Here is a 144,179-nt window from a genome sequence, read left to right as displayed (position 1 = left end):
ATTAACTTGAATTTTTTATGGATACATATTTTTTAAAACCTAAAACATTTTTGAGCTGTCATTAAGTGCGTTTGGTATTAGTTGCTTTACAAAAGAGGATTTTTTTTTTTTTATTAAAGGAAAACGTTTTGAGGGGAAAAAAAAGCATCTGCATAAACAGTGAATCCATGGGTTCATGAATGAAGCTGAGCATAATATCCTCCCCTTTTTATGATGCTTTCAGGGATAAAAGTTGTACAGACCTGAGTCATAATTCAATTGTGTACTGTACTTTTCACCTCTTGATGTCAGATTAACCTATCAAATATTCCCCTTACTTTACCCTGAATTTTAGATAAAAAGTTTTTAATTCTTAACAAAATATAATCTCTTGACAAAATATGATATGTTGTAGCCATGTTTGGCAAACCACTCTTCTCGTTTATTATGAAATCCATGTAAAAAAATTCTACACTTTTTGCTGGAGAATGGACCAGCCTTACATGGTCTCTGGAGAATGTTTAGATGTCATCAAGGTAAACAGATCCCCGCCAAAGTGTTAGTGAGACCAAGTGCTGTTAATTATTTTCTTGTTCGCACCCCTATGGATTTGACCAGATGGCTAAAAGTTTAATTATGTTTCTTCTGGTGAGTATTATTTCTACTCCCAGTCCTCGCCTTCAATGTTGAGGTAGAGTTCACTTTACTATAAAATTCTGTGGCAACACAAAGTAATACTGGTGAACATTAACTCTATTTGTTGACAATTTCGGCAAGCTCTGACAATTACATGAAATTCTTAGTTTCTTGGGGGCTTGGCGGTGATGTCCCATCTTACAACACACTATGGAACACAAACATCAGTACAACAGCATACGTTAAAATATCATGAAGGAAATAATAATTGATAACAATTGAGCTTTGCGCATCTTCCACCATGGACCCCCACATCACAACAACCCACTTCATCTCAGGCCTGAGTGTTGTGAACATTTATATGCCAGAAAATAATCAAGGAGTGAGCCATAAAGGTGTTTTGCATCGTCCATGATGACATCTAGGACATACATTTGGCCATGGAGCCTTCTGAATTTTCCCTAAAGATCCCCAAAGACACGCTCTAGTGAGCAATGAAGTCTTGTTTAGTCTTACCTAATACAGTGAAGGCTATTGATGGATCAAAGAGTTGTGACCCACTTTCGCCAAACCATGCTGACCAACTGTGCCAGAGACCGCAGGAACAGTTTGGCAAATGAGCCAAGCGAAAAAGCCAGGCTGGACCGCACCACCTCTCTTATAACTGGTAATAAGCAAGAGACTGTTCATCTTGTCAAGCTAAATTGAGTTTTGCAACTTTGATGTGAAGCATAACGCATGTTTTGCAATGACAAGTTCCAGCTATCGACATTCTGCTGCTTTTTGGATTGTGGCGGTCAACATCTCTCCAGTTTCAAGGGATCACCTGGCCTGATTATGAAATTCCTCAAGCATGTTAATACCAAGGTTTTGTTGAAAGCTGACAGCATAAAACCAAAATAAGCACACTAGATGACAGATGAACAGAAATAAGTCCAAATCATACATTTCATTTAAATCTGTGACAATTAAGTATTAAGTGTTTGGGCACCTTTTAATAATGTTGGCCTGCAAAAATTAAGTGGGGGGCATCTGTTGATGCTGCCCAAACCCTGCTTGGATGCACTTTCCAACCCCACCACACCCCTTTGCACGCCACTGCTGCTGACCAAATACGTAAGTCATTAAATTGCAACTTTATTTTTCCGTCCTGCCTTTCAAACGAGAGTGGAGTATTCTGCAAAGCTCGAGGTGCTTTTGGGGTTTTTTCAGGTTTTCGTCTTTTAATGTTGGAGACTGGCTGTTCTCTCCAAAGTTTAAAAGAAAAAGTTTTAAAATGTATTCTCCAAGTGATGTCATTTGTTAGAAGTCTAGGTTTCCAGTGGTAGTTTTTAAACCAACATCGCAACAAAGTATTAAAGTAGTAGTAACATGAGCATCTCTGTGTTTGTTGGCTTCGGAAGAGCAAGACGCCTTCCCCTTTGATATATTCTTACAGTTTTTAGTCATGTCAGTTAAACCTCACAGTAGATTTTGGTTCCATCAAAACTCTGCAGTTTAGCTCTTTGGCCCATTTTGTTAATGTTTGGATCATCATCAGAGCTGGACAACAAAGGAACCATCTTGACACTTTCAAAGCATGACGTCTTGTTAAAGACAACTCCATCAAGCTGCAGTATTCCTTCCCTTCCATGCAGAGAGCCGTCCTAGACACAGAAACTAGCTTTGAACTAACACGCTTGTATGCGTGTGGCTGACAAATGATCCCAGACTGTGGGAATGGGCCCAATGTGCATTTTCACAAAAATACTCGTGTTTCTGTAATCCACAAAGAATACTCTGAGATGGAGCAGGAAGAGCCCAATATGAACCAGGCCCTACACCAATTTCCGTATTGACTTGCCAAATTTCCTCGAGTTTCTTCTGAGATGTTCCCTTCCACTTCAAGTCCTTGATGGCTTCAGTGTTGTGGTGGAGTCAAGAATAGACGTCCCACTCGCCCCTGACATTAATCTGTTGAACTCTTCAAGAATTTATTATTAATTCTCTTGATGGGTCATTGCAGTGATATTTGCAACACATTTTGTGATGTGGCCCTGCATGTTTTGAAAGGCACTCATAAATGGACAATACCTATTCTCATTTGTATTATTTTTCTCAAAACTTGCTAAAATACATTTGCACTGACCAAACCTGACAGGCTTCCCTTTAATCAGACGCACACTAAGTGCTGTGTGATTGCAATGTAAAATTGCGAGGGAATTAGTGCTCAAGCAGCTAATATACTGTGGCAGCACAATCTGCTTCTGCATTCTTCACAGAGCTTCTGAAATTATCAGCATGATTTCCATATTTACATTAAGTCGGATCCATGGGAAAAGAGCCAAAGCGTTAAAGCCAGACAATGTGGAAACAAGAACAGACATGCTGTCGTTCAATGTGCGTGACTGTGTAAGAGCTTAGTCATCTCCTGGGTGAGCTTCTTTCAGCCTGAGGCTAAAAAATCAGCCACATCTATCACAGGGGAATAATACAGTATATCTGCTAGTGAGCGCTGTATCAAATATAATGCGAAAAGGAAGTAGCAATAATTCACTAGTCTAGATCATAAAGCCACATAGATACATGTATTGAACTGTTATAAAGCAACACTATGCACTGCAGAATGAGGGCTAAATTACATTTGGTGTTGATTTGCAAATTTTGCCATGCATGCGCTGTAAATTGGTGATGGGAAGAAGCATTGTGATGGTCTCACGATGCGTGGACAGTTGGAGTCCCAGCAAGGACATGTCAGTGTGGTCACAACATATTGGTGGCAACGCGGATGTCCTCAACCGAGGTCAGGAATGAAGCTTCGAGGGACATCAGCATCATACAGACCCTCGCAAAATATTATACCATCTTTAGTGTAGAGGTTACAAAGACATCTTTTCAGATATGATGCCAACCACAGACAAATCATCAGTTCACCATGTGGATTATAAGAGAGACAAGCAATCAAGCCTATATTTAACGTGTGTAATTTCATCTATTTAAAAAATATAATAAAGTGTTCCTCCAGGTGTCATGATCCTGCCGCTCCAGCACGAGCTGTGCGGGTGCCTGTGCGGCTGCGCTAATTGGGAGGCACACACCTGTGCCTCATGCGGCCTGATCATCCCCCGTATATATAGGACCCGGTGACGACTGGTCCTCCGCCAGTTCGCTGAGCTTTATGTCCCGTTCCAGCACTCTCGTATTCCTGACTGAACCTGTGTACCGACCTCCGTCCGTTCTCTGACCAACCTTGTAAGCCTGACTCCTTGACACTTCTGCCTGCGTTGATTGTTTCCCCGTGTACCGACTACTGCCTGCCCACTCATCTGCTCTCTTCGCCCGACGCCCCAACAACCGCTGCTGCACCGGACTGCCTGCTCGATCCCCGACCTCGGCATACAATAAACGTGTCTCTTCTTGAACGACCTTGCGTCTTCCGAGTTCCTGCATTTGGGTCCTACCTCTCGTTCAGATGGGACGTGACACGTTCGTGCGCTCCGGTGTCCCTGATCGTACCTGTGTGTACCGACCTTTGCATGTTCTCCGACCAACCTTGTAAGCCTGACTCCTTTGATAATTCTGCCTGCGTTGATTGTTCCCCTGTGTACTGACTCCTGCCTGTCCGCTCATCTGCTCTCTTCGCCCGACGTCCCAACTACCGCTGCTGCACCGGACTGCCTGCTTGATCCCCGACCTCTGCATGCAATAAACGTGTCTCTTCTTGAACTACCTTGCGTCTTCCGAGTTCCTGCATTTGGGTCCTACTCTCGTTCCCGATGGGACGTGACAGAACGATCTGGCCTTCACAGGACCCAGCAGGAAAGACCCGGCGTCGCCGGGACCGACGCAAGGTAGACCGTCTGCCGGAGGACCAAGCCTGTCCGATCCGGGTAGGCTCTCTGATGTCCTCCGCTCCTGTGTCTTACACTCCGCCAGCGAGGTATGAATACGTCCCGAACACGACCCGTCCGGCTCCTCATATTCTTCTGGACTCTGACTTTTCAGAATATGAGGAGGACCGTGATTTGTATGACCGGCTGCCTAAGTACGACTCCGATGACTTTGATTTTGAATCTCTTTGCCCGGCATTTCATCCCAGTCAGTTTGTTTCACCTCCCCGCGTTTCCATCACCCGAGCGACTTTGTCCTGTAGGTCCAAGTACACCAATCTGTACGAGGGAACTCGCTTGGCCATCTACCCGGGACCTCCGCGTGGCGGCCAGAGGAGACACCCCAGCCGGGCGCTCCCTTGTGCCTCCCGCTGCGCAGCAACTAAGACACAGTCCTCCCACTCCTCGCCGGCAACGGCGAAGCCCGCAGACCCGCAGCTGGTGGCAAAGCTTCCAGCCCAGAGAGAGGAGGAGCGGCCAAATCACGAGGCGTTCTACCATGAAATGCGGGTGGAGATAGAGCGGCAGAGCGTCGAATTGGCGGCTCTCACGGCCCAGGTCCGGCAAGGATTGGCGAACCAGCCGAGCTACTCTGACGTCGCAACGGCGACGGACTCGCTGCTGATGCAGGTTGACGTGGCAGTTGGAACTGACCCGCTCCGGAGACACGCCCACGTGTCAGTTTCGACTGACTCTCCGCCTGCTCAGGTTCACGTTGCCGTGGAAACAGACCCGCCCCCTTGCCAAGTGCACGCCGCAGTGGGATCGGACTCGCCACCTCAAGTGCACGTTGCAGTGGGTACGGACTCGCCACTTCGCCAAGCGCACGTAGCTGTGGAAACTGACCCGCCTCCTCGCAATTCCCACGTCGAGGTTTTGACTGTTCCGAGCCGAGTTCACGCGGCAGTCGGAACTGACCCGCTCCCGAGACACGCCCACGTGTCAGTTTCGACTGACTCTCTGCCGACTCTCGTTCACGTTGCCCTGGAAACGGATTCGCCACCGCACCACGCCCACGTTGCTGTTTCAACGGATGCACTGCAAGCTCACGTGGCAGTGGGGACCGACCCGATGCCGCCTCACGTTGCTGTCCAGGAGGTGGCGACGTCTCCACAGCCGCTTCTCGTCCGTGCTCTGGAGTACCAGTGCCGACCGGCCCGCAGACGCTCCACACTCCTGCTTCGTCGGCGACCGTCCCGCGGACGCTCCACACTCCTGCTTTGTCGGCGACGAGCACGTCCATACGTTCCCGTCCAGGAGGTGGCGACGGCGACATTGACGCCGCCTTCTCACGTTGCCGTCCAGGAGGGGGCGATGGTGTCACCGCCTTCTCACGTTGCTGTCCAGGAGGGGGCGATGGTGTCGCCGCCTTCTCACGTTGCTGTCCAGGAGGGGGCAATGGGGTCGCCGCCTTCTCACGTTGCTGTCCAGGAGGGGGCGATGGGGTCGCCGCCTTTTCACGTTGCTCTCCAGGAGGGGGCGATGGGGTCGCCGCCTTCTCACGTTGCTGTCCAGGAGGTGGCGATGGCGATGGGGTTGCCGCCTTCTCGCGTTGCTGTCCAGGAGGTGGCGATGGGGTCGCTGCCTTCTCACGTTCCTGTCCGACAAGAGCTGGGGAGTTCTGATGAGCCACCCCGGAGCTGGAGAGACTTCGGGATGGTAATGGTAGTGGTCATGGCTCTGGTCCTTCTCTCCATCATCCTATTCGTTCCAGATGGCTCCCAGCCGCTTCATGACCTGGCCTCGTTGGTGACCAATCCACAGCTGCCTACTGACCAAGCCTCGGTGGCGACCAATCCCAACGACGGCGTGGGAGGTTCTCGTCCGGAGCAGTGGCCTGCCTCGTTCTGGTTCCTGCTTCGCTGTTTGGTTCCTCACAGAGGTCGTCCGCCCGAATCGCCCCGTGGGGACCCTGGTGCTTGGCGTCCGGGTCGTCCTCCTGACCTGTCCGCCCGGACGCCTCGTGTTTGGTGGCCTGGATGGCCACCAGTCTGGGGTTCAGGGGGGGGGCGTGCCCTCCTCCGGACCCCCTTCCGCCCACCCCTGCCTGTGTTAAATATTGACTGTTTTTTCGTTTAGGCACGTCTGGGAGCCGTGCCTTTGAGGAGGGGGGGTATTGTCATGATCCTGCCGCTCCAGCACGAGCTGTGCGGGTGTCCGCGCAGGTGCGCTGATTGGAAGGTGCACACCTGCGCCTCATGCAGCCTGATTATGCTGTAGATTTATATGACCGCGATGACAACTGGCCGGCGCCAGTTCGTATGATCTTCATGTCCCGTTCGGTGTCCCTGATCGAACCTGTGTGTACCGACCTTCGCATGTTCTCCGACCAACCTTGTAAGCCTGACTCCTTTGATACTTCTGCCTGCGTTGATTGTTCCCCTGTGTACCGACTCCTGCCTGTCCGCTCATCTGCTCACTTCCCCCGACGTCCCAACTACCGCTGCTGCACCGGACTGCCTGCTCGATCCCCTACCTCTGCATATAATAAACGTGTCTCTTCTTGAACTACCTTGCGTCTTCAGAGTTCCTGCATTTGGGTCCTACTCTCGTTTCGATGGGACGTGACACCAGGTGGCCTGGTGGCTCAGCTGTAAAGCGTTGGCCTCACAGTTCTGAGGTTCTGGGTTCAATCCCGGACCCGCTTCTGTTGAGTTTGCATGTTCTCCCTGTGCCTGCATGGGTTTTCTCTGCGCACTCCAGTTTCCTCCCACATCCCAAAAACATACAACATTAATTGGACTCTCTAAATGGCCGCAAGGTGTGATTGTGAGTGCAGCTGTTTTTCTCTATGTGCCCTGCAATTGGATCGCAACCAGTTCAGTGTGTACCCCTCTCCCTGCCCGTTGACAGCTGGGATAGGCTCCAGTACTCCCGCGACCTTTGTGAGGGTGGCTAAGAAAATGGATGGATGGATGTTCCTCCACTAACCGTGGCAGATTGACTGAAAATGCACAAGTAATGGCCACCCACCTGAAAAACTTTATAATTCCCTGTGGCGATACCAGAAAATCAAAACTGATTATTTTTCTATTACATAAAGCTATAGCTTGACTAAATTAAGCTCCTCTGTTCACTTCAACAGTTCGTTGGCCCAAAAATCCAAAAGATGGTGCCATATCAACAGTTTTATATGAGACATGGCTTTTGCCTGACCACAAAAAGAGTGATTAATTGAGTTTTTCAATGAATAACTGATTTTTTTTAAAATCTGAAAATTTGTGAATGCCTATGAATATGCGTAGGTTTGTAATTCCGCTTTTGCAGTGCCACTGTATTTTTAAGGAAATTTTTTTTTAATTAACTTTTAAAATATACAGCGGGTAAGTCTGAATTTAGAGTTGCGCGCCTTCAGTGTACAACACTGAGGCCTATGTAAAATGTAAGGTAAGTGTTGTTATGTTTTGTATTTATCACAAAAGAATACAATGTTGACAAGATTTATGCAAATTGGGCATGCTGCCATAAAATTCAACGGTTACTAACGTACGCTCGATCTGAGCACAAAGTGTTGTTGCACATCACAGTTTTCTTGGCATTGGGAGATGGGCTTAGCATTTTATGTTGCATTATTGTATTATATTTCTGATATACCTATCGGTTCGATCTGCCTGAGAGAGATGCACATTCCAAGTCTCTGTACTGAAGACTGGAGGAGCAATTGGACAGATGGAACGAGAGTTAATGCTGCTGATCTTGGAGAATTATGAGTTTCTACAAACTCGGTGCCCAACTATCATCTTGGTAATCCTAATGTGTCCTAATCTTTGGCTGCACCAGGCAGTTGGTCCTGCCTGCTGGCTTTATGAGCTCTTAGAAACCCAGGAGCCATCTCCTAAACGAACAATTAAATGAAACGAGTTCACCAGGGAATCTATTCCTGCCAAGATAGAACCGTAAAACCCAATAAGAAGGCAAAATATTTGGAGCCTCTACTGAGGATAATTGCCACCAGGGAATTCCCCTCCCAACAGCCTTGCTTGGAACACCTTTTGTGTAAAATTCTGCCATTGTAGTTCACCAAATGATAAAGTGTGCTTGTGTCTTTCTCATTCCGATCCCTGTTAGATATTAGCTGGCTGAGATAAAAAGAAAAAGCAAGGCCTCCTTTAGGGTGAGGAATGGGGTTGTTAATAGCTAGCCTTAAGAGTTGATTATGTGCTGCATACATCACGAAGCAGGTGCCATTGAATTTAATGCTCGAATAAAAGAGATGATAGGGTAGAGTTGTTGCTCAGCCTTATATTAGCACACAGGCGTGGCAATGATTTTTAATGCAGTGGTTGACAAAGGGTAAGACATAGCCATTGATTGTTCTGTCACACCGCTAATATTGCTTAGTATACATTTAGAACACAAAACAGGCATCACACAGAAAGAACTAGAAAGACACAGAGAGGTCACCTCTGCACATAGATTCACAGTGAAGAGGGAGTGGGGTGGAGATTTGGGCGGGGGTATACGGACAATGATTCATACTCTCCTACCTCCTTAACAGTGATGACCTCACTAAATGTGGCCGGAGCTGCTTTGCCTCGTCTGCGGAATCAAAATGCTCAATTGGCTCATAGGGGAAGTATGTGTGTGCATATTTACGTGTGTGTGTGTGTGTGTGTGGTGTGTGTGTGTGTGTGTGTGTGTGTGTGTGTGTGTGTGTGTGTGTGTGTGTTTTAATGTGGAAAGACCCTCATAAATTCTGGGAGACAATCAGCAGGAGACCACAGGGAAAAGGCCTCATAGCTTACATGACAAAGGTAGTTCTGCCTAAGCAACCAACACACGAACATTTGCGTAATCGTCAAAGAGGGATTTGACTTAATTACAACTTTGGTCTTTCCACCAAGCAGTACAATCTGATTGATAGCATTTCCCAAAACATATGATCAGTGACCTATTTCTTATTCACCACTCTTTCATTGTCACTGTGTTGCAGTACTCCTGTATAGAGTAGATATAGAGTAGAATTGGAAGGAAAAGAGCGCTGCGAGCGTAGCGAATATGAGAGAAAGAGTAATTTACGCTGTCTGGGTTGATTGTTTGTGTATAATGTCCGAAACTGTCACTGCATCCTTGTCAAACGCTATGGACACACATGGGTCTGATTAGGATTAACCTGTCCAAATCTGTCTATGGTGAAACAAACTGGACTGGACTGCTTGATGGAACGGTGGCTTTAGTAATATTTGCACGGTTTTAAAAAGAAAAAACCTTTTAGTGGATTGAGATTTCCAGATGAAGTCACGTCATTGTTATCCAGTTGGAATTCAAATTGTTAGATGTTGAAAAAGGAAGCTGAGACAACGGAATGATTTGAGACTGAAATCGTCCTTCAAAATAATATTTTAGGAACAGATCACTTTTATCAGTGACTTTGAGAGTTTTTCTCAGCGCTTTATGTTCAAAAAAGCATGCCGTGAGTTAACAATTTGCAATTTTATTCTGACTGACAACAACAAAGTGTCCATTATAATGAGCGGCAAACTTCCGTGTGTCTATGTATTTGACTAAAACCCTATTGTAATTATATTTGCTTTCATCATTTTGTAGAACTAAGCATGACAATGTGTACTTTTTTTCCACACTGAGGATTTATGTTTTGGTCTGATATTTGATTCATGGAATAGATACGCTACTTGACACTTTGCCTTTTCGGACCAAAGTTGTGTAAAATTGGGATCACTCCATCACTAGCATTTAGCTCTTGCACATCAAACCAACATAGACACTTCTCTGCAATAAGTATTTAGATGTGACATACTCTACAGTACATAACTGACATGCATTGTATTTGTAGAATGGGACTTAGCGTGTCCTGTTTCTATACATACGTAGTTGAACGAGTTGTGACAATTCAATGGTCCAGGAGAACATGTAATTTGGTTCAAATAAGACTGCACAGTGACGACAACCAACTATCTTGCTGAACCCTGGATGTGGGCTGAGAAAATAAACTGTTAACCGCTGCCAATCTGAACTTTTTTTTTCTTTTTGCAAAAATGCTTAGCTCATCAGTGGCAGGATAGGGTCTGTTTCATGTTCTCCTTCATCCAGAAATTTACCCATGGAAATCCCACCAGCGCATCAATTTTTTTCCCTGAAAATTGAGAACAGGCTGAGGTTTCAGATGCTCCAGTGAGAAACTCCACAGATCAAAACAGTGCGGGTTCATTTAGTATTAAAAAAAATGTCGCCAATGCAGTTTGATAGTAAGAAAATCGTTACTTCCTGTTTTTTTCAGTATCTGCAAGTATCCTTAGGTATTCATCACTGGAAAGGTCCTGAACCAAAACTTTTATCCCACTGAGAGCACTGCTGTTCTAACTGGTCCAGCAGCTTCTCCACTGAGTCCTCTTTGTTCTCCAGCTTCATGTAGCGTCTCCCTATGCCCAGGTCTAGCCGAGGCCAGCTTTGGTAAGTGTGCTCCTCCGTGGCAGTTACAACTTGTCCGGGAATGTTAATGCAAACTCGTGGAAGAGGTTCTCTTCTCGTTAATGGTTGATCAGTGTCACTTTCCTCTCTATTAAACGTTTTCTTCATGGACAAAGGATTTTGAGCCATGTAAGGTTTAGTCCTGTAGCTCATACTGTGGCAGCGCCGGGGCTGAGCAGCTGGAATGTCGACATCATCCACCCCCAGGGTAGACATGGAGCTGGCGGACATCAGGCTGTTATTGAGCTTTACAAGTGCGGTGTTGAATTGGGGGTTAAAACTCAGCTCAGTTTCAAACTGTGTGTTGAAGTCCACCTGGCTGGAGTTACGGGAGGAGGAGCGGGTCGAAGCCGGAGGTTCTGACTCTTGATGATGGAGGGCTTCCGTCTGTAGGATCACTTGCTGGTAGACACCTTGTACTCTGTCCCTCTGGTCGCTAGCTGGTCTAGTCTGCAGCAGGGGTTCGGAACTTACCAGCTGTTGCCGACTGAAGCTGTTGAGCTGGGCAGCTGGCAAACTGCTCACCCAGTGATGTTTGGACATCGAGTTGGCTGCTGCCATTTCTTGGAGGTCCGCTGAGGGCACGGCAGCAGACACGGAGCAGATTACACTGCGCATCTGAGCCAGCAGCATCTGAGTCTCCCTGTCACGGTTCTCATACAAAACTGTGTTGGCACAGATGAGGATGAAGAGCCCCACCCCCATGATGACAGGACCCAGGAGCTTCATCCTCTCACAGTGGATCATGCTGACTGTTGACAGGAAGCCCTTAGATCCCAGACTCCAATTCCCTTGAGGTTCAGAAACACGTTTGCCCTCTGCGGCTCCCATAATGGACAAACGTGACATTCGGTATCCGGCCACAGCCAGAGCGGTGCCCACCATGACCACAATGATCCCCAGCACCAGAAAGGCTCCGGCAATAGAACGTAGGCGAAGCTTGCCTCGGATCACGCCGTCCTTCTTCTTTCGACCCCGTAAGGTAAAGCGAGGCTTTCGCTGGCATGAGGGTGACGATGACGTAACGCCTCTGGCGGTTTGGGTCTTCATGGTGTGGGTCACTCCAGAGCTTTGCTCCAGGTGATACCCAATCTGAGCCCTTCAGAAGCAGAAAAAAAGTCACTTTTTAAAATAAGATCAATGATAAGAACATAGCATGTTCGACATTTATTGTATACCAGTTATCCTGTAAAGGTTGAGGGGTGCACCCATCTGACTTTGGCCTCAATGCAGGGGACACCCTGAACTAGTTTCTAGTCAGTCACTGGGCACATGTCGAGAACCAACCAATCCTGGCATTCACACCTATGATCAGTTTAGTCTGGATGTAAGTGACACATTTTTGGAATTAGATTCCTCCTTTTTGGGGGGGACTCAAATTGCACGATTCAGATATGCGTTTTGGCAGCACAAAGAGAAAAAAAAAACTTGGAATCTTCTGATTAAAACTGCCCTCTTCCAAATGTGGATGAAGTCCTGGTACACATCGGCACTGGCATGTGTCAGTGAACGCCTTGTGAACACAAAAACAATCACTCAAAAAGCAGATGCAATGTATGCAGAAAAAATAGATTTGTATGCAGAAACAAGCTTCCAAGAGGCAAAAGAACTGGCAAAGATTTTTACCACACAAACCATGTAAATAGAGCAAAACTGTTACAGGTTGACAATCCTGCCAGTTTACACTAAATTAAGTAAAAATGAGGGGATAATGTGCAGTGAGTCAGTCATTATGTCATAGTCATTAAAATGCACTATTTCAATAAGATTAGGAGCATTTTAATACACTATATGTGTCACAAAGTAAAAATTATCTATCAGGCTGCTTGTTTTTTTTTGGTGGGAAAGTGGGAAAAAGTATTTTTTGATGCTACAAACACAGTCGTTAGTTTCTGTTCAGAATTTGTGCTCATTGCTTTGCACATTTCAAACATTCATACTACAATAAAGAGTGACATAAGGATGAATTTAAAAAAACTGATTGGAATGCAAGTGTGTTTTCAAATATGTAATCAGTAAAATGTTTAATATTCATAAGAGCTTGTTCATTCTGTACTTCAGATGTGGTCACATTGAATGAGCATATTGGAATGATTATTAATTTGCATTTTTACGTCCCAAAGTTCGCATACATGTTTGATGAAAAACAGATATTTAGAAACTATTGAGCCTTATTTCACATGTTTTGGTGGGTTTCAGAGGATCTTCAGATGTTGGACTGGCTCCTTGAACTCTACATTTTGGGAATGGCTGGGTTAGTGTCTGATGAGAACTACTTAAAAATATAATGTGAGATCCAACAAACAAGGTCCTCTTTCACATAAAACACAAAGACAGTTTGTCCGCTTTTGAGGAGTATGAAGGAAATCAGAAGATTGAGGGTTTAATATTTATTAGTTTTGTATTGTTATTATAGTGTACTGACAGTTTTTGCACAATTATTGGGCATCTGGGCATGCAACTGAAAAAGAAACATTAATTCACAAGAAATAATGTATCTTTGTTCATCTATTTATGCCAGAGAGGCATAGTAATGGACAGAACATGTAAATGGTCTTTTATTAGATGGCAGAAAGTACATAGAGTAGTTCAAGCATCCATTTTTTTTTACATTTTTGTTTGTTGGTGTGCAGTGAGATTTTACAATTGTAAAGTATGTGCCTTCGCTCTATAAAGGTAAGAAATTGTTGGTTCAGTGAATGTGAACACAAACATTGTGGATATGTGTCACTTGAAAGGTAGACACTCGGAAAAAAATAAAATCTCAATTTGCTATTACGTCAATTAGAATTGGGCTCTTTGACCTACAGTGTTAATCCAGTTTTAGAGTCTCCAGAACATGAAAACTCAACACAGATTTAGAACACTGAAACTGCCTGCTGTGATGGGATGACCAAATACGCTTTAAAAAAAGAGCACTGTGGACGTGGATGGATGAATGAAAAAGGCAGGTCTGCAGTTGGCTGCTTGTGGTTCAATCATTAATTTTTCACAGGAATTTATTTTGTTTTGAATTTGTCACGTAGTCTGCCAGGGAACAGTGCTCAAGTGTTCGCAGTGAGAATCACAAATGAGACATTCAAATCTTGACACATGGAACCAGCAATCTGGCCTATTAATTCAAATGAAATTATTCCAATACTTTGCACTATGACAGACCTTTCAAAGTACTCATGCACATGCCTGGTATACGTTCTCACTTCAGTCTTTCACGTACACAATGCAGTTTGTCAAAGTCACAACTAAACTTTGCTGCTTTGTGAAAATATTATTTACCACAGATCATAATTTAGTTCACAAACGATGGTAAATTCCAATGGGGACATTCAATATACAACCAAATAAATCATATAATAGCCTCACATAAAAAAGAAAGGAGGGTTACAGTGTTAATGACCTTCTAAATATTTGACATTGATACGAATAATGAACTACAGCAGTAAAATGCATTTATTTACCCAGGCCTGCAAATGTTTGCAATTTTATCCAAAATAATGCTGTTAATGATGAATAGTCTGTCTCAACATATACAATCTACAGTGCATACAAATATAGAGTCTGTATCCAATGGACAGGTGGCATTATGTCAAGATCACGTTGCAGTTTTTGAGTATTGGAATACTTCAGAAACTCATAACCTACGGGGTCCACCAGTCTGAAGTACAACCTCCCAGATGAGATGGAAAGTGCAATTGAATTGGTAGAGTACTTACGCAATGACTGATGGTATCTCATAAGAACTAGAAAACTGCAGGAGACAACGGTGTGTCATCCCTGTGAAAAGGATCACCGAAAGCTGCAGTGAAAAAAAGAGAGAGAGAGAGAGCTCTGACAGACACGTATGCATGACCTTGGATTTCAACTACTTGATGATAACAAGAAGAAATAAGAATTTAGTGGAGCGTAGACCTCTGGCAAGGCAGGACAAGCCACATTTGGATTTAGTTAATTCAAACTGTAAAGCAGTTCCCCACCATGTGATTAAGTAGATACATCAATGTTTTTCATTCTTACAGAAACAAGTTTATTTCCTTTCCTTCTTTGGAGTACTGATTAATGGGAGGAATTTTTTTTTAATCATTTACAAAAGTACCATACAATTGTCCTTGTTTTATGGTAGTTACATGTGATTGCCATAAACAGAGGACCCCCCATGAAGTAGTTTTAGTAGATTTATAGACCAGTAGCAGAACTTTCAAATCTATTCGAAAAATAATGATAGAAATAGCGTAAGGTTTTATTTTTCTCATCGCTATTGTTTTCCATTTAGAAAATTGTTTCCAAACCCCAACAAATGGGCACGCATGAAGTTCCAAGAGGTTACGCTTTATGGAGGACATCATGGTCATCATTTACGACCCACAGAAGGCATACAAGACAACTTGAACACACACATATAAGATTAAATTATTTTTATTTCAGCCACTTAGTCACATTGATTTTCCATTTATGGGCATTGTCCAGTCATTCTGGTCGCAACACACCACTGGATCCAAGGAATTCACAACTAATTCAAGCCGCTCAAATTATCCATCACCCTTTGATTTTTTACCATACTTCCATCGATGTTAATCACCAATGAAAATATTTATTCACCGACATTTTTAAGTTGTTCCAAATGTTCTTTCTTTCTTTCTCTGTGGGGTGCTTGTAAATTCAACCTGCTATCCTCCAAATAAGAGAACGACATCGCCGCTGTGGGGGAAGTGATTATAAGGGGACGTAAAAGAAACAAAGTTTCTTTTTCCTGACAAGAAAATCATTATTTTATGACAGGACCGTGTAGAAGGGTTTGAAACTACGAATGGTGCGCAATTAATTAGTTGGCACCGTGGTGTAAGAATACAAAAGCCACCCTCGGTGACCACCAAACAAGCAGTTTTTCATTTCATAGTTTTACAATCAAGTAAGATGGAGGATAAGCGTTTAGAAAATGGACAAATTGAGTTTTGCGATGTGTTTTTCATTCAAATATTCACAGTAGTTATGACTTAGTTAGTGATTAAGACTATGGCGCATTGGAAGTTATTCCATTACAAAGTGAGGACCCCCTCTGCCATTTTATTGAAAACATTCATAGACCTTGACCAAGCTTTGCGGTTTCTCCCTGAGCAGTATTATGCCATCGCTGCAATTTGGCTGCGTTCATCCAATACCCAGAAGCAAACATTAATTCAGGACCTACTCTTGGTTCCCCCTAGCATGGACTACATCATTCACAATGACACCATTCGACATGCCAGGGAATCCATCCATCCTTTGTATATAGAAATCCTACATTTGTTACATTCCAGGAAGCGAATGCATTAAAAATAATCTTCAAAGGAGTCACCAATTATTGATAAAGATTTTAATGTCTCATATATACACTTCAATGTCATTAAGTGATACTTTAGAGAGGTGCAATAATTCTGTTTGTCCACTTCAAACCACCAGCTACACGCTCTACCTGAGCACATACCTTTAAAGACAGGTATGTTCACCTTAACTGACATGAACGTCAACCCATGCGACATCCTCAAGATGGACAATTTTGGAGCTAAACCATGAAGGATTGTGCATCACACTGATGGTCCTGCTGGTGTAGAGAGTGGAACGCATCACAGGAAGTAGGCCTGGCAGATCCTGCGTCTTCCGAGAATTATTTGCAGTGCTCTTTTGAACTACATAACTGTAGCTGAATATTGCTCTTTACTTGCATTTATTCCTGTCCATATTGTTAGGAGTGTTTGCATTAGATATGCGTTTGGCTTGGTTGGCATTTGTGAATTTATTTCATGAAACCCTTGTATCAAAGTGTGGAATTCCAGTCATGTTAGTTTAATAAATTTTCCTTTCCTACAAATTAAAAGAGCACATTTGTCCTCCACATTGTGAGTCATTGCTGCCAGATTATAGTCAATTTGCCAAAATGTGCAGGTGAGTAACTGCATTATGCTGAGCAATTAAAAAAAAAAAAAAAATATATATATATATATATATATATATATATATATATATATATATATGTGATACACGGAATACTACTTATCCTGTTAACCTGTTGAGAGTCATGGGTGAGCTGCAGTCGATCCCACCTAACTTTGAGTAAGAGGCGACATATAACCTGAACTAGTTGGCAGCCAATCAAAAGGCAGTTTAGATGGGACATTTTTTTCACGCACACATCAATACTGACAATATTATAACATACAATATTTATCATGGAATGTGCAAGGAAACTCAAGTACATAGAGGAAACTTACACAAGAACTGGCAAAACCTGCAAACTTATTTAAAACACTGAAGGACATCATGTTTGTGTTCTTCGGTTCTTTCCTCTTATTTTGTGACGAACCTTTCACCCAAAAAAAAGTGTGCAAGTCCTGTGAGGATTCTGTTAACCAATCAGAGAACCACTTTGTACTCCAGCAAGAGGGTGAAAACAAGTGCTTCAAAGCTGAACTGGTACCTGGTATTTTGATACCCTTCACTAAAAAGTTATTGTTGGTACCGAGGCATGAGAAGGGGCAACGTTGGATTTTAGAGTTAAAATTCACACCTACAGTACAAATGAACGCGTAAACGGTGAAGCCCATTAGACTCGTTGCCATTTGACTCCAAACTGCTTTACAATTCTTGCAGGCTGGCCTTGGCTAAGACACAAATCCTAATACAATACTAGACTACACATTGCAGACCCAGTATAAACATTCTGAACCCAGACACTGAGAGAGCTATGTTTTTTACAAGTCACCATGAACTATTGGGTGTGCAAATTTTCAGTACAGTGGAACCTAAAAGCCTTACAGTTTTAAATTCTGTCAGAAAATATGGCGCTGGAAAATTACAGCTCTGTTATACTTCACAGTCTAGGCTCATATCATCTGAGATTCAGGTGAACGCTCATTGTGTCAAGGTCAAGGTTTCAGGTGTGGACCTTTAAGGAACTGTTTTGACGTAGTTTGATAACAGTACCGAGTACCATAGATAAAATATATATATATAAATTGAAACAATAGGTAATTGTGAACAAAGATTTATTTCTTTTTCACACATATGATGATTGGCTCATGTGTTTAACTGTCGCAGTTGTAGTGGCAAATACTAGCAAATAGAACTCATTCAATCTCAGATTTTTTCCCCTCGGTATCCGTGATTAGTATCAGCAGCCTTCACAGGTACTGATACTTTGAAATAACGTCGTTATCGCCCCGATACTCGGTATCAGTATTCACCCATGCCTGAAAATTTCTAATGCAGTTTACCAACTTTCACTGACTCAGTGCACTAAACCTGGATATTCCAGAAAAAAAAGTCTCACATATGAATAGGTCTAAATAACATTATTGTAAATAAAATTTGGAACAATTTTGTAAACAAAAATGACATTTAAAAAAGTCCATACACCGGTTGATTACTGTATGTTCCTTATGCCCAATAGAAGACCATTTAACTATTCTGACTGTCACGACACGTCTTTGGCATTGATAGATTAACAATTATTTATAATTGATCCATAATGTTTGGACCAATTAAGTGAAATTGGGTAGCTTGCCATAGCATCGTTGATCTCTCGTTTGTGGAGGATTTGGGAATTAGGGAGGAAGCCGGCATCCCCGCAAAGAAAATCCATGCATGTATGTGGAGAACATACATACGCTACATAGGAGCTACACATGAAATAACATTTCATATTTCATTTGCAATTTACAATGTATCAGAATTGATCAGTGATTTGTATGTGATTTAGATGATAGTCATTTAAATTCATATTGCACAGTAACGTCATTTTCCTGATATGTAGTGGGTTTGTTTCATTAAAAAAAAACAATAGCAATGATTCATTCTACACATCTGCAGTTTTTTGCATGAAAACATGAAGCTGGGATAATGCCAGATATCATGCGAAGCCACCAGTTGAAGATTTGCGGTGGAGAAAACACAAACCGTACACAGTAGAGAACACTATATGTGGAGGTTCTGGAGAACACAACTTGTGTGTTAGATCATGGTATGTTTCCTTTTACGACTAAATATGCAAATGACCTGCATTTGTGACTGTCCGGGGGATGTGCGCTGCATCCTCAAAACATGCTGACATCAATTAAACATTATCCAAAAAAAAAAAAAAAAAAAAAGCCTGCCGCCGCATGCACCTTCCTTGAGCACTCAATGAGACACATTCAACAGTCACCTTCTGCAAACTTGCCTGTAATCCCCGATTCCGGTCGCAGCTTGCTCATAGTTTGAGGACGCAGAAGATCCTGGTCTGCAGGGAGGCGTAAAATCCAATACGTTTTCCATTCACAGACGAGATGACGGGGAAGGACGTGGGCTTCGCTCCGGCATCTCCTCCGCAATGCGCGACGCTGACTTCTTCTCATCCCGAGGAGGCTGACGTTCAATCTAAAGTCTGCCTTCTTTGCAGCCGCGCTCCCATCCAGCGGGCTCAAACTAACGGGGCCCTTCACAATAAAAGCTACGGTTTTCCAAATAGCGTGCAGGCAAGAGAAGGAGAGTCAGCATTTGAAAAAAGAAGAGGGAAATGAACCGATTATTTCAATTAAAAAATGGATGAAATTAGGATTATTTAAAAAACTAATACACTCATCAGACACTAAAATACTTGTAAAAATTAGTGGGTTGATATTTGAACCGTTTTGCCTACTAATTGATATTTAAGAATTAGATTGATGATATGAAACTGTTGCATCATCATATCATGTCAGAAGACATCCATCCATCTGTTTTCTGTTGCTTTCCCTCATTTGAGGTACCTTGGAGCCCACACGTATGCACACATAACCCAAAAGTGGTGCACAAGCACCCGCCCTTTTGCCCTGGATGAAAAGCATCCCCTTTTTGCCAGCCCATTTCGTTCTTCATTCAGACATTTTTAAAAAAAAATTAATAACATTAACATGACTGTCAGCAGTTCCACCCATTTGTTTGATATTTAGTTATTTGGGGTTAATCAAATGCACTTTAAATGATGGCAGATGTAAACTGACCCCATTAAACATGAGTTTGAATGTGATTAATACTGAATACAGCCACATTCCTATTGAAAAGAGGGTGTGTGCACTTGTGCAACTATGTTGTATTTGTTATTTGTGCATGCTGTTCAAATTTACCTAGCCTCTCATTTTCCCCAAATGAGATGGACAGGTAATAGGTTAAATAATATTAGAACAAAAAGTTTTCAAATTATTCATCTTATTCTCATTTTTTGTTGACTGTCATGAGCAAGGATGGACCACGGCCAACAGGGGCATGGCCTGGCCACCGCTCCGAGCGGTTTCATCTCTGACACCTGTCGCCGGTCACAGCTGTGTCACATGAGGCACTGTGATTAGACAATGTATTTAAGATGGAGTTTTGCCACTAGTTTTTGCCAGTTCGTTGAGTATCTTTCCCACATTCAGGGTTACTCCGCCACTTTGGCATTGTAGCCCAGTCACACTTTTGGTTATGCTCTTTGACTCATAGTTATCGGACATTGTTTCTTGTGTTTTGGATCCTGCCTTCTTGGACTGTGTTGTTGTGCACAACTTTCATTTATAATACAACCCACTGAACATCATGTCCTCATCGTGGAGTCCTGGATTTGGGTCCACCTGTGCACCGTTGGTACTTGACAGTTTACCATTAAAACCTGCCATTTTAACAGGGGTGTGTAAGCATTTTACATCAACTCTTCACCTCCTTTGTAAATAGTTCTATTATTGACTGCAATGATTGTGAAAGAGAACTCAAGCTATATATTAAATATACTGTACTCTTTTTTTTTTCTTAATAGTATGAAACATTTTGATAATGGGTGCCCTTTTTTTGGCTGGAGCACCTGCTCCAAAATCGTCTGTGCATGTGCCTGCTGGAGTCTACCCCACACTGGACTGGTCCCCATGCAGGGCACGTTTGGACAAACAAACAAGCAAGCATTCACACTTACATTCACAGCTTCTGACAATTAACCTAAGAGAAATGCTTTCAGAATGTGGGAGAAAGCTGAGGTACCAGGAGAATACCATGCAAACTCCACACAAGGCAATAGCCTGCACCTCAGAACTGTCTGTACCTCTCATACAATTGTGCATCCATCAGGTTTTTTTTTCCACACAAAACAGTTAGTCATAATAACAAAAATAAACATTTAAAATTATCACATTATTATTAATAATGAAAATTTTCTGTTGTGTTTGCTATCGATGATATTTGCTTCCAAAATTGTGAATCCACACATATTCATAGTTTGGCATTTGGGAATTCATAATTTTTGTTCTCTGTTAATACAAGTATTACTTTGGCATCATCTTGTGCCATATCGGAGTAAAAAAAAAAAAAAACGAAACTATGTTGCATTAAGTTGAGGAGTTTCTCTTCAGCACAAATTGTGCTTTGCCGCAATTTTGTGCATGGGATCTACGGCGAAAGTCAAACCTTTTTACGGGGTTGTCAGTTTCATGCAGATTTTCGCCATTTGCGGAAAGGTTCGGCAATTGGGGGTTCACAATACTGTATATTCATTTGTGTGTATATTTGATATTCAATACTGAGTCAGTAAAAATTCTCATGCCACACTTGTGTAACTAAATAAGGCAACTATAATATGAGAAGTACCTCTCAGCGTAGGCGTTTCTAGCCCATTTGTAGGGGTACTGAAAATCCCAAAAATGACTCCCAGTTGTAACCCTAACCCCTAAAATTTGAGAAATCTACACAAATAAATAAGTAATTGGGTTGTAATTTGTTTTTAAGCAACCTAGAAAAGTGTAAAATACAGAACTTGGTTTTAACATACAATGTACCAACAAAAATACAGCCTCAAAAACCAGTTTTGTAGGTTCTTCTTTTTCAATAATGTGGCACAAATATCGCAGTACTGATGTATTACTTTTAGTTTCGACTAATGAGCCACTAGTTCCACTAGATGGATACAAAGCATTTGAATATGATCAAAAACGTCAGATCCAGCTGTCCAATATGGTGCATAGCTTGTATAAAAATGACAGTGTTTATGTGCGTAAACAATCTGGTCGTACTCAGTTCAGTGCTGAAATTTTTGGTGTCACATATGGTAATAACCCAAAGCAGAATGCCTGGAGGAGAGAAAAAACGTTTGTTTGCAATTAAGGGGGTTCAATGTGGATGAGTGTGAGGCCCTGTAGCTCAATGGTTAGAGCACTGGTTTGGTAAACCAGGTGTTGTGGGCTTGTATCCCACTGGGGCCTCCACTCCCTGAGAAGGGTTGCGTCAGGAAGGGCATCCGGCATAAAAATTGTGCCAAACATATATATGCATTCATCTGAGATGACACGCTGTGGCAACCCCGAAAGGGACAAGCCGAAAGAAACACACAATGTGGATGAGTGCAATTTACCTTTCTACAAAAACGATGGAGCGTCTGACAGAATGAAGTGTACATTATATGTTCTAAACAGTGATCAACCCTCCTTACACTTAAACTTAGCCACACCCGCAACAGCAGTATTGACTAAATGCATTTTACCATGAATATATAACCACTTTCAATTTAAGACATTGTAAGTATATTGCAAGCAGTGACTATATATACTGTAGTCAAATGCACGACAGTCATTTTATCACATCCGCTTGAAATTTACTTGTATGGTGCTCGACTTACGACTGACTTCCGTTTCCACGGCAGCAACAGAATTTGGACGCAATGTCGTATTTCGTGGACCCGCCTTGTACATTAGGCTCCCGTCTTCCGGGCCAATCCCCACAAATTACTTTTAGTATTTGTTGCCATCTAGTGGGTTGAAGCCGCTAGGAAATAATGTGGATCTTTAATTTGTATATTTTTTGTTTCATCCTAAGGAGAGAAAAAAAGGATGTTTCTCTTTTTCTTCTTCTTGTGCCACCGTACAACACTTCATTTGGTCATCCAACAATGTTCTTACCAGACATCCCCAGGATTGGTTTTAGTGTCAATGTAATTTGTGTAAACATTTGTGTTTGTGACCAACTTATTCAACAGAGTACAAGCGTGCGAAAAGATGCCTGAAGAATGGAGGAAAAGTGTTCTAGTTCCCATTTTTAAGAACAAAGGGGATGTTCAGAGCTGTGGGAACTATAGAGGAATAAAGTTGATGAGCCACACAATGAAGTTATGGGAAAGAGTAGTGGAGGCTAGACTCTGGACAGAACTAAGTAACTGCGAGCAACAGTATGGTTTCATGCCTAGAAAGAGTACCACAGATGCATTATTTGCCTTGGGGATGCTAGTGGAAAAGTACAGAGAAGGTCAGAAGGAGCTACATTGTGTCTTTATGGATCTAGAGAAAGCCTATGACAGAGTACCAAGAGAGGAACTGTGGTACTGCATGCGTAAGTCTGGTGTGGCAGAGAAGTATGTTAAAATAGTACAGGACATGTATGATGGCAGCAGAACAATGGTGAGGTGTGCCTTAGGTGTGACAGAAGAATTTAAGGTGGATGTGGGACTGCATCAGGGATCAGATCTGAGCCCCTTCTTGTTTGCAGTGGCAATGGATAGGCTGACAGATGAGGTTACACTGGAATCCCCTTGTACCATGATGTTCGCAGATGATATTGTGATATGCAGTGAAAGCAGGGAGCGTGCAGAGGAACAATTAGAAAGATGGAGACATGCACTGGAAAGAAGAGGAATGAAGATTAGCCGAAGTAAAACAGAATATCTGTGCGTGAATGACAAAAGTGGAGGGGGAAGAGTGAGGCTACAGGGAGAAGAGATAGCGAGGGTGGATGACGTCAAATATTTAGGGTCAACAATCCAGAGCAATGGTGAGTGTGGTAAGGAAGTGAAGAAACGGGTCCGGGCAAATTAAGATGTTGAGGTTCTCGCTCGGAGTGACCAGATTGGATAGGATTAGAAATGAGCTCATTAGAGGGACAGCCAAAGTTAGATGTTTTAGAGACAAGATTCGAGAGAGCAGACTTCGATGGTTTGGACATGTTCAGAGGCGAGAGAGTGAGTATATTGGTAGAAGGATGCTGAGGATGGAGCTCCCAGGCAAAAGAGCGAGAGGAAGACCAAAGAGAAGGTTTATGGATGTGGTGAGGGAAGACATGAGGGCAGTTGGGGTTAGAGAGGAAGATGCAGGAGATAGGCTAAGATGGCAAAAGATGACACGCTGTGGCGACCCCTAACGGGACAAGCCGAAAGGAAAAGAAGATTTGTGTAAAAGTGGGGACCATTCCCACCAAGCAATTAGATGCTCTTAATGCATTAAATCATACAACTACCTAAATCGATGAGGAAAAATGCTTTTTTTTTAATGTCAGGCAATACAGGGAAGGTGTGGTTTGCATGTCTGCTTTAGAGTCAAGAAGTCCACAGATTCAAGATTCATCTGAGAATTTTATTTCAAAGCACTTGCTTATGAAAGTAATATCTTTGTCGTATGCAACAATAAATTGTATCACGGGCCCAGCAATCTTTGGGCAGGAAGCTGGGTACACCTTAAACTGGTTGCCAGCCAATCGCAGACCACATGAAGACAGACAACGGTCGCACACAAATTTGACTGCCCTCCTCAAGATTAATTGTCTGAACATTGTGAACCCTCGCCCTCCTCCTCAGTCTCTTCTTCACTTTTTTTGTTCAGAGGGTCTCGGAGCATCATCATTTCCTTGATCTTCATAAAGGGCTCACACTCTACAGCAAAATGGTTTCTCTAGGGGAGCAACAGGGAGCAGAAATTCTTATCCAGCTACAAATTGATATTATCCATAACAAAATTAGTGCGATATAATTCTCATGATGACATCATTACCTCTTAATAACTCACTATTATGCCCTGGCAAGTCATTACCTAAGAAATTAGGATAATACATGATTGGGACAAAATCCTAATAAATTATCACGATCAACTGTCCTTCTAAGCATATTCAAGCCGTTTGTAATGCTGAAAATGTATCATAAAACATCGGAAGCCCACCTGCAGACAGAGACGGAGCAGACCTTTCCCTCCATCTTGCATCTGTAAGGATGTCAGGAAATGAGGTAGTGAAAGCTCAGTTATCCTGTTTCCTACACAAAAATATGCACAGCATCAACACTACTTTCTCTTGTTCCAATAGGAAAAAAAGAAGTTACTATGGCAGTGAGCTGGAATGTAATGGGTAGTATGTTTCTACGGATGGAGTAGTACATGGCTTTAATGCAAGGGAAGGAGGGTCTCTGTCATTGCCATAGCAACCCAAAAGCACAGTTCTATAGTGCCATTTATAGTATGTTGGTGAACTAGTTCAGTCGGTATATTAGTATAATGGTTAGGTTAGTAGTTCAGTACAGTACAGTACATATATTGGTGGACCAGTTACCTTTGATATTCTACAAATGAGCGTGGCACACATTAAATGATCAGATAATTGAATTTATGTGTTAATGTTGTGCCTGGCAAAATGTTAAGCTGGGCCGCTAGCCCACTGGTGTCAGACTCAAGACCCATGGTCCAGATCCGGCCTGCCCCATCATTTGATCTGGCTCGCGAAAGCATATTATGTACGTCAACTTCCATGATTCTTGTGAAAATATGGAGCAAAATTTCCAATTGTTATATGTTGTAAATAATAACATAATATTGCAAGCCTTTGTTCAGTCATAAACCCATTTTAAGAGTAACAGCAACAATTGTTGCACAAACTATTGTGCTTGGCCACTGATATCAAAAGTAGTCATTCATCATTTTATATATGTAATACTATGATTAGGCCATGAAATATTTATATGGTTTCACGGTCATAGCGTCCCTCTGAGGGAAATTGAAATTGTGGTTTTCATCTGCTTGGCTTCTTTTGTTTATTACTGTCTTACTGTCATAGTTAGATTACAAGTAAGACATGTTACTGTACTAAAGTGCAGTAAATAAATTCAATACAAATGTGCAGTGCAACATAAAGCGAGTAATAAAAGTACATAGCAAGCCTTAAGGGATTGGAAGTGAATGTATTTAATTATCTAACATAGTTATTCCACGAAATGTGAAGTATTTGGTTCGTATTTACTACAATTGGATAAGCAGCCTGGAAAATCTAAACAAAAATCACCACAGTTGCAATGGGCAATGTTTGTTTATCTGGAGCTTAGGTAAACTTTTCCTGAACCTGCGAGGCTGAGGGAGGCAAGCGTGGTGTTTCCAGGAAGGATGAGCTCTCCATTCCTCTGCTGCAGAGCCTCGTTCAGGAGGGGGCTCACCATCTCCACTGGCTTTTTGTGCTGATGAGTCATTAAGACGCACAAATGAGTATTGATTCGAATCATTCCAATCATTCAAAACAACAAGCACTAATCTGTCAAGAGTACTGATACCTCCTGATCATACACGTGGGGTTTTTCCTCCGTGTCTTGACCTTCAGCTGTAATACATTCAAGCAAAAAATGATGCAATTTAATAAGTGTTCTTGAGTAGATTGGCTGGCGACCAGTCCAGGGTGTAGGGATAGGCTCCATCATACCCGCATCCCTAGTGAGGATAAGCGGTATAGAGGGGACGTATGGATGGATGGCGGGTGTTTATGAATAATATAAGTCTTTACATTTTTTAAGGCACTTTTGGTCTTTGGTTGGAGCTCGTTTGCCATCTGGTTTTGATGATTCCTGTGAAAAATTGTAGCTATGTTAGTTTGTGTCGAATATACAAGGATAGCATCTTTTTTTTTGCAACATACCCGTTTTTTAGCAGTACTTTTGTTCTCTCCTTTATTGGAGTTTAGTGAGGCGTTGCTGGCTACAGATGGGAGCTGATCACTGGACAGCTTGGCAGCACAGGATTGGTCAGCATCGACAACAGAAGATGACTGGAACGTTACATCAATAAGCATTTGTACTACGTCTGCGTCCCCTACACATGTCGTTGCATTTCTTTATTCACAGATAAGTATTTCTAGTTATTTTTTTTTTTCATAACATGTGATTATAATGTTTTTTTGTTTTTTTTTTAACTATTTTACCTTGTATATTTGTTCAGGATGAAACTTCAAATTTGCCTGTAAGGTTGCTTGATGATGTCAATATGTGTCTGACCCTTACAAAGCCTTTTTGAACAATCTGAACAAACTAAGTCAACCAGGGTCAGAGTTGAGCATTTGACTGTGGATTTTCCACTATTAAAAATAAAGAAGAACTTTTTCGTGAGGCTCAAGTTGTCACTGAAAGACTTACAGGATGTGTTTTGTTCAGAAGTAGTTTCCTCCTCTGCACAATTTCCTCATGAGTTAGCACAACCTCACCAAGAACCTGCAATGCAAACTGTCATTTAAGTGGATACAATTTTATACATATATTTAACTTTCCTTCTTTTCCTTTCGGCTTGTCCCGTTAGGGGTCGCCACGGCGTGTCATCTTTTTCCATCTAAGCCTGTCTCGTCCATCTTCTTCTTTAACACCACTCTCCTCATGTCCTCCCTCACAACATCCATCAACCTTTTCTTTGGTCTACCTCTCACTCTTTTGCCTGGCAGCTCCATCCTCAGCGCCCTTCTACAAATATACTCGATCTCTCGTCTCTGAACATGTCCAAACCATCTAAGTCTGCTCTCTCTAACCTTGTCTCCAAAACATCCAACTTTGGCTCTCCCACTAATGAGCTCATTTCTAATCCTATCCAACCTGTTTACTCCAAGCGAGAATCTCAGCATCATTTCTGCTACCTCCAGTTCTGCTTCCTGTTGTTTCTTCAGTGCCATCGTCTCGCATCCTACATCATGGGTGGCCTCACCACTGTTTTATAAACTTTGCCCTTCATCCTCGCAGAGACTCTTCTGTCGCATAGAACACCAGACACCTTCCGCCAACTGTTCCACCCCGCTTCGACCCATTTCTTCACTTCTTTACCACACTCTCCATTGCTCTCTGTTGTTGACCCCAAGTATTTGAAGTCATCCACCCTCGCTATCTCTTCTCGCTGGAGCCTCACTCTTACCCCCTTCTACCCCTCTCATTCACGTACATATATTCTGTTTTACTTCGGTTAATCTTCATTCCTCTCCTTTCCAGTGCATGCATCCATCTTTCTAATTGTTCCTTCGCCCACTCCCTGCTTTCACAGGAGATCACAGTAGTCCAAGGGGATTTCGGTCTAACCTCATCTGTCAGCCTATCCATTACTACCGCAAACAAGAAGGGGCTCAGCGCGGATCCCTGATGCAGTCCCATCTCCACCTTAAATTCTTCTGACACACCAAGGGCACACCTCACCGTTGTTCTGCTGCCTCATATATTTCCTGTACTCTTCTAACATATTTCTCCGCTACACCAGACTTGCGCATGCAGTACCACAGTTCCTCTCTTGGTACTCTGTGATGGGCTTTCTCTAGGTCTACAACGACACAATGTATTTCCTTCTGACCTTCTCTGTACTTTTCCACGAGCATCCTCAAGGCAAATAATGCATCAGTGGTACTCTTTCTAGGCATTAAACCATACTGTTGCTCGCAGATACTTACTTGTGTCCTGAGTCTAGCCTCTACTACTCTTTCCCATAACTTTATTGTGTGGCTCATCATCTTTATTCCACTATAGTTTCCACAGCTCTGAACATCGCCTTTGTTCTTAAAAATGGAGACCAGCACACTTTTCCGCCATTCTTTAGGCATCTTCTCTCCTGCAATTATTCTATTGAATAAATTGGTCAAAAAAATCCACAGCCACCTCCCCAAATTGCTTCCCTTCATCCACTGGTATGTCATCAGGACCAAAACATAAATATAAATATAAATAAGTATAAATAAATTTAACTACCGTGGCCAATTGTATAGCCCCGGAGTCTCCAATGTGATTGTTGGACAGTGAGAGGAACAGCAAAGTTCGATTGAACCGCAGGCCCTGAGACGACAACAACGGGATCAGAAAAGACGTTGGCCGTCATGAAGGATGGCGCACACACGTCAATCTGCGTCATCATCACCTTTGCGATATGTCCAGCACCTACATCGCCAATATGGTTGAACGAGAGGTTGAGCGAGGTGAGGGTCCAGTTTGCAGACGTGCTGGTCGAGAGTCCAGCCCCAAGGAGACGCGCGCCCTCATCTTCAATTCGATTGTTGCGCAGGTTCAAGTGAGTGAGACTTGAAAAAAGAAAAACAACAAATTCAATCCTTAGTCATATTGGCCATTTCAGTCCGTTCATATGTGGAGCTCTCTTAGCTATTTTTCAAAGAGCGGATGGTTACTCACGCGCTTCCCTCAGAAAAAAAAAGGTGGTGGTTGTGATCTACCAGAGGGTTGCCCTCTAATGTAATAACCCTATCAAAATAAAAGCGACCACCGATAAAGTAATGCTGTAGAGTATCACTAATGAACACTCAAAACACAGGAAGAAAAACTGAGAATGACTACGGTTTACTTACCTGAGACTCATGCACACGCACACTGCATTTGCGAGTGTGATAACCATCGGATCTGTCAAACCAGCCTGCCAAATACTGCACAACAGTGGACAATTTAACATTGAGGGTGACCAAGTATGGACGGAACAATGCTTCTTTCTCTGGCCTTCCGTGACTTACGAAATGCTCTGGAGCGTGGGTAAAGAAGAAATCATCTTGCTGAGCACTCGGATGATCAGTTCATCTACTGGCCATCCTGTGAACAACCATACCGACAGGATCCGGGTCATTTTCATATGATTTGAACAATAACTATAGACCTTTTATCTTGTCTGATGTGTGTGATGAGTGTCAGTCCTCACCAAATATCTTTATGCTCGTTGTGCAATAAGGGTCTCCATTCTCCAGTTCCACTTGGAGGTGTGGCTTGAACACATCGTGTACTGGCTTTTTATGGGATGGTCTGCCACCTGCTAATTAGATACTATATTTGAATCATATGCAGAAAGCAACATGATAATACTGTATGGACACTGACTGAAACATTAGATACACGTATGCCACTCAGACACAGTACAAGGACGGTACAAACAATCCAACCTTTACAGTGACTGATGTTTACGTAGAGTGACACATGAGAAGTGTCAGAGTTTTTCGAAAACTGATACAACCCTCACATTTCTGTAATTCTATCTTTTCACGGGACATCAATGTATCAAGATGCAATCCAAGTTATTGGTTGACTTTTGCATTGTGTTTGCATTATGTCTACCAAGCAGTTCCCTCAAGTCACAATGTATTTAGTTTACAGTTTTTTTGTTTTTTTTTTCAGTCAGTCTCAGTTCATTGTCTAACATTATGTGTCCACTGTTGGATGGAAGTTGGAAGTTTTCTGACTCAGAATCCGATTTTGATTGAGTAAATGGACTGCACTTATGTAGCACTTTATCTACACTATCAAAGTGCCAACAGCACTTTACAAAGCCTCACATCCACCCATTGACACACTCATTCATGCGTCAATGGGCCGCTGCTGTCATGGAACCAAATTCGGATTCTGTGTTTTGCCCAAGGACACTTCAACCGACTGACAGTCGGAGACTGAGCAACTCTTCAATCACTGGATGACCCGCTCGTAAAGGTTAGTCAACCCTATATGTCAACCCTGTCTCCAGTTCTGCGTCTTGGACATCTCGAGTACTGCATCAATTTAAGGTCCGGTGCCAGGTCAGTGGTAGGTCGAAGAGACCTTCAGCGACTGATCATGGTTTACTTGTTATGTACAGATTGGCAAGCCAAGACTCTCATATTCGCCACCAGTCAACATTCAGACTGGGTGGCCAAGAGCTGCTCCACTAATCACCAGACTAAAGTAAGATTGGCCAGCCAGCCAGCCGACCTCCAACCCCGCTCCTGCAGTGCAAAACCTCAGGCAGACTTCTTTCTGGAGTTCTTTGTCCTGGCTTATCGTCCATGACCTGATGTCAGGGCCGCGGCAACTATACTTGTTGCCTTTCCACTTTAACAGCAGCGACGACTGCTTTACTGGCCATCCTCATAACAAGCTTGGTGGAGCAATGCTTGCTTTTTTGTCATGAGTGTAGTGCAATTACTTCGGCGACCTCATCAGATTTACAGCCATCATCAATGGACCTCTGCCACAGTATGAAGTCAAAACAACAAGGTGCTACAGAAACTTATTGTCGTAGGAAATAACACACCAAAACTGAAGGTTTCCGATAAAATTGTTATTTGATAAGAACAATTCAGTAACCATTCAGCTTTTTTCTCAGTACATCTGACCCTCCTTGTTTATGGTAGCGAGCATCCAAATTCTCACACAACCCACATTTGACCTACTGACATTTGACCTTTGCTTAACTCCTTCCTCGGTGTCCCCTACATAGTTCACTGCTGCCATGACAACCAGCTGGGTTATCATATTTTTACTATCAATCACTCCATTACTTTTGTCTAATATATTGTTTTATCATTGGGTTTTGACTGTATGTCTTTCAGCCCAGTTATTTTTGGGAATTATTACTACGATCAAAAAACTTCTGGTTGTTTGTATTGTTTTGTTTTTTGCAAAAGCTGTTTGGTTTAAGTTATTTCCCTGAGGCCCTTGTCTCTGGTGACAGCACAAGCTTTAGGTTGCTTTTTAAATGGCCAGTGGAGTCTGTGGATTTGTGTGATCTTAGTGTTGACTGTGCACAAGTATTTGCGATCATAACTATCGAACAGTTTTAACACTATAATCGACAGCCCTCACAGTTCTACAAGCGGCTCGCGGTGGAAAAATCATTCCTTACACACTCCACACAATAAGCTAGATCAGCATAAACTTTTACAGACATGAAAAATTAGGGCTTTGTTGATTTTGATTGGAAGAGGGAAAAATGCTTGTTGGGCTGATTATTCTTATTTATCCTGTACACCACTTTAGTTGAATACAAACCTGCGCTGCGATACTTGTTGACCTTCAGTTTTCTTGGATTTTGCAAATGACTTTTCCCACTGGAAATAACAGCCATTTTAATATTTTTGCCCGACATACAAGTATAAAACATGGAATCAGATGTTTTCAGATAAGAATCAGATCTTCCAAATGATATGCGGCATAGCGAGTGGACAGTAAACGCATTGACAAAGTCGCTGGCACACTTTCAATCACTTTATTGAATGAACTGCAGCAAAATACCTGAAGCTCACATGCATTATTAATATTGGCATTATGCACGACAGTTCAAGGTATTTATAAACAATATAAGGTTGCTACTTTGCAGACGTTTGTCTATCATGGAGACTTATAGTAGGTTTCTCCCATGATATTGGAGTCTGTGCCAGTGGAGTAATGCCAAGGAGTTATTTATAACATGCTAGCTACATGCTTGCATGCGAGTTGTTTCATGTGTTATTACAGCCATATTGGATATGTGTTACATGTAAATACAGTAGTTGGTTGAATTCCAGGCCCTTCAGTCTTCAAACTGTCGAGGTTACCACTGACTTTGCTCACCTGTGTCATGTGGCGCTTGTGCTTACCTGTGGTGCTTTCCTGGTTGGAGGAGCTGGATTTGGTCTTGAGTGCTGGGATATCTTTCATATCCAAAAGAGCACAGAGACCAGGAAAGTCTATCATCACATTACCAGAACACTCATAGTCGTCTGTGAGAGTTAGAGTTGGGAGCATTTGAAGCATCATTTCAAACTCATGACAAACTCGTGAAGAATGAGTTCCTCGAAACACACTCACCGAAGGTTCGAGTGGCTGATGTTTCATCTGAAGTTGCTCCTGTGACGCAGCAGACCAGAAATTTGATAACATGTTACGTTTGAACAAAAACTATCTATCTATCTATCTAGCTATCTACCGGTTTGTATTGGCGCCGACTCTTCAACTTCAGAATTCTTCTCAGACTTGTCTTTCGCTGGTTTCTTTCTCGCCATGTTTGTACGCTTACACTGTTGCTAGGGAAGCCCCCCCCCGGTAACTATAGCAACACAAAATCAAAGACTTGCAAATTCTTGTCAACTGTAATTCAAAATGTTGTTGTCCCACATAAACAAAGCAGCTGTTTCAAGTCATTTGGGCTCCTCATTTATTTCGCAAGCTCCTCTGCCAGTGTGATACTGCGAAATTTTTTACCATTGCAAACTACACTCACAACAATTGATATTTTTAACTTTCTGATCAGTATTAACTATGTACAATGAAGAAAATAAGTATTTGAACACCCTGCTATATTGCAAGTTTTCCCACTTAGAAATTATGGAGGGGTCTGAAATTTTCATCGTAGGTGCATGTCCACTGTGAGAGAGATAATCTAAAAAGAAAAATCCAGAAATCACAATGTATGATTTTTTTAACGATTTGTTTGTGTGATACAGCTGCAAATAAGTATTTGAACACCCGAGAAAACCAATGTCAATATTAGGTAAAATAGCCTTTGTTTGCAATTACAGGGGTCAAACATTTCCTGTCGTTGTTCACCGGGTTTGCACACACTGCACGAGGGATTTTGGCCCACTCCTCCACACAGATTTTCTCTAGATCAGACAGGTTTCTGGGCTGTCGCTGAGAAATACGGAGTTTCAGCTCCCTCCAAAGATTTTCTATTGGGTTTAGGTCTGGAGACTGGCTGGGTCACACCAGAACCTTGATATGCTTCTTACGGTGCCACTCCTTGGTTTCCCTGGCTGTGTGCTTCAGGTCATTGTCATGTTGAAAGACCCAGCTAAGACCCATCTTGAATGCTCTGACTGAGGGAAAGAGGTTGTAACCCAAAATCTCACAATAAATGGTCGCGGTCATGCTCTCCTTAATACAGTGCAGTCGTCCTGTCTTATGTGCAGAAAAACACCCCCAACGCAAGATGCTACCACCCCCATGCTTCACAGTGGCGATAGTGTTCTTGGGATGGAACTCATCATTCGTCTTCCTCCAAACAAGTTTAGAGGAATTATGACCAAAAAGTTCCATTCTGGTCTCATCTGACCACAAAACTTTGTCCAATGACTCCTCTGTATCATCCAAATGGTCATTGGCAAACTTAAGACGGGCCATGACATGTGCTGGTTTAAGCAAGGAACCTTCCGTGCCAATCATGATTTCAAACCATGACGTCTTAGTGTATGACCAACAGTCACCTTGGAAATGGTGGTCCCAGCACTTTTCAGGTCATTGACCAAGTCCTGTCGTGTAGTCCTTGGCTCATTCCTCACTTTTCTAAGGATCATCGAGACCCCAGGAGGTGATATCTTGCATGGGGCTCCACTCTAATTGAGATTGACCGTCATGTTTAGCTTCTTCCATTTTCTAATGATCGCCCCAACCGTGGACGTTTTTTCGCCAAGCTGCTTGGCAATTTTTCTGCAGCCCTTTCCAGCCATGTGGAGTTGTACAATTTTGTCTCCGGTGTCTTTGGACAGCTCTTTGGCCGTGGCCATGTTACAAGTTTGAGTCTTGCTGATTGTATGGGGTGGACTGTATGCAGCCAACGACCTCACACAGGTGCATCTGATTCAGGATAATAAATGAAGTGGAGGTGGACTTTTAAAGGCGGACTAACAGGTCTTTGAGGGTCAGAATTCTAGCTGATAGACAAGTGTTCAAATACTTATTTTCAGCTGTATCACACAAATAAATCGTTAACAACCATCCATTGTGATTTCTAGATTTTTCTTTTTAGATTATCACTGTCACAGTGGACATGCACCTACGAGGAAAATTTCAGACCCCTCCATGATTTCTACGTGAGAGAACTTGCAATATAGCAGGGTGTTCAAATACTTATTTTCTTCACTGTAAATGGATCCCCCGACAAATTTTTGGGCCCTATTATATCATTATTGGTCAAATCTTACAAAATAACTGTTACTCCTCACTTTTTAAAAGAGACCCACAACACTGTGTGTGTGTGTGTCTATATTCATCTATCTATATGTATCTATAAATCTATGTATATATATATATATATATATATATATATATGTCTTAAGCAAAACTATCTTCAAATAATAACACAACATGCAGTATGCTCACAATAATGTAGTGCTTTTTTATTAAAAAAACAAACAAATCATAAACAAATATAAAACAAGGTAAAAACCAACAGCATATTTTCATGACTTAAGAATCATAATTACAAACTTTTAACGAGTGGGAGAGGTTTTTGACAAACTGTACACGTCACAAAATGTCAGCCAGTCTGCCATTTACAATGCTTGCATCTTATTTTGTGATTGTCTAAAAATAACTAAAGAAATCACGGAAAACACACAAATACAAGTACAAGCATCATACAATGACCGCTATCACAAAACAGAACCGTATCCTATTTGAAAGTAAACAAAAATAACAACAGGAACGTGATAATGGTCTGACAGGTTCGTATTTGTTTCTATCACTGCTTAAAAATATTATAACATTTTTAAGTTGGCTAGCTTTTTTAGTGTTCAACACTTTGCAGCAAAAAACAAGGAGTACACTCCTTTATAAAAGCAATATTATTAACAATATTCAGTGGCAAGGGTGTTGCTGTGTCACTGTCATGCCCCAATGCCTTCTTGTGTTCGTTTTGACATTCTTCTCGCTCATGCACAACATTTACATGAATTTCATTTATAGGCAACAAAACTTAACTTAGGCTTCTATGTTGTCAGGGAAGTCATGGTGAGAGATTAAAGATTTAAAAAAAAAAAAAAGGGGGGGGTTTTCCCTCCAAGTTTAAGTGTCTTCATGATAGCAATACAAAGCAATTAAAATATTAGCATTATAATAATAATTGCAATACACTTGGGGCTGAGTCCTGTACATTACAATAATAAACAAAATCATTTTTCAAGATATTGCTTTAGGAGAAACCCCTCAATGTAAAGCGTGCGTCTATATACATAACTTCGCACTGTACAGCTAAACCGTTGCCACTCTCCATCCTCAGTGTCATTCTAATGGATTCTTTGTCAGTTCACAATATCGGGACACTGCAGCTTGTCCCTTTTATGCAGAGAAGCATTTGATGGGGGAAATCTCATCAGATATCACTAATTCTTTGAACACATTTTCCATGACAACACGGAACAAAAAGACAAAAGTTGAATCCCCTCCCATTATACAGTATACACTTGTCTCACAGAATATAAGAAAATATGACCATCACGATACATTTCATGTTAAGCATTTTTTTTCCATAGTTTTTTTAAAACTGTTAATTGCCATTAAGCCCTTTTTTTCTCATTTTTTTTCTTTAAAAACAGGACATATTCAGGAAATTGTGTCGACTATAGATACATAGTAAGTGCGTGCAAGCACACACTCCAAACCAGGCAGTCGGGGAGCACAGCTGAGTAAGGCGTTACAGTTCATGCCTGTGTCCCTCCCCCCTGATTTAGTTAAGCTGGTGAATCCATCAATTGAAAAGGTGAGCGTCTCAAGGGTTGTGGGGCGGGGGGTTTATGGGGAACGGAAAACAAAAACGTCAACAATACACTTTAACAAAAAGCGCACACGCTGTCTTCCCCCCCTTCCTTAAAATACAAGCAGACCTAGTCTGTGTCTACAGGAGTAGGCTGACTCCAGTATAACGGGTGAAAGATAATTGACTTGAGTTTTTCCACACTACAGCATCAAGTACTGTTTTAGTGTTTTCATTACAGATACATTACACAGAGCTTCACGATATCCATGGTACCAAAAGTGCTGTCTACCCACCCTTTTTTCTCATGAGCAGCATCTTGCATCACTACTTGGTACTTCCACTCCAAAAGTTCCAAGCACATACCTGTATCTTCCCTCATTTGATGCATTGACATTGCAGCATAATCCCACAAGGGGGAGCAATTGTCCAGCATTCTCATCTGCACTGACTCAGCGATAGCCATCTTTAAGCCAGTGTGCTACTCAGTACCATGTGTCATTTTGGTAAACGTGTGGGCCTTTTGTCCTGTGTTCATCTTAAAAACACTCCTTGAAAACATCTTGACATAAAGTCGGGGCTTCCAAACCCTCTCCACCATCTCATTATTGAGATGTTAAAGTCCTGGAAGCGGTAACCTAGAAGGTCCAAAAGATGCCTTATGGACTGGAAGGGTTTGACAGGCTATTAGACTAATTTCTTTTCTTATCATCTCTCGTGCTATAGAGAGTGAAACGCATTTGGCCTGCCCGGCATGTTGAAAAGTTATTTTCTGCCAACAAAATCACCAAATCCAAGTGTCCGTCGCCGTAGGCGTCGCCCTGCACCCTCCTCCAGGAGATAAGAGACATCTACGGCTGTTGGAAGAACACAAAAAGGGGACTCTTAGGAACTTTGATAGAAATAGCTGAAAGGTGAGGTCAAAAATCAAAGAAAGGTTTGGTTTTTTTCTCCTTAGAAAGGGTTGTCCTGTAAGTGATTTGTTAGTCCTCAAAGTGCTCACTGCTTGATGACATGTTTTTCAAGAGGACATGTTCAAAAATATTCTGAAATCACTACTTTGGAGAGAAACAAGTTCAAGTGTTCAGGTGTCATTTTGAGCAGGGTGGATGGTCTTTGCAAGATGAGGGCTCCCTGTTATACTGTATTTTTCCTTGTAATAACATGGAAATTAGCTCCACAATCCGATTCTGGTATTGCTTAGTCAGCAAAGTCTTCTTCAGTGATTCCTGCAGACACATCACATTAAACAAGGTGATTTGGTTGACTGGGACTCATTGAGTTGATCCAGAAATTATGTTATGCTAGCTGTTTTCAACAATGTTCATCTGAAGATAACCTAAAATGTATTTTGCAATTACATCTTAGGCGGTTGTGAAAATGTTTGATCAGACCCATATCCAATTTTTACTTTCAATGAGGACGTTATGGTAAATAGCAGGTCTAGTGATCATTATGTCATCTGAATATACATTTGGAATAATCATTTGTAATTTGAATAGATTATGTGGTCCTGAATCATATATAACCATTGTGGCTAAAGACCGTGGCAGAGAAGTTAAACAATTTGTTGTGGAGGGGTTGTAAGAAAACGAAATGAAAATCAAGTTTCTGTGGGAAAAGGTTGAACAATGCAAGAACCATAAAATAAATATGCACAATATGACTCATCCTTCCTTCGATCTGTTAGAACCGGCCTTGGTGAAAATGGTTTGAGAGTCACCAATTCCTCTACCTTCTGAGTAAATTCATTTTTTTTCCTATTTATCACTCCACTTAATTGGAAGTATTTAGAAAATGTATCAACAATGATGCATAAAAAAGGAAGCCTTCAGTCATCTGTTGACCTACAGCTCTGCTGTGTGGCAGGTCCCTCACCATTCTTGCTGGGGTTTCTGTGTAGCAAATCCAAGAGAATCTTGTTGAGGCGCTCCCTCTGGGCCTCCCTTCTGCCGAGGGCAGGGTGGTGGAGTGGCGAGCATGCTGAAGAGGATGGCTGCTCAAGTGTCTCCGCTAACCTCTCAGCGGAAGCTTCCTCCTGCTCCTTTTTCTCCTCAACCTCAGGTGTTTCCCCTTCACCCCCCTCTTCATCTTCATCATTGTCTCCTTCTTCTTGTCCAGTCTTGCCCGATAAAAGTTCAGGGCCAACCGTACCCACGTCCATGTCTTCCTCAGATCTCCTGTCTTCAGCCTCTGGTGGGAAGTCATCAACCCGCTCGCACGAAGAGCCGTCATCCTCACAGCCTTCAGAACCTTTGGAACGCTCACTTTTCCATGCAGAGCGGCCGCCATTTCTCTTGTAGTTGTCAGGTACGTAGTGAGGCTACAACAGACAAACAGACAATTAACATTTAGCACTCTATTTACATAGACAGTTTACATTTGGAGGAGTGCAAAAACTGACATCTGTATTTTCATGCATGTGTGTTTGGCAACTTGGCAGACCAGTCTGCGAAAAGGTGGGTGTACTGGAATGTGTGCCCTTTGACATGCACCCAGCACATGTGACAATTTGTTGGTATGAAGTCATTCTAAACTTCCGTCACTCCAACGATCAGGGGTGGGAGGCAGTCTCCAAGTGGCAACTTCACACTGCAGGTCAGGCTAGACACCAGCGCTTTTCTGAAATCCTCAGTAACAACTTCAAAACTACTCGTAATGTTTTCTGTGGTTGACAAGCACACAACCCTCACAAATCAGATAGCTCTAGAACTCGAAACAGCCGATAAATGCAATGAGGTTGCCTGTTATTTTAGTGAAAAAATAGAATCCATCAGGTCAAATGTAAGCACAAATCAGCAAAATGATAAAATGATTGTACATCTAAAGCCACCCAGGGGAAACTCTATTAACTTGTCAGAATTTGATGGAGTTGCGGAAAAAACTGTACAGAAAACGTTTCAGCAATTGAAACCATCAACAAGCTGTCTAGACTAAAAATCATCTGATTTTTTCAAAACTAAAACTGTGAAGTCGCTGCTTGCTGATTTGCAATAAATAATTGCTCACTTCAGTCTGGTGAGTTTCCTAAAGAAGCTGCTGTTAAGCCTCTTCTAAAAAACAGAGCACTGAACGCTTCCATGTTAGCAAGCTATAGACCCATATTGAATCTCCTTTTCAGAGCCAAGATTGTTGAGGAAGTTATTTTTAATCAACTCAGCAATTTCTTGAATTTTATTGGACTTATAGACAAATTTCAATCAGGTTTCCGAACTTATCACGAAAGAGAATCTGCTGTTATCAAAGTGTTAAATGATATAGGGTTGAATACTGACTCAGGGAATGTGTCAATTTTGGTCTTGTTGGATCTCAGCGCGGCTTTTAATACGGGAGGTCATAATTTACTTCTGAGCAGGTTGGTAACATGGGTAGGACTAAATGGAACGATCCTTAAATGGTTTAGGTCCTACTCGGAGGAAAGGATGTACAATGTAACCATTGGAAGTGCTCAATCTCAACAAATGGCAGTGACATATGGGGGTCCTTCTAGGATCAGTTCTTGGACCCCTCCTGTGCTATCCTGTCCTATGCTACCCTTGGGTCAAATTTTTCAAAGCTTCAATTTTGAATATCATAGTTATGCAGCGGTGCATTTATATTTAGCAGTGTCCCCAATGACTATAGTTCAAATGAGGTGTGTAAGAATAATTGTGATCATAATTATCATACATCTGCTTCCAATAAAGAAATGCTTTGCTCTGCTCTAGATAACGTGCCAGCCTTCTAGCAGGAGATAGCAAGAACAAAAACATCTAATCATCAGAACTGTTAGAACTGCTGCCTGTTAAAGAAATGATGACCACACATGTATTCAGCAATCTTCCACACATGCACACGCACATGAACAAACATTTACACCTTGTTTCAAACTGTTTTGCTTGTCGTCTCCTTTTTGTAACATCCATGTAAATAAGGGGCGTCTCAAAACTAAATAAATAGAGGTGCCGAGGAGAGGATAATCAGACAGTGCAGTGGTGAATTGTACGAGGCAGTTCCTCTCCTCTCTCCTCGCGAGACTTGAACTGGTGTCTTTGCTTCCTTTTTTGTCCTGTTTAATGAATGTCTGATTGGTGAACCTGACATTTACTTGGTCCTTCGAGCCGGATCTCAAGATACCTGAGGTTTCCAGGGGCTGAGTTGACGTCCAGGCAAAGACCGTGGCCACGGCACTTGAGACCCTTTCCGGGACTGGGCCTCAACTTTGCATCTGGAGGCTGAGGGTTGACGAGAAGCCGAAGGAAGTAAAGGAATCTCTGGTGAGTAGGAAACTCCCACACTCATGAGGAATGGGTGAATGGGCTTCTGGGTGACTGCAGGAGAACCAAACCTCGAGAATACTAGTCCCTATCGAGTAGACTAATTAGTCTATAAAACTGAGAAAAGGGCAAGATGTGTCCTGTACGTGAGCTCCGTGAAACGTGTGCATGTGTGAAACTGTGAGTGGAGGTTCGCTACCTCATTTGAACAGGAAATTGAGTGACAACTGTTTGAGGATGCAGAGGTAAGAATTCTCCGCCACTTGTGGTAGAAGCTTGAGAATTACCTCAAACCGAACATAATTGTCACCCTGTTTAGGAGGAAGTCAGTATAGTCACCCAAGGTGAACCACCGACTCCAACAAGGGAAAAACAAATAGCAAAATAGTTGATAAATAGCAAAATAGTTGAAACCGAACATCTGAAAAAAAAAAAAAATAATAATAATAATGTAAGGACTAGAAGTTTGCAGAAAGCCAATGTCCTACTAAAATAAAATATTTAAATTTGTGGATAACACAATAGGACTTTGCTGGCCAGCTCAACATACACACAAAAAATATATATAGTTAACCTGCAGGATAAAATAAGAGAAACACACACACACAAAAAAAACAGCAACAACAAAAAAAAAAGCTGGACTCAAGATAATGTGAAAACGGCCATAAAAGGTATCACATCTCATAAAGTTGATGTAACATAATTCGTCCAGGGAACGCAAGACTTGAGAAAATCTTACCACTTAAATGGTGTGGAAGTACAATAAATTTAGATGACAGCAAAGTACTTTCTCACAGCAGCAGGGAGTTCGAGGGTTAATATCGCGCACCTCTGCTAGATTTAGAAAAAAAGCAAATTTTTCTGCCATTGGAAGAGTAAAATAAAATAACAATGAACCATTTGAAGAATATAGAATTGGAATGACTACATGTTTTAAAGCAATCAGTGGCATTCCAGAAGATCGCACTGCAGGGAGTGTGTATCAAGGGCAATTAAAAAATGCTCTTCATGCAAATTCAAATAATCCTACAAAACAATGGATTGAAAAACATTGGGTTGACAAACCGACTGGCAGCCTGTAACGTTACGTTAACCAAGCACTACGCGCAGAAAGAGTGCTACAAAAAAAGAAAAAGAAAGTTGACACCTTTCTGACAGAGGAAGGAGAAATTTATGGACCTTTATGCGAAACATTTAACAATTGTGGCCGCAGATGAGGAAGAGAGCAGCCATCTCCCCATGAAAAATGTCACAACTAATGTTCCCAAAATGCAACTTTTTAATTTGCCCCGTACGTTTGTTGGGAAGAGATGGCTTGCTGAAACTAGGACTCGGCTTAATTCCCTCTCTGACAGGAAAAATAGAAGTAAAAAGAAAAAAAGGAATTACTGGGAGGACAGTTAAATATCTTACAAAATGGGAATCCAGCACTCTATTATAAAACCTTAGATATTCCAAACAAACCTCCCACAAGAACAGGAGATTTCTTGCTGCAAACAGCTCAAGACATGATTGAACAACCACAAAATGACGTAGGAAGTGACTCATTGCATGTGACTATGTAGTATAAGATACTGTAAACTTATAACAGCCCACACCAGAAAAAAATCATGATTGATTACCAGTACTCAGATGGTATATCAGTCGTGGTGGCAGGAACTAGACTGACTGACAAACTAAATGCACTACACAAGGAATGGACAGTACCACACACATAATTACAACAGGAGCGGAAGAGTTTGGGACAATATGTTTTGGCAGTAAGAAATGTTCCTGATTGTACAGAAAAAGAATCAGATGTGGATTGGGACGACTGAACTGTACAGACAATATCTTATTGGACAGTCTTAAACAATCTGAGACCAGATACTGCTGTATTCACGGTGGTATTACAATCTACACATACAATACTGGAATAATAGAGGAATTGCGACAACTACAGGGAACACAGTGACACATGCAGAGCTACTACAAAATTTGCTAATAGCAGTTCGATTACCAAAAGAAATAGCCATATGTAACTGTGCAGTACACGCATCAAACACAGACAAAGAATCATTAGGAAATTGAAGAAGCAGCAGCCAAAACCTTTATGGGATTAGCTGACCATGGAACAAATTAAGACACTTTCAGATGATGTGTTAAACAAAATGCAACGACAAAGCTTACCAAGAGAACTAAAAATTTGGAAAAAATAAGGTACTACATTACAAAATGGGAATTATGTCAGCACAGATACAAAAAAAAAAAAAAAAAAAAAAATTCTACCAAAAACATTTTTTAAGTGGGCGGCAATCTTGAGCCATGGGAAGTCTCAGGTCTGAACAGGGGGAATGGTAGCCCTGGTACAAGGGCATTACATGATCCATGGATTTAACTTGTATGCAAAAAATTTTGGAGGGCTTGTTTGACCTGTGCGCGACATAATCCACAAGGGAATGTGCATCCAAAACGTGGTCAGTTTCCTCAAGCAACACATCCATCCATCCCTCCATCCATTTTCTTAGCTGCTTATCCTCACAAGGGTCACAGGGAGGGCTGGAGCCTATCCAAGCTGTCAATGTGCAGGAGGCAAGATACACCCTAACCTGGTTGCTAGCCATTCGCAGGGCACATGGAGACAAACAGCCGCACTCACAATTACACGTAAGGGCAATTTGGACACAATGATAGATTTAGTCTAACTATACACACATTACAAGCACGAAAGGGTCTCATTCCATTCAAAACACTGTTTGGGAGACCATACAAATTATATATATTTTCCACACAATGAGAGATAGACGAATGATGAAGGGAAAAAAAAACCTCACACAAGTGGGTCCCTTTCAGGAGTCATTAACAACCTCAAATAGCTTAAACAATTGCAAAAAGGGGTACTTGAGTTCATTTGTTGACTGTAAGAAAGTTATTGCTTTTGAAACCATTGTTTACACAAACAAAACTAATTTGTTTTTATTGGCCACTTGTAAGATAGCTGTTCTCATTCCCACTGCCAAAGTCGCTGTAGTCCGGTTACACATGGGAGTGAGACTACTGTCATAATGGTGACTAAACAGTTAAATTTTGCTGTCGGGTGTTGGATGAAAGCGCTACCAGTTATTTAATTTTTTCTGCTCAAGTGGTACCTGTGGGAACCACTCAAGGTCCCACCCCAAAAATAAATAAATAAATAACCATAAAATAAAAACAAGTTGGATAACTACAAACAAAAAACTTGTCCAAAAGATTTTGTTGTTTGCACAGATCCAGAGAAAATACCAATGCTATTAATTGGTATCGAATGCAAAAAAAAAAAAAAAAAAGTAGGGGGATTCTGTGTATCCATTAATTCTTTTGAAAAACAAAAAACATTTGTTTTCTACTGGGGTGTCACTAGGAAATTTCACATGCATCAATTTGATAGGACTGGTGGTGCGGGAGTAACTGTCTTTTTGATTTTTTTTTTTTTTTTTTAAACATCTGATGCCTTTCCTGACCCAACCCTTCTGCATTTATTCGGAAAGAGAGCTGGAACCAATCCAAGCTAACTTCGGGCAGCGGCAGACTACACCCCGAACTGGTCGCCAGCCAGTAGCAGTGCAGATGTCGACACCATCCCTGAGCGGGAATCGATCCCACGCTGCCTTCACTCAAAATGTCCCTCTGAGTGAAACCCGAACTACAATGTGGCCCGCAAGAAAAATTAGTTTGACACCCCTCCACTACGCCATCAGAAAAAGAACAAAAAATGTAACAAGTTATTGTGCTTTAATAAGTTTATTACTTCCATTTGTCTATTCATCCTATGTCTTGTTTATGAATTAACATCTACTGTACATGCAGTTTTACCCGAACACTGGCATAGACTGAGCAAGAGCTAAATGACATGGGCAAAATATCAGAAAGAAACACGTGAATACACCTTACACACTGTAAAAGGTCATCTCAGCTGAGTCACCCAAAGGGAAAGGTGAGCAAAGTCCAGCATACGGTCGGTGCAGATTTATAGAATCTGAAAATACCTGAAGGCTGGTGAAGATTTAAAAGACACTTGACTTATTTAGGGGTGACTTGGTCGACATGACTTCAAAATGGCTAAATAATATGATAGCATGTTGGGCTGCAACATTGACAGCCGTAAAGATATTTTTGTTCATATGCTACCTTTGGACACCTGTAAAGCTGACAAAAATACATAACAGAACCAATAATTATACTCAGTCAACAATGCCTACCACACATAAGATGAAGACGCTCAACCTAATTTCAAATAACATTGGTTAAACAACTATACGGAGTCACCGAGGCATGAGGGGACGACTCCATGTGTGCCTCCCAATGAATCAGTTAAGCAGTTTTTCAATTCTTTGGCAGAGTATAATTGCTGGGGATTCCATCTATGGGCTTGTGCTAAAGGAATCCCCCATTTTCTTCTTATCATTTGCCAATTTAATGCTACCTTAAACCCGAATGCCATACAAAAGAGTACGTGTACTATGGAGGGAGTATTTTAACTGAAAAAGCCTGAGGAACCTTTTTTTTTATTATTCATCCTTTTTTTTTTTTTTTTTTTTTTTACAAATGGGAAAAAATGGTTGTTATTAATGTAGAATGCAGCTAACAAGGTAAACTATAGTTACATCACATGCATGGGCCCTAGGCCACTAATGCGTGTCATTCCAACAGAAATCCAAACACAATGTACCCTGGAGGTAATGACTAAAACAACTCCTAACACCACTTGTCAGAAATGGAAAAGTGTTTATCCAACAACTCAGGCAGTCAATGATAAACTGATATTTTCTACTAATGTTGCATTGGCTAATTTCTCCTGTGTTAGCTTTACAGGGACAGATTTTAAGGTGCGAAGTCTCAACAAAACACTGCAATATTTTCCTCCGAGTGTAAGGCGAAAGGGTGATCTATTAGATGATTTTAGGATTTGAGCAAATGTAGGATAAACGGGAGGATAATGAAGAAATAATTGTAAATAGTATTAAGTAACTGCTTCTGAATGCAATGAAGAAATGGTTTGCTCTGCTCCAATTCAGTTACTGCTCTGCCTGCAATGAAGAATGCTTTGCTCTGCCTGCAATGAAGAATGCTTTGCTCCGCTCTAATGTGGCAGCCTCCTAGCAGGAGATAGCAAGAACAAAAACATCTAATCATCAGAACTGTTAGAACTGCTGCCTGTTAAAGAAATGATGACCACACATGTATTCAGCAATCTTTCACACATGCACACGCACATGAACAAACATGTACACCTTGTTTCCAACTGTTTTGCTTGTCATCTCCTTTTTGTAACATCCATGTAAATAAGGGGCGTCTTAAAACTAAATAAATAGAGGCGCTGAGGAGAGGATAATCAGAGAGTGCAGTGGTGAATTGTACGAACAGTTCCTCTCCTCTCTCCTCGCGAGACTTGAACTGGTGTCTTTGCTTCCTTTTTTGTCCTGTTTAATGAATGTCTGATTGCTGAACCTGACAAGGTGTTATGTTACAGTCTAAAGTAGTTAAATAACTGGATGAGTCAAAATTTTGTTTAGCTAAACCACAACAAAATTGAGATAATAGTTTTTGGCAATAAAAAAAAACAAAGGATTGCTGTTAGCAAGTACCTGGACTCACTATCTTTAAAAAATAAAGACCAAGTCCAAAACTTTGGTGTTCTAATAGATTCCGACCTGACAGTCATATCAATTCAATCACAAAAAGTGTTTTTTACCCTCTGAAGAACATATCACACAGTTAACATGAGAGACAAGATTGGACTATTGCACAATGATGTTCATCAAGCAAATTTTGTGTATCAGTGTATCGAATGTATCGGAATCTGAGCGTAGCACTGAACCCCCTTTGTCTTACCAAGAAGTCTCTCTTGGGTGTCAGCCGCTTGGGGAAATGGTTGAAGGCATAAGGCTTGGTACACACTGGGTAGCGGTTACGATGGATCTTGTAGAAAAGGTGAGCTGACTTATCCAAGCGGTAGTCACAGATGTACACGTCTGGCTCCTTTACCCCTTTCGGTCGGCCTTCAGGAAAACAATCAAGTGTATCAGTCAAGACACGTCAACCACTTGAAAATGAACAACAACTCAACGTTTTCTTACCTTTGCAGTACGTGTAGAGATCGAGAACGCAGCAAGTTGCCACCACTGCTTCAAGAGGGATGATCTCGTAGAGTGGCATGCGAAATAACTCGTTCTGGTAGAACCGCCGTGATGGCGAATGGTGTGTCTCATGAGGACGGAAGTAGTGGTGGCCAAAAGCAAACCGCTCACCCCTTCAAGGTTGGCGAAAAGCCACAATATTACTCAACGTGGCTTCAATAAATAAGAACTTTCATGATAATGATGATGATGGGTTAGGGTTACACAATTCACAACTAACACAAGTATGTGAATATATCATGGCTGGCATCAAATAGACTGACAAAGCCTGCCCTGGCAACAAAACTGTGCTCTACTAACTGTTTGGGGAATAAATACTTTTTTAAATACTTATTACTTATTACAACATTTTTAAATATATTTGATTTTGTGTTTTGTATGGATTTTCAATAAATACTAATCTGTTCATTAACATAATCAACAAACAATAAAATTTGACAAATTCAGCAAGGGCTCATATAAATGATTCCATTACTGTATGTCTACGGCGTTGAGGTCATTGAATTACTTTTCATTCTTCCAGAGTTTCTCGATACGGAAAATATCAAGTTTGTCTCGGTTGATGTGAGACAGGAGGCGGTAAGACTGTCTGATGGGCTGGCCCTCGGATGTGCGTCTGCTGTCTCTCATTAGGTACACGCAGTCCCCTGGACACACAGGTAGCACACAGGTTACTTTTTAACATCTTTAGAGAAGATATATATATGTATATTTACATTTACATTATATTTAAATTTATTTATTTAAATTTGATTTAAAGAACGTATAATACAGTGCAGAAACCACACTACAATGAAACGACAAGTGTTAAATGCAGTACGGTTGATACCTTGGTGGAGAAGCAGCTCATCTCTTAGGAGACAGATGTAGTAGACAGAGCCAGACTGGGCATAGCTGGGTTGAGGTATCATTGGAACTTCCTTTAACATACACAAAAAAAGACATTCAATTTAAATGTCCAAGTCCCAAGAAAAACTGGCAAAGACTCAGCATGATGTTCTGCCATCCTCTTACATACGAACATACCGTGTCGACTGGCCTAGGATCACATTGCTCACACAAGTAGTGCTCAACTTCTGCCTCCAACCGCATGCAATCAAAGTGTTGCCACACCTTGGACAAAAACAAGTATGCACCATAACTTTGAGGAAAAACAAAATGGAACATAATTTAATGAAAGCCCCTGTTCCAAACAAATTTTACAGATGAAAATATTGGGCAAATACTGCTTTCGTCCACGAACAATACTTGGTTCAAACGGCATCCATGCAGAATGCTAAGCCATGCTTCCTCTAACATTGTTTGGCCCATGTATCACGTATTTCAGGTATTTTTGTTTTTTTGTGGTAAATTAGATGTCAGTATGGCTCCCAAGAAAGTAAGGAGCGCAAGTGAGTGTGCAATATGAAGAAGCCCCGGAAAATGTGGCAGTTCCAGCTGCCTGAGATGAGCTCTCACTGGCAGAGGTGGGTTCATGCCACCTTATATTGTTTTTGATTGAATCTTTTCTTGAGTAGAACTGCAAATCCTCTGCTTTTCTTCATTTCAAGACTGTTCACAAACTTGGAGCCTTGGAGCAAAGTTTGGAAATAAAGAGTCCACTATACAGTAATTTACTTGGAGGAAATAAACAATGATCACCTCATTGCTCACATTCTAACAAGAACAAAGGTGGTTATTTAAAATGCATTCATTTACTAATAACGAATGTTTAAATGTTTGTCATTTTTGTTTGGGTTTTCAATTGGAGTTTACTTTCTCTTACATCTCTTAGCAAATAAAATTACTGCTGTAAGCCATTTTCTTCGATCAAAAGGCAAAATAGAAAATTTACTTCAGTGAGTACTTATATTCCTCTGCTCCTTACCATGCACTTTTCACACTGGATCATCAAGCCTTCATCCTTGTACATCCCACAGATGCAACGGATAATGTCGTCATCCTTGTCATGGGATGCGGCCCCTCCATTGTGGTGGCCTCGGTCACGCTCAAGTGAGTCAGAACTGTCAGCCTCACTGGCAGTTTCACCCATAATCTCATCGATCTGCACAGCAGCCTCATTACGTGCACTGTAGTAGGCTTTCCGCAGCCGACAGACATCCCTGCCTATGGATGACTTCCTACCATAATATTTCTGAGAGAGAAAACAAGGCATTCATGAGAAATCATGTTGGAAATGTGATAAGCACTACAGTACTGAACGAACGGTTGCCCTTAACGAAGAACAGCCAGTCAAATACTTCGTAAAGTGAGGTAAAGTCATTGCACAACATACTGTTTGTATATTCACAACTTTTTGTCTACTTTAATATTCTCTGGTCAGAAGGGTCTTCTAAAGGGTCATATAAAAGCTCGACCACCACGTTTTTAAACTCCTAAACTACATGGATGTGAAAAGTAAAAACCCCTCTTTAATGTTCATTTAGAATAGCGGAAAACAGAATAAATAAGGGAGTCCAGACTCAATAAAGGAGTCCTTCCACATACAGGATTAATGAGCCAATTGGATATCCTCTGCCACCCTGAAGATTCAAGGGATCAACTGACTATTTCCTATAAGATAGTCCATGGTAAGTACTGAGTCTAAATTGCAGGTTGGTTTCTTTTCAATGCATAGACAAGCATGATAATTTTCCAAATTGCAAAAATACTTTAGCTACATACAGTGGTACCGCTACTTACGAAATTAATTCATCCCGGAAGTCATTTCGTAACGTGAATTATTCATAAGTAGTAGCGCTTTTTACATGTAAACTGCCTAATCCGTTCCAAGCCCCCCCCGCCAAAAATAAGCATTCAAAGTACTTAATGTAAATAACAATAAAAATCATGTTAATTTACCTTTGCTATTGGTCGACTATGCGAAGAGAAGGGTAACTGACAAGCAAAAGGCATATTGGGGACAGAGGAGGCAAACATTTGACAGAGAGAAAACACACGTGCGAATGTATGCGCAAATAGAAATTAATTCCACTAAATGTTATTGGGGCCCATAGTGAAGAAAGACGAATAAACTTGCAAAAAACACAAACGAAAAAGTTACACTTTTCCAATGTGCGCTAGGTTGTGACAGCGTGTGAAACCGCTAGCAAGTGATTTGTGACACTTGAGTGTCCAAGGGAAATGAAAAGCATCATAGGTAAAGATTAACGTCCTTCCTAGCCAACGGGGTGCCAGGAAATGCTATGGCGACAGTCAATGGGAGAGCAGCTCTATCGGGCCACACAAACCAAGATACAGGATATTTCCGTGTGGTGGAATTTGGGGCTGCGAATCCAGCGGCTATTTTTTCCTTTTGTAGCCTGAATTTTCCGTCGTAACTAGAGGCAATATTTTTCATAGGAGGCGTTTTGCAACCTGAATTTTTCGTTACTAGAGATGCTCATAAGTAGAGGTACCACTGTATTTCATTTATACAAACCTTATGTCACTAAATCGTCGTGAACAGGAAGTTCAGAAAGTCTACAGACACTAGTTGAAGGTAACTGCAACATTAAATAGTACGTACTAGTGGAAAAATGTCTGCAGCTTTATCTTGACCAGATAAAAAAGGGACGTGCCAATAACATGTCAATTTGTGGACTACACTGAAATTATCTGGGGAAATTTTAATTAAATATCTGTTTGCAATTCATTTAAAAAACACAAAACATGTATTTCGAGTGATCCAATCATAACTGGACATCTCTTTAACAGTGTAAACATTGAGGTCCGTATTCAAATAATCAGCGGAGGTTGTTCTATCCTTGGTGTCATTGGTGATCTCAATTAGGTTTAGGTGTTATTTGTGTAGTCGTAATAGGAACATTACAAATTTTAATAGGATTTTCAATCAAAGTCTTTCTGTGCTGTGAAAGACTGCATATGATCCCCATGTTTTCCAATTGACATTTTCACAAGCGCTGCAGTCTTTTATTGGAAACAAGGGACCACTGTTCCCCTCTTGAGGTAATACATGTTTGAACACACCAACTTACCCTTGGTTTGAAAATTTAATTCTGGTAAACCGGGTTATTAACAGATTGAACAGCTTCGAACATTTACATATGGGTATTTTGCCATACAGTACATTATTTTATGCACCTATTTCATGTCTGTCTTTTAATTTCTTGTAATTTCTATATACTGTACATGGTAATACCGAGTGTTAACAGCAACATTTCTTCTTTTAATCTTCATCTATCACTTGATTGCACAATCCACAGCTACATATTCTCTTCACATTATTATTAGCAAAGGGGACATTCACTAGAGCACATAATTGGAAACCTGCCTACCTCAGCATTACGGAATACTTTGAGCATATCAGTATCAAATGCTTCAACGGTCTTGTAATGGCCCGTGAGGATTTGTTTCTCAATGGTGCTCAAATCCAGAGGGTCTGACACCTTCTCATAGTAATGGCTGTTCCTAACAATGCACATAAAAAAAAAAAAAAAAATCACACATGAGCATTTTTCTCTTCAGATCTGTAACAGAAATTCTCAACTCTTAAGAGGTGCCAACTAGGTTGCAGCTTTTTACCTTTTATGCAATAAATGGATTCACATTCATACCTTTTCCGTGACGGGAGGTTCAATAGCGGGGCAGCAAGGGTCTGACTGGTTGAATCTGCAGTAGGAGAAAAAAAAACTTTAAAAATATATCTTATTCTTTCCATCAAATTGCAATTTGCATGTACTAGTGATGTCGGGATTTACCAGGGACAAATTCTATGGTCCCCCAGATATTGGTGATTATAATACAGTGAAGAAAATAAGCATTTGAACACCCTATTGCAAGTTCTCCCACTTAGAAATAATGGAGGGGTCTGAAATTTTCATCGTAGGTGCATGTCCACTGTGAGAGAGATAATCTAAAAAGAAAAAGCCAGAAATCACAATGTATGATTTTTTTAATGATTTATTTGTGTGAATAAGCTGTAAATAACTATTTGAACACCTGTAAGCTAGAATTCTGACCCTCAAAGACCTGTTAGTCCGCCTTTAAAAGTCTACCTCCACTCCATGTATTATCCTGAATCATATGCATCTGTGTGAGGTTGTCAGCTGCATAGACAACCTGTCCACACTATACAATTAGTAAGACTCAAACTTGTAACACGCCCAAGACCAAAGAGCTGTCCATAGACACCAGAGACAAAATTGTACAACTCCACACAGCTGGAAAGGGCCACGGAGAAATTGCCAAGCAGCTTGGTGAAAAAAGGTCCACTGTTGGAGCAATCATTAGAAAATGAAAGACGCCAAACGTGACGGTCAATCTCAAACGGAGTGGAGCCCCATGCAAGATATCACCTCGTGGGGTCTCAATGATCCTTAGAAAGGTGAGGAAGCAGCCTAGGACTACACGACAGGACTTCGTCAATAACCTGAAAAGAGCTGGGACCACCGTTTCCAAGGTGATTCTTGGTGATACACTAAAACGTCATGGTTTGAAATCCTACATGTCACAAAAGGTTCATCTGCTTAAACCAGCACATGTCAAGGCAACTTCTTAAGTTTGCCAATGACCATTTGGATGATACAGAGGAGTTATGGGAGAAAGACAGAGAGAGAAGTTGTTTGGAGAAAGACGTATGATGAGTTCCATCCCAAGAACACCATCCCTACTGTGACGTATGGGGGTGGTAGCGTCGTGCTTTGGGGGTGTTTTTCTGCACATGGGACAGGACAACTGCACTGTCGTAAGGACAGTATGACCGCAGCCATGTATTGTAAGATTTTGGGGAACAACCTCTTTCCCTCAGTCAGAGGATTGAAGATGGGTCGTGGCTGGGTCTTTCAACGTGACAATGACCCGAAGCACACAGCCAGGAAAACCAAGGAGTGGCTCCGTAAGAAGCATATCAAGGTTCTGGTGTGCCCCAGCCAGTCTACAGACCTAACCCAAATAGAAAATTTTTGGAGGGAGCTGAAACTCCGTGTTTCTCAGCGACAGCCCAGGAACCTGTCTGATTTAGAGAAGATCTGTGTGGAGGAGTGGGCCAAAATCCCTCGTGCAGTGTGTGCAAACCTGGTGAACAACTACAGGAAACAATTGACCTCTGTAATTGCAAACAAAGGCTACTGTACTAAATATTAACATTGGTTTTCTCAGGTGTGTAAATACTTATTTGCAGCTGTATCACACATATAAATCTTTAAAAAAAAATCATACATTGTGATTTCTGGATTTTTCTTTTTAGATTATCTCCCTCACAGTGGACGATGAAAATTTCAAACCCCTGCACAAATTCTCAGTGGAAGAACTTGCAATATAGCAGGGTGTTCAAATACTTATTTTCTTCACTGTATATGACATACGTATAGTTTTCCAGAGACACGAAACCTGAGGAGATGTAACTCCGCTGTTTTACTGAGAAGTCATGGATTGGAGTGTCCAGTGTACAGTATATTTATTGTCATCATCTTGATTGAAATTGAATGCTAAACTTGTCCTTATTACAGTAATGTAATCAAGTTAAGAGAATTTCTGGGGGTGTACACTGTATTATACTTCCTTAGCTCGTACTCATTTATTTTTAATGGCAAAGCAATGTTCAATGATGTTTGTAATTGTTTGGGATGACCGTGGTTTGGATCACAGTTTGTAGTATATTGAAGGTTTAAACAAATGTTAAAAGTGATTTATACACAACAGGGAAGTCAATCAGTCAGATTTGTTTTGCTGTTCGTGCTCAGGCATGGTCCCAATTCCCCGACTGGGCTCTCGCCTCATTACTCCGCAAAGTATGCTTATAAAAAAAGTTTGCCAGCTAACCAGAGAGCAGTATTTATTTTGACATAAAACCTCGGGAGAAATTTGGTGCTCATCCAAACTGTTGCTTATCTGTTCATATAGCTCAGCTTTGTGAGCTTGACTATGATGGATTTCATTTGGGGAATTTTAGTCAGACATATGGAATAATAAAATTTTTGTGTATTTCTTTGGGTCACGACACACAGGTATAGGTAATATGGCTATCAAGAAACAACAATACAAATAAACTACAAAGTAGTTCCTGTACTAACCCTTGTAGCTGGTAATCATGTCACAAATCTCCTTGAAGATATGTGCAAGGCGAGCAGTGCGCGTGACCTCTGTGTTTTCTTCAGCAGCAGCGAGCCTCCGCGTACGCACTGACCGCGACGTTTGGAGTGCTGAGAACTGTGTGAGGAAAACATCTAGGGGAAAAAAAAGCATCATGTAAGTTGCTTTACATTCTGCCAACTTTGTCTCTACAAGTTATATATCCAACAGAAACAAATGACCACTACTGATAAAACAAAAACATTACGAAAAAACGTTGCCATTCACCTGATTTTATGTTGCCATCATCACGGATGACTCCTCCCCACCGAGTATATATGGAGAGGCTGCTGGAGTCTCTTTCTCTTTCACCCTCTCGCTTCAGTAACTCCTGTTTCTCCCTCATTTTTTCCCAGTTTCTGAGAAGGAATACTCGATGCTTGAGAACAAAGTTCCTAATGAATGAGGGGTGGGCAGAAGAGAGAAATGTAGACTGACTCTCTTTTGATTTACAACTCACACTGACACTTCATATCAAAGTACACAATTGTGAGTTACTTAGTTTTGTGGTCTAGGGCAGGGATGGGCAACTTTGATGACTGCCTGGACCACAAATGTTTTTTTCCCCCCATTCTCCAACAACTACAGGAGAGTCATACTTTTTTTTTAATAAGAAGCAAAAATAAAACCTGTGAAGTCATTAACAATAGAAATGTATGACAACAATAATGCCTCTCATCAATTCAATAACTTGAAGGAATAGAGATGCACATTAATGAATGATAAACAATTTGTGCATTGAGGGCACCTGTCTGAATCGGAATCTTGAGTTCATCAAGCACTTCATTTGAAGTAGAGTTAGTAATCACTGATTAGCTGTATTCCTTAATAGCTGCGCATCTGATGCACATGGCAACCAATCCTTATGCTTTGCGTGATTAGGAGGGTGTCTGTGATCTGTCTCTATGTGCCCTACGATTGGCTGGCATCCAGTTCAGAGTGTACCCTGTCTCCTGCCCGTTGAAAGCTGGGAGAAGCTCCAGCACTCCCGTGACCTTCGTGAGGATAAGTGGCTCGGAAAATCAATGGATGGATGGAATTTTTCTACATGTTAATCTCACAGGGGGATGACACAAGGGAAGGGTTTTGTGGTCTCCAGGGTGGGTGGAGACAACCATGGCCTTAACTCTGGTCATAACCAGGATGAACACCTCCTTTCCTTTAAGTCCTTGTGATTAATCCATGTAAAAATAAACAAATAAAAGCTTCAATTTTTAACAAATACACATTTTAATCTTTTTTCTATTGTGAGGGGGGGTTGTCTGATCAACTGTCCACACCAACGTCAGCACTGATAAGAGGGCCCTCACAAATCAACCTCTGCTGTCTGCGGTGTCGCTTGTGAAACTGCCGAGGAGGGCTCAGAACCGGATGCGTTCATGCCTCTCCAGCCAGTTGGCCTGCTCCTTAAATAGATCAACACAACCCTGCAGACTGAGCCACTCTCCAGCAGACCCTTTCACTTCCTTCGCAGGCACTCCTCGACAGGGCTTTGGCCTGGCAGTGTGCTGTCCAGCGACTAACCTGCTCCTGCTCAATCTGTGATTTTTAGTGAGGCATAAAATGCAAATATTGACTTGGAAATTGAAAATACAAATTTGCTTATTTCGAGCCTTGCTGATCAAGGGAATTGTTTTAAAATTATTTTTTTTGTGTAAATACCTTTCTCTGTTTGACATAGGTTTCATAAGATGAGGGTAAAACTTGTTGCTATCACTTGATTCTTCTTCCTGAAAATGAAAAAAAACATTTACATCACAAATTTCTTCAAATGATAATCACTCTTTGTGGTAATTTCAATAAATTACTGTTTATATACACAAATTCAGTTACTGACCAGTTTTACTCTTGACACTTCTCAGTGATGTTCCAGTTTTCATGAGTTTGATTAAATTTTTAGCCAAAGTGGTTGTGGCAACAATGCTCCTTGTTAATTTAATGGTGAACAACCTTTTCTATCTTGTACCCAGTTACGTTTTACACAAAGGAGCCCTGCCTTGATTCTTGTGGTTGTGATGGTGCTTGAAGGCGAAGAAAAAAAAAAATGTATTCCCCTGAAATGTTACACCATAATTTAGTTCACTCTTACATTGAAGGGCCCTCATGAATAGTTTTTCATTATATCAATTACGGCAAGTATAAAATATGAATATACAGTATAAATAAAAGTTGATTAAACAAGCTGTATTCACATTGTAATATAGCGCTTTGGAAAACAATTGCGTGCTTGTTTCGCGGTGTTATCATTTGTCATCGACAAGGAAAATAAAGTACAGCACTTTTGGCGTTAAAATATGGCTGTTCTATCCATGGATTTGCTCCACCATCATGTCAGTTTAAAACAAAGGTTTCCTACCACTGGCATTGGGCAGAAATCTCACATCTTTAAAACAATCACTTCTCAGTTTAAAAAAAAAAGAAAACATGTTTGTTGAGCCATTTACATTGCATTGTCAAAGAGAGCAAACCATTAACAACCCTTCATACTGGTCAGTAATTTGTAAAAAATAACATACCCACATGGGGGATTTGATTTGTAAAAAATATACTGCATACCCAAATTTGGGCACTGTGGTGCAGCTGTAAAGCATAGGGCTCACAGTTCTGGGGACTGGGGTTCAATCCCAGCATCACCTGTGTGAAGTTTGCATGTTCGCCTCGCATGCATGGGTTTTCTCTGGGCACTCCGGTTTCCTCCCACATCCCAAAAACATGCAACTTTAATTGGAGACTCTAAATTGCCTCTAGCGTGATTGTGAGTCTGACAGTTGTCTGTCTCCATGTGCCCTACAATAGGTTGGCAACCAGTTCAGGGTTTACCCTGCCTTCTGCCTGATGACAGCTGGGATTTGCTCCAGCACTCCCATGACCCTCGTGAGGATATGTGGCTAAGAAAATAGATGGATGGCTAGATGGATATAGCCACATTTGGACATAGGTCGTTTCGGCCTAACGCCAGCTATATGTGAACATAGTTTAAAATTTTGTCCTGCAAAAAATGATGCTGCATAAATCTTTGAGCCCACTCTTCTTCTCTTCTTAAAATTATCATCAACTATGGAGCTTGGACCATATGAAGAAACACAATTTGTGGCCAATTGAATAGTCACCGGGGGTTAAATTTTTTTCAAGTCAAACACACTCAGATTACAGTGTTAATATTCATTTTAATCTATTTATTACTGAAATTGCTTTGTTTTGGGTTTTTTGAGCATGTAAACATCTATCTGTAGTCCACAATTAGTGTTCAATAGTTTCACTCATGGACACTCCGGTTTCCTCCCACATCCTAAAAACATGCAACTTTAATTGGACACTCTAAATTGCCCCTTGGTGTGATTGTGAGCGCGGCTGTTTGTCTCAATGTGCCCAGCGATTGGCTGGCAAACCAGTTCATTGTGTAGCCCGCCCAGCTGGGATAGGTTCCAGCACTCCCCGCGACCCTTGTGAGGATAAGCACCAAATAAAATGGATGGATGGACAGTTTCACTCACTCTTTTTTTTAGTTGGTGTTTGGATTTTCGTTTCTCCTTGAGTCGGCCCAGTCGCCGAGTACCAGTCGTTTTGCCAGGCAATCCATTGACACGCTGGCTTTTCCCTCCAATGATACCTCGGCAACTCTCTGAGCCACACTTACACACTTGCTGTAAGGGGGAAAAAAAACAGTAACACCGTTATTAAATCGCACATATTTATAGCAAGTGTGAAAAAATGTCATTGTAAAACAGAAAAAAAATAATAATGAAAAGCAATCCTTGAAATATCAACATGTGCTAAGAGGGTCTCTTATGATGAGTTATCAGTCACCTGCTCCTCTGTGTTGAAGGAATGAAAGTTGTAATCATAGGTGAGCTCAGTACCACTGCTGATGTCCTTGAGCGCAAAGAGACCAATTCTGTACACCCCATTGACTGACCTGCAAATCATGAGCACTGAGTGAGTGCACGTTCCTCATAAATAGCCACATAATTATAGCATACCATTAAGCACAAGGACATTTTAGAAATTAGCTCCAGCAAATATGCCACTTAGAATTCAATGCAAACTGTCTGTGACCATGTGCTAAGGCAGTTCACGATCATCTGAAAAAATTATTCAATTAAGATATTTATTTACACGGTGGGGTTGATGGTCTGTCTCCATGTCAGAGCTTCTTTCTGAGTTTCAAACTTCGCCAATGAATGAGAATTAAATTCAGCAATAGGGCAGAAAAGCGATGATGATGAAGATTTTGTACTTAAACTTACAGCCTGTGCTCTTTCAAATACCGTATTATTTTACCCTAGTTTGGAAAAATGGGGTGGAAAAAAAAAAAAATCAACATTCATCATAATCAAGATGAAGGGTGCAACGGTTGGTACATTCCTTGGTTTAAACATGGTTCATATTCAAATTAAATGAAAAAAAAAATATGTTAGCTGTAATTTTTCCAATAAATAAAGGATCCTAAAATATACTGTTGATCAAATAGCTTGTATCTTTTTTGGGGGGAAAGTGAAAGTAAAAATGTATCACAAAGTGATCTACTGTACGAAAGTATCAAGTCATTTTTCATTTATGGACATCCCACAATGCGTTCTTAGTGAGTATCTTCCTATTAGTCCTATTTATCTGGATTATTGTTAATTTACAGTTCATGGCTGTTCACACAGCAGGTATATGTTTTCCAGCTAAACTACTGCTAAGCACTTAAGTACTTATGCTGTATTGATTCACTGCTTTATATAGAGATGAAAGTGGACTTTCGTGAAAATTCCTGAAACTACAAATGCGAGCTTGAGGAGGGTCCGGGGGCATGCCCCCCTGTGAAATTTTTTGAAAAACGGATGGCTGTGGTGCATTCTGGCGATATGATTGAACAAAATTCAGACAAAAATTGAAAGTAAAATTTCTAAGTCCCGACCAAAAAAAAATTGGACAGAAGTTCCCCAAGGGCCAAGCCCCGATTTTTTTTCCCTCCATGCCCCTATCACTGTGTGTGTGTGTGTGTGTGTTTCTTTCGGCTTGTCCCTTTCGGGGTCGCCACAGCGTGTCATCTCAGATGAACGCATATATATGTTTGGCACAATTTTTACGCCGGATGCCCTTCCTGACGCAACCCTTCTCAGGGAGTAGAGGCCACTGCATAGCACAAAATCACATTTGTCATTAAAATATGCCATCTTATCGCAAGACAAATGAATTAAGTGAACTATTCAGGAAAAAGACATCTAAAATTGTCCTTTCCCCACATTATACATATTATAGTAAAGAAATAGAAAATACATGAAAATATATCCTAGAATTTCTACACCGTACAGCAAAACATGTTAAAGAAGTTGATCTGCAGTAATTACTATTAACGTTTAAGTCTCAAACTTGTGACATCGCGTTGTACTGATACACTCGACCACATTGCTCACTATCTTAGATATAGATCTAGTAATACTAATAGTATAATAAGCTGCCTTTATCAGGGTTCATACTCAGTCTGACCAAAAAAATTTAAGGGCTTTTTAGGGGCATTCTTAGGGGCTGACACGAAAAATTTAGGGCCGACACGGAAAAAATTTAGGGCTGACACGAAAAATTTAGGGGCATCATGGGAAATCAAGAGTAAGGAAAAAAAGACTCACCCAATGGTGCCATCAACCGTTCTTGGTTCATCAAATGTTCCAGTACCTCAGTACCTGTGACAGTGATCACCTGTTGCCCCTTGTGGTAGTTCTCATTGATATGACCATTGTCAACCTCTTCACATAACAGTATACAGAAAAACAGATTCTAACTACAATTGCAACTATATACACAAATGTCTTCTACTGATGTCTGTTTCAGCACCCCTACTCTAGCTCCTTGAAGCCTACCCAGTGCCTCCTCTTTGTTGCTGCAGAGGTGCCAAAGTGGCTCTCTTGTCCTTTGCTCTGCCTCTGAGTGCATTGGCCTCGGTGATAAACCTCAGATTCCTCTTTTCTTCTGCCTCCTCACAAAGCCTGTCAGCCTTCTCAATAAGCATTGATATGTCAGTCTCTATTCTGGCTTTTTTGGCTTTGAGGCAGTCGAGATGAAAAGTGGGCAGCGATGCCAAATGTAGCCAGGTATGAAGTCTTCCTTTCCCAACAGTGGTAGTTTTTAGCAATGTCACTGTCTGGAAACATGACTGTAAACACTTTCGAATTATTTTCACAAGAGTTGTAACTGTAATGGCTGCAGATCACTTTTAAAGTCCACACGATCTCTGCCTTTAACGAGTCCGTCTTCGTGTATTGAACTACGTTCATAAAGCCTGACTTCTGGCTGGACAACTGTAGGTGCGCATTAGGGATCGCAACCGGTTACAAATAACCGGTTATAACCGTTTTTTCTAAAACCGAAACCGTAATCGGACTTTCGAAATCGGTTAAAATTTCCAATCATTTCTTCCGGTTCCGGTACTCCACATTGTGCTATTTTTTCAACATCATTTCAACTTTTTTCAAGTTTTGCTGTTAGAGTAAAGTTGGACTCAAAAGAACATTCAGTTAAATCAAAGGAACATCAAACATGGCATCAAGGAAACGCTCCAAAGTATGGGAGTAAACTGGTTTTATTGGCAGACATCAAAACACTACTCGCATAACGGGGGGGACTCTGTGAACTCGTCACTCCGGAAGAGCAACAACAAAAACAGTCCGTGCGGAATCCCGCACCCCAACTCGAGGTACCGCGGGTGAATTATGTAAACACCACTATGGTACCGGCTTTTTGCTACAGCTGCACGGTTAAAACCGGTTATGAAAGTAAGCGTTTTTTTGCGATCCCTAGTGCGCATGCACTGCTAGTACCACTGCCTGAAGTTGATGCTTCACCATCTTGATATTTTAGAAACAGATTCATACCAACGGAAGATGAGAGAGTCTTCACCAAATCAGAGTGTTTCCTGTTTTTCCTCTGCGACTCCAGCGCTTTGACGCCCATCTTTTCAAGCTGGTAACTCTGCTTGCACAGATGGCAGTAAAACATGTGCCGATCTTTTGGATCTCAACGAACCCAGTTCCCAAACTCATTACTTTCAACCCAAGCTTCTTGAAAAATGCACTTCCCCGTGATACAAGTTGGATCGATGAAAGAACTACGCTACGTCGTAACGAAGACGAAGTGAAATGCCTACTCACGGAAACAAACAATGGAATATCGACAAGATGGCGACTAGTTGTCAACACGGTGACTTCCGTTGACAATTTCCGGCTGATTTGGACGCCAGATGGATCGCTATTTTTTTTTTAAATAAAAGATTAATTTATTTTTTTAGGGAGAATTTTGCCGGTAGAGGTCCTCCCTTTTATTTTTTTTAATTTAAGGCCTTTTTAGGTCCTTGACCAGTTTTCGCGGATTTTTAGGACTTTAAGGAGCCCCTAAATGCACCTTCGAAAATTTCGAGGTTTTTAGGGACTTTTAGGGCCGCGTGCGAACCCAGTATATATATATATATATATATATATATATATATATATATATATATATATATATATATATGTACATACACACACACACTCACATTTGCATGCTCACAGATAAAGTTGCGGGTGTGATTAGGGATGGCCTTAAAATATCCCTGGATTAATATAACCTAACTGGAGATTAAAAACAAAATAAACAGATACATAACTAAGATAGAAAACTAAAATAGAAAACTCAGAAATTATAATTTCCAATTTCAACTGATATTAGTAGAACATGATGTAAAACGGTATTTAAAATTTTTCATCAATAAAAATTCTTGATCTGACAAGGTATCTGAAGAAAAGTTAAATGCACAGGCCTATCAAGGAATAAACACGAACGGTCTATACCCACAATGTTTTGAAAATGCTGAAAGTTTAGTTCAACATAATCGGCGTTCGTGGCAACAAGTTCGCAATACATTGGAACAAACATTCCTGTCCACGATCGTGACATATTATTGGTGGGAGGGGGGGGGGGGGCGCACCACGTGACTGCCGTAAATAGGAGGCCGGCTTGCTAGAACGCGCCTTTATGTGCATGCGCTCGACGTATTGACCACACCTGAATCAAGCGACAAGGTGGATGATAGTCTGTTTTTTTGTTTGTTTGTTTGTTTTTTTACATGATCACACTGCCTCGCGATTGGACGCAAAGAGCACCCCTGGTTTAACTGAATTTCCTTTGACATGCCTCATGATGTTGATGACTGTCGATGTAAATGCGCTCGCATTACGTGAAGCTTTCTGAACATGCACTTTCGTACTAGCTCCTTACATGCTCAGTACGGTTAACTTACATTTCCTGTTTCCGTGTGAATACCGGTTGTTCTGGAGCAGCTATTATTGAGTTAACAACGTTTATGAAATAAAAACGTAAATTAATGTCAAGACCACACAAAATAAGTGACGTCTCGAGAGAATGCGAGGGGAGGGGCGTTACTGTTACGAGTGTTAGTGCCTCAACATGGCTACGCTCGTGAAAACTCAAACGCATGTTCGTTCAATTTTGTCAACTAATATCCGGATTAATTTTAGGCAATTTTTCCTCAATTTTCCAGAGCAATTTTCATGAAAATTTAAAAATCCGGAATTCCGGGAAAATCCGGAGGACTTTCATCACTGTTTATATTTAAATCAACTTTATTGGTTAGTCAGGATTCTTTTTTCCTCACCCTCTCCCTTGTTTGGTGTTGAGTTTCTCCTTGATTTCCTTTCATGATATTGAAACTAGACGTCATAGCTGATTTTCTGTGATGAATGTTATGATTGGTATTCTTAAAAGACCACCTCCACAGAGTGGAAGGAAAGACTTCAGTTTCAGTAGTTGCCAGGGCCCTCAGCAGATCCCAAGTCAAATCGTACCAGGCCAAAAGATTCCAACCCTAACAAAAACTGGTAGCATAATATATATGGTATAATGAAAATTTCAGACAGAAATATTAGCCACCTAAATTTTTTTCTGGTTCTACTGAGAACTGCTTCATCCTAAAATGACACCTACCACTTCTGCATCTCACAGTTGGGCTCACAGCTGTGGTTTATGAAGCGTGCCTCATTGCCCATTCTGTAGCTGTCAATCACCATGCCACTATCCAGGTTCAGACAATAATGGCCACTGTGAGCAAAGTACTGCTGCATCATACGACTCCTGAAACATTTTGACATACAGAGAAAAAGAGATGAACACGCATATTCATTTACACTTTGCTACCATCAAAAAGTAGTCTTTTCCACAACATGGGCAAGAGCATCTCACCTGAACTCATGTTCACTGACCACTTCTCCCAGGTACTCAATAATGAACTGTCCAGAACGGAGACTCTCCTTGGTGCGGATGCCCCAGCCCTTACCCTCAGCACGGAATCTCTCCAGACATTGCACCCATTCATGCCTCTGGATATGCTGGTTGTCACAGTGCTCACGACATGGACAAGTGCTTGGAGAACACTCAGCAAAGCTCATCCTGGAGAAATCAGATATTTTGCAAACAGAGCTTTCTCATCATCATTGGCTATTTATATTATGACAAAGGCTCAAATGAAAATCCGACTGAGATATTATAAGCTACACTGTCAAAATTTAACTTTACCTGTTGAGGCAGTCATCCAGACAACCTTTTTCAGAGCGATTTTCAGGAGTTTTACAGTTGCATGTAGTTGTTTCATAACCGGAGAAAGGCTTTACATCAACATACACATCTGTGACACAAACGAGCAATTTTACATTTCCAGTAAGGAGGTGTTGTCAAACAAGGCACCATTTCTAAAGAAACCAAAGAACTACAGTAGGAGGAAAAAAGTATGTGAACCCTTTGGAATTTCTTAATTAATTTCTCCAATTCTGATCTTAATTTAAATTTCAAGAATAAACAGTGTCTGCTGAAACATACAGACAATTATGTTTTCACATTATTATTGAAAATAAACATTCACTGCTAGGGGGGAAAGTAAGTGAACCTCTGGGATTTTCAAAGAGCTAGTCAGAGTGAGATTTCAGCCAATCTGGAGTCTAATAAATTACATAAAATGATTAAATATGATCTGGCCAGTAGAAAAAAACAACAGTTTTAAATTATCTCTTGTCAAGAAGCATTTCTTGATGTGTACCGTTGTCTCACTCCAGAGTTCTTAAAAGACCTAGGCTTAAGCATGTATTGTAAAATTGGGAAAACGTTCCAAAGGTATTTATCTTCATCAGCGCAGTTTGACAAATTGTATGTAAATTGAGAAAGTCCAGCACTGTTGCTTCTCTTCAAAGGTGAGGCTACCTTGTAAAGATGACTGCAAGTACAGAATGTTCAATGGTTCTCAAATGGTGTACTGTATTGGGAGTCAGGAACAAAAAATATGGTGAATTATTATGAGAAGGACTCAGACAGTAATAAATTACATTGAGGCCTTGGTTTATGACATTGCTGACATACAACTTGATGTTCTTTATGTCATTGTTTTTTATTCATGGTCCTTCTTACAAATACTGTATGATTATGAATTTACTTCGATGCTAGTCTAAGTTACTGATTTAACGGGTTCCGACTTATGTACAAATGTGCATGAACGGGACTTCAATGGAAACTGAGAACACCGTATACACTGATATTCAGTATTTAACAACCATCCGGGGTATTTCATTTAAAAATAGTTTTAAAAGGCATAAATAGGGAAGGTGAAGTAAGGTGTTCATACATGGGACTTATTAGGTCAATGACTTTCCTATAAAAATCAGTGCAAAGATATAAGAGAAATTTTGTGGCTGTATTTTCCCCAAATCTGATTTGTGAAAGTAAATTTTACACTATTGATCTGTACATGCACCTGTCATGTTAATCATCAAGTTTCTTAATGAGGTGCTTTAAAAAAGCACTTTGAACATGTAACGATAGTGTAATGTTTGAAAAATATGATAATTGTTTGCAGAACAATACATTGTGTCTTTGTGGATCTAGAGAAAGCCTATGACAGAGTACCAAGAGAGGAACTGTGGTACTGCATGCGTAGGTCTGGTGTGGCAGAGAAGTATGTTAAAATAGTACAGGACATGTATGATGGCAGCAGAACAATGGTGAGGTGTGCCTTAGGTGTGACAGAGGAATTTAAGGTGGAGGTGGGACTGCATCAGGGATCAGCTCTGAGCCCCTTCCTGTTTGCAGTGGTAATGGATAGGCTGACAGATGAGGTTAGACTGGAATCCCCTTGGACCATGATGTTCGCAGATGATATTGTCATATGCAGTGAAAGCAGGGAGCATGCAGAGGAACAATTGGAAAGATGGAGACATGCACTGGAAAGGAGAGGAATGAAGATTAGCCGAAGTAAAACAGAATATATGTGCGTGAATGAGAAAAGTGGAGGGGGAAGAGTGAGGCTACAGGGAGAAGAGATAGCGAGGGTGGACGACTTCAAATATTTAGGGTCAACAATCCAGAGCAATGGAGAGTGTGGTCAGGAAGTGAAGAAACGGGTCCAAGCAGGTTGGAACAGCTGGCGAAAGGTGTCTGGTGTGTTATGTGACAGAAGAGTGTCTGCTAGGATGAAGGGCAAAGTTTACAAAACAGTGGTGAGGCCGGCCATGATGTACGGATTAGAGACGGTGGCACTGAAGAAACAACAGGAAGCTGAACTGGAGGTGGCAGAAATGAAGATGTTGAGGTTCTCGCTCGGAGTGACCAGGTTGGATAGGATTAGAAATGAGCTCATTCGAGGGACGGCCAAAGCTGGATGTTTTGGAGACAAGATTCGAGAGAGCAGACTTCGATGGTTTGGACATGTTCAAAGGCGAGAAAGTGAGTATATTGGTAGAAGGATGCTGAGGATGGCGCTCCCAGGCAAAAGAGCGAGAGGAAGACCAAAGAGAAGGTTTATGGATGTGGTGAGGGAAGACATGAGGGCAGTTGGGGTTAGAGAGGAAGATGCAGGAGATAGGCTAAGATGGCAAAAGATGACACGCTGTGGCGACCCCTAACGGGACAAGCCGAAAGGAAAAGAAGAAGAAGAAGTTTGCAGAACAATACATTTTCTTTATTGTTGACTTCTCTAAAACTGAGTCATGACAGTGAAAACAGGAAAATGCGGGACCAATGCCTTAAGAGTGTCAGCTGAAGCTTTAGAGAAATCATGGCACATGCCTACATCTCCATTGACAAAGCTACCATATTTAAAACAAACAAGTATGGGGTTTATGGGAAAACACCAAGGAGGCAGCTGTCCAAAAAAAAAAAAAAAAAAAAAAAAACATTCTGCACATTTGAAGTTTGCTAAAAAGCACTTAGATTTTCCATAGCACTTAGTGGAAAAATATTCTGTGAACAGACAAAACCAAAGTTGAATTGTTTGGAAGGAACATACGACGCCATATGTGGAGGAAAAATGGCAGCACACATCAACATCAAAACCTTGGGAGTGAGCATCATGGTTTTTGTGTGCTTTGCTACCTGGACAGCTTGATATTCTACAATCATTTTATCAAAACACTTTGGAGGAGAATTCGAGACCAACCGTGTAAGAGCGGAAGCTCAAAAGAAGATGGGCGCTGCAACACGACAATTATCCACAAGACAGAAGAAAATCAACAACAAGATGGCTTCCAAAAATGAAAAGACATGTTCTGGACTGGCCCAGTCAAAGTCCTGACCGCACCCTGATTGAGATGTTGTGATATGCAGGACCTCAAAAGAGCTATTCACACCAGACATCTCTGGAATTTTGCTAAACTGCAAAGTTTTTGTGTAAAGAGGAATGGTTATGAAATTCTGATAATTTTGGATAAAATAAAAGGATTCACTTACTTTTTCCACACTGTCCTGTGAATGTTTACCTTGTTATGCTCTATAAAAATATGAAAACCACGTTTGTGTGGTACTCGTTCCAGCGGAATTAATTCTTGAGATAATGTACAGACTACATGTTGTGAACAATTTTTGCAGAAATTTAAGAAATTTCAAATTTACATACATACTTTTTCCTCCTAGTGTTTTGTAATTTCTGGCATTATCAGAAAGTTGGTATATAAATGCAAGGTAAATAAATGCATTATGGTCGAAATGAGAGAACAACCAATATTTTACACCTACTTGATCTGATCTTTTTGTAAAGAGGGACATCAGGCCTTTTGTATAGCTGAAAAAAAAAAAACATGATGAAGAGTATCTTCATGACAAAACAAGCAATTATGCCAGTTTTGAAAGTTATATAGCGAATGAAAAATGAACAGAAAAACTGAAATCAAATATAAGATTTTAATGATGATTGATCACCTGATCATGTTTCCACAGCCACAAGATATCATAAGGCAATTGGAAATCAATCCGCTTCTGTCTCAGGTACTTCCCTGAAATATCAGACAAAGCAATACAAGCCCTTGAGAAACAAATCGAAACAATGTGTTGCTGAATTGTTATTAGAGACATTGTAAGGCCCTATAAATGTGCAAGTAAACAGATTAGAGTGGCACACCGTTACTTGTGTAACCTATACCTCCACCGCACAAGGCAACAATTTGTGGTCAATAATGAATACGGTTATGTTAAGGGACTCACTTTGCACACGCTTTATGTTTACAGCCAACCATGTACAATAGTGTTCAAAATAACAGCAGTTAAATATAACAGATTAATCCATGTTAACAGTATATTTTTTTATTGATACGTCAAATAAGTTACCAGTATGTGCAGTAGATTCCCAGAAAACCCACACAATCCAGCAATTATGATATACATATTCTTAAAGGTCAAGTGTCATGAAAAGGATGATTTTTAGTATGTTATTAATGCCCATGCATTTTTTCACCACAAAACATGATTTTGACGTACACAGCTTTTTGTAACTCCCACCATGAAAATCCTCTAGAGGGATTTGTTTTCGAGAAGAAGCAGGAAGTGACGTAAAGGACAGCGGCACCCCCAAGTGGACTCGTTTGTTTCCATTAGTTTTACCTCCGGGAAGGTAGCTTGTTTTTCCTTCATGTTAGCCAAAATGTCGGCTCATTGCATTGCTGGACATTGCTTGAACACACGGGAGAATGGATTTAGCCTTCATGAGTTTGCAAGAGACTGGTTCGTTGTGAAAAATGTATTCCATGGGTGCACAGGACGAGAGCTGCGTGGGTTTCAACTAACAGGTAGGCAGTAATGCACCCCGCCTCGACGGTGTTCAACAAGTACTGCGGCGGCTTTGAACAGCCCCGTAAAAGCAGCACAGCTCGGCCATTATATGCCACCACGGCACCGAAAATCAGCGACACCGGCTGAAGCGCTACGTTCAGCGGTCACTGCTTCTGCGAAGGCTGCTCGTCAGGCTTTACGGACGGGGGCGGCTCTGAAGAACTCAGCCGCGTGCGCGCATAAAGCGCCCTGGCTCGACTGTGTTGCTCAGTACTGCGGCGTCTGTGAACACCCCCCTAAAGCAGCACCACTCGGCTCTGTCATCCAATGAGCCGCGATGGCTCATCTCCGCCGCGAACGTGGATCGGACGGGGATGGGGTTTGGCCGTGATCGCATATCATCTGAATATGGCTCGAAACAATAGTGTAATATTCCCCCTAGGGCTCGAAAGGAAACTGTAATATTGCCCCGGTAACTTCACTCAGTTGTGTGGTGTTCTGCTTTTCAAAAAGAGCTTCCGTGTCAGAAGGGGCACGTTTGTCTCCCATAGTTAGGGTGAACCGCGTGTTTTCATTCCGAATGTCCGGGTGACGTCACGGACGGAGAATGCAGCCAATATGGCGACCAATTGGATATCGTAGAATGACACTTCTGCAACTTTACACATGGATGACGTGCTTTCCGCTCACATTTATTTTTTCGTATAGACAATGAAGTGAATCATGTTATATGTATTTTTCATTGCAATATCCATTTTAGAATGTTTATAGGGATGACACTTGGGCTTTAAGGCTGTGGAATTTGTTGAAAGGGGTGTGTTAAAATAATTGTAATGTCGCATTCAATCAGTGAGGTCATCAATTTCAGGAAAAACAGGTGTGAATCAGGTGGCCTTTATTTAAGGATGAAGGCAGCACCTGTTGAACATGCATTTTTCTTTGAAAGCCTGAAGAAAATGGGTCATGCAACACATTGTTCAGAACAGCATAGTCTGATTAAAAGTTTAATTGGAGAGGGGAATACTTATGAAGAGGTACAAAAAAGTTTAGGCTCTGCAGCTAAAATGATCTCTCATGCCTTAAAACGGAGAGCAAAACCTGAGACATGTGACAGAAAACGAAAGACAACCATCAAAATGGATCACAGAATAACCATAAGGGAAAAGGCTGAGCCAATGATCAGCTCCAGGATAATCAAAAACAGTTTGGAGTTACCTGTAAGCACTGTGACAGTTAGATGTCTGTGTGAAGCTAATTTATATTAAAGAATCCTCCACAAAGTCCCTCATTTTGGAAAAAAAAAGGAAAAAAAAAAACAGCATGTGCAGAAAAGGCTGTGACTTGCCAAAAAAACATAACATTTGGCCTTAAGAGAAATGGAGGAACCTTTTTTAGATTGATGGGAGTACGATTGGTCATTTTGGGTCTAGGGGCCAGAGACAGTTTGTGAGACGACCTCCAACTTCTGGTTTCGAGCCACAATACACTGTGAAAACAGTGAAGCATGGTGGTGCAATCATAATGATATAGGCATGTTTCTCCTACTATGGTGTTGGGCCTATTTATCGCATACCGGGTATCATATCTCGGTTTGCATATATCAAAATACTTGACAATGTCATCTTGCCTTATGCTGAAGAGAACATGCCCTTGAAATGGGTCTTTCAACAAGACAATGACCGCAAACACACTAGTAAACATCCATCCATCCGTTTTCTTCACCACCTATCCTCACGAGGGTCGCGGGGAGTGCTGGAGCCTATCCCAGCTGTCAACGGGCAGGAGGCGGGGTACACCCTGAAGTGGTTGCCAGCCAATCATAGGGCACATTGAGACAAACAGCCGCACTCACAATTACACCAAGGGGCAATTTAGAGTGTCCAATTAATGTTGCATGTTTTTGGAACGTGGGAGGAAACCGGAGTGCCCGGAGGAAACCTATGCAGGCACGGGGAGAACATGCAAACTCCACACAGGCGAGTCCGGGATTGAACCGGGGACCTCAGAACTGTGAGGCCAACACTTTACCAGCTGAGACACGGTGCCTCCGTGCTTTAGGGGGTTGTTCATAGCCGGCGCAGTACGCGATGAACAACACCGTCAAGCCGGGGCGCTTTACTGCGTTGTCGTCACAAGCGGCTGAGTGAGACAGACCCGAGCCATGCTGCTTTAGGGGGTTGTTCATAGATGCGATGAAGAACACCGTCGAGCTGGGGCGCTTTACTGCTCGCACGCGGTTGAGTGAGGCATTCTCGGCTGGGTTCTTCAGAGCCGCTGCCGTCCGCAAAGCCCGACGCGCAATCTTGTAGAAGACGTGACCGCCGAACGCAGCGCCTCAGCCGTTTTGGCTCATTTTCAGCGCCGTGGTGGCTTATAATGGAGCCGAGTCGTGCTGCTTTAGGGGGTTGTTCATAGTCGCCGCAGTACGCGATGAACAACACCGTCGAGCTGGGGCGCTTTACTGCGCGCACGCGGGTGAGTGAAGCATTCTTGGCTGGGTTCTTCAGAGCCGCCTCCGTCCGCGAGCCCGACGCACTAGCCCAACGCCCTCCAACGCGCACATCGACATATTTCGTACGCGGATCTTTTGTTACATTATGAGAGACTGATTACGTGGGCCGCCCCAAACTATGATTTTTTTAGTAGCTGTATACACATCTACCTGTTATTTGGAACCCACGAAGCTCTTGTCCTCTGCACCCGTGCAATTTATTTTACACGACGAACCGGGTCTCTTGCAAACTTATGAAGGGTAAATCCATTCTCCCCGAGTGTTCAAGCAATGTCCAGCAATGCAACAAGTCAGCATTTTGGCTAACACGAAGGAACAACAAGCTACCTTCCCGGAGGTATAACTAATGGAAACACACAAGTCCACTTGAGAGCACTTCTGTCCTTTACGTCACTTCCTGCTTCTTCTCGAAAACAAATCCGTCGAAGGATTTTCATGGGGGAGTTACAAAAAGCTGTATACGTCAAAATCCTGTTTTGTGGTGAAAAAACATATGGGCCCCTATTGGCTGCCGATTTTTCATTAATAACATACTAAAAATCATCCATTTCATGACAGGAGCCCTTTAAGGAAATTTGGAGTGGAATAACAGCTCAAAGGTGCCACAAGTTGGTTGACTCCTTGCCACACAGATGTGAAGGAGTTATAAAAAACTGTGGTCATACAACTCAATATTTGTTTAGTGATTCAAAGGATTGGTAAATTCTAGAAACAAAAACGTTTGTATAAAATAGTTTTGAGTTTTTAAAGTCAATGGCAGATTGCTATTTTACCCCTTTCAACAAATTGGCCTTAGGACTGTGTATATCATGAATGCTCCGTCTTGTTGACTTTGAGAATCTACTGCACTAACTGGTAACTTGTTTGACATGTAGCAATAAAAAAATATACTGAAAACAAGAATCTGAATTTGAACTATGACTAACCAGATTCATCCGGTTAGTCACATTGGACTGCTATTATTTTGAACACTACTGTTTGAGTAAGACAATATGAACCATACGCCACTTTGTTAGTTGGGTTGTTGAAGAAGTCAAAACTGAAGTGTCGCAAATATTAGTCCCCCTTGAAAACTGATCTTTTTTTTTTTTCCAGTGAAGTGCAGTCTTGCCTGTCTTTGTGTGTGTGCGTAAGGTGTTAATCACCATGTTAAGTTCCAACTTCCTTTCTCATTCCCATGGAAAAGGGGACAAACACAGTCATAAAAACATGACTGATCAAGCAGACTAAAATTAGACAAATGAATCAAGCATTACTGCCTGATAGAGGAAATATAAATAGCTTAGTGTCTCACCAACATGTATGGGTGCTGGAAACAATCCATAATCATGTTCCCCAGGTATGTACTCCAGTTTTTCTTTCTTTAGCTGGAGAAGTTGACTTCGGGGACTACAAGCAACAGGATAAAAACAATAAACAGTATATGAAGTTATATGTAAAAGCCATTCACAAGAAGTGACCTGCGATGTGAAAAAAGGATTTGGAATGATAGGGCTTACTCCTGGGTTTTAAACACATCAGAGTAAAGTCCAGCCTTCTGGAACTTTTTCTTTGGAGGTCTCGCTGGTCTCTTTTCCCGTTGGCTGGTTAAGGGGATGGTTGATGTTTGTTCCCTGGAGACAGTGTCTAGGGGTTGTGGGGAACGGTGTCCATCTGGATTGCTCTGCGGTGAGCTAAAACAGAAACATAACTTAGTTGAATAGAGATTAAATATGTTCCTATATACAAGAGCACATTTTTTCACATTTGGATTGATAGTATAAAATGGATGTAAAAACTTTATACGTCCCTATTCAAATGCCAGGTTTATGTGACATATAAACTGAAGACCAAAATAATTTCAAAACTTTCCCCACCATTAATAACCTTTGCAATTCAAACTCCAATTTAACTCTTAACTGGAGTTAGCACACACCTGCCACCATTGAATTTGCCTCAAAAGGTTTAGATGATCGGGTGGATTTTTCTTGATATTGCTTTGCTTTCGAGCAACTAACTGGCTAGTATTTGGAACTGTTCAAAATTGCCCGACTATGACAAAGGCCCCATTTCCCAGCTGAAGAAAACCCATAGTGCTCAAATGCCCCAAAGCTTCACTGTAGTTCTGGTGTTCTAGGGGTGATGAGCATGAGCTGTGGTGTGTTCTGCCAAAGATATTTTTCCATATGTTTAAGAGATTTCAAAGGTATTTTTATCAAACTGTAGCCAGAGATGGCTGTGCTTCTTTCTAAGACAAATATATTTTTCAACTCACTGCCGAGACATATGAAGAGGGGAGATACCAATCACATATACTTAGTAGGAGTGCTTGCAGCTCCTTCAATCTTGCTCTCAGCCTCATAGAAACCTTACCGACCAGTTATCTTTTCGTCATTGAATCAATTTTGGAGGGATGTCCAGTTCTTGGTAATATCCCTGTTGTACAATATTTTCTGCACTCAAGGAGGACTGGCTTCACTGTGCTCCATGGTATACTTAATGACTTTAAAAAAAAAATTCTACCCACCTACTCACAAAAAAATTGAAGAAAGAGATCCATCTGATCATAACTTTTCCTCCAAGATGTGATGAAAATAAATGTTAGAAAAAGCCTACTACAACAGCTGTACTTTATTTTAGGTTATTCATATGCATTTGAACGGAGGAAGTTGTATGTTCACTCCTAGTTAACAAATTTGAATATGATTAAATTTGAACACAGCCACTTGTATAAGACACCACATTACATGTCCAACCACATTACCAGTGTTGTTTATTTTCCTTCCCCAAAGATTTTATTTTTCCAAACGAGAGTACCAGTTATGGTCACATGAATGAGGAAAAAGTTTCAAAATGGTTTCGCTGGCTTTCATGTTTTCAATATCACAAAAACACCAGACGTGTGATGACATTTTATATCCAATTATGGTACATTTCAGTGAAGTTTAATTACCTCTGAAAGTGACTTTTCTCATCCTGGGCAAGCCAGCACCTTCCAGATCCTGGTCTGGACCTTGAAACCAGGTTCCCCACATTCTCTTCTCTATCTGCCAATTGCTCCACAGTGTCTTGTACGTCCTCTTCCTCTTCATCCTCACCCTCTTCTCTGTCCCAGTGTTTCCTTTTTTGTCCTTTGCTACGCTGGTCTTTGACAACTGCCTCAATGGTATCTTTTACAGCATCCGCATCCCACATCCTGCCCCCTGCTGGCCGGTCTGCCACTCTGAGCCGGGTTTGGCTGAATTCACCAGCAGGAGATGGAGAAGGTGGTGGTGAAGGTAATGGGTGCTTCCTGGGACGACCAGGCCCCCTCTTTTTCACCATGTTGTTTCCTGTACGGGCTTGCCTCTGCAGCTTCTTAGCGCGCAGAATTTTGTTGACGTGGTGGAGGCTGTGCTTGGATTGCTGCGCCCGGTGAGACTGATGAGGCAGAGAGACATCAAAGCAACAGTCCTGGGAGGGGGACAGGCGGGAAGAGGACGCCGAATCATGGGAGTAAAACATTGTAGACTGGTGATGGAGCTGTTGTCGGTGGTGCAGGGATCCCTCAGGCCCTTCAGAGGTCGAGAGTACACCACCTCTTGTCTGGATACGTGCAGGCCCTTTTTAAGAAAATTAAAAATAAACTTAAGTATCATTACTCTTAAAAGATTTACAAGAAAGAAGAGCAGCATAATGAGGTGTCATTTCAGGGGAAAAAAAGAAAGAGTTTGACTTAATTAAGAATTGACTCAGAATTGGAAAACGGCAAATTTAACCATGATGATCACAGTTCAATCAGTCGTAGTGGATGCGAGTGTCCCATTCGTCAGCAAAAAACAGCCAACCAAACTGTAGCATTTTAGCTGGTATATAAAAATACAGCAAAGAAAATTGGTAGGTAAGCAGCAGTTATTACTGTATGTTACAAGAATTCTGACAAAACACAGGTTTGTTAAATTATTTTACAGTTCACTGAATGTATGCCCAAATATGCCAGACTGCGTATATTATTACATAATTTCAGGACATCTCGACTGGTCGTCCAGTCACGTAGCCAGCCAAATACAAATCTTCTTTAATTTCAATTAATTTAACATAGACCCTGAGACTGTGTGACAGGCTGAAGAATGTTAGTCATACAATATACCATGTGCTGTAATTTCCTGAAAACAGCATTCCTTTTTTTTTAGAGCTGGTTTGGCATCAGACATAACAATCAACCCCACCCCCCCTATCCACTGTCATGATACCGGGCACCCTCCAGTTTGAAAACAACTGCTTTAGAAGAAGTCAAATTCACATTTTTCCTCAAATCATTCCTCATTTGCCTTGTTAGTTCCCACTCTTTGAGGCCTCATTTACCTACCTAGTCCAGTCCCTGACCACCATATGACCCCAAATGCTGAGTTCTAATCCAGGATTACCCCTGTCTCGGTTTGAAGTTATAACAGTACCATTTTCCCTCAAGAAGGGCTTTAATTCCACATCTCAATGATACAAACACACTCATGCAACCAACCGCACGGGTAGACGCCCACATTCATGCACACATACACACAAATGCAGTTGAAGTCAGAAGTTTACATACATTGTGCAAAAACACAGATTTAGTATTTTTGTCTCACCGTCTAAAGTCAAAGCAGCTCTCCTGTTTCAGGTCACTGACGATCACCAAGGTTATTCATTAATTAAATTTGTAAAATGCCACAATAATGACGGCGACAATTACTTGGAGAATTTTATATTATTTTTTTCCAGACCAAAATGTTGCATACGCAAAAAGTACTGTCTTTAAAGCCAAAATGACATGCCTATAAACATTCTAAAATACATATTGCAATGAAAAATACATATACCATTATTCACTTCAATGTCTATATGAAAAAATAAACATGAGCGGAGAGAGTGTTATCCATGCGCAAAGTTGGGGAAGTCTCACTCGACATCAAAGTGGTAGCCATATTGCCTGCAACGTCATCAGCAGATGTCACACTGGGACATTCGCCATTGAAAACACATAGTAGCACCTACTATGGGAGAGGAACAACAGAGATTTTCAGATTTTTCCGACACCTCTTCTGACACGGAAGCTCTTTTCGAAGACGAGAACATCTCACGATCTCAAGATCTTAACTTCTGGAGACATGTCCGATGGTCTGATGTAACTAAAGGGGAGCTGTTTGGCCATAATGACCAAATGTTACATCTGGAGGAAAAAGGGGGACGCTTGTAGACCTCAGAACACCATACTGTGTCACGTCCCATCGGAACGAGAGGTAGGACCCAAATGCAGGAAGAAGTGTCAAGGAGTCAGGCTTACAAGGTTGGTCAAAGAACGGACGGAGGTCGGTACACAGGTTCAGTCAGGAATACGAGAGTGCTGGAACGGGACATAAAGCTCAGCGAACTGGCGGAGGACCAGTCGTCACCGGGTCCTATATATACGGGGGATGATCAGGCCGCATGAGGCACAGGTGTGTGCCTCCCAATTAGCGCAGCCGCACGGGCACCCGCACAGCTCGTGCTGAAGGGGCAGGATCATGACAGTACCCCCCCCCCCCCCTCAAAGGCACGGCTCCCAGACGTGCCTAAACGAAAAAAAAAGACACTAATTAACACAGGCAGGGGTGGGCGGAAGGGGGTCCGGAGGAGGGCACACCCCCCCCCTGAACCCCAGACTGGTGGCCATCCAGGCCACCAAACACGAGGCGTCCGGGCGGACAGGTCAGGAGGACGACCCGGACGCCAAGCACCAGGGTCCCCACGGGGCGATTCGGGCGGACGACCTCTGTGAGGAACCAAACGGCGAAGCAGGAACCAGAACGAGGCAGGCCACTGCTCCGGACGAGAACCTCCCACGCCATCGTTGCAAGACGACCAGGGATTGGTCGCCAACGAGGCCAGGTCCTGAAGTGGCTGGGCGAACTCAGGAGTGAAGAAGATGATGGAGAGCAGGACCAGAGCCATGACCGCCACCCCGAAGTCTCTCCAGCTCCTGGGTGGCTCCACAGAACTCCCCAGCTCCTGCTGGACAGGGACGTGAGAAGGCGGCGGCGCCAGTACCGCCCCCTCCTGGACAGCAACGTGAGAAGGCGGCGGCGCCATCACCGCCCACTCCTGGACAGCAACTTGAGAAGGCGACCCCGTCGCCTCCTGGACAGGAACGAGAGAAGGCGGCGCCAGTACCGCCCCCTCCTGGACAGCAACGTGAGAAGGCGGCGCCAGTACCGCCCCCTCCTGGACAGCAACGTGAGAAGGCGGCGCCAGTACCGCCCCCTCCTGGACAGCAACGTGAGAAGGCGGCGCCAGTACCGCCCCCTCCTGGACAGCAACTTGAGAAGGCGGCGCCAGTACCGCCCCTCCTGGACAGCAACTTGAGAAGGCAGCGCCAGTACCGCCCCCTCCTGGACAGCAACTTGAGAAGGCAGCGACCCCGTCGCCGCCGCCTCCTGGACAGGAACGTGAGAAGGCGACAGCAGCATCACCAACTCCACCTCCTCCTGGACGGGAGCGTGAGGCGGCTGGGGAACTGTAGCCACCTCCTGGACAGGAACGTGAGGGCGTGCCCGTCGCCGACAGAGCAGGAACGGGGAGCGGCCGCGGGCCGGTCGCCACTGCCACTCCAGAGCACGGATGAGAAGCGGCTGTGGAGACGTCGCCACCTCCTGGACAGCAACGTGAGGCGGCATCGGGTCGGTCCCCACTGCCACGTGAGCTTGCAGTGCATCCGTTGAAACAGCAACGTGGGCGTGGCGCGGTGGCGAATCTGTTTCACAGGCAACGTGAACCTGAGTAGGCGGAGAGTCAGTCGAAACTGAAACGTGGGCGTGTCTTGGGAGCGGGTCAGTTCCGACTGCCGCGTGAACTCTGCTCGGAACAGCCAAAACTGCAACGTGCACTTGAAGTGGCGAGTCCGTTCGCACTGCAGCGTTCACTTGGCAAGGGGGCGGGCCGGTTTCCACGGCAACATGAACCTGAGCAGGCGGAGAGTCAGTCGAAACTGACACGTGGGCGTGTCTCGGAAGCGGGTCAGTTCCAACTGCCACGTGAGCCTGCCTCAGCAGCGAGTCCGTCGCCGTTGCTACGTCAGCGTAGCTCGGCTGGTTCGCTAATCCTTGCCGGACCTGGGCCGTGAGAGCCGCCAATTCGGCGCTCTGCCTCTCTATCTGCGCCCGCATTTCGCGACAGAACGCCTCGTGGTTTGGCGGCTCCTCCTCCCTCTGGGCTGGAAGCTTCGCCACGAGCTGCGGGTCTGCCGGTCTCGCCGTTGCCGGCGAGGAGTGGGAGTACTGTGTCTTCGTTGCCGCGCAGCGAGAGACACCAGGGAGTGCCCGGCCGGCGCGTCTCCTCTGGCCGCCACGCGGAGGTCCCGGGTAGATGTTGGCCATCCCTCGTACCGATAGGTGCACTTGGATCTACCGGGCGAAGTCGCTCGGGTGCTGGAAACGCGGCAAGGCGGGGCAAACTGACTGGGATCAAAAGCCGGGCAAAGAGACTCAAAATCAAAGTCGTCGTAGTCGTACTCAGGCAGCCCGGCATACAAATCACGGTCCTCCTCATATTCCCAAAAGTCAGAGTCCAGAAGAATATGAGGAGCCGGACGAGTCGTGTTCGGGACGTATTCATACCTCGCTGGCGGAGCGTAAGACACGGAAGTGGAGGACGTCAGGGAGCCTACCCGGATTGGACAGGCTTGGTCCTCCGGCAAACGGTCTACCTTGCGTCGGTCCCGGCGACGCCGGGTCTTTCCTGCTGGGTCCTGTGAGGACAGTTCGTTCTGTCACGTCCCATCGGAACGAGAGGTAGGACCCAAATGCAGGAAGAAGTGTCAAGGAGTCAGGCTTACAAGGTTGGTCAGAGAACGGACGAAGGTTGGTACACACAGGTTCGAACGGGGATACGAGAATGCTGGAACGGGGCATGAAGCTCAACGAACTGGCGGAGGACCAGTCGTCACCGGGTCCTATATATACGGGGGATGATCAGGCCGCATGAGGCACAGGTGTCTGCCTGCCAATCAGCGCAGCCGCACAGCTCGTGCTGAAGCGGCAGGCTCATGACATACTGACTGTGAAGAGGTGGCAGCATGATGCTGTGTGGCTGTTTTGCTGTAGCAGGAACTGGAGGTTTTCATAAAATAGAAAGCATCATGAAGAAAGAACATTACATGGAGATCTTAAGGCAAGATCTCAAGGCATCAGCCAGGAAGCTAAAACCTGGATAAAAATGGGTTCTCCAAATCGAGAATGACCCTAAGCATACTGCCAAAATGGTTAAAAAGTGGCTTGAAGATAAAATCTATGTCTTGGAGTGACCATCACAAGGCACTGATTTGAATTCCATTGAAAATTTGTGTAAAGATCTGAAAAGATATGTGCGAGCAAGGTAACCAAACAAGATAACTCAGTTGCACCAGTTCTGTCAGGAGGAATGGGCTAGGATTTCAGACAGAGTACTGTCAGAAGCTTGAATTTATTATATTTATAATAATTTTCTAAGTAACTCTAACTCTCTCTCTCTCTCATTGTTATTGCATTTTGACAAAATAATTTGGGTGTTCCAGGAGAGGTTTTGTTTGATTTGACTTCAGACAGTGTGACAAATAATGAAGTGTTTTTCCACAGTGTATACAAACTTGTGGCTTCAACTGTATTCATACAACACTCAAATTGAAATACATACTGGTACTACTGCATGCATGATGAGACTACGCCATGACTAAGGCCCACTCCATTACTATCTACTACCCTCATCAAAACAACAATAGTAAACTGTGACAACAATTGGACCTCATATTACGGTCCTTTCAAATCCATGTCAGCTAAAAATAAGTTGTGATGAAAGCAATCCACCCCTTCAGTAAGCTTTTTCTTGGCAGAAATGCTATATCAACAGTGGTCATCCACATTTTCAGTGGAGTCATGATGTATTTTTGTCAACCCCATAACCACTACTAAAGAGCTACCAAATGACAGGCAGTGTGGGCAAAGATTGTTACAGTCTTTCAAAGACACTTCTCTGCAGGAACAACTTTTTATGAGGCCAGAAATGCTGCTTAGGCTGCCACACACCGAGCAGTGACATAGCTAAAGTGGAGCATCATGAAAAAAATTAGTTGGCGACTTTCGTTGCACACTATACAATTGAGCATCACATCTACTAACCTGCAGCAAAAGGAAAAACTGCTACCTTATATTGGGTTTCGAGGCACCACATACAGAATACTATACCATACTATTGATTTTTTTTTTTTTAACAGAACCTCAAAATATGGCACAATCGTTAATTGTCATATACCATAATTTCTGTACTATACAATGTTACTGTATTTTTTATTTTTCATCCAAACCTAAATATAATGCAATTTATTAACTTTATGAAAATATTTGGGGTAAAATTTGCATATTATTTTTGAAAAATTACAGTATATTTAGACACAGTGTACACACACATAAATACCGTGCATACTGCGTTGATATGGCTTGGTCTTTATCCCCTTAAAACGCTCATGTGAATTTTACATTACTTGTTACATTTTCAAATACTGTTTCTTAATGGGGTAAAAAGCATCGGCCACAAAGCGCTCTTCGGACACAGTAATATCCCCCTTATGCCAATTGTATGAAAGGCTCATTCAGCTAAATTTCAGCTCAAGTTTAACAACTCTGAAGCGCCAATTCAACAGGAGTGTGGTACGGTAGTGGAAGGCAATTTGAGTTCATGCTCTGAATAAATGTGAATCGAAAAATTCAAATCTCTATTCTAAAATGCGATAAAAACCCTTAATAAAAGATCAAGCCCATTAATTGCGTGGAGACTATTTTGATGAACATATTAAGACTGAACCCAGGGAGTACCCTACCTTCCGCCCATTGATAGCTGAGATAGACTCCAGCACTCCTGCGACCCTTATAGAATCAGCGGCTAAGAAAATGGATGGATGGATAGATGGCTGGATCTTCAGACTGAACCAAGTGTTTTGTCCATAATTCATCCATTTTTTGAGCCGCTTATCCATACGAGGGTCGCATAAGTGTTGGTGCCAATTCCAGCTGTCAACCAACAGGAGGCGGGGTACACCCTGAACTGGTTGAAAGTCAATCACAGGGCAAATAGAGACAAACAACAGCTGCACTCACAATCTCACCTAAGGGCAGACAATTTAGAGTCTCCCATTAATGCATGTTTTTGGGATGTAGGAAGAACCCAGAGTGCCTGCAGAAAACCCATCCAGGCACAGGGAGACTTTACAAACTCCACATAGGCAGGGTTGGGAATTGAATCTCGGTCCTCAGAACTGTGAGGCCAACAGTCTATTGCTGCTCCACTGTGCCACCCCAATTGTTTTAACAGAATAAAATTAATGTTTTTATAATTCCCAGGTCTGTAAAATTAATTGACCTTTTTCACCAAATAATTCAAATGGAGTTCTTCATGATGGAATTTTTATATTCACGCATTGGTAAATTGCACTCACCTAATTCTCTTCTCTCTGATGATATTGATCGGTCTTTCCTCAATGTTCGGTCCATACGGGAGAAGCTAATGTTTCCTGGCGCAGTTTCATTCTTTCTGTTCCTGCATCCCCGCAAGTTAGTGCGAGTGAGAGCAGAGGCAAAGAGATTTGTAAGATTTGGAGAATCATGGCCTCTTGGCTCCACTTCGTCTGTAGGTGTGAGAGGTTCCTCATCCTCGCTGTCAGAGCAACCAGGTATTTCTTCCGGCCGTCCATCAGAGAAGGGACCCTGACTGGGCAACACATGACGACGTGAAAGCTTAGAGTAGTCGGTCTCAGAAGTGCCCATTTTGAACCAGGACTCTGCTGGGTGCTGGCTTTTGGCGCTACTCCCCAGAGCTAGTCTTGATGGTCCTAGACAGGATATTGAGTTTTCTTTTCGTTTGTACCTATCTGCAGACGACGATGAAGAAGAAGGTGAATTGGCTAAAGTGACACCTGCTTGATTGCTAGTATTGTTGCTGGAAGTGCTCCGTCCAAAGCGACATCGTTGCAAAGACTCTGCCATTCCCAAGCTACCAACTCTCTCTCCTTTCTTTGATGCTCCACTCTCAGACAACCCTGCTCCACCACGATTTACAGATGCACCAATTGTTTCTTCTTCTTCTTCTCTGCCCTCGTCAGTACACCGCTCTCTGTGTTTGTGTCTATGTTTGTGTCTGTGGTGCCAGTTGAATGAGAGCTCAGAGGACATGGGTGGGTAAAGGACAGGAGAACGTCCTCCTAGGTAATCCTGTCGAAGCAACTTGTGTTTTTTTTTATGGAATTTGGAAGGGTTCAACAGGACATGTGAAGGGTGATGATGATGCATGTAAGATGTTGGGGGAGGAGGAGGGAAAGTTGATGAATGATGAGAGTGGTGAGATGAGGCTGTGTGGGGTGTCTGGTGGTGTGGGTGAGGATATAGAGCACTAGCTGGAGGATAGCCTCTGTAGTAGCCCAAACCGAGGGGTCCAGAGGAATAAGGAACACTGTAGGAGGGATGGTAGAAGCCCCCACTGGACAGTGGGAATGCAAGCCCTGGTACAAAAGGAACCTCTGACATAGACTCTCTGAGTTTCGGAGGCCGCCCCCTTTTCTTTTTCATGTCTGGTTTACGAACGTAGTGCAATGGGTCACAAGAGTATGCAGGATGGGAATAGAAGCTGCCAAAATTAACCCTGAAGATTGTGGGCAAGAGATCTCTGTGAATGTAATGATGAGGTGGAGGACCACTGGTACCACCTATTCCACTGGTACGGTTGCCCACTCCTGGCATTCTATTTGCTCCTGATATTATTCCTACGCCACCACCAAGACGATGCCCTGTGACACGATGTGCTATGCGAATTTCACTCATCCTTATGACAATTTCATCCAGTTCAGCAAGAAAGTTGGGGTCGATCCGCCGAGAGCGGAGTTGGAGGTACTTCTTCTTGCGTTTTCTTTTCTGTCGCTTAAGCTTTTCATAGCCTGGGCATCCATGGCTACGGCGTTTACACTTATGTTTGTGTTTTTCCTTATGACCCATTATGGAGGTAGAAGGAGTGGCTGGTTGAGGTCTACGTGGATCAGGTGATAACCTTGCTAAATGTGGTGAGGGAGAAGGTGAGGGATGTTCCACCAGTACAGTGGAGTGACGCCGCCTGCCCCTAGCATTAAGTGCCATTCCTGGAGCCATAGCAGAACCAATAACACCAGGCATTAATAATCCACTACCTATCGCAGCTGGCATCCCGATTCCACCCAAGGCCCCTGCTCCTGCTTTTTCACCACGATCAGAGGTACTGTTGTTGTCTGTTCCTATACCACTGTCACTGGGGACTGTCTCCTCACTGTGAGACTCACTTACTGGGGATGGAGTAGCTTCTTTCAGCTCACTAAGGGGGGCAGGAGAGGTAGGATGAAGTGGCCGAGGAGGGGAAAGTTTTCGGTAGTGGTAGTGCTGCCGATAGTGGTGATGGTGGTATCCACGGAAAGGGGATTTTTTTTGAGAGGTTGCTGTGCCCATAGTTAAAGTGGAGCCAAGGACTGGACTGCGAAGATTTGGGGCTGAAAAAGTCGGGGGAGGGAAAGCAAATGTGTTGTGACTGTGGTTTGAATAGTGAGAGTGACCAGAAAAGTGGACTGAACCTGGCTCAACAAAGCTTGCATCACTGATGGGACTATGGCCTCCACTAGACTGTGAGAGAGAAGGTGAAGGAAATATGTCTGAGGAGGAAAGGTGATGCTGTTGCTGAGATTGATGGTGATGCAGAGAAGTAGTGTTGGGGGACAAGAAGGGTTCTGGTGGTGTTGCTGTAGCTGCGGTGCTAACTGTTTTTGGTTTACGCCCTCTCCTCTTACCCATATATATTGTGCCTTTTTTGCTAACATTTATTTGTGGTCCAAGTTTCCCCCCAAGAGAAGCGGCCAAAGAGGACAAAGACTGAGTTGCAGCTGATGCAGAACCAACAACGGCACATGGAGATACTTTAGGAGGGTCTTCCTTTCTTGGTCCTAACAGGAATTGACTGAGAATACGCTTGCGTTTCACACTTTTCATTTTGTTAATCTTGCCTATGATTGTTTTCATAATAAGCTGACCATTTCCTTTGCTGTGATACCGTTTGTCACCAATGTCCCCAGCCTCAGGGGCCAATGTGGGCGGCTGACTCTCTTCAGGTAATGTAGGTGGGAGGCGCTTTGGACGTCCACGTTTTCGAGGGATAGGTTTAGGGGGTCTTAGGTCAACCTCTGGATGAAGCACAGGAGGGTCTTGCTCTTCTTTGGATTTCAAAAAAGTTGAGTAAACTTTACATGTGGGCAATTTATTATGGGGGCGCCCACGGGCTGGGGCATCAAGCCTTGGCATCTTTGACTTTGGCCTTCCCCTTTTTTTGGGAAGGGGTGATGAGTTGAAGAGACGTGACATTGAACTTTGTTGCAGAGTATTTAGTTTCATTTTATTTGGGTTAGGTGGTCTCCCCACAGGTCTTTTAACTGGAGTTGAAGTTTCCAGGCTTGAAGATAAAGGTATGGTGGTTTTGCACTGGTCAAAGGGACTGTCGAGGCCTGCTCTTTGACTATGTACCTTGCTCATAGCACGGCCCCAGCGTGGCTTCCTTCCTCTGCGTTTTTTAAGGGGTTTAGTGTCCTGGTCTGTTGCTGACTCTATAGAGGAATCTGGAGAATCATCTCGAAGAGGAGTTTGCGGGCTGTCTTCACCTTCTGGCTCTGGCGAAGAAGATTCTCTAGGCCTTACAGGTTCTGCAGGGTTGCTGGGCCGACCAACACGACTACTATCCCGATTGGGACTATGGTTGCATGGACTTGAGCTCTTGTCATTCTCAACTCGCAATGACTGACCTCTGTCTTTCCCTTCTGGCTTTGCTGTTCCTGATGAAGGACAGCAATTGTTCATATCTCTGGGGCTGTCCTGTTCTCTCAGACTTGAAATGCCTTCCTCTGCAGAAACAGATGTCTCTCGTGCGTGGTCTGTGTGTGAGTCAGCAGGGGAGCTTATGTGACTCATAGTCTTTTGGTCAGCTGTGATGATTGGGGAGGATGATACAGGACAGGAGGACAAACCTATGGTGTGGGGGGAGAAGTGAATAGGACGAGATTGTACTTTGGGAATGCTACAATTAATGTCATTGTTAGTGTCCTTTGACAAGGAAGGAAGTCTGTTATTGCCATATATGAGTGCTGGACTGCTGCTGTGACTACTGCTGTTACCACTGCTCATATTAATACTGCTGCTACTAGGTTTCCCAGTTCCATCTGTATCCTCCTTCCTTGTTGCTGTAAGGGTGGGTGAGTTTTCCATAGCAATATCTTTGTTTCTGGAACCATAGGGCCGACCAGGTGGCCGTGACACTGGTAGAGGGGGAGAGAGGTGAATCATTCTTGAATAGGTGTTTCTATTGGCCATAGCCCTGTCTCGTTGCTTTGCTGTGGGGGTCATAAAACCTGAGCTTAAATGGGAAGTAGCAGGGTCAGTTTTAGCAGGTTTGACAAGCTTTGGTGTCTTTGACGGCGGACAAGTGGCTATGAGTTGAGCTAATTTTTCAGTGACAGTAGGTGATCCCCAGCTTTGAATTCCCTTGTCTTTATCTCTTTGACTTTCATTGCTGTAACTGTATTGTGGTGGTTTAACACCTTCACAGCTAGGTTCTTTAGATGCAGGTATTGATGAAGTGGAAGCAGATAACCGAGGGTTGTGTTGAAGAGTTGGTGTTTTCTTCCCAGAAGGATGAAGTTTGCTGTCTGAAAGAGGACGATGAAGATTCAGCGGCCGTTCAGAAGTAGTGGTCGCTGCTCTAGTGTCTGACTTTGTGTCAGACAGGCAATCCATCTTTGGCGGACCCTTAAAAAAAAATATATATATATATAATTAAAAAATAGCCTAAAGACAATTTGATGCGAAATTGCCCAATTTGTTGAAAAATTAATGTATAGAAATCACTATTTGTCACTCTTTTTAGTTGATACAAAAAAATTACTGTTTTCTGAGGAGAAATTAAATTTGTATTTTCCGTCAAACGCAACTTCAACTCGGCAGAGTAAAGGGACAAAGGCAGGGGGTAGATAGAACTAAGTCAGCAAAACATAAGGTCAGATTGGAGACAAGAAGCAATTGCTATGGAAAGAGGTCATCCTGGGGAAGGTGGATGGGGAGACAAGGTCAGGCGACAACAGAGATGGATGTTAAAAGACCGGAGTGGCCAATTACTACGTTTATATGGTTTTGAGAATAGCACTACAGCATTTAATCCATTGAAACCTGACTTTGGGAATGAGTGTAAACGCTCTAATCCTACTATGTTCAACTTTTTAAAAGATGAACTAAAACACAAGAGAATGTTTGATCACACCAGAAAGCTGGGGGCTTAAGAAGTCAATATTTTAAAGCCTATGGATGGGAAGAAAATGTGGCAGATCATCTTTAAGAGTAACACATCCAGATATGTGTATCCATCAGGTAAATTTCAACAACAAAACTACTTTGTAGTATTCACAGTGGAGTAATCAAGAAACAAACTGAATGAACATGTATTGCATCTTTATGGAAGTAAAGACAGTTAATGCATAGAAAGCCATAATATTACCCTGCAAGCATCGAGTTTTAATTTGAAATCCCCCATTGCCAATATAATTTATTGTTAAAGACGGTAAGAATATATATATATAAAGAATAATATATAGCAGTGAATATTAGCATATTAGTTGTCTGTGATCAATAGTTTTGATAGTTTGTGTATAAATTTTCATTATTTGAATTTAAGACCCCCTCCATGACATGTTTATTCTAGCAAGCCCGTCAATGCGATTTTCCACTGAATGTTAGCATAAAGCTTGTGATTTCTAAAACGATCGTGTTTAACTATACCCATCCATCCATCTTCTATGACGCTTATCCTCGCAAGAATTGGAGGAGAGCTGGAACTTATCACAGCTAACTTTGGGTAGGACGCAGGGTACACACTGAACTGGTTGCCAGCCAATCGCAGGGCATCAACATAACTTTACAAAGTGTGTAATTCTTTTTGTTGTTTTAAGTTTTACAGTAAACTTCACCTGGGGTGTCAAACACTTTTAAAGCAGACTCTGAAGAGCACTGATTTGTGTGTGTGTGTGTGTGTGTGTGTGTGTGTGTGTGTGTGTGTGTGTGTGTGTGTGTGTGTGTGTGTGCGTGCGTGCGCATTTGTGGATCAATACCGCGAGCATAGTGGAGGTAAACTTTGTGTTGCCTAAGATCAAATAAACCTAGTGAAGGTTATTTACTGGGACTTAGAAGAAGGATTTCAAGGTAACAGACAATCAGCTATATTGGACGAACCCCCACAACTATTATTATGTTCTTTTGAGGTTCCACTGTTTCCAGTAAATATGCAAGCAGTCTGGCACAAATAGGGGATAAAATGTTGTTCCTACTTAGAATCTATTTAATTGTGATTCAAACTGCGGTACATAAATATGCGACCCCAAAATTCCTCGTTACCACTTACTCGTTTTCCTGGTGCATTCCCATTCACTTGAGAAGGTGCCATGGCAGCTGTGCTGGTAGGTGTTGGTCCAGGAGGAGGTGGTGTTGGGACTTTAGAAGATGGGTTTGAGGAGGATGATGGGACTGGTCTGCCGACACTTGGACTCTTCTCACTCTCTTTTTCTCTGACATGAGTTGGATTCTGGGTCTGACTACCAGGGCCATCATTTGTATTCCCTGCCCGATTCCCTCGAGCACCACCACCTCCCCGTCCTGTATTCCTCATTGTAGCACGAAAGGCTGGTCTGCATACATAATTCTCCAAGATCTTGGGAGGTTTCTTCATGCGTTTTGCTTGAAGACCAATCTTCAGTTTGACATTGCCCTCGGATAGGCTGCTCTCTTTGATGGAAAACTGTGACTGGTCATCACCACCTCCAGGTCCATCTGCCCCTGTGCCATCAGGTTTAATGGAAGCCTCTTTTTCCTTGTCCCTTTTCTTCTCCTCCTCATCTTCTTTCTTTCCAGCACCTCCCTCTTTCTCTCGTTCCCCGGAAGGAACACCTGAGAGAAGAGGCGGTGGTGTTGCAGTTCTCCCGTGAATCTTCTGATCCATCTTAACTTAAGGGCAGTGGAAGTTCACAAGGCAAGAAATGTATATCCTGAAAGGAATATAGGAAAGGGAGTGGGATGGGGGGGGGGGGACACCAATGAGGTAGAAGCTCTCCTTTTTTAGAGGCTTTCTATCCTTCCTCGTCAGTCCGGCCCTTGTACTCCGTCCTTCAACTGTAGTTGGAGTAGAAGTGGGGAAGGGGTGAGAATGCATGGAGGGGAGAGAAGGAAAAAAAAGTTTTGTTGTCAATAGTTAGCATTTGGCCACTTAAATGTATGATAGCAAGAAGAAATGAACCATAAAACATTGGATTTATGCTGCACGATATGGGGGGAAATGACATTGCTCGTGACATGAAAACCACCACAGAATTGTGTTTTTCACTCTGTGTATTGTTTGGACAATATATAATAGCTTCAGTAGGGAAAAAAACTATGCTTTGTAAAGCATAAAGGTGTAACAACAGTACATTACTAGCGTCATTTGTATGAAGTCTACCTGTATTTAATTGCACTAGATTATTTAGCAGGTAACGGTCCAAAACATAATTTCCTTCCATGCCAAGTTATTGTGTATACTCATTACCATATTCCTGAATTCTGACACTATTCTTTTGTTTTCAATCAATTTGTTATTATAAATGTTTTAGCATAATATGCATTTGTATTTGAGTACACATGCTTTGTCTTATCAATAATGCCATATGGCTGTCCCCTCTCGCACCTCCCTCCAAGTGCAATTGGTTGTGGCATACTTTCGTCACATTCACATGTATCGACACAGTACATGACACCACTAAGCGAAGCATAGGCCAGGCAAAATGAAGAGCTATTAAGAGAATTTTTAAAATCATGTAAACATGCTAAGGAACAATATTGAAACGCAACGCCTGTGCTTTTTTAGAGTTTGTGGATAATCAAACACTGACAAGGAGTCAGTCAATAACAAAAGAGTCAAGCTACACTATCATGTCACCTATGTATGACATAACTCCTTTCAACAATACATCTCCATGTACATACAGTCCCAAGTTTTAAACAATTTTATGCAGTACACAGGATGGGCAGGTGCTACAGTCTCATGACGAGTTAGGTAAAACAATGACTCAATGTGCGGTTGCTGCCTTTCCCAAAATGATCAGCTTGTTTTATTTTATGTTCCTCTGTATTACATTTGTTATCCTTCCACAAACAAAGTGAAAAAAACCCTTTTTAATACAGGATAAAAGTTCAGAATGTTTAGCAAGGCAACGATAAGCCCGACCAACTGTTGTCTCATTCACTGTACCTCATCAAGTGGTCAGCCTCACAGGTAGAAAATGGCTGGATACTTGAAATCACAATGGAAGGAGAAAAAAAAGAGATAATGTTGTTTTAATGTACTTGCTTTGCTTAAAGACATTAGCAAAATGTCAATCATTGTGTCATTTCTTGTGGTTTTGGAGGAAAATATATTATCTTTAATGTATGTTTTCTTTAAAAAAAAAATATTGTAACAAATGTAGTTATAGGGAAAAAAATATATTTTTTTTTAAATGGGGAAATGAAAAAGAAAACAGGAATGATGGGTGACTATCTATCCACCCATCCATTTTCTGGATCACTTATCCTCACTAGAGTTGTGAGCGTGCTGGAGCCTATACCAGCTGACTCTGGATGAGTGAGAAGGGTATACCTACAACTGGTCACCAGCCAATCGCAGGCCACATAGAAACAACCATTTGCACTCACATTCACAGCTACAGGCAATTTAGGCTTCAATTAACCTACCGCATGTGTTTTGGGGATGTGGGAAGAAACCAGAGTACCCAGAGAAAACTTACGCAAGCACGGGGAGAACATTCAAACGCCACACAGGTGAGGTCAGGATTTGAACCCTAGTCCTCATCATTGTGAGGCAGATGTACTACTAACCAGTCGTCCACCACGCTGCCCTGGCTGACTATATTGGCAAAATAATTTATAATTTATCTACTGTCATATAACAAATCTTCCATGTAGTTTGATCATAGTGCGTTTTAAGTTAACCATTCTGATACAAACAATAATTCTGCTCGTAATCAATTTTTACTATTATGTACTGCATTATAAAAGAGCAATCTCTCCCACTTATTCAGTGTCCCTGAATGCATCTCGTGCACTTACGCAGTAGCCGTGTGCCAGCTTGGTTTTATTCTGAAGAGCGAAATGCAGTGCCGTGAAAAAGTATTCCACCCCCACTTTCCTGTTTTTTTTTTTAACCCTAGTAAAGATAAGCGGTACAGAAAACGAATGAATGCATAAATTGATTACTTAATTAATTGTTGATTGGTGGTTAACTGGGTACTGAAGAAATCATTCCTGGCAAGGTTTGCCACTGTTCCCTGTTTTCTCCATTTTATGATAATGGCTCTGACAGTGGTTCACTGGAGCCCCAAAGCCTTGGAAATTGCTTTGCAACCTTTTCCAGACTCACTTTTCCCAAATTTGTGGTTAGTCACAGTAAGTTTGTGATTTAACAAAGGCAGTAGAGGGGAATTACTTTTTCACAGAGGATCAAAAATGCCTGGATTTATCTATGTCTTAAATTGAATTGCCATTTGAAAACTGCATTTTGTATTTTTTTTATTTTTATTTGTCTGAGTGATAATAAAATTGGTTTGATGATTTCAAACGTTTGTGTGTCATCTGCAAAAAAAAAAAAATGAAATCAGGAGCGGGGCAAATATGGCACTGTAGGAAATGCAGCAAGTGTACATTATCTATTAGCATAACAAAAAAGGGCCCTCCCCTTGTCATTTTTAATATTACAGTCGATTCACTCCAGAGCACCAACATCGCACCAGCCACTGAAATGTGACTAATGTATGTACAAATTATTCCTGAACCTACATCATCAAAATATTCAATATAATTCAATATATTTGGATATTGAAACTTGAATAAAGTGACCCCAGGTTTGTATGAATCAGTTAAGAATTAGATATTCATCCATCCATTTTCTTTGCCACTTATCCTCACAAGGGTCACAAGAATGCTAGAGCCTATCCCAGCTGTCAACGGGCAGGAGGCAGGGTACACCCTGAACTGGTTGCTAGCCAATCACAGGACACATTGAGACAAACAGCCACACTCACAATCACACCTCGGGGCAATTTAGAGTGTCCAATTAATGTTGCATGTTTTTGGGATGTGGGAGGAAACCGGAGAGCTCGGAGAAAGCCCACGCAGGCATGGGGAGAACATGCAAACTCCACACAGCCGGACCCCGGATCGAACCCTGGACCTCAGAACTGTGAGGCCAACGCTTTCCATCTGATCCACCATGCTCGTCTTGATTAAATGAAAATGTAATGTTTGAGAAAGCCATTTTCAGATTTTTCAATGCTACTATTTGCTCATGCCATCTCATTTTTTGGGCTAAACCAAGAGCAAGCATATAGTCTGAATAACTTCAAGCTTCAACAAGAATAACATAATTTCAAGTAGTTTTCCAACAGTTCCTAATCCTATAATCGTTAAATTTGGATGCCAAAAATCCACAGACATTTTCATCATTGTTAGCACCACAAAAAAAATCTCATATGAATTGAAAATTTAAAAAAAAAAAAAAACAGGTGGTAACGGGATTTCCCAACAATGAAATTTGAAAAGAATAATGATTACTTGGCCCTCTGAGAAATCCAAGTGCCAGTGAAATTTAAAGAAAATGGCAACCAATTTTTTGGATTAAGTAATTTACCTAAATTATGATAGCAGAGAATTTGATCAACTAATTTATGTTTGGCTGAACACTTTGGTGTTTAAATAAACATACCATACAATATTAAATTCTCTTTATTTTAGATCTCAGTTTTGCAACAAACTTTAGCTGTAAGGCATTTTGGATTAGCCTTTTTTCCCACAGCTCCTCCAGGTGTTGTAAGCACATAATTGCCACTGTGCAAAACTAGGAACTTGTCCACAGCTCTTTAAAACCTGAATGATTGAAATGATGTCAAGGAGGTGCATTCTGTGGGTGAAGTCATTTAGAGGCAATTGAGAACTGTGACCTCAGCACTTTGGACCCTCTAGCAGTGCACAGACCATCTCTATGTCTTCCTCTGCCTTCACCAGCAGTAAATGAAAGTGAGGGATAGAGCATCAACATGACGGCGGTTTCTCTGCCCTCTCTCTACAATACAAGACAAAAGTGAACCAGATGCATAATAGAGCCTGCAGAGTGTCGTATGCAAGAAACAAAAGTAATAATCCATATTGTGCTCTTGGTCTGTTTATGTTGGATTATGAATAGTAGTTGATGTTTTTTAACCACACCATAAATGCAGACCCATTTTGGAGTGTAGCCTGCAGTTCACCCACACCCACTTCTAAGAATTTACATCAACTACTCATTTCTTTTCACCTCAAAACTACACACCCAATATGACATACATACTAAAGTCAAATAACATCTTGTTTTTTGAGCACCCAATTAATCTTTTTTTTTTTACCATTTTGAAGCTTTCCTTCATCTTTCTCCTTTCACAAACTAGCAAAGCGCCAGTCACGCCACACAAACTGAAGTAATTGTGGTTTCGATAATCAAAAACACATTCCGTGCACCACTGAGGCCTGCATTGCTCACTACTTCCTTCTCTCACAAACTGGCAAATGTTCTACTTGTGTGATACTAAATGTAAAGCAAAATTGGATGCTTTAGCTTCTTTACAGAAGAAGCATTTTGTGACAACCCAATTCACAGTGGCAGCCTTTCTTAATTTTCAGTGTACAATATGGAAGTTAGTCGATTAATTTATTCTTTGGAATTAGCAAATTGGTGGCTTGTGGTGACTTATTAGCACATCTGCCTCACAGTTCTCAGGACTAGCGTTCAAATCCAGCGTCGCTGTTTTTCAAAGGGGTGTTATTTAAACATAATGATATTGACTTAGTTTTACACTTGTACAACTGTAAAGAATATTACTTAAATCAAGGGCTCCAGTCATATTCTGCAGATTATTATATAAAAATTGATTTTGTGTTATTTCATAGTAACAAATGTGATTGCCATCCTTACATTTCTTATATCTGTGACTTTGCCTGTCTTTGGCTTTAAAAGCCACAACCTGGCAAGGTGAATGACCTGTTTATCAGTGTATAAAAGTGGAGATGGCAGTTGGTTTTTGTCTCAGATTAGGTAAATGGGTGGCAGTTAGAGCCATAGCCTCACATTAAGAATGTGATTATTACATTTTTATTGTGTTAAACAAAGCCATTGAAAGTGTACTGGTGGGAGTTTGTGGGGGGATGACAATATGTTCTAACTAGTGGTGGTAAGACATATTAAACTAGCTAACAATTTTACGTACTTGTTGGCTCATAGACATGTTTTTTTTCTACACCAGTTCTGTTTTGCAGTAGACACATTGCACTATATCTTCTTTTTTAAGTGTGAAATGATCCCAAACTTGTGATAGTCTTTTATACACTCTTTCCTCCTGATTTGGCACCATCACACCAAATTATTACTAGATAGAGTTGTGCATGTGTCCGATTTCATTACATCCTAGTCCTTTGTCATCCAAGTTGACGGCATTTTTTGTTTCAATGTAAAGCATTATAGTTTTTAAATGTTTTTACACTTGTATGGCTAAGAATGTCACTTAAACCATTACTGGCGCAGTTACTACAAGTTTCGACGATGGCTGCAGGTTTAAACAATTACATGTCAACTATTTCTTTAGGGAAACTATGTTTTGAATGCCAAACAAACTGAAACTCTACCAGCATCACGGAACAGATTCTATCTGACACTTAAGTTACCACTGTAATACTTATTACTGTCAGAACGTCCCAGGATTTTTTTTAAATCCTATAAAATATTCCAAACACCTGCCAGCAGTAAGGCTATTTGATTAAAATCTGAAAAATCCCTTTCACAATCAACCTAACAGCAGGCCAATCTGTAGTAAACAACTTAATGCATTCTCTTCCATTTCTTTCTACCCAAGTCCCTCCCATCTTGCAAATATTTTTCATAACTGCTGATTTGACTACACCAATATGCATTGCAGCCCACCCCCACATCGTTCTCGAGAGCTGATCACTCCAGCCAGTGTGTACTCTCTTTCATGGCTTTTACTCCGTGTGAATACCATACAAACACACAAAAAACATTGTGGCTTTGATACAACAGAGTTTAAGATCAACAAATATTATAAAAACTTGCTTTAACTTGCGGATTGGTTGTGCTGCTATTTCTGTAACCTTTACCTGAACTCTACCTTTACCCACAACCGTCTTATCTCTACTTGGCCTCCCCATCAACTGACCTGATCACTAACCCCGACAGAGTTCAGGGGTGGAGGTGTCTTTAGAAGGAGGGAAAGCAACATGGATGACAGGTGTCAGTTGAGCAAGCGTATTTCAAATATCCTCTGCATGTAGGACCAACCTGAAACTCATTCCACTTTAGTAGTAGTGCATGCATGTGACAAAGATGGCTGTACTACTTCAACAATAACGCTGGCTCAGTCTGCATCACCAAACTGCAGTATTATAATTTTTTTTGTAGTTATACTAAAGTTGCTTTAACCAAAAGGAAGCACGTACATTGTTTAGCTCTATCACATCCACTAGCCGGCAGTGAATATGACACATTTGTACTCACCTCTTCTAGTTGTCCAGCAATGGTGTTCACATTATTTGGCTCCGTGTCCTTCCTAGAACGTGGTGGCCACACATCACTCAAAGTGCTGAATTGGCAAAATATGACACGAAAGGTAAGATGTAGGCAAGTGTGTGTGTATAAGTGTGAGATCAATCAAAGCCATGCATGTCCTGTGAGTCTACACTCCTGACAGGCAGGTAGGAGTCATACGTCGCACCTTAGGTTAAACTATTATTCCGTAAAGTTTGTGTGCCAAATATTAACCAGGGACGTGGCAAATAGCCACAAAACAGTGCCGATGCACATTACCTCAACACCTCCGATATGATCTCGAAATATATTTTTGTTATTGATTATAATAAGAGGGCCAGTTATTGAGGATGGCGTCGTCGTCGTAGTGCTAAATATAGCGCTAACCAACGCGTTGTGAAATAATATTGCTAAATAGCCTAACAAGGACATCAAATCATCACATTTGTACGACCTTGGTTGCAAGCATCTTGTTATCTATCATTTTATGATTACTGATGTGTTAAGGACCACTGAAGCTATTTTCATCCAGCAAATGGAATGTTCAATTTACAACGTTCGCGGGCATGTTAATAATGAGTCGCAAATTCCCAATACTCTTTTCAGCTGCTCCTAGTCGTAAAAGAATCATTTCGATAACGTGTATTTTAGTGTGGGATTCTGACTACGACCGTGCAGTCCGAGTGATGTACATAATCTTACATCTCCGTCACATTCTCGTAGGCACTCGTGTTACTACATCTCAGCTATGACGGCTAACGATGCACGAGCGAGTCCGCCAAACCATAAAAAAACGAACATTACCACGGAGCCACCAATACTATTGTAGAATTAAAATACTGTAACCCCTCGCTTAGAGGTATGTATAGTAATATTCCTGAGGTATAACGTTACAAATGCACTACCGTGTAGGTTGTTTTTACTAAAAAAAAAAAAAACCACTGTCAACAAAATGGCGGCTATGTTGAATCAACATAGAGCTCCGAAAAGGATCTCCCTCTTTAATTCCTTCTTCTCTAGTGGTAAAATCCTTCTTCCTTACGGCGAGTGATAGGCTGTGTTTTGTCCCAGAGGTTCCAAAAATCCACACCAACGCTCTGTTAGCTGGGTCTGAATGTGTCAGCACGGGCCTCTGTCGTTGCTCGGGCCTCCATGTCTGCTCAGCCCGTGTCGTTCCAGTGTCAACCCAGCACAGGCACTCTCAGCCTCGGGGAGGGAGGGAGAGAGAGGACGGGTGGGGGTGAGTGGACTGGAGGAGAGGAAGAAGGGAGCAAATGTCACTTGTTCAGCTGCTGAGAACAGAGTATATCTTTAATAGTTTCTCCACATTTTGTTTATAAATGTAATGATTTCTTAATGCTATATTCATGTGTCAGCTGTCAAATTACTGCTTGTCAACACATCAGGTATCTCTTTGCCTAGTTCATTAATAATTGTGCTGAAGATGTTCCAGTCCGAGTGCAGCGCAGGCCAGTCCATTAATGAAGTAGGCGTCTACTTGAATAATTCATCATTCCAACTACAGTATGAGCAAAACAATATCTTGTTTCTGCTTCTGCCATCAGGCGTGGTTTCAATTAAGTATCTTCTAGCCTACTGTGTAGTAAATTGGGGCTCCTAATTTCACACTGACAACTAACTGACTTAAAGAGCAACTGACACCTAAATATACGTTTTAAAATACATATTGTTATGAAAACTACATATAATATTAACTTCAATGCCTATACGGGAAAAAAATGAGCATAGAGCGTGTCATTAATGGGCAAAGTTGCGGAAGTCTCACTCAACATCCCAGTGGCGGCCATATTGCCTGCGACGTCATTAAAGTCACTGGGACATTCGCCATAGAATACACCCTGTGCCACCTGGTATGGCAGGTGAACAAGAGAGATTTTTTGATTTTTCTGATGCCCTTACTGAGACTGAAGCTCTTTTTGAAAATGCTGTTTACAATTATTTCTACATTATCCTCCTGTTTATCCTACATTTGCTCAAATCCTTAAAACATCTAATAGATCACCCTTTCGGCTTACACTCGGAGGAAAATATAGCACTAATTACTTGTAATCTTCTGGATCAGAGAACAGGTCTGGAAGAGAAGTCATAACGTCATCATCGTGGTCAACAATATCACTGTTATTACTCTGTTGTGCCAATAGTGGATATATTTCTGCCAATTTTGAATTTGTTGCGGCAATAGCAGTGGTTATAAGTTGGTTAAGTGATGCCTTTATGCAGGGAATACAACAACATCCACACAATGCAAGAATAGCTGCAAACAGCGATAGAAACTAGGACAGAGAACACCAAATTTTTAGATTTGCCAAACCTTTTTTTTTTTTTTCCCCACCACTCAGACCTGGCTGATGTGTTTACACCAGAGTGCTCCTTCATCTTGTGGTTCAGGGTGCGGAGGCCTTAAATGGCCCTTGTGCGTGACCCATCAGGTGCTGTGATATTTGGAATAAACAACACTGGTCACCGAACATTGAGCAGTTATTATTTTTGTTGTTATTTGAAATGAGGTTGCGCCTCTTTATCTTATGTGTGGTAGGCATAGTTGACTGAGTATAATTATTGGTTCTGTTGTTACGTATTTTTGTCAGCTTTACAGGTGTCCAAAAGTAGCATATGAACAAAAATATCATTATGGCTGTCAATGTTGCAGCCCAACATGCCATCATATTATTTAGCCATTTTGAAGTCATGTCGACCAAGTCACCCCCAAATGAGTCAAGTGTCTTTTAAATCTTCACCAGCCTTCAGGTATTTTCAGATACTATAAATCTGCACCCACCGTATGCTGGTCTTTGCTCACCAAATATCTATCTACAAATATCTATCAAGAAGGCGGGGTAGGTGGTGTATGGACCTGGAGGAACAGTGAGTCATCACAGCATGTGAATAAAACAAACCAATCATGAGAGATGGTCTCCCCGGCTTTCTTCGCACATCAACTTCTTTGATGTGTGGATAGCAAGTTATGCAAGGCTGCCCTGCACGGGGCAATGCATAGGTCGCATGATGTAATGCGGCTGTTGTCAACCGCAGGTATAGAGGCCTTATCGGTTTAAAGTTGACCTGTCATGAAATGGATACTTTTTGGTATATTATTAATGAAAAGCCCACAGCCAATATTGTCCCATGTGTTTTTTCACCACAAAACATGATTTTGACGTATACAGCTTTCTCTAACTCCCGCCATGAAAATCCTCTCAAGGGATTTGTTTTCGACAAGAAGCACGAAGTGACGTTGGAGACAGGTGCGTGCTCAAGCGGACTCATTTGTTTCTATTATTTTTACCTGCGGGAAGATAGCTCGTTGTTCTTTCGTGTGAGCCAAAATGCCGGCTCATTGCATTGCTAGACATTGCTTGAACACTCGGAGAATAGAATTACCCTTCATAAATTTGAAAGAGACCCTGTTCATTGTGAAAAATGGATTGCACGGGTGAAGAGGGCGAGAACTTCGTGGGTTCCAAATAACAGGTAGGTGTGTATACAGCTACTAAAAAAAAAATTGTTTGGGGCGGACCACGTAATCGGTCTCTCTCATAACGTAGCAAAAGATCCGCATATCAAATGTGTCGATGTGTGCATACAGCTACTAAAAAAATAATAGTTTGGGGCGGACCACGTAATCGGTCTCTCTCATAACATAACAAAAGATCCGCGTATGAAATGTGTCGATGTGCACGTCGCCCAGCCAACAATGTCTCACTCATCCTTGTCTTGATAGTTAGTGTTCATCGTGTACTGCGGCGGCTTTGAACATACCCCTAAAAGCAGCATGGCTCAGCTCCACCTCCTCCTTATAGGCCACCAAGGCCCCAAGAATCAGCCACACTAGCTGAGGCTCCACGTTCGGGGGTCACAGCTTCTGCGAAGGCTGTGCGTCGGGCTTTGTGATGCAGGCGGCTCTGAAGAACCCAGCCGAGAATGCGTTACTCAGTCGCGTGCGCGCATAAAGTTCCCCGGCTCGACTGTGAACACCCCCTAAAGCAGCACCGCTCGGCTCTGTCATAAGCTACACCGGCCTGTTGCGATGAGCCGCGATGGCTCATCTCCAGCGCGGAAGTGGATTGGACGGGGATGCGGTTTAGCCATGATTGCATATCATCTGAATATGGCTCGAAACAATAGTGTAATATTGCCCTGAGGGTTCAAAACAATAGTGCAATATTGCCCCGGTAACTTCACTTGGTTGTGTGGTGTTGTCCTTTTCGAAAACAGCTTCCGTGTCAGAAGGGGCGTCGGAAAAATCTGAACATCTCTGTTGTTCGGCTTCCATAGTAGCAGGCACTGCGCATTTTCAACGGCGGAAGTGACGATGACGTCAAGGATAGAGGACGCGACTAATATGGCAATCACTTAGATGTCGAGGACACTCAACTGCGCAACTTTGCGCATGGATGACGCACGATCCGCTCACATTTATTTTTTCATATAAACATTGAAGTGAATACTGTTATATGTATTTTTCATAACAATATTTTAGAATGTTTATAGGGATGACAGTCCCACTTTAAAGGGAATGACACAAGCCACTTTGACAGGACTGAAGACTGCTGTGAACACGCCCACAACACCGCAGACTTCAATTCGCCAAAATTACCAATACCGGGTCTGACCTGACTCCACAGAGGAATACCAGTCACAAAAACAGAGCCCTAAGTCAGTAAGTTTGAGTGAACTAAAACAAGATCAGTATTTCTCCATACTTTATGTGACATTTTGGCTTGGTGGCAACTTGAGATATTTCTCGTGTAAACGGCTTCCTTTTCTCAAAAATGGTTGGGTAATTGAGAGACCAGAAAAAAGGAAGTAATTTTGCCTTTTGTGCATTTTAAGGAAAGAGTGTCCAAACATTTACCTGGGAACTGTTTTAAACTGGAAAAAAAAATGCAATAAAAACACAAACTGTTTTGTCATGTCATTATCCAAGCCGCTTATCCTCACAAGGGTTGCGGGAAAGCTGGAGGCTATCCCAGCTAGCTTTGGGCGAAAGGCAGACTACACCCTGAACTGGTCGCCAGTCAGTCGGAGGGCAGATACCAACACCATCACTGAGCGGGAATTGATCCCATTCTGCCCGCACCAAAGGCAGATGTGTTGTACCACTACATTCACTATCAGTGACTCATAGTTTTTAAATTGTATAATCACTAGTTGTGACATGGCGGCATGGTGGATCAGCTGCTAAAGCGTTGGCCTCACAGTTCTGAGGTCCCAAGTTCAATCCCGGACCCACCTGTGTAGAGTTTGCATGTTCTCCCCGTGCCTGCGTGGGTTTTCTCCGGGCACTCCAGTTTCCTTCCACAACCCAAAAACATGCAACATTAATTGGACACTTCAAATTGCCCCTACGTGTGATTGTGTGGCTGTTTGTCTCCATGTGCCCTGCAATTGGCTGGTAACCAGATCAAGGTGTACCCCGCCTCCTGCCCATTGTCAGCTGGGATAGGCTCCAGCACTCCGTGCGACCCTTGTGAGGATAAGTGGCTAAGAAAATGGACGGGATGGATACTTGTAAAATTTAAATCTTAAAGATCCTAATTCTGTGATTGTAAATATACACAAAAGTACTAAAGTTATTATTGCGGTAATAGCGTTTCAATACACACCATCATACTATACTGAGATTGGCAAACTGCTACCACAATTTGTACTAATGTGGATCCAATCCCTAATCACAACTATTTAATTACAATACATATTCTGAGATTTTAAACACTCATAAAAGCAGTGGGAATAATGCAGCCCTATGGGGGCACAAACCAGTGCAATCTGTAGGCCGGTCCCAAGCCCGGATAAATGCAGAGGGTTGCGTCAGGAAGGGCATCCGGCGTAAAAACTGTGCCAAACAAATATGAGCGTTCATCTAAAGAATCCCATACCGGATCGGTCGTGGCCCGGGTTAACAACGCCCGCCCCCGGCACTGCTAACCTGCAGGGCGTCGGTGGAAATTCAGCTACTGTGGGTCGAAGACAAAGAAGAGGAGGAAACCGGATCCAGCGTCAGAAGAAAAAGAGGAATGCACAGAGCCTACAACTGAGTGTAGGGACTTTGAATGTTGGGACTATGACAGGAAAAGCACAGGAGTTGGTTGACATGATGATTAGGAGAAAGGTTGATATTCTGTGCATCCAAGAGAGCAGGTGGAAAGGTAGTAAGGCTAGAAGTTTGGGAGCAGGGTTTAAATTATTCTACCACGGAGTAGATGGGAAGAGAAATGGAGTAGGGGTTATTTTAAAGGAAGAGCTGGCTAAGAATGTCTTGGAGGTGAAAAGAGTATCAGATCGAGTGATGAGACTAAAATTTGAAATTGAGGGTGTTATGTATAATGTGGTTAGCGGCTATGCACCACAGGTAGGATGTGACCTAGAGTTGAAAGAGAAATTCTGGAAGGAACTAGATGAAGTAGTTCTGAGCATCCCAGACAGCGAGAGAGTTGTGATTGGTGCAGATTGTAATGGACATATTGGTAAAGGAAACAGGGGCGATGAAGAAGTGATGGGTAAGTACGGCATCCAGGAAAGGAACTTTGAAGGGCAGATGGTGGTGGACTTTGCAAAAAGGATGGAGATGGCTGTAGTGAACACTTATTTCCAGAAGAGGGAGGAACATATAGTGACCTACAAGAGCGGAGGTAGAACCACGCAGGTAGATTATATTTTGTGCAGACGATGTAATCTGAAGGAGGTTACTGACTGTAAAGTAGTGGTAGGGGAGAGTGTAGCTCGACAGCATAGGATGGTAGTATGTAGGATGATTCTGGTGGTGGGTAGGAAGATTAAGAAGACAAAGGTAGAGCAGAGAACCATGTGGTGGAAGCTGAAAAAGGAAGAATGTTGTGCAGCCTTCCGGAAAGAGGTGAGACAGGCTCTCGATGGACAACCGAAGCTCCCGGAAGACTGGACGACGACAGCCAAGGTGATCAGAGAGACAGGCAGGAGAGTACTTGGTGTGTCATCTGGTAGGAAAGGGGAGAAGGAGACTTGGTGGTGGAACCCCAAAATACAGGGAGTCATACAAGGAAAGAGATTAGCGAAGAAGAAGTGGGATACTGAGAGGACTGAGGAGAGGCGAAAGGAGTACATCGAGATGCGACGTAGGGCAAAGGTAGAGGTGGCAAAGGCTAAACAAGAGGCATATGAAGACATGTACACCAGGTTGGACACGAAAGAAGGAGAAAAGGATCTCTACAGGTTGGCCAGACAGAGGGATAGAGATGGGAAGGATGTGCAGCAGGTCAGGGTGATTAAGGATAGAGATGGAAATGTGTTGACTGGTGCCGGTAGTGTACTAAATAGATGGAAAGAATACTTTGAGAAGTTGATGAATGAAGAAAATGAGAGAGAAGGAAGAGTTGAAGAGGCAAGAGTGAAGGACCAGGAAGTGGAAATGATTACTAAGGGGGAAGTCAGAAAGGCACTACAAAGGATGAAAACTGGAAAGGCAGTTGGTCCTGATGACATACCGGTAGAGGTATGGAAGCAATTTGGAGAGATGGCTGTGGAGTTTTTGACCAACTTATTCAACAGAATACTAGCGGGCGAAAAGATGCCTGAAGAATGGCGGAAAAGTTTTCTAGTTCCCATTTTTAAGAACAAAGGGGATGTTCAGAGCTGTGGGAACTATAGAGGAATAAAGTTGATGAGCCACACAATAAAGTTATGGGAAAGAGTAGTGGAGGCTAGACTCAGGACAGAAGTAAGTATCTGCGAGCAACAGTATGGTTTCATGCCTAGAAAGAGTACCACAGATGCATTATTTGCCTTGAGGATGCTCGTGGAAAAGTACAGAGAAGGTCAGAAGGAGCTACATTGCGTCTTTGTGGATCTAGAGAAAGCCTATGACAGAGTACCAAGAGAGGAACTGTGGTACTGCATGCGTAAGTCTGGTGTGGCAGAGAAGTATGTTAAAATAGTACAGGACATGTATGATGGCAGCAGAACAATGGTGAGGTGTGCCTTAGGTGTGACAGAGGAATTTAAGGTGGAGGTGGGACTGCATCAGGGATCAGCTCTGAGCCCCTTCCTGTTTGCAGTGGTAATGGATAGGCTGACAGATGAGGTTAGACTGGAATCCCCTTGGACCATGATGTTCGCAGATGATATTGTGATATGCAGTGAAAGCAGGGAGCATGCAGAGGAACAATTGGAAAGATGGAGACATGCACTGGAAAGGAGAGGAATGAAGATTAGCCGAAGTAAAACAGAATATATGTGCGTGAATGAGAAAAGTGGAGGGGGAAGAGTGAGGCTACAGGGAGAAGAGATAGCGAGGGTCGACGACTTCAAATACTTGGGGTCAACAATACAGAGCAATGGAGAGTGTGGTCAGGAAGTGAAGAAACGGGTCCAAGCAGGTTGGAACAGCTGGCGAAAGGTGTCTGGTGTGTTATGTGACAGAAGAGTGTCTGCTAGGATGAAGGGCAAAGTTTACAAAACAGTGGTGAGGCCGGCCATGATGTACGGATTAGAGACAGTGGCACTGAAGAAACAACAGGAAGCTGAACTGGAGGTGGCAGAAATGAAGATGTTGAGGTTCTCGCTCGGAGTGACCAGGTTGGATAGGATTAGAAATGAGCTCATTAGAGGGACAGCCAAAGCTGGATGTTTTGGAGACAAGATTCGAGAGAGCAGACTTCGATGGTTTGGACATGTTCAGAGGCGTGAGAGTGAGTATATTGGTAGAAGGATGCTGAGGATGGAGCTCCCAGGCAAAAGAGCGAGAGGAAGACCAAAGAGAAGGTTTATGGATGTGGTGAGGGAAGACATGAGGGCAGTTGGGGTTACAGAGGAAGATGCAGGAGATAGGCTAAGATGGCAAAAGATGACACGCTGTGGCGACCCCTAACGGGACAAGCCGAAAGGAAAAGAAGAAGAAGAAGAAGAATAAAAGCAGTGGGAATCCAAAAATGCAAGATGTCCCCAAGGTATAAGCCAAACGTTGGAAGGATAGCTTGCAAAATTGTCATGATCCTGGATTCCAGCCAGGGCTGGGCGTGGCCGTCTAATCGGAAGGGTCACACCTGCGCCTCATGACCTCCGATTAGACCCAGTACATATAGGACCCGGGGGACGACAGAGACTCTGCTAGATCGTTGCCTCTCATGCCTCGTTCCCGCACTACCGTACTCCTGACGTCTACCTCCCGTGTACCGACCAACGCCTGTCTCCCGACCTACCCCGTAAGCCTGCCGTTATTGATCTTGCTGCTTGTTTGGACTGACTCCCTGGTAACCGACATTGGAACGAATAAAGGCTTATTCCGCACTGCTTACCTCTCACCTGAGTCGTGCATTTGGGTCCACCCCCGAGTCTCGTCCGTGACAGAACGATCTAGCCAAGAACATGGACCCAGCCGACTCTGAAGCCATTCGCCGTGCGCTGCAAGTGCAGGGCAAACGCCTGGGTGAGCAAGAGGCTGCTCTCCAGGGTATGACTCACCAGATCCAGGAGCTCTGCACCCAGCTGCAACCGTGGCTAGCCTCCCAAGCTAGCGCGGCCGCTCCTGTGCCTCCCCGTGCCACCATCACTCCTCTCTCTCGACCAGAGCGGTTCTCAGGCGACTCCGGTAACGTCAAGCCCTTCCTGGCGCAGTGCGATCTCCACTTTGAGCTGCAAGCTTCTGCTTTTCCCACGGACCGCTCCCGGATCGCCTTCGTCATTTCCCACATGACAGGGAGGGCGGAGGCATGGGCCACCGCCGAGTGGAGCCGTAACCCGGAGACCTGCCGCTCATGGGCGAGCTTCGTCTGCGCGCTCACCCAGGTGTTCCAGTATGCGGCTCCGGAACGCCAGGCGGCGTCGTCACTCATGACAATTCGCCAGGGACGTCGCCGCGTGTCCGACTACGCCATCGAGTTCCGGATTCGGGCTGCCGAGAGCCGCTGGAATGAGGAAGCCCTCCATGACGCGTTTTACGAGGGACTGTCCCCACAGATCCGTGGTCACCTCGTGGCCATGGATCTTCTGCTTTCGCTTAACTCCCTCATCGCATTGGCCCTCAAGGTGGACCAGCGCCTCACCATGCAGAGACAGATGGAGGGCCTGAGGGAGGAGGAGAGGGAGAGTCGCAGTCCGGTTGTTTCCGCTTCCCGACCACCCGTGTTGTCAGCTTCACCGGAAGCCATACAAGTGGAGGGGCTTGGCAGCTCAGCGGAGGAGCGCTTACGTGGGCGACGAGAGGGACGCTGTTTTTACTGCGGGCGTTTGGGACACTTGATCGCCCGCTGCCCGACTCGACCAGGGCATTCTGACATCAGGATCGCTACTCCGGTGAGTGTGCGGTACACCGCGACGGGGTCAGGGAGGTCCCTTCTTCACCTCACCTTGGGAACGGACTCCCGTTCATGCTCTGTGATGGCTTTCATAGATTCTGGGTCGGAAGCAAACCTGATAAATCCCCGCGTGGTCGAGGAGCTGGGGGCGGCAACCTTCCCCACGCAACGGTTTCCTCACGCCTATGCCGCCAACGGCAAGTTCCTTTGTCGGGTTACACATCGTACTCAGACGCTACGTATGAGCTTTCCGGACGCTCACTCGGAGCGAATTAGCTTTCATGTCTTCGACGCACGTAGTAGCGACATCATCTTGGGCAGTCCGTGGCTCAAAGAACATAATCCGCACATAGATTGGACCACGGGTCAGATCAAGACTTGGGGTGAGGACTGTCTCAGTCGTTGTTTCGCTGTCCGGAGAGACAGGGGTATTCAAGTCGCGCCGGTTCGGCTAACAGAACCTGGTACCGCCCTGGACCTGACCGCAGTGCCCTCCTGCTATCATGACCTACGGGAGGTCTTCTCTGAATCTAAGGCAAAGTCTCTACCGCCACATCGGTCATACGACTGCGCGATTGAACTCCTGCCAGGCACCTCTCCTCCCAGAGGGAAACTGTTCTCTTTAACCGGACAAGAGCATCAAGCCATGAGGGACTACATCGAGGACTCGCTGGCAGCCGGACTCATTCGCCCCTCATCTTCACCAGCCGGTGCGGGGTTTTTTTTGTCAAGAAGAAGGACTCCACGCTGCGACCCTGCATCGACTACCGAGGACTGAATGACATCACAGTCAAGAACAGGTACCCTTTGCCGCTTATCTCTACAGCATTCGAACTCCTCCAGGGAGCCCGGATCTTCACCAAGCTCGACTTGCGCAGCGCTTACCATCTGGTGCGGATTCGGGAAGGGGATGAGTGGAAGATGGCGTTCAACACCCCCACAGGGCACTATGAGTATCTTGTGATGCCCTTTGGACTGACAAACGCTCCGGCCGTCTTTCAGAACTTCATTAACGACGTGCTCCGGGAGTTCCTGAACAGATCTGTCTTTGTTTACCTGGATGACATTCTCATCTTTTCAGCAGACCTAGCCTCTCACATTCAACAAGTCCGAGAGGTGCTCCGGCGTCTGCAGCAGCACCAATTATACGTGAATATGGATAAGTGTGAGTTCCATCAGGCATCCGTGTCCTTCCTGGGCTTCGTCCTGGCTGAGGGAGAGATACGGATGGATCCCGGGAAGGTCGACGCGGTGCTGCGGTGGCCTACCCCCACCAACAGGAGGGACGTGCAGAGGTTCTTGGGATTTGCCAATTTCTATAGGAAATTCATAAGGAACTTCAGTTCCGTGGCCGCTCCTCTGCATTCGCTCACTTCACCAAATACCACCTTCGACTGGTCCGGGACCTGCCAGGAGGCCTTCGGCAGGCTCAAGGCAAGTTTCACTACTGCGCCCGTTCTCATTATTCCGGATCCCGATAACCAGTTTGTGGTGGAGGTGGATGCATCGAATTCAGGAATCGGAGCAGTCTTGTCGCAGAGGAGTCCCAGGGATGGAAGGATTCACCCGTGCGCGTTCCTGTCTAGAAAGTTGACCCCGGCAGAGAGGAACTACGACGTGGGAGATAAGGAACTGCTGGCGGTCAAGAGCGCGTTGGAGGAGTGGCGGCACTGGCTGGAGGGCTCGCAAGTACCGTTCGTTGTCTTCACGGACCATAAGAACCTTGAATACCTGAAGTCCGCGAAGAGGTTGAACGCCCGTCAGGCCAGGTGGGCTCTATTTTTCACCCGCTTCCACTTTAAGGTGTTTTACCGCCCAGGCTCCAAAAACGGCAAGCCGGATGCACTCTCGCGGATCCACGAGGGAGGGCGTACTGATTCAGACGCCACTACTATCCTGCCAGCGGGGTGCTTCGTGTCCGGGTTCACCTGGTCGATCGAGTCGCGGGTGAAGGAGGCCCTGGAAGAGACACCGCCACCCGCGGATTGTCCGTCGGGCTGTCTTTTCGTCATCCCATCTCTGCGGGGAGACGTCATCAACTGGGCCCATACCAACAAGACGGTCTGCCACCCGGGTATGGCGAAGACACGGTCAGTGGTCGAACAAAGATTCTGGTGGCCTAACCTCAGCAAGGATGTAAGGGAGTTCGTCAACGCCTGTGTGCTGCCAATAAAACTTCCCGCCTACGGCCCGTTGGTGAGTTGCAACCCCTGTCAATCCCCTTCCCTCCGTGGTCACACATCGCGATGGACTTCGTTACCGGCCTGCCGCCTTCACAAGGGAACACAGTGGTGCTGTCCATAGTGGACCGTTTCTCCAAGATGGTCCACTTCGTGCCACTCCCGAAGATCCCGTCGGCCAAGCAGACAGCCCAGTTGGTATTAGACGAGGTCGTCCGATACCACGGTCTACCCCAGGACATCGTTTCGGACAGGGGTCCGCAATTCAGTGCCCGTTTCTGGAAGGAGTTCTGCAACCTCATCGGCGCTTCAGCAAGTCGGACATCGGGTCATCACCCAGAGTCTAATGGCCAGACTGAGAGGATTAACCAGGAATTAGAGACCGGTCTTCGATGTCTGGTATCCAGGGACCAGAGCACGTGGAGCCAGCACATCAAGTGGGTGGAGTATGCCCACAATTCCCTACCCTCCGCTTCAACAGGTATGGCTCCACTCCATGTCGTGCATGGGTATCCTCCGTCCCTGTTTCCTCCACTGGTCACAGAATCCACAGTTCCGTCGGCCCTGGCCGTGGTGCGACGCTGCAAACGGACCTGGGAAGCAGCTCGGAGGACACTGCTGCGCATGAGCAGCACCTACAAGGCCGCAGCAGACCGCAAGAGGAGGGCCGCACCAGAGCTCAGAGTGGGACAGCGAGTGTGGCTCTCCACCAAAGATCTCCCGCTGCGGACAGAATCCCGCAAACTTGCTCCCAGGTTCGTTGGCCCGTTCCCTGTTTCCAAGGTTATTAACCCGGTCGCCGTCTCGTTGAAACTGCCCAGGTCGATGAGGGTGCACCCTACGTTCCACGTCAGCAGACTTCGCCCGAATCGCACGTCGTTGCTGGCTCCCCCGCTCAAGTCACCCCCGCCCCCCCGCATGGTCGACGGTGGGTTGGTGTACACCGTGCGCCGGTTGCTGTCTTCCCGCCGCAGAGGGAGGGGGGTCCAGTACCTGGTGGACTGGGAGGGATATGGCCCGGAGGAGCGCTCTTGGATCCCCTCCCGCTTCGTCGTGGACCGCTCCCTCATCAGGGACTTTCACGCGGCTCACCCTGATGCGCCTGGGCCGTCCAGAGCCGGCCGTTGACGGGGGGGGACTGTCATGATCCTGGATTCCAGCCAGGGCTGGGTGTGGCCGTCTAATCGGAAGGGTCACACCTGCGCCTCTTGACCTCCGATTAGACCCAGTACATATAGGACCCGGGGGACGACAGAGACTCTGCTAGATCGTTGCCTCTCATGCCTCGTTCCCGCACTACCGTACTCCTGACGTCTACCTCCCGTGTACCGACCAACGCCTGTCTCCCGACCTACCCCGTAAGCCTGCCGTTATTGATCTTGCTGCTTGTTTGGACTGACTCCCTGGTAACCGACATTGGAACGAATAAAGGCTTATTCCGCACTGCTTACCTCTCACCTGAGTCGTGCATTTGGGTCCACCCCCGAGTCTCGTCCGTGACAAAAATGTCTATATATCGCAGCTCGTAGGACAAAGGAAAAGGTCAGAGAGTTGGGATCAGTTTCACTTTAATAACTGCTTTATAAACAGGAGCGTGACGCTGATTCAGATCAAGTGGAGACATTAAGTCACTGTCTTTGTAGCAGTCTACATGTAAAAGTGTTATCCTTCAGGTTCGGAACATTGAATCATCCACTGAAGAAACCAGAGGAGTGTAGTAGCGTTGCGGTCTTGTTAGCTTACTGCTAAGTGATTTAGTGCAAAGAAAAAATAGGGATCCTTGGCTGAAATGTGCAAATGAAGTCACAGTTCAAGCTGCAAGTAATGACAATAATGATCGCCATATAAGCATAGTTGCCACATCTCAGATGGTCTGCCTCCCCTCCTGCTCTGTCCTGATAGAATGACCCTCTGGAGAGTTCGACGCATGCAGGAGGAGGCTGTTGTCAACGCCGTCGAGGCTTTTTCGGCACACTGGACAGGTATCATGCTGGAAGAGGTAAACAATCAGCAGTATCAGTTTGAGAAGCTTGCCGACAATCAGAAACAGATTTAATGGCCAAGTATGTAACAACATGAGGAATTTGTCTCTCTGGTACGACATTCATGTTGAGTACGGAGAAAAACAAGTTTAGCATCAATGATAGCTCATAAATATTTGAAACTACAAATACATGGTAGTTGATGACCACAAAGTTTCCCACCTGCCTTATTTGATGTGTACAGGTGGGGATAGTTGCTTTTTCAGAGATCTGGACCTTTATTTACTTATCTTTTTTACTTTTACGCTCCAGAATTCAAAACTGATCTCAGAATTCTGTAGTCCTTAATTTGTGAAAATGGGCTTGTTAAAAACGGCATTTATAAAAACAGGTTAAGTCAACCACGGTGAAGGTGATTGGGATCTTGGGGACTTATAAGGGAAAAAAAACAAAACAGCAACATCGAGGAACGTCAGCAAGAGGCATTAGCGACTTTGACACCACATATGTGGAGGAGCAAGATATTCCCACTGCAAGAACTTATTTAAAGTGGGCCTGTCAAGAAATTGATTATTTTTGGTATATTATTAATGAAAAACGCATAGCCAATATGGTCCCATGTTTTTTTCACCACAAAACATGATTTTCACGTATACAGCTTTCTGTAAGTCCCACCATGAAAATCCTCAGGGATTTGTTTTCGAGAAGCAGAAAGTGATGTAAAGGACAGGGGCGCCCGAGTGTACTCTTTTGTTTCCATTAGTTTTACCTCCGGGAAGGTAGCTCGTTCCTTCATGTTAGTCAAAATGCCTGTTCATTGCATTGCTGGACATTGCTTGAACACTTGGGAGACTGGAATTAATCATCAATCATAAGTTTGAAAGACACCCTGTTCGTTGTGAAAAATGGATTGCACGAGTTCAGAAGACGAGAGCTTCGTGGGTTCCAAATAACAGGTAGGTGTGTATACAGCTACTAAAAAAAATGAGTTTGGGGCAGACCACGTAATCGGTCTCTCTCATAACGTAACAAAAGATCCCGGTATGAAATGTGTCGATGTGCGCGTCACCCAGCCAACAATGTCTCACTCAGTCTCGTCTCGATAGTGTTCATCGTCTACTACGGCGGCTTTGAACATACCCCTAAAAGCAGCATGGCTCGGCTCCACCTCCTGCTTATATGCCACCAAGGCCCCAAAAATCAGCCACACTGGCTGAAGCGCCGCGTTCGGCGGTCACAGCTTCTGCGAAGGCTGCGCGTCGGGCTTTGCGATGCAGGCGGCTCTGAAGAACCCAGCCGAGAATGCGTTACTCAGTCGCGTGCGCACATAAAGTGCCCCGGCTTGACTGTGAACACCCCCCTAAAGCATCACCACTCGGCTCTGTCATAAGCCACACCGGCCAGCTGAGATGAGCCGCGATGGCTCTTCTCCGCCGCGGAAGTGGATCGGATGGGGCTGCGGTTTGGCTATGATCGCATATCATCTGAATGTGGCTCGGAACAATCATGTAATATTGCCCCGAGGGCTCGAAACAATAGTGTAATATTGCCCCGGTAACTTCACTCGGTTGTGTAGTTTTGTCCTTTTCGAGAACAGGTTCCGTGTCAGAAGGGGCGTTCAGTTCAGTTGTTGTTCAGCTTCCATAGTAGCAGGCACTGCGCGTTTTCAACAGCGTAAGTGACAATGACGTCAAGGACAGGACGCGACTAATATGGCGACCACTTGGATGTCAAGGGACACTCAATCGCGCAACTTTGCGCATGGATGACGCACAATCCGCTTTCATTTATGTTTTCATAGACATTGAAGTGAATACTGTTATATGTATTTTTCATTACGATATCTATTTTATAATGTTTATAGGGATGACAGTCCCACTTTAAAAAAATTGTTGGCTGTGGAGATGAGGAAAATAATGTGTCTCGTGCCCACAGGAACACAAGCTTTTGATGTGAAGAGTATCGGCATATAAGTATTTCAGTTATCATTAGCTAACTAAGCATTTAAGGAATAAACGTGTAAAAGGGACATACCTTGCATAGGGAGGTATTGTATATAAGTGAGAGTTAAATTGATGTTTACTTTTGTACTTTAGTACACTTCAGTCTTTTAAGTGTCATGTTCTCTGTTTTGGTTGGGTTAGGTTGATTTAGTTTTTTCCTGTGTTCCATGTCTCATATGTTCATTTGTTGTCCACCTATTCTCGTTTACCTTCCTCCCTTGTGTTGGCCAATCAGCTCCCTCCAGCCACTCGTGTCATGCCCAGGTGTTTCTCATTTTTCATCTTTGTGTATTTATAACTCCCGTTTTCTCTCACTTCTTGTCGGTCCATTGTCCTTGTCACAGGTTGCTCGTTGCTTTATTGCTCATTGCCTAATTTTGAGTATTCTTAGTTGTTACTTTAAGTTGTTTTTGAAAATACTTTTTCAGATTCTTCTACTCCTGCCTCGTGTCCCTGCAATTGGGTCCTCCACGCCTTGTTTTGCCTTCCTCGCACTTCACTAGCCCTGACCGTGACAGAGTTGAGTCAGTACTTCTGCGGGACAGTTAATTTGTTACACATATTACTTTTGGTCCCTTAAAATGTTGAAAGCACATATACAAACTTGTTATTGCTACACTGTTCACCTGATTTGGATATAAAGAAAAATTAAAGGTGAAAGTTGGCAGTTAAATCATAGCTCCTGACTATGTACAGATTTGGGGTAGGTCGCTGCACATGAAATAAACCGAAGACCCCCTAAATTATCAGATTGACAGAAGCACAACAGATGAAAGGATTATATACAAATTCATACCTACATTGAAACCAGGACTTTACTTACACTATGTTAAAAAAACACAATGATGTATCTTTCATGACACATCTCCTTCCTGAGCAGTATTATGGCTGGAGATTCCCGATGCGTTATATTGGCGTACAATGGCTCGAAGTGATGAATGTGGCACCTTCAAGCATCTGGAAATTGCATCCGAGGATGATCCAGATGTGCAAAGTTTGCAAATCTATCCCTAATATCTCTGCTGATTCTGAGGATGTTACAAAAAGAAGCGCTGTGCCCACTTCAAATACCTCTGCAAGTCTCCCTTTAACACAAATTTTGTTACACTTACCAGAAGCTTTCAGAGAAATTACATCATTTGAGTTTCCAATTTGTTTAAAGAAATAGTAACTTTATTGCATGTAAATGTCTGACTTTGCGAGAAGTAACTAAGACAGAAAGGCTTAATACTTTTATTCAGTCGTTATTCCAGCATTTAGTAAAGACAAGGTCCTTTGGTAATCTAATTGACCTAAAACGGGAAAAGTTTAGTCTGATTTCATGTCAGTCAGTTGGGGGGAATCCCATCTTTTTACATAGTATGTACTGTTAACATCTGGTTTCAACTGTATGTAAACCATGTCAACCAAAGCAAACCAACTATTCAAACAAATTATTATTTGTTATAGAATCTACACTGAAGCACTCAACGAGAAGCAGAATAGCATACTGTAACTCACATAAGTCTGTTTCCAGTTTTTATAAAACTAAATCCTTGGTCAATATAGACGGGAAACCCAAATGTTCCATTCAGGTAGGAACAGTACATGGCACTTCTAAAAAGTCTTACACCCTTGACAGGACGGACCTACAGTCAATTGTCATCCTTACCAGCTCCAGCCATGGCACGATACATTCACTGTGGAAATAATGGAGGCAGGGTAGCTTCCGGGCAGATTCCCTTAATGAATACTCCTCCCTACAAATTGTACACTCCAGTCTGCACTCTGTGAGACAGGAGTAGAAAGTAAGCGCTTTTGTTTATGAGAAAGAAATAAATAGCAGTCAGAAAACATTTAACAATTCGTCACATAGATTCGAATGGGGGCGGCTGAATAATTTCGTTATCATTTTATCTTGCCATGTTCAGTTAGTACAGTATCACAAAAGATTCAATCTGGCTTGCATTCCTTGATGAAAGAGAGCTTTCTTGAAACGTTATGAATTCTCACCCAAATGTTCTCAACAGTCAGTAAGTTAGTTTTACGTTGCACGAGCACAATACTTATTTGTTGTCATCTAGGCCGCATCAGAGTGGAGTGGCAGACTTTTGACTTCCATTTTTCATCTGCGGCCATGCCTTTTTTCTCGTAGTTAGCAGCACATGGAGTCATTCACTTCTTTCTTTAGACATTGTGGCCACATTGATGTTGTTGATCTTAGTCTTTGCACCTGTTTTCAGCACTTACCTTCATACATATTTAATGTATCTTGAAACAAAACACCAAAATGACTTTGGTGCAACTTTAAATATTGTTGTAGAACAACATGTATGCTTTATAGACTCTGCATGCCATGGCAGCATCTGAGGCTCACTTGCACAAAAGCCACAAATTTACTGTTTCTCTACAGCTGAGTTGAGTAGGTGAGTATAAACCACGACGTAAAATTGAATATTAATTGACAAAACCTTATCACAATAACGACGATTTCAAATCCACCCATTTTGCAAGCCTTATGCTATTCGCATTCAATCGACAAACCTCGTAGATGTCAAACTTGTTGGCTTTTGTGGGACCTTTAAAAAAAGTATCAGTATAAGTTTTGTTTATTTAATCAATATGTCCAAGTTAATGAAAGGTTTCTTGTGAATTCTTTTTTTTCTTGCTGTGCAAAGTTATTAAATCAAGTGTTCTATATAACTGACGGTAAAAATTCATTTTGTCTTTCATAGTAAGTACACTTCAGAGTCGACACAAACACAAATACCTGTACTAATACTTAAGTTGTGTGAGCACTTTTACCATAATTGATATTATTACAATTAATAGTATATTTGCATAAAAGTGACTTCATAAATTGGAACTGGAGAAAAATACTGAATCTTGTTTTAAAGCTCCCAAGGATGCAATTATGCACTAACAAAGGTTTGAGGTTTATGGTAGGTTACAAAAAGTTTCAGTAACAATTTTCCACACGCCAAGAAGTGCTAAAGAAGTATCCTGCAGAAAATAAATTATTATTGTAATAATATGAACCAATTATTATAATCAATAGAGTGCAGAAACAAAACACAGCATTCAAACTAAGAATTTATCATGAGAGAAGATTGGAAAGCTAAAAGGAAAAGAGGAATGTAGAAACAAAGAATGAATTAAAGGGAGAATGCAGTGGAGAAAGGAAGTTGACTTTTTTGTTTTGCAAATGAGTGGCAAGATACGTAAGGATGACTTAAAAACATGAATGTTAAAAAACGGTTTAAATGTTAAAGGATGAATTCAATGAGACTATATCAGAAGAAAAGGCAAAGAATTAAAGGGAATAATTTCTTGTTAACTGTTTTGAAGTAGATGAGTTGTACTGGATAAATACCAGCGCCATAATGGGGTTCCCACCTGTTTGCTCTTGAGAAATGTAAACCGTCGGCAAGGATGAGATCATGTTCTTTTCAGCGGGGGGTGGACCTGTGTTCTCCAACTGTCCTAACAACTGGGATGACAACAAATTGGGTTGTTATGGTGATGTGTTGATGTCAGCCGATAAGCTTTGCATTTCAGCTGGATTTGCACTAGCTTTAATGGTTCAAGAGACGCAAAACGATTTTTACTCCTCCCCGGTGCCCCAGTTTGAACATCCATCAGAATATTTTATGCAAGAAAAAAAATGCAATGGATCAGCGCGATTCAAATGCGAATTAGGTTTCAATTAGTCAAAGTGGATTAAAAAATATGAATATCTGTCAAGTGCAGTAAACTAATGTGCCTGTGGGTGACAATGACACAAACGTCTACCCCCAAACACACCCAGTGGCAATCATAGATTGAATGGCACCCTTAGGCGTGCCACCTACATTTGCCATCATTCACCAAGACCCCCACACCCCTCCGGAGGTCGCGCCCATAAGAGTGCAAATCCCCCATACAAATGGCAGTGATTAATGTGATAATTTCATCACATAATCGAAAAACATTTCACATAGCATTTTTTTTATACAGGGGGGGCATGTTGCAGCATTTCAAATGCTGCTTTCATTTCTGGAAAGGTGTGTATTTGTCTATCATTCAGATACATCAATACAGTGGGAATTAAGAATTGTACAGGTAGTCCAAAAAGAAAAGAAAAATGTATCGTCTTGACCTCTGTGATGACTGTATCCAGACCTCCCTGACCCCAAGCATAATCTGCAGGGTTTGAGTACAACTGTAGCATGCTTGTTCTGACAAAGAAACAGAAAGTGAAATTGTCACTTCTCGTGAGATAAAATCTGCAGTAAATATGAAATAAAATATTTGCTTAAAAATGGGAGGTCACAATGCAGTAGGTGCAGCGCCAGGGTTTGCGTTGGTAGTGAACAGGTTGGTCAAGTAGTGGTGCACAATCCTTGACAGGGCAAAAACAGAAGCAAAGGTTTGTGAGTAATCATCCCAGATGATTCAATGAAACAAATGTTGCAACACTTGATATGAATCCAAAGCTGTTAACCATTTGGGCACTATTAAAAACCCAGACATTTTTTTGTAGCACTGTACATTTTTAACTTTTTCAAAATATTGCTAATCATTACAGGCTATTCACTGATGGTGTAGTGGTGCATTTGCCTGACTTCGATCCAGGCAATGTGGGTTCACTTCCCACTCAGTGATGGTGTGATTCTGAGAGTGTACGTGCCCTGCGACTGACTGGCGACTATTTCATTGTGTAGTCTCCCTTTCGCCTGTTGTCAGCTGGGAGCAGTTCCAGCACCCCATCACTCTGAACTGGATAAGTGGTGCAGGGGTGGCCAACCAGTCAGAGATGAAGACCCACATCATACACATCAAAGACCCATATCATAAACATGAACATCATTCCCTCCTCACACACACACAATATTTCTCAGCCAGATTTATTGTAAATGTCACACATCAACATGATGACCAGAAAAAATCAAATCCTACAGAGTACCAACACCACAGCAGTAATTAAAAAAAAAAAATAGTGTGCTCTCTCACGTAGACAAACTACCAGTTCAACCAGGTTCTGTCTTATATGGCACAATTCTCATCTAATGCAACATTAAAATACTCACATGACTGGAGGTCTGAGTGCAACTGTGAATCAATAGCCGTGCTCATGTCCAATATTCTCTATTCAACAATGTGGCTTGGCAATTGAAGGTCTGATACCATTTGTTTAAAATATTTGTTTTCAGGACACAAGATTTCAGCGACGTCACAGAGGCATTTTAAATAAATTTCCCTTAATTGTATTGGTTAGTGGCCTTTGCAATGTTCCAAGCCAATTGACACGATGCAAGTTTTAGTCTCATATGCTTTTCTGTCTTAATTTTCAAAATGACTAACTTGTGACTGCAAAATTCAGTCCCTTTTAGAGATTCCATGAGGGTGTCAACGACGAGTGATCTTAAGTGAAGATTTGAAGCTGTGAAATGCGCAATAGACATCTGACACAAAAAAGCAAAGTGGCTGGCCATTGCGCTACACAAAAAAAAATAGGAGCTCTCGTGCTCTGATAAAAATGTCCTGTCTTCATCCACATGTTTTCGTTTAAGTGTGCATTTTCCCTTCCATTTTGAGAGCTAAATTATCAAATTATTTTATCCAGCGATCACCATCCTACTTGGCAAATCTGAGCTATTTTCATTCGGTGCGTATGCCAGTTTTGCGAAAATACCATGCTAACCTTTCCTGCTGAGGTCACGTGACCGTGGTCGGGAGACGTCTTCTTTGTGCCGAGGTCGTCCTGCTCAGGGTTAATTCTTCCATCTCTCTCTCGTTGCACAGCTGAGCTGGGTGGCAAGAACAATAAAGGCACCTTCCCTGGTCGCCATCGTGCTTTTTTTTTCCTTCTCACCCACCCACTGCGAAGTCCCGTCTCATTTATGCATTGACGTACGTGCACACACACACACTAAGCTTGTTGCTGCAATACCTGTAACAACCGTAATAAACAACAAATACCGTAATAAATGCAAGCAGCACTCGCTCGCTCACAACTACCGTAATAAACTGAAGCAAAGTGCGCGTGTGCACAGAACTTCAATATGCTTTTGTGCCTTCAGGAGAGCCGGACAAAAGGAAGCAAAGAGCCACATGCGGCTCGAGAGCCGCGGGTTGGCCACCCCACTGCATTATAGAGAATGAATGGTTGAATCATTACATGCTAGTGTTTAGCATTTCTGTCCGACAATTCTTGCAAACTATTCATTAACCCTTTTCAAAATAAAACTCAATACCTCTTCACCTGTTCCAGACTGGTTGTTAACTTAAGCATTTCCCAGATCATTTTCAATTGTCATAAAAGATGGTCTATCAATACTCACACGTTTAATACTAACTTTGAAAGCATCTCACTCAACAGTCAACCCTTGGCATGACGCGTATGCGATACTTTGACAGGAAGTGACTGAACGAGATGCCAATGATAAATGATTGTTGTTTTCATTTTTATTTTGATTCACTTTGTTCCTTTATCTCACTGTTCATGGCTGAAATAATCCATTTTGACTTTAATTCAATAGCAGCAACTGTGAAGGTCTGAAGTTCCCAGCATGCATTACCCCATGCAATGCTGAACTGTTGCTGTAATAAAGGATATCAATCGAAGCTTCAGCTACTCTAAGAACTACATTCAGCGTGATACTTAGTGGTTATTTTAATTATTTGTTTTATTAGTTTCTTTTCCAGATGGTCAAATCATGTCTTTGCAAAAAAGTTTGGGGACTGTTGTTCTAGTGCGTTTAGTTGATGATGTTGTGTGTCATTTCACATACCCTTCCAATTGAGGTCTTTGTTCAGGTCGAGGTGAGCTCTCCTCTCCGGGCAGAGAGAGAACCTGCGGTGCTCTGACCTCAGCATTGCCCAGTGGAACAAAAGGAAGATGACTTTGAGTGCTAAGCAACCTCTCGCTGTCTTCCTGCTCTGACTCTGACGATGGCGGGTGCGACAGCAGAGCAGTGCGCTCCATAAACAATAGCTGCCATAACTTGGGATACAGAAGAAACAGTGAATCAAAACTTTTGAGAAAGAACAGTCGTCATATTGAACTATATTTAGCGATGGATTACTTCTGAGAACAATGAGTTTGAGTCTTCACTGCTGTCTGGTGTGTTGTTCTCCAATAGTCTGGATCAGTCATTTATAGGAAAAAATCAGGTTCACTGATGTAAACTTTCAATTTCATAAAAAGGAGCTCAATACCAAAATAGTCCTGTACCTGGAGTCATCATCCACCTCCTCAATAAAATCAGACTTGCACCTGGGGCAGACAAAATCCTTGAAAAGAAAACAAAATACTAAATTCCCTACAGGGATGTAAACACACTTCATTTGCAAGCATTGGTCATTGAACTAATTAATTCCTTAATAAAGTGCATACCCAAATCTTTTCTCTTTTTTGGAGGGGAGAGTCTCCTGTTCAGCTGTTAGATCAAACAGAATGAAGAATCTGCATTGCTTTAATGCCAGGACAGCTTGACTGTGTCACAGTGAAGTTTTCAAGCTTCCTCTTTGGTTTTTTTAGTACACTGGTTCCTCTACTAATGAAATTAATCCATTCCAGAAGTCATTTCGTAACGTGAATTTTTCGTAAGTGGAAGTGCCATTTTACATGTAAATAGAGTAATCTGTTCTAAGACCCCCAAATTGGAATTGTATGTATTCTATATTTTATTTTTTCTCCACAAAAGTAGTTGTCTTTCGGATACTACTAAGTGAGAGCCATTGTCCTCAAATGTAGAAAACATAGAATAATGGTGAAACTTCCAAGGAGTGGTTTGCCTACAAAATAAAAAAAATTGCCAAGAGCACAGCGACGACTCATCTATGATGTCACAAAGGAATAAAGGAGAACATCTAAATAACTGTAAGCCTCCCTTACCTCAATTAAGGTGAGTGTTTATGGCTCAACAGCCTACAACCATGCTACCCTGAGAACACCTGATCTCGTCAGATCTTTGAAGGTCAGCGGGTTTGGCCCTGGTTAATACTTGGATGGGAGACCGCCTGGGAATACCAGGTGCTGTAAGCTCGTCTCCCCAGCTTGATGAAGAGGAGTTGCGTCAGGATGGCATCCAGCGTAAAACTGTGCCAAACAAACATCTAAGATGACACGCTGTGGCGACCCCTAACGGGACAAGCCGAAAGGAAAAGACGTTTATGGCTCAACAATATGGAAGAGACTGGGCAAAAATAGCATCCAGGGCAGAGTTCCAAGGAGAAAATGACTACTGACAAAAAAAGAACATAAAGACTTGTCTTACTTTTCCATCATCCATCGATTTTCTGAGCCGCTTATCCTCACAAGGGTCGCAGGAGTGCTGGAGCCTATCCCAGCTATCATCGACAGAAGGCAGGTTACACCCTCAACTGGTTGAGCCAGACAGCCATTCACAGGGCACATAGAGACACACTGCGGGCAATTTAGAGTCTCCAATTAAAATTGCATTTTTTGGGTTGTGGGAGGAAACAGGGGTGCCCGGAGAAGACCAACGTAGGCACGGGGAGAACATGCAAACTCCACACAGGGAGGGCTGGTATTGAACCCGGGTCCTCAGCAGTGTGAGGCCAACGCTTTCCAGCTGCTCCACCGTGCCCCCCGTCAAAATGATGATGTTTTTAAAATGACATTTGTCGAGAAAGCTCTTGTGACTGATCTCATGACATCGGTTCAAGTGGTCATATCGTCATGGTCTGTAAATATGTTTTGAAGTGAGAGTTTGTTGCGCAAGTGCGTGACTCACAACCGTCCGTCCCCCCCCCCCCAGCAGAAACCCATCTTCTGCCAAGAATTCAAACATTATCCAACGCAATACAAGCAACCAACAATTGTGTAATGTATAAATCGGCTGTGTGTGGTTCAACTCGCACATTGGTGCCGCATAAACAATTCCGACAGAGTAGCACCCCCCCACCTCCGTATCCAACATGATACAAGTAGCGACAACTGGACACTGGAGTAGCCTTCTAAATATGGCCATGCAAGTGTATCACCAAAGATGTTATGTCTCGTGCATGTAAGGAACACAGACGCGAGTATTAAACATTTCACCCAAGTGAAAGTGCTCCATTTAGAAATTCCCTTTACTAAAGGAGTATATACAGGCTATGGTGGTATATTAAGATCAACCAACTTTAACGTCGACCGCAAAGCATGATGCACATGTAAGTTTATCTAGAAGAAAAAGAAGGCATGTCATGAGCTCTTATCGACTCCAAAGTAACATACCGGGAGTAGGGGTTGCGTTTCGCGCTTGCAGCAGTGGCAAAAGAACCGATGCTGAACTGTAGCCCCGGCGGCCTCCGCCATGTTCCCGGAGAGGCGCACAACTCCGTGCGTGCGGATGTCCTTATAAGTCAAAACAGCAAACCCAGCAACGGGGCGCTTCACGTCACATCATGTGTGACACAACCACTACCACATGATGACACAGCGTCTACTGCCCTGTGTCACAGTTGGAGACGTGCAGACGTCATTTTGCCTTATTGATTGTCTGGCAGTGTGTTCTGCAGGTCTTTGTTATTGTTTCAAACTCAACTGGAGCAAATGTGAATGACGTCACGCACGCTGTGAGAGCGACATCTTCCTCATACTGGTTTAGACGAATAAAGGTTCAACAAAACAATGGCCCCCCCCCCCAAAAAAAGTAATAAAACAACAATAAAAGGAGTTAAGGAAGCATTGCGCCTCAAATGCGGCAGGTGTCGCCAAAAAGAGCGCAAGAAAGTCTGCAAGTAGCTTTGTTGACGGCACATCTGCTACACAGTCCCGATGTGCTGCATTCGAATCTCGGCTAAGCCTCTCCTGTGATATCCTCTTTTACCAGTTTACCAGTACCTGTTTTCTCCAGGTAACCCAGTTTGCCCCCAAAGCATGCACTTTAGCTTATTTGAAAACTAACATGTATGCTTTTGACCACTGCACCTTTCTTTAATCCTGCTCACAAAGCGTACATTAGGGTTCAATATTTTCTCCTAAATTAGCTTATTTTTATTGCTTTTTTTTTTAATCATTTTTATTCATCTTCACTGGTCAATTGCCTCGCCTTGAAAAAAAATATATTTACAATACCTAAAAATGAGTAGTTAAATACAGTATAAATTTCATACTGTAGCAATCATTAACTGTGAATTGTAACTATTTCAAATACAATTTTAAAAATGAGAATGCATTACATTTTATTTTTTACAGTGTAGTATTTCATGTATTTTGACATTTTTTCCAACTCATCTACACGTGCCCAGGTCCATCTGTCCATTTTTTTTAAATTTCAATATAGCCCTGGAGAGCAAGCACAGCATTAATCGTTTGCCCACTGAGTAATGAATTAATAAAACCTTAAGAATTGTTTGTACTCTCGGAATTTCTAAAAATGGGTGAGCAACCCATTCTACATTTCAGCTTCATTTAAGTTACAGTGAATGAAGATGGAGACAGTATGGTTTGACTAGCTTGAGATAAGCAGCACCGTGGGGACTGGTAAAAGAGTCTGGCTCACAGCTCTGAGGTCCAGAGTTCAAATCCAAGCCCCGCCTGTGTCGAGGTTGCATGTCCGACCCCTTCCTATGTGGGTTTTCTCCAAGGGGTCCAGTTTCCTTCCAGATCCCAAAAAACACACTTCATGGTGGGTTGATTGAAGACGCGATTGCCTGGCAACCAGTTTAGGGTGTAACCCACAACCCTTGTGAGGATAAGCGGCTCAGAAAATTGATGGATAGCTAGAAGTGACTTTGTGCAAGCACCCATCATTTTCAGTGTGGATACTGAGGGGTGAATGCTCTGGAGGGAGCAGTCTCCAGAAGCCTCCGACGGCACCACCAACAGTCACATTTGTTGTTCCGAGTTTGTTTTAAAGTCAATCGAGAGGACAGATGGTCACTAAAAACATGGACTAAGTAGTAAGAATAAATCCCCACTCTCAGCCAACAACCCTGTATAATTTTACAATCTTTAGTATTGTAAAATGGACTTGTAGATTGAATCGATTATTCACCACTAACAATAATTCAATGACTGCGGTAGACACAAATGAATGCATGTCAATATATTTGTATTAAAACAAAGACGAGTCATAACAACAAGATGCACCAACATAACGATATGACAAAGAAAAATTCCGTGCTTACAGTGTGTGAGCTTTTGGCAACAACAACTAGGCAATCGTTTGAAATTTTTAGTTTTATACAACAAAAGCATTTTGGTACAAGTTGAAAAATTAGGCTTTCAAAGTAAGCTTTAAACACAGACATCTTAGCATATGCTCATAACCAAATTGTCTTAATGTGATGGTTGCAACCACATCAAATGTCATTAAAAATGGAAGGTATCCTGGCTAGTGCGACTTCCAACATTGTAAATTTGGTATTCTGTTTCTAAAAGCTTTTGACCTGTACTCAACTCAAACCTTCATAGAGCCTATGAATGTAACGCCAGCTGTATGAATCAAAACTTATAAATGTTGAATTCCTATTAAACACATCAAATAACCATTTATACACATTATATAACCCCATGGGCTCATGTACTTTAGTTTCCTCTGGGTAATTACAGAGACTCATGTTCCTCACTCATTGAAATCTAATCACTGGTGGGGAAAATCAATATCCGACTGATCCCTTATCACACAGGTGTCAAACTCAGGGCCCGGGGGCCAGATCTGGCCCACCAAATGATTTCATGTGACCCGCAAAGGCATATCACCTGTGTCGAATACTGTTATTGTTGTGAAAATCTGCACCAAAATTTCAAATTTTCATACTTCATGGATGATAACCTTGAGATGTTGTCTTCGAGATGTCTTTTTGTGAATATGATGAGGCAATTAAAGATTTTGATGGTTTCCCCAGTCATAATGGCCCTCTGAGGGAAACAGTACCTACATTGTGGCCCTCGACAAGAATGAGTTTGACACCCCTGCTTCATCAGATCGAAGGCCTCTACTTCACTCAAACTCACCCACCCCTAACTACTCAGTGGGGGTGAGGTGAAGGCCCCTTGAGCAGCGTTGGCAGCAGCGTTGGCAGCAGCTTGGCGGACAGCCTGATTTGACATGACTCCAGTGGCGAACTCAGCCTGGGCCTTTTGAAAACTGGCATCGGTCTGCCTGTAAAGACCATGGACCTGGACAGGGAAAGACGATATGTTATTGACTACATTTTCTTGGATGGCAAAAACTCATTTCTTATTCTAAATTAGGTACCATGCACAGTCCAAATACAGTCTCAACACTGCATGAAGACGAGTTTCATGCTCAAATCACGCATATCTCAAATCATATTTCTCTGCTGAAATGAATGAAAATGCCGTTCATTACTACCAGGTCCCCCAAAAATATAAGAAAAAAATTTGAATAAGGAAAATAGCGCTCTGCATAAGGCATCAAACTCATTTCCCGAGGACCGAATTTGGCCCACCACATTAGTTTATGTCGTCCACAAAAGTAAATAATGTGTGACTTAGGGACATGCAGGGTAAACCCAGGACTGGTTACCAGTCAGTGGCAGAGCAAATCTAACAAAACAACTCCACATTCACATTAATGGGCAATTTGGACTCTTATATGAATAATAACAATAAAAATAATAATAATAATTGGTGAGTAATTCTTTTCATGAATTCAACACATCACAGAGCTATTTAAGAGTAACTTTTGCTCTGGGGGTAAAACTTTTTCTGGGATATCCCATTAGGTGCACAAACATAGGCCAGCTACTCACATTTGACGCGCGCGACCGCGCCCATGCGCCTCCATGCTCGCAAATCTGCAGTCGAGCACGAAAAATCACCCGCGTAAAATTTGTTACGAGTAGAAAAAAATAGATATTGAATGACGTCGCTTATTTTGTGTAGTCTTGACATTAATTTACGTGTTTACTTCATAAACATTGTTAACTAAACAAGCCTGCTCCAAAACAATCACTATTCACCTGAAACAGGAAATGCAAGTTAACCATACTGAGCATGTTTGGAAGTGATGCCAAAAGCATAAGTTCAGAGCTGCTTCACATACGAGCACATTTACGTCGAAAGTCATCAATACCATGAGCCATGTCAAAGGAAATTCAGTTACACCAGAGGTGCTCATTGAGTCAATTGCAAGGCAGTGTGACGGCATGCACCCCCTCCAAAAAAAAACCAAAAAAACAAGTTCGACTATCATCCACCTTGTCGCTTGATTCAGGTGTGGCCAATATGTTGAGCGCATGCACATAAAGGTGCGTTCTAGCAAGCTGGCCTCCTATTTACGGCAGTCCCGCGATGCGTGACCCCCCACAACAACACATCACGACTGGCAACAGGAATGTTCGTTCCAATGTATCGGTAGCTTGTTGCCACAAACACTGATTATGTTGAAGTAAACTTTCAGCATTTTCAAAACATTGCGAGTATAGACCATTCATGTTTATTCCTTGACAGGCCAGTGCATTTAACTTTTATTCAGATAAAGTTTGTTAGATCAAGAATTTTTATTGATGAAAAATTTTAAACCGTTGATACCGTTTAATATCATGTTCTACTAATATCAGTTGAAATTGGAAGTTATCATTTGTGAATTTGAAATGTTAGTTTTCTATTTTAGTTATGTATTTGTTCATTTTATTTTTAACTTACAGTTATATTAATCCAGGAAGTTATTTTAAGGCCATCCCTAATCAACTGTATTTGCGAGCATGACTGACCACACTCATTTTTCAAATATGAGTTACTGATAAGCTGTATATTATTCAATGGTTACCTTCTTCAGCATGAACACCCCAATGGCAGCCTGTGCAGTAAAAAGGATGGCATTCATCATCATGATTGCACCGACAGCAACACTTCGTTTGAGAGCAGTCAAGCTCACGATCCATCCACTGGGAGAAAAGAAAGAAGACATAATGATGCAGTAAAAAGATAAAAGGTATGAACCTTTAAAGGTCCACTGTCATGAAATGCATGATTTTTAGTGTTATTAATGAAAAAAACGGCAGCCGGTATGGACCCAGTCGTTCTTTCACCACAAAACATGCTTTTGACGTATAAGGCTTTTTGTACCTCCCGCCATGAAAATCCTCTCGAGGGATTTGTTTTCGAGAAGAAGCAGGAAGTGACGTACAGGGCAGAAGTGCACTCAAGCAGTCTTGTCTGTTTATACTAGTTTTACCTCCTGGAAGGTAGCTCGTTTTTTCGTGTAATCCAAAATGCCGGCTTGTTGTATTGCTGGATATTGCTCGAACACTTGGAAGGATGGAGTCGATCTGCATACTTTTCCAAAAGATCCAGTTCGTCGTGAAAAATGGATTGCACAGGTGCAAAGGACAAGAGCTTTGTGGGTTCCAAATGACGGAGGTGTGTATACAGCTACTAAAAATAAAATAACAATAGTTGTGGGGGGGGGGCGTAATGCATAAATCTGGGGTGCTAAATGTGTCAATGTGCGCATCGGAAGGCTTCCGTGCAGCAGTCGCTGAAGGACGGCTTCCGCAGGCCTTGTGGATCACCACCGGCCTTGTTGACAAGGCTGACCTGGCCTTGTGAATTGCCACCGGCCGTGATGACAGCCAGGGCGGCTCGTCGCGCTGGGCCGCGGTGGCTCATCCGCTGCGGAAGTGGATTGAACGGGGAGGCAGTTTGGCCGCCCCCTTTTCATCGCTTGCGGGCAGCATTGTTTTTATCACCACCGCGCAGAAGTGGATAGCCCTGGGAGGTGGTTTGGCTGTGATCCGCATATCATCTAAATGTGGCTCGAAACAATAGGCTAATATTGCCCCGGTAACTTCACAACCGAAAAGAGCCACAAAAGGGGCCACAGCATGTTTTCAATGGCAAATGTCTGGGGTGACGTCATGGACAGGAGATTTAGCTAATATGGCAACCACTTGGATGTCGAATAACACTTCCCAACTTTGTGCATGGATGATGAGCTCTCCTCATATTTATTTTTTGATATAGACATTGAAGTGAATAACGTTATATGTAATTTTCATTACAATATCTATTTTAGAATGTTCATAGGGATGACACTTGTGCTTTAAATATATATCCATCCATCAATTTTCTGAGCTGCTTACCCTCACAAGGGGCGCGGGAGTGCCGGAGCCTATCCCAGCTATCACTGTGTCGGAGGCAGGGTGTACCCTGGACTGGTTGCCAGTCAATCACAGGGCACATAGAGACAGACAACAGTCACACTGACAATCACATTTAGGGGCAATTTAGTCTTCAATTCATGTATGTTTTTGGGATATGGGAGGAAACCGGAATTCCCGTAGAAAAACTCACGCAGGCACGGGGAAATCATGCAAACTCTACAGGTGTGTCTGGGATTAGAACCCTGGTCCTCACAACTGTGAGGCAGACACGCTGACCAGTCATCCACTGTACTGAGAGTGCCCATAATGCGTAAAATACGACAATGGAGACACCCGATTGTTGAATACTGCAGCTGCACATCAAGCATGAATAAGAAAGAATTCCACTTTTTTTTTTTTTAACATTAAGCACATTCACTAACCACAGTGTTCAGTGACATTACCTGAACCCCCATCCAGGGATGCCAATTGTCATGATGACGTAAACAACCACTTGCGCAAAGAAAACGAAGAAGAAGAAGAAGAAGTTGACAGAGCTGTCACTCCTAGAGGGAACACAGAACATAACTTAAAAAAGCAACATTTTACAATTGCAATAATGTAAAGAAACTAAATTCCATGTAAGTCTGCAATTTTTATGGTGCAAATAAACCCTAATCCCTGATAGTTTTGAGTGACTGAAGTTATACAAGATCTGTCACAGGTAAAAATAAATAAATAAAACGTCAAGACATTTAAAAGAACAGATGAAGGCAATTAAACATCACTGTAATCAATTACCCAAATGAGAACACTTTCCCTTAAGATGGAGATAACTACCTGAAGGCTTTGTACGCAGGCCGATACCAGCAGACAAAGGAGCATGGTGTGAAGAGAAGCGCCCAGAGAATGGCAAGACCCAGACCAACACCAACGGATGTATCAATGCAGAACATTGCCAATGAGGAAATCAGGTTGAATAGCAGCGTTCCAGCACCAACTGCACATTGACAAAAACAACAATGAAAAGAAATAAATGACTTCAGGAAAAAGAAAAAAGGTAACATTCTTGAGCAGTCATAGAAATAACATTAAATTTGCAATGACATCAAAAAATTTGAGCAATATTTATGCATGAGACATCATTGGATTGCGGCCACATTCATTGGTATTACAAGCTTGAATCTTTAATTTTGTATATTGATTTAGAGCTTTCCCTTTTTTCACATCTAACAGTTATGTTAATATTGGAGATGAATTTGGCATTTTAATTTAAACTCTTAATATGTTTGTATTCATTCCCATGGAACAGGTACATCACATTCCAGTTGGAGAGCTGTCATTTAGTTTGTTTTTTTTTTTCCTCACGTTCCCAGCCAAATTTTGAAACCTGAGTCAAGTAAAGTGCGGGAGAAAAACAACGCGACTAACAGTCACCAATGCCTTTCACTGAACGGGCAAATGCACAAATATAAAATGAAACCACTCCAGGGAGCATGGAGGAGATGCTCACAATCGTAAACCCCACTGGCTCAAGCCTTGTCAAATCACTCATAAGGCATACAAACTTTGCAACTTTCATCTTAATTACACTTTATAAAAGCATCTTATTTTGTTTACATGGGTTTTTGTTATCATTTATGTTTTTTATTTAATAACAATGTACTACTTATCTTCATTCAAAATCCCTAACAAAAAAAGTGTCCTCATGAGCGCCGGAACAGGTAACCAATGGCATTTTCGTTCATTTCAACTGCAAAAAAATTTGACTTACTAGTAAACCGAGTTACAATTGCAGTCACTGAAAGGATGAAATTTGCAACTGAATGCACAGCTGTATTTCCTCTGAGACTATTTGTTTTAAGATCTGAGCAAATCCCAAAATCCATTGAGAGGAAGTTTGGATATTGTCCATGTGTTTTGGGTAGGTTTTCTCCATCTTCTTACATGCATACAGGCTAAGGGAATACTAATTCTCCCAAAGGTGTAAAATTGTTTATGTGACTCCCTAAATGCTGTGATTAACTGGTGACCAACGCATTGTTTACCCCACCTTGCACTGAAAGGCAGCTCAGACAGGTTACAGCTCACACGTGAAATTGAACAGAATAACCGGTAAAAGTGACTTTTGCTCTGGACTCACCTGCATACTTTATTTACAAAACATCACATCACTGAGGGTTAAGTGCAGCTTCAATTGTAGTAAAAATTTTAGAAACTCACACAACCAAAAGTAGTACATGATGGTGACAGTACGCTGGAAGTGCTGACTAATCTCTACATTGATGTCCTGGTAGAAGCAGGGCCCAACGGGACAAAACGAGGGGAGTGGTGGCCAGTTATTCTGACGGGCTAATGCAGAGCACAAAAAAAGTGGAACCAATAGTTATTTTCCAAATGAAAGCATCGTTAGGACAAGCAAATATACTTTAGAGATGGCGGGTTTTGAAATTTGATGAGGTTTTTTTTAACATATGCTTAATTTTGACCAGGCATTACTTGAGAGGCATGAGATAACATTTTTCGAGTGCATGTACAGAGATCATCAGGAAAAAGTAGACTCTACAGTATTTGACTATTAACATTTGGAACCAGCCACATTATCTTCATTGTTACTGAATTATACAGTGGACGGAAGAAGTTTGTGGACACATTGGGAATTCTTAAATATCTGTATAAATAGGTAATATAGTCTCATCCTTATCGAAAGCAAAAGTATTCACAAGTCTGCTAAACTACTAGCACACAAACAATTCCGTCTTCATATTTTTATCCAGAAAATCCAAACTATGTAATCACAGGACTGAAAGGAAAAAATAAGTGAGCCATTGAATTTAATAAATTGACCTCCTTTGATAGCAATAACCTCAACCAAACATTTCCTGTAGTTGCAGATCAGGTGTGCAGATTAATCAAAATTAATTTTGGACCAATTCTTTTTACAAAAGTATCACAGTTTAGCAAGATTATTGGGATGCCTGGTGTCAATAGCTCTTGAGGTCATCCCACAGATTGAATCGAGACTCAGGTCAGGACTCTTGACTTCTGAACCCATTCCAGCTTCTATTCTGGATCATTTTCCTGATGCAAAATTAATCCTCATGTTGACGTGACAGGGATTCATCTTCACAGGACACCCCTTTCTTGGAAGAAAAGCAACAGTGCTGAACTTTCTCCATTTTTAGACAATCTGTCGAACCGTGGACTGATGACATGAGTCTTTCATCTTTTCCAGCTTCATACAAATCAACATATCGCAGGTCTGACCAATGTATGTAGAACTTCAAGAAATTTCAAAGGATTTACATACATTTTTCCCCCCTCAGTGTATCTCTAAAAGTTTAATAATAAAACATTATTCATTATTAGATTAATTTTCATTGAACTCCTCCCAGTCTTACAGGCTCCAGGCCCCAAGGTGTGGGACTGCAGCTCCCGCTCCCTCCTTTCCAGCTCCTGGGCTTTCCTCTCAAGCTCCTCTTGCTTTTTCATCAGCTCTGTTGTGGTGGCATTTACTGCAGTCTGAACGGAGGAAGACAGGGCGGGGGTAAGGGAAGAAACTATATGAAAGCATTAAAAGAAATTGTTTCATATGTTGTTTCTGGGGAAACACAAGAGGTGAGTATGTCAGCTCTACCTGGGAGTCGTGGGTATTATAGGAGCCATAGTTACGAGGTTCAGTGGGGGTTCTCCGGCTGGGTGGGGTCTGTGCAGGCACAGATGGAGTTGAGGGAGAAGTGGCTTCATATGGTGGTGGAGGCTAAAATACAAAAGGATTTAAAAAAAAAAAAAAAAAAAAAAAAAAAATCAGTAATACTTCTTGTTCAAATAAGGCAGTGGTTTGGCTGAGCACTGACCTTCAAATATATTCGAAAAGGGTTGAAATCTAATATTAAGGAAGTTTATATGGTCTATGCCTTCTATGCCTCTATGTGTTACGCGTATAGAAATTTTGACAATAAAAGCACCTTAATACCTGAACAGTGAAGGGGTGTGAATACTTTCTAGAGCATTGTACGTTTCACGGTATCCATCCCCATTCTCAAAACAAACCACAATCATTAGTGAAATAGGGATGAAAGTTTATTGATAAACCATGGTTAAGAAAAAAAATTGTATTAAAGTTTGACATTGTAATTACTGTCACGTATAAGGGAAGTTTATTTTTACATAGATAAAACGACTACACAGAGGTGAAGGTTTTCATAATGCCAGCAGAGCAGATTAGTTGTAAACCTCTGCAACAAATGCCAGCCCATTTCCTTTCTGTTCCAATGTTTGCTCATTCCAACAGCTGATGGGAAGCAAGCATAGACCCAAATGGTTTCTTTTGCAATAAGCTTAAAAAAGGAAGGCAAAAGTACAGGATACTAACATACATTATTTTCAGAAAAACAATGGACTGGTCTTTCTGCTTGTAAAGCTACATGATAGGAAAGATCTAAAATTTTGGTTGGGAGCGGGGATAAAGCTCAATACACAGCCAATCTAATGAAACAATAATGTACCTACTGCTTCCAGTCATAGTGACATAAGTACCCTGATATCTATAGCCACAGTAATTATCCGATTATGTTGTGTTAATCTTAATAACACAAATTGTGTTATTAGGTTAACCTAATTGGTATCTATTACAAACGTCGAATCAATAACTCTGCCTGAGCACAGAAGATAATTATTTTGACTGAGACTATCAGAGCAATATTAATTTACCACATTTTCGCAACCATAAAGCGCATCGGATTAAAAGGTGCAGTCTCAGTTGCGGGTCCAATTTCAGTATTTAACACACATGAGGGCACACCATATTATTTGGCGTGGGCATAGTGGTGCTCATGAGACAATGAAGCACAATTGCACCTTTATTTTTGTAAGCAGAAGAACAAGTTATACATATTTTTTCCACTACGACCATTGTAAGCAAGTTATCAGTCACCACACCATCGTCACACAAAACCAAAATCATTAGATCCCAGCTAACAGATTAGAACAACCAGCAGACAACAAAAAAACCTAAACAATGAGTGAAGAAATAATTGACAGAAAACATGCACTTCAAACACTATTTACCAGTACATGTTTAGCGCCCCAAAGCCTATAAGTATAATGACACTCGCTTTAAACATACGGTAGCATGCATGCACGCAATTTAAAAAGGCACCGAGAGCAAAACTGACTTCAGTGAAGTATTTAACAATGTAAAGAGTGATTTTTGTTGTACTTTATTTAAATATTTAACAATGTACGTCCTTGTTATTTCTTTGATTAATCCTCATCCACAAATCCGTCAAAGTACTCATCTTGTGTATCTGAAATGAACAGCTGGGTAAGTTCTCCATCAAACACGCCAGGTTCCCTCTCGTCATTGTCAGAGTTTTGTTTCAAAGCGACTCCTCAGATACGATGCCAGCTTTTTGAACAGTGGAAGAAAATATTTTAGCCCAAGAACCCACAATGCATTCACCAATTGTGGCGAAAGCTGTGTTCGCCATTTGTCATCCAACACTCCAACACCGCTCGCAACTTCATTTTGTACACCCTGTTTACACCGATGTCCAGCGGTTGAAGTTGTTTCCCGGAATAAAAGCAAGCTCCAAGTTCATTTGCTGCACTTGTTTTTTTCACAGCGGTTGTTTGTTCTTTTTCCATCATTTCATCATTAATATAGTTGCTCGAGTTGCTCTTACAACTCGGGCCACATCGCGTTGTTTCCACGTAAACTCAGCTTTGTCTCCTTGACTTGGCAAAGCTAGTTTTCCTGTTTCCTCCATTTCAGCACCATGGATTTGTTGATCCCGAATTTTTTCGCGGCTCCTCAATTCCCATTTTCCGTGTAACTGCAATTTAAACTGCTTCGTAAGAGTGTCTCTTCATTGGTCCCATTTTTGACAGTCTTTAGCCAAAACGATACATATCGGCATTATATCCCTTCTGGGGTCGTGCCTTTGGCATGCTCACCCATGCCCACACTTCCACCATAACATCCACTGTGAGGCCAACACTCGCCAGCTGCGCTACCGTACCACCACTGCTGTGACATTGGTAAACATTCATTTATGCAGATGTATTCAATGTGGCAGCAGGTGAGTATTTTATGTACAATTGTACTTACAGTACTGTATTGAACTGTGCAAAAATGCCATGAGTTTGTCATTTCCGTTACGTGAATTACCTTTTTCCACAGCGTCATTTTGGCATGGTACAATAAAAAGTAGCGCTGATACCGATTTAGTGACATTTTACACACAGAAAAAAGAAACAATTTCCCCAAAACTGTGGATGGCTTGTGCATGTGCTAAAGACAAACCCATAAATTGTTGGTGACGATTTAGATAAAGGGGTACTCCTCTCTACCCCACCTATGAATATGCAAACAAACAAGGCACAAATACAACATTACAGATGTTTGGACCAGTTCAGCCTTGGGGGAGGTCAGCACTTTACTTGGTAAAAATCAAGTCATTACTGCATATTTTAGTTTTGTAGCTTATCCACAAAAAACTGTTGAATATTTGTGAAAACAATACAAATGGAACTTTTTGAATTCCACTATGAACGAATTTTCCCACAATATTTTGATTTATTGAGATGAACCTGTCTTTTGAAGGGAAACCAACCTTTTCCTCAAGCAGAATAAACAAAGACTAACAGGAAGGCTCCCTTTAATTAGTTTGTAATCAGATCAGGCAACCTTCATTGTCGTACCTCAACTGTGCCCTCAAATGGGTTGTAGAGGTCCAGTGTGGCGTAACCCGTGCTGCTGCTGTGTTGAGTAACTGCTGGGTCCTGAGAAAAAGTGAGCCTTTAGTAACAATAACATTAACCGAAACTCTGTGCTGTCTGAGTATGTTTATTACTAAACTAAGATACAAGTGGGGGCAAAAAGCTTCACGAGGACACATGAAGTTCAGAAAAGGAAATCTCCTGGTATCACATGATGAGCGACAACACGCCAGCTATTACTTGCCACCCACTCGAATGTCAGCTTTGTCGTAAGTCTATGGGCTAATTGTATTTTTTTTTTTTTTTGGGCACGGCACTTACCTGGAAAGGGTTCTGGTCGTCCAGTGGCTCAGGAAAGCCGGAGTATTTCGACATAATGTCAAGTAAATATACCTCAAGTCAAAATAAAACCGTCAGTGTAAGAACTGTAATGGAGTGAGTTTGTTTGAAACGAAACAAACGTGCCATGCAGCTAGCTAGCCATTCATTCTCATTGCAGTTTGAACGACGGTTGAAACTAACTCCCCAAAACACATACACACACATAGATAAGAAGCTTTCGGTGTATTTTCTTCTTTCGGCCAGTCGAGTGTATCCGTTAGTTTTCCTGCAGGAGAACAGAATGTAATACAGGAAGTCATGAGCCAAAGTCATGGTCATGTGACCAATGACCACTGCGGCGAGGGGGGGGATGCAGCCAACTCGAGGGGGCGTGGTCGAGTTTCTTCGGATCTCCCAGTCGGCTGCGACTGACGTCACTGCCGAGCATGCGCATTAAATCTCCGCCATATTGTAAGACAAACAAACCCCTTGAAAGTTCGAGTGCGTGGAGGTTTCATCAATCTGTTTTTACATAATTTCTTCACTGTTTCTTCGCTTGGAATTTGATCTACATGATCTAGCAAGGCATGGCAGGCCCTTCCACCAAGTGTAAACATGTTGACACCCTGCCAGCTGTCGAAAGGAATCGTTACACGGAGAAAGTTGCTCTGGTTGATGGAGTTTACCCTAACAGGAATGGAAAACCGATGTGACATACTATCCTGCTGTAACTTACCCTGACATTGTGAACTATTTTATCTTCACTCCAAGTGTGTATACCATATCCAAATATGTAATTCATGTAAATTCAATTGTATGTAATGTTTGTGAGGCATGTGCAACTTACGATGAAGAAAATAAGTATTTGAACACCCTGCAATATTGCAAGTTCTCCCACATAGAAATCATGGAGGGGTCTGAAATTTTGATTGTAGGTGCATGTCCACTGTGAGAGTGATAATCTAAAAAGAAAAATCCAGAAATCACAATGTATGATTTTTTTTTTAACGATGTATAGGTCTCACCAATCCGTAGTCCTCAAAAGTTGTCAATAGAAAAAAAAAAATCCCTACCTACCTACCCAAGTTTTCTTAGTCTATGTTACCGGAATCAACATTATTTTTGTTTGGCCTTATAACAATGTTTTGACCATATAAATGTGCTGTACCCAGTGTTATGTAAGTGTGAAAACAAACAAGCCAATTGTACTTCCAAATTTTGTCTCATTCTCCATCGAACATATCTGGCTTTTCTGTACCCAGAAAATTATGTTTAGTACTACTTGCAACAGTTACCCACTGTATTTGAAACAAAAACCTGTGAATATATATGTAAAAATTTATATGAATTGCAATAAATGCCTTCCAAACATAACATATTTCTTTGTTTTGAATTTAGAACTGTTGACACTATCTTTGAATAACAAAATGTTCAAATAAGAGTGCAAAGTCCATTATCTTAAGTTTAAAAATGCTTAGACAACTACAGTCATGCAAATATAATTCCACAAAGTCATGAACTTAATGCTCTTCACATCATTTTATGAATAAAGGGACACATTTTATTTCAATTTGCTGTATAGAGAGAATATTCCACTGATTTCCATATGATTGTTTGTTGGTTGGAGCCCTGTCCGGATTAGTGGAATCATACAGCTGTGCTAGCTTGCCTGAAACAATAATCATAATTAACAAAATGTTGTTTGGCCAACTTACTAAGTAAAACAGAACACATCATATCCAAATTTCAATAAGTTGTTGAAAGGATGGTGATGTCAAAACAAGACCCCAGTCCTAAAATATTTCATAATTTAATTGATGTACTGTAACTCAGTACAGTATCAAACAATAACCATATTATTCAAAACACACCAGAAAAAACGTTTCAAAACAGTTTCAGAACAGTATTCATTTAAAGGTCAAGTGTCGTACCTATAAACATTCTAAAATAGATATTGTAATGAAAAATACATATAACAATATTGACTTCAATGTCTATACGAAAAAATAAATATGAGCGGAGAGTGGGTTATCCATGCGCAAAGTTGCGGAAGTCTCATTCGACATTCAAGTAGTAGCCATATTGGCTGCATCTTCTGTCCCTGAGGTCCCACTGTGACATTCGCCATTGAAAACACACTGCGTTCGAAGAAGAGAACATTCACAATCGAGTGAAGTGAATATTACCAATAATTTAAAGCCATATTTAGATGATATGCGGATCACAGCCAAACCACATGCGGCCAAACTACCTCCCCACCCAATCCACCTCCGCAGCGGTGATGAATAACGGCGCCTGCTGCCGCAAGCGACGACAATGGTGCGGCCAGACCGCCCTCCCATCCGATCCACTTCCGCGGCGGCACCTGCGGCCGCAAGTGATGACGACAGCACGGCCAAACCGTCTCCCCGTTCGATCCACCTCAGAGTCACCGCAGCCCGGCACGGCGAGGAGCCACCCCGTCGACTGATCACGGCTTCGACCTGGGTGGCACATCGACACATTTAGCACCCCTTACTGACTTACGGATTACGCCCCCCTCAACAATTATTTTTTTTAGTAGCTGTATACACACCTCCCTGTCATTTGGAACCCACAAAGCTCTCGTCCTTTGGACCTGTGCAATCCATTTTTCACGACAAACCGGGTCTTTTGGAAAAATATGAAGAGTGAATCCATCCTCCTGAGTATTCAAACAATATCCAGCAATACAACGAGCTGGCGTTTTGGCTAACACAAAGGAACAAAGAGCTATCTTCCCGCAAGTAGAACTAATAGAAACAAACGAGCCTGTCTGAGTTCGCTACTGCCCTGTACGTTACTTCCTACTTCTTCTCGAAAAGAAATCACTCAACGGGATTTTCATGGCGGGAGTTACAAAAAGCCTGATACATCAAAATCATGTTTTGTGGTGAAAAAAACGGATGGGTCCATACCGGCTGCCGTGCATTTTATGACAGTATACCTTTAACATCATTATAAGTGGACGCATGTTCTCCTGTTTAGTATCAATTTCAATGTTCACATGTTCCAAGTGCAAACACACCATGCAGCCATACATGACCCACCATTGTCTGGGTTTGCAGCTCTAGGTCACCTGTTAACTTAATTTATCACTCAACTGACAAAAACACTTACCAGTGAAAAAATGATTTGAGCAGACACGATACTGGGACAGATTAGCAGTGTTGACATCTGCTCTGGACAAACCTGCCAGCCAATCCCTTTGACGCTGAGAAGAAAGTTTTTCACTTTGTTCTCCCTGCCTTGTTATAACAGCTGGAATCCTGAAGTCCTGTTCTGTTGGAGCAGCCAACCACAGCACAGAAGTTAACCATACCTGGAGCCTGGTTGGTTTGTGCAAGTTTGAAAAAATAATGGAGTCACTAGTGCGTAGAAATACGGCCGCCGGTACACTTATTTGTCTTGTGACGCCATGTTGCCAGCCTCTATAAACGAGATTATTGTGTTGAAATTTTATGATTAAGACTTGTGTTTTATCCATGCCTTAATTATGCATTGGAATGGTTATTTACTAATCCCAGTGTTCTATGTCCTTGTCACTTTCGGTTGATAAAAGTACAGCAAAATTTGGAATAATCCATGCCAAAATTACTGAAACACATGTATATGTATATATTGTAAAATACTAAACTCTAATAGTAATCATCAAAGAGCTCTTGAGCACTCCTTGAAATGGCTTTTTTTTATTTCCTTATTCCCCTTCTCTTGATGACCATATCAAATACAACAGATCCATTTGTCATGGTCCAGCCGGTCCAGCCCTGCCTATGCAGTTAGGAGGCGAACATCTGCGCCTCATCGGCAGTGATTACCCCGGTGTATATGTAGAACCCAGTGGACCGTCTGGCTTTGCCATATCGTCGCAACTCATGCCCCGTTCCTGCACTCCCATATCTCTGATCGTAAACCCTTGTGTACCGACCTCCGTCTGTTCTCCGACCGACCCCGTAAACCTGTCGCCTTTGACACTCTTGCTATCGCTGCGGTAGATCCTGATCCGCTACAGAGCCAAGCACACGTTCAGTGGGAACAGATCCGCCACCACGACACACCCACGTCGCAGTTTCAACAGACTCTCTGCTGACTCACATTCACGCTGCAGTGGCCATGGATCCGCTACCGAGCAAGGTTCACGTCGCTGTGGCAACGGAGCCACCGCCGTGCCATTCCCTTTTCGCTGTGACAACAGATTCACTGCAAGGGCATGCTACGATAGCCACTGATCTGCTACCGAGCCGAGCGCACGTTGCAGTGGAAACCAATCCGCCACCTCGCCACACTCACGTCGCGGCTTCAACAGACGCGCTGCTGATCCAGGCTCACGCCACAGTATCCTTCAGCCCCTTTTCAGACCGAGCTCACGTCGCAGGTGGCGACAGATTCACTGCCGCACCTACGTCACACCTACGTCGTGGTGGTCACAGGTGTCCGGGCGACCGCTGTAGGAAAAGGGTGCAATTGGCGATCGAGGATGAGCCTGCCAGAGCACCTTTAACGAACGTGCGTGTTCCCAAGGAACAAGACCCAGAAGTGACTTGCAGAGGGCTTAAGTTCAGAGGCTGAAGTGAATTCTGATAAAGGCGAGGCGAACTATTTTCCTCCAGTGAAGAGGAGGAGGACTTTATCATTCCTGTCACTCTGTGCCGTGCCCAGGAATAATCCATTCACGCCCCCTAGTGTCTGCCAGTTCTCCTCCAGGATCCCTGACTATGAGCCAGTCGGTCTCCATCTGAAGGAGCCAACTCTCATTCAGCAACAAGCGCCCAGTTCAGGAGTGGCAAGGCCAAAACCGGAAGTGCAGCAACGCAGCATTCTGCCGCCTGTGGGGTTTCAGAAGCCAATCTCCAAATCTCACGTTCTTGTCCAGGAGGTGGCGATGGCGCTCCAGCCGCCTCACATTCCTATCCAGGTGGTGACGATGGTTCCGCAGTCGCCTCATGTTCCTGTCCAGGTGGTGGTGATGGTTCCGCAGCCGCCTCATGTTCCTGTCCAGGTGGTGGCGATGGTTCTGCAGATGCCTCACGTGCCTGTCCAGGTGGTGGCAATGGTTCCGCAGCCACCTCACGTTCCTGTCCAGATGGTGGCGATTGTTCTGCATCCGCCTCACGTTCCTGTCCAGGTGGTGGCGATGGTTCCGCAGCTACCTCACGTTCCTGTCCAGGAGGTGGCAATGGTTCCGCAGCCACCTCACGTTCCTGTCCAGTAGACGGCGGCAGCGTCACAGTCCCCTACGTTTCAGTACCGGCGGCGACAGGCCCGCGGCCGCCCCACGCTCCTGCTTCGACAGTGACCGGTCCGCGGCCATCCCATGCCTCTGTTTCGATTGCGACAGGGGCTGGGGACTTCTGATGGGCCACCCCGGAACTGGAAGGGCTTCGGGATGGCTGTGATGGTGATCGTGGCCTTGATCCTTCTCTCCGTCATCCTCACTCCAGATGATTCCCGACCGCTTTATGACCTAGCCTTGGCAGCGACTGATCCCCGGCCGCCTCATGATGAAGCCCAGGTGGCGTCCGGTCCCTGGCCACCTGCCGACTGAGCCTCGGTGGCGACCGATACCCGGTCGTCTCACAACCGCGTCTTGGGACGGCTTTGTCTGGAGCAGTTGCATGCCTTTGTCTGGTTCCTGCTTCGCCGTTGGGTTCCTCCCCGAGGACGTCCACCCGAATCACCCCGTGTGGATCCTGGTGCTTGGCGTCCGGGTCGCCCTCCTGAACTGTCCAGCCGGACGCCTCGTGTTTGGTGGCCTGGACAACCACCAGAAAGACTGGGGTTGGGGGGCAAAGTTCTGTTTCATGTGCGTGTGCACGGTATTTTCACAAAACTGGCATCCGGACTGAATGAAAATAGCTCGACGTTTCCCAGTTGGATGGTGATCTTTGGAGAATTTGTCAATTTCACTCTCAAAGGGGAAGGAAAATTGTAGTTCAATGAAAATATATGGATGAACAAAGGACATTTTTACCAGAGTGGGAGAGCGCATATTTTTTTGTTTTGTGCAACGGCCAGCCACTCTGCCTTTTATGTCAGAAGTCTATCACATTTTACTTCATTTTACGCCATGCTAACATGGACCTGGAGTTTCCAAAAGGGACTAAACTTTCCTGTCAGAATTTAGTCACTTTGAAAAATCACACAGAAAAACAGATGCAGTTTTAAAAAATAATAATAATGAAGCATCCAGAGACGAATGCTTCGCCCTTTGTCTGTCCCTTGACACAGGTGTTCCAGTACGCGGCCCCGGAACGCAGGGCAGCAGCTTCGCTAATGACACTACGCCAGGGTCAACGCCGCGTTTCCGAATACGCCATCGAGTTCCGGATCCGCAGCCGAGATGGAACGAGGACGCCCTCCATGACGCCTTCTTCCAGGGGTTCTCCCTCCAGATCCGCGGTCTCCTCATCGCTGTGGGTCTCCCTCCCTCGTTGGACGCACTTATCGTGCTGGCACTCAAGGCCGACCAAAGACTTGTCATCCAGGGACAAATGGACCCACTGGCCAAAGGAGAGATGGGACTATCCGTTCCGGCTGCTTCCCTGCCACCTACTTTCCCTTCTGCAGTGGAGGCCATGCAGGTGGAGAGGCTCGACGGGCCGGCAGAGGAGCACCTGCGTCGTCAACGAGAGGGGTGCAGTTTTTACTGCAGACACTTGGGACACCTAATCGTCCATTGCCCGGTCAGACCAAAGCGTCCTGGCCTCAGGATCTCCACTCCGGTGAGTATGCGGTATACCGTGGTGGAGTCAAATCGGTTGCTTCTCCAATTCACCCTACGCACGGAGGGTCGTTCGTATACCGTGTCAGCGTTCATCGACTCAAGCTCTGATGCTAATTTGATCAACCCCGTGTGGTCGAGGCGTTGGGCGCGGCAACCTTTCCGACGCAGCAGTTCCGCAACGCTTACGCCGCCAACGGCAAGTTCCTCTGTCGGGTAATGCTCCACACGTAGACCTTAGGAATGGGTTTTGCGGACGCCCCCACGGAACGTATTAGTTTCCACGTCTTCAATTCACGAAGTAGTGATATCATCCTGGGGAGCCCGTGGCTCAAGGAACACAATCCGCATATTGATTGGACCACGGGTCAGACTAAGGTGTGGGGCGAAGATTGCCGCAAGTGGTGCTTCGCTGTCCGAGAGGATGGGAGGATCCAGGTCGCGCCCGTGCAGTTGGAGGAGCTTGGTACCACTCTGGAGTTAACCGCGGTGCCCTCCTGTTATCATGACCTGAAGGAGGTGTTTTCAGAAGCGAATGCTAGATCCCTGCTGCTGCATCGCCTTTATGATTGCGCCATCGAGCTCCTGCCCAGCACCTCACCCCCTCCAGGGAGGTTGTTTTCTCTAACAGGGCCGGAGCACCAGGCCAGGAGGAAGTACGTTGAGGAGTCGCTGGCAGCCGGCCTCATTCGCCCATCATCCTCACCAGCCGGTGCAAGGTTCTTCTTCGTTAAGAAGAAGGACGCTTCGCTACGGCCCTGCATCGACTACAGAGGACTCAACAACATCACCGTGAAGAACAGGGACCCTCTTCCCCCAGGGGGACGAATGGAAGACGGCATTCAACACCCCCACTGAACACTACGAGTACTTGGTGATGCTGTTTGGACTGACTGACGCACCGGCCATTTTCCAAAGCTTCATCAACGATGTGCTTCGGGAGCAACTGAATAAAAATGTGTTTATGTACCTCGATGATATTTTGATTTTTTTCTTCGGACCTGACCTCCCACATTAGACAAGTCGGAGAGATGCTTCAATGGCTGCTACAACAACAGCTGTTCGTGAATATGGAAACGTGTCAATTCCACCGAGCCTCCGTGTCCTTCCTGGGGTTCATCCTGGAAGAAGGGGAGATTCGAATGGATCCTGGGAAGGTCGACGCAGTCCGTCAGTGGGCCACTCCCACTTGCAGGAAGGACATGGAAAGGTTCATTGGCTTCGTGAACTTCTACCGGAAGAACCTCAGTACCGTTGATGCCCCTCTGCACGCTCTCATATCCCCACGTAACACCTTCGAGTGGACCAGGACCTGTCAGGAGGTCTTCGAAAAGCTCAAGGCAAGTTTTACCACCGCGCCGATCCTCATAGTGCCGGACCCGGATCGGCAGTTTGTGGTCCAGGTGGATGCGTCGGACTCGGGAATTGGAGCTATTCTCTCTCAGAGGAGCACCAAGGACGGGAGGGTCCACCCGTCCGCCTTCCTGTCCGGCGGAGTGTAACTACGACGTGGGAGACCGCAAGCTGCTGGCGGTCAAGACGGCGAAGGAGGAGTGGCGGCATTGGTTGGAGGGGTCGCAAGTTCCGTTCGTGGTCCTCACCGATCATAAGAACCTGGAATATTTGAGGACTGCGAATCGGCTGAACGCTTGTCAGGCCAGGTGGGCTCTGTTCTTCACCCGTTTTCACTTCACCTTTTCTTTCCTCCCAGGCTCTAAGAATGGCAAGCCGGACGCACTCTCATGGATCCACGAGGGGGATCGCGCAGAGCCTGCGATCGTTCCGATCCTGCTGGAGGCCTGCTTCGTGTCCGGTTTCACCTAGGCGGTCGAGACACGGATGAAGGAGGGCCTGAGGGACATGCAGGGTCCCACTGGTTGTCCTCCCGGTTGCCTATTTGTGGTACCAGCGCTGGAGGGGGAGGCCGGGTGTGACGTCATTAACTGGGCCCACAACAACAAGACAGTCTGCCACCGCATGGTGGACGGCGGTCCGGTGTATTCTGTGCACCGGCTGCTGTCTTCTCGTCGCAGGGGAAGGGGGGTCCAGTACTTGGTGGATTGGGAGGGGTACGGCCCGGAGGAGCGTTCCTGGATCCCCTCCTGCTTCATCGTAGACATTAGGGACTTCCACGCGGCCCATCCTGATGCTCCTGGGCCGTCTGGAGCCAGCCGTTAAGGGGGGTGGGGGGTGTTACTGTCATGATCCTGCCTTCCAGTCCTGGCTGGGCATGACCCAGCACACCGGCGCTGATTAGGAGGCGCACGCCTGGACCTCATCCTGGCTGATTAACCCCAGTATTTATAGGACCCTGGGGACGACTGGTCTTTGCCAGATCGTTGCCTCGCATGCCTCGTTCCCGTTCCGTACTCCTGACGCCAACCTCCCGTGTACCGACCAACGCCTGTCTCCCAACCTACCCCGTCAGCCTGCCGTTACAGATCCTGTTGCTTGTTTGGACTGACTCCCTGGTAACTGACGCTGGAAAGAATAAAGGGTCATTCCTCACTGCTTACATGTCACCTGAGTTGTGCATTTGGGTCCGCCCTCGAGTCTCATTCTTGACAGGCTTGGAACATTACAAGGGTCAAAAATCCATACATTGAGGGGTATTTTTTTTTCAATGCCTCAGTGATGTCTCTGAAATCTTGTGTTCTGAAAACAAAAATCTTAAACAAATGTCATCAGACCCCCAACTGTCCTGTCACACTGTTGAACAGAGAATATCGGACATGAGCATGGCTACTGATTCACATTTGCACTCAGACCTCCAATCATGTAAGTATTCTATCATGAGATGAGATAAGATCTGTTATCTTATAGTCACATTGTATTTAGTAGCCATTATGAAATCAAATCTATTTTGCATTTGACTGTGAAACATAATTTTACATAAACAGTATAATGAAACCTGTCGTTCTGACAGTTCCATAAATGTTCATTTGCTCGGAAAAAAACATCTTTGGCTGATTTGCACAATGACCTTAGGCCACGGGTGCTCAATGCGTTGATCGCCTAGTTACGGTCAATCGCGACGGCGTGCCGAGAAAAAAAAAAGACATCAGCTGTATTTTTTTTTAAACGTGAGCTCACTGCTCATGTGCAAACAACAACAGCACAGGAAAACACTCTGTCAGTGAGTTCCCCCCTATTTTAAGCTCTCACTTGAGAAATCATAACAAACATGAGTATGGATGCTGCAGTAAAGTTAGGAATGTGAGGCGGACTTTTTTTCACAATGTCATTTTCGAAGTGGGTTTTGCCTCATCTGCCAGTGTAGTGAAATGTGGAACGGCATAAGCACGGCTGACAGGTTGGAAGAAACATGCTTCCTGGGTCTCTGCACACTTATCATCAGAGATATTGTCAATTGGGGCACCATTACATTTAAGGAAAATACAGGTGAAGTTTTGGCGCACCACAGCATGATTAAACGCAGGTTTGTTCTTGTGGGCTAGTGTTACCGGGTGGACAGTATCCCAAATTTTGCATTCATTTTAGTCGGCACATAATTTTTCATAAGATCTAGAACGTAGGTGGAGTTGACAGAAGAAGAAACAACACGTAACAAAGGTCTAGGTCCCATACATACAACACAGTCACTCGGGGTTGTATTAGCCGCTTCTGCCATTAGGAACCAATTATTGTTTACTGAGCTAACACCTGTCACAACCCTACACTACTCATCAACAGATAGTGCTTTGTTTATAATACAACTTTTCTATGTGATAAATATTTTCCGGGTGGGTTGTGCTAACAGCTGGCACTGATGTGGGTGTGGGTATGAGGTATTTTTGAGCGATTTCCCAGATCAAAATACCAAAAACACCAATAACGCCAATAATAAGAATGCCATGGATTCCTGCTCTCCCTCTCTTGGTCCAAAAAGCAATCCATCTATAGATGTCATGGTTCACAATAAAACAACAACATACAATAAAATAAAAGTGCAATTAAGAGTAGTTGCGAAGCATAGAATAACAAAACCACTTAGTTCCTCTTCCCTCCAAGCGGACGGTTTTGGAGATATGAGCAGTCACCTTGTGGGGGCCAGACCAACGGGTTCTGATCACTTACGAGAGAGTCATTTAAGGTAAACTGTTAAAGAAATCATACATGTTCTCATTTTGTACATACTGTAGTTGGTTTCCACGTCACCACCTAGCTTGTACCTTCGAACTCATTGTCTTGAAAACAGATGTCATCAATCAGACAGATGTAGTCAATCAAACAGTCTCACACACACACACACACACAACACACACACACACACACACACACACACACACACACGCACACACACACATGTGAATAAAAAGAAGCTGCAAGGGGACACGAGTTGGTGTTGGTTGGAAGCAAGGAGAGGCCCTGTTGCTCCCCTTGCAGCAAGTAAAACTTGAAGCCTTGTCTGTTCGACAGCCAGGAGCATTTAGATGTTCCTGAAGAAAACCCCTGGTGGGACGTGAATTCGTGGCCAGCCCAGTGCCAGTCCAATCTCCCCTCGGTGGACGAAGGTTGACGGGATCACGGACAACTGGCGTCCAGACAACGCTTGAACTAAGCAACTAAGTAAGGCTACTCTGCCAGAAGGGGGTTGAAGGCTACTCTGCAAGAAGGAGGTTGAAGGCTACTCCCCCAGAAGGAGGTTGAAGGCTACTCCGCCAGAAGGAGGTTTCAAGGGGACTCCCCCAGGAGGAGGTTTTAAGGTTACTCCACCTTTAACGAGGGTATTTATAAGGATCCATAAATGTGTGAGTGGGTGAATGCGAGTTTGAATGCCATTACATACTTGTGGAATCATAGGTCATGGATGGAAACCTAAGGATGCTAACAGAAGTCTGTGTTCCGTTGACGTACACAAGGTGGTGGATTTGGACTTAGGTCCTAAAAAGGACAAGTAGACTTTAAGGGACAAACGTAGAGAAGCACAATGGTGAGCGGGAACAGTAAGTCTGCCCTAGAGGGGATGTAAACTTCATGGAACAATGTTTACCGGGCAGCATGATGTTTCT

At 43.0% G+C, this 144,179-nt stretch overlaps 6 protein-coding genes, 1 long non-coding RNA gene and 1 pseudogene across 23 annotated transcripts in view; 3 read left to right on the top strand and 5 right to left on the bottom strand.

The window, feature by feature from the left end:
- Positions 1–9,130: 9,130 nt before the first annotated feature.
- On the bottom strand, positions 9,131–19,300 carry tmem200b (transmembrane protein 200B). Its single transcript, XM_061825350.1, has 2 exons — positions 19,105–19,300; positions 9,131–12,012 (listed from the first exon to the last, which is right to left on the bottom strand). Exons 1-2 carry the CDS (start codon positions 19,197–19,199, stop codon positions 10,749–10,751), a joined length of 1,359 nt encoding a protein of 452 aa, XP_061681334.1. The 5' UTR covers positions 19,200–19,300; the 3' UTR covers positions 9,131–10,748.
- A 5,021-nt stretch (positions 19,301–24,321) lies between these two features.
- On the bottom strand, positions 24,322–32,719 carry lrrc71 (leucine rich repeat containing 71). Of its 7 annotated transcripts, XM_061825336.1 has the most exons (17): positions 32,606–32,719; positions 32,488–32,526; positions 32,277–32,399; positions 29,594–29,704; positions 29,412–29,487; positions 29,253–29,327; positions 29,080–29,148; positions 28,811–28,970; positions 28,645–28,728; positions 27,067–27,141; positions 26,574–26,702; positions 26,442–26,502; positions 26,215–26,261; positions 26,010–26,121; positions 24,842–24,933; positions 24,677–24,715; positions 24,458–24,577 (listed from the first exon to the last, which is right to left on the bottom strand). In XM_061825336.1, the coding sequence occupies exons 1-16, from the start codon at positions 32,679–32,681 to the stop codon at positions 24,680–24,682; spliced, it is 1,365 nt and encodes a 454-aa protein (XP_061681320.1). In that variant the 5' UTR covers positions 32,682–32,719; the 3' UTR covers positions 24,458–24,577; positions 24,677–24,679. The 7 variants fall into 7 exon arrangements, with proteins under 7 accessions (XP_061681271.1, XP_061681295.1, XP_061681286.1 ...); XM_061825287.1 differs by lacking the exon at positions 24,677–24,715 and having other exon boundaries at positions 24,322–24,577; XM_061825311.1 differs by lacking the exon at positions 24,677–24,715 and having other exon boundaries at positions 24,322–24,577; positions 26,574–26,660.
- A 2,048-nt stretch (positions 32,720–34,767) lies between these two features.
- On the bottom strand, positions 34,768–95,078 carry ash1l (ash1 (absent, small, or homeotic)-like (Drosophila)). Of its 4 annotated transcripts, none has more exons than XM_061826499.1 (27): positions 94,943–95,078; positions 93,871–93,955; positions 86,650–87,413; positions 80,642–85,007; positions 73,136–73,784; positions 71,703–71,876; positions 71,498–71,592; positions 66,846–66,919; positions 66,663–66,708; positions 63,183–63,291; positions 62,850–63,056; positions 62,595–62,741; positions 57,438–57,546; positions 57,125–57,274; positions 55,293–55,360; positions 53,859–54,025; positions 53,573–53,725; positions 51,116–51,170; positions 50,837–50,969; positions 48,427–48,693; positions 47,586–47,672; positions 47,389–47,479; positions 47,068–47,206; positions 46,500–46,672; positions 46,255–46,421; positions 38,027–38,471; positions 34,768–37,377 (listed from the first exon to the last, which is right to left on the bottom strand). In XM_061826499.1, the coding sequence occupies exons 3-27, from the start codon at positions 87,241–87,243 to the stop codon at positions 37,349–37,351; spliced, it is 8,694 nt and encodes a 2,897-aa protein (XP_061682483.1). In that variant the 5' UTR covers positions 87,244–87,413; positions 93,871–93,955; positions 94,943–95,078; the 3' UTR covers positions 34,768–37,348. The 4 variants fall into 4 exon arrangements, with proteins under 4 accessions (XP_061682483.1, XP_061682343.1, XP_061682401.1 ...); XM_061826359.1 differs by having other exon boundaries at positions 34,768–37,005; XM_061826417.1 differs by lacking the exon at positions 94,943–95,078 and adding an exon at positions 94,806–94,919 and having other exon boundaries at positions 34,768–37,005.
- LOC133504490 (uncharacterized) lies at positions 93,882–117,262 on the top strand. 4 transcript variants are annotated; one of them, XR_009796007.1, is made up of 4 exons: positions 93,882–93,982; positions 98,460–98,581; positions 108,275–108,371; positions 116,121–117,098. It is a non-coding gene; the product is annotated as an uncharacterized LOC133504490 (long non-coding RNA). The 4 variants fall into 4 exon arrangements; XR_009796013.1 differs by lacking the exons at positions 93,882–93,982; positions 116,121–117,098 and adding exons at positions 94,044–94,067; positions 117,135–117,262; XR_009795998.1 differs by lacking the exon at positions 93,882–93,982 and adding an exon at positions 94,044–94,067.
- rnf115b (ring finger protein 115b) lies at positions 107,924–119,846 on the bottom strand. Of its 2 annotated transcripts, none has more exons than XM_061826620.1 (9): positions 119,563–119,843; positions 117,553–117,611; positions 117,404–117,461; positions 117,110–117,321; positions 114,649–114,717; positions 114,475–114,553; positions 113,733–113,826; positions 112,009–112,124; positions 107,924–108,362 (listed from the first exon to the last, which is right to left on the bottom strand). In XM_061826620.1, exons 1-9 carry the CDS (start codon positions 119,641–119,643, stop codon positions 108,237–108,239), a joined length of 894 nt encoding a protein of 297 aa, XP_061682604.1. In that variant the 5' UTR covers positions 119,644–119,843; the 3' UTR covers positions 107,924–108,236. The 2 variants fall into 2 exon arrangements, with proteins under 2 accessions (XP_061682604.1, XP_061682682.1); XM_061826698.1 differs by lacking the exon at positions 107,924–108,362 and adding an exon at positions 108,380–109,637 and having other exon boundaries at positions 119,563–119,846.
- Positions 118,247–118,365, top strand: LOC133504350 (5S ribosomal RNA; annotated as a pseudogene).
- Positions 119,847–121,363: 1,517 nt separating the features above from the next.
- Positions 121,364–132,778, bottom strand: scamp3 (secretory carrier membrane protein 3). Its single transcript, XM_061826242.1, has 9 exons — positions 132,429–132,778; positions 132,090–132,170; positions 129,022–129,144; positions 128,786–128,906; positions 127,608–127,736; positions 126,225–126,384; positions 125,849–125,950; positions 124,070–124,187; positions 121,364–122,454 (listed from the first exon to the last, which is right to left on the bottom strand). The coding sequence occupies exons 1-9, from the start codon at positions 132,480–132,482 to the stop codon at positions 122,296–122,298; spliced, it is 1,047 nt and encodes a 348-aa protein (XP_061682226.1). The 5' UTR covers positions 132,483–132,778; the 3' UTR covers positions 121,364–122,295.
- A 10,750-nt stretch (positions 132,779–143,528) lies between these two features.
- LOC133503545 (protein Jade-1-like) overlaps positions 143,529–144,179 on the top strand; it is a 6,392-nt gene continuing 5,741 nt past the window's right edge. For 2 of the 4 annotated variants that reach the window (XM_061825258.1, XM_061825276.1), the window contains exon 1: positions 143,529–143,736. The gene's annotated coding sequence lies outside the window, so the exon portion shown is untranslated. Of the gene's footprint in view, positions 143,895–144,179 lie in introns of all 4 variants that reach the window. The other 2 variants (XM_061825271.1, XM_061825264.1) reach the window with 2 other exon arrangements.

The sequence above is a fragment of the Syngnathoides biaculeatus genome, chromosome 1 (genome assembly GCF_019802595.1).
Source record: "Syngnathoides biaculeatus isolate LvHL_M chromosome 1, ASM1980259v1, whole genome shotgun sequence".
Classification (NCBI taxonomy): Eukaryota; Metazoa; Chordata; class Actinopteri; order Syngnathiformes; family Syngnathidae; genus Syngnathoides; species Syngnathoides biaculeatus.
Note: the sequence above shows the minus strand (reverse complement) of the source record. Positions and strands in the feature narration are given on the sequence as shown.

Excerpts from the sequence above, each read along its gene's own strand:
- tmem200b (XM_061825350.1), bottom strand. The coding sequence starts at position 19,199 with ATGGAAAACGTATTGGATTTTACGCCTCCCTGCAGACCAGGATCTTCT. Across the intron at positions 12,013-19,104 it reads ACCGGAATCGGGGATTACAG|GGCTCAGATTGGGTATCACC; the intron begins GCAAGTTTGCAG and ends CTGCTTCTGAAG.
- lrrc71 (XM_061825287.1), bottom strand. The coding sequence starts at position 32,681 with ATGGCGAGAAAGAAACCAGCGAAAGACAAGTCTGAGAAGAATTCTGAA. Across the intron at positions 28,729-28,810 it reads GTGCTGGACATATCGCAAAG|GGCCTGCGGTTCAATCGAAC; the intron begins GTGATGATGACG and ends TTGTCGTCTCAG. Across the intron at positions 27,142-28,644 it reads GGGCTATACAATTGGCCACG|GTTCTTGGTGAGGTTGTGCT; the intron begins GTAGTTAAATTT and ends TTTGCATTGCAG.
- ash1l (XM_061826359.1), bottom strand. The coding sequence starts at position 87,243 with ATGGATCAGAAGATTCACGGGAGAACTGCAACACCACCGCCTCTTCTC. Across the intron at positions 57,275-57,437 it reads CCTTCAACACAGAGGAGCAG|CAAGTGTGTAAGTGTGGCTC; the intron begins GTGACTGATAAC and ends TCCCCCTTACAG. Across the intron at positions 54,026-55,292 it reads CCTATGTCAAACAGAGAAAG|GAACTTTGTTCTCAAGCATC; the intron begins GTATTTACACAA and ends CTCATTCATTAG.
- rnf115b (XM_061826620.1), bottom strand. The coding sequence starts at position 119,643 with ATGGCGGAGGCCGCCGGGGCTACAGTTCAGCATCGGTTCTTTTGCCAC. Across the intron at positions 117,612-119,562 it reads AAACGCAACCCCTACTCCCG|GATTTTGTCTGCCCCAGGTG; the intron begins GTATGTTACTTT and ends TTTCTTTTCAAG. Across the intron at positions 113,827-114,474 it reads TGGATACAGTCATCACAGAG|TTGTTAGGACAGTTGGAGAA; the intron begins GTCAAGACGATA and ends TTGTCATCCCAG.
- scamp3 (XM_061826242.1), bottom strand. The coding sequence starts at position 132,482 with ATGTCGAAATACTCCGGCTTTCCTGAGCCACTGGACGACCAGAACCCT. Across the intron at positions 129,145-132,089 it reads CATTTGAGGGCACAGTTGAG|CCTCCACCACCATATGAAGC; the intron begins GTACGACAATGA and ends TTTGTATTTTAG. Across the intron at positions 124,188-125,848 it reads ATCCCTGGATGGGGGTTCAG|TGGATGGATCGTGAGCTTGA; the intron begins GTAATGTCACTG and ends CTTTTCTCCCAG.